The 144,179-nt window shown below is 41.2% G+C and overlaps 3 protein-coding genes across 4 annotated transcripts; all 3 read left to right on the forward strand.

Moving 5' to 3' along the window:
• The first annotated feature begins 249 nt into the window (after positions 1 to 249).
• On the forward strand, positions 250 to 6,863 carry aktip (akt interacting protein). Of its 2 annotated transcripts, none has more exons than XM_070902522.1 (10): positions 250 to 379; positions 1,116 to 1,252; positions 2,732 to 2,943; positions 3,208 to 3,272; positions 3,613 to 3,713; positions 4,132 to 4,220; positions 4,389 to 4,487; positions 4,823 to 4,930; positions 5,061 to 5,121; positions 5,319 to 6,863. In XM_070902522.1, exons 2-10 carry the CDS (start codon positions 1,205 to 1,207, stop codon positions 5,424 to 5,426), a joined length of 891 nt encoding a protein of 296 aa, XP_070758623.1. In that variant the 5' UTR covers positions 250 to 379; positions 1,116 to 1,204; the 3' UTR covers positions 5,427 to 6,863. The 2 variants fall into 2 exon arrangements, with proteins under 2 accessions (XP_070758623.1, XP_070758632.1); XM_070902531.1 differs by having other exon boundaries at positions 2,735 to 2,943.
• Positions 6,864 to 8,666: 1,803 nt separating this feature from the next.
• On the forward strand, positions 8,667 to 72,698 carry chd9 (chromodomain helicase DNA binding protein 9). The gene is made up of 39 exons (XM_070902739.1): positions 8,667 to 8,775; positions 11,812 to 13,503; positions 29,917 to 30,326; positions 41,730 to 41,838; positions 43,809 to 43,955; positions 44,810 to 44,878; positions 45,101 to 45,156; positions 45,889 to 46,006; positions 46,350 to 46,436; positions 46,711 to 46,848; positions 47,818 to 47,939; positions 49,458 to 49,701; positions 51,832 to 52,008; positions 52,243 to 52,386; positions 53,698 to 53,953; positions 54,458 to 54,668; positions 56,660 to 56,855; positions 57,149 to 57,331; positions 58,498 to 58,683; positions 58,901 to 59,011; positions 59,193 to 59,392; positions 59,689 to 59,888; positions 60,033 to 60,192; positions 62,759 to 62,848; positions 63,644 to 63,747; positions 64,103 to 64,220; positions 64,364 to 64,421; positions 64,569 to 64,617; positions 64,844 to 65,093; positions 65,251 to 65,456; positions 66,025 to 66,897; positions 67,026 to 67,195; positions 67,493 to 67,723; positions 68,690 to 68,867; positions 69,205 to 69,353; positions 69,563 to 69,793; positions 70,131 to 70,280; positions 70,640 to 70,744; positions 71,025 to 72,698. The coding sequence occupies exons 2-39, from the start codon at positions 11,920 to 11,922 to the stop codon at positions 72,018 to 72,020; spliced, it is 9,066 nt and encodes a 3,021-aa protein (XP_070758840.1). The 5' UTR covers positions 8,667 to 8,775; positions 11,812 to 11,919; the 3' UTR covers positions 72,021 to 72,698.
• Positions 72,699 to 75,856: 3,158 nt separating this feature from the next.
• LOC139285949 (retinoblastoma-like protein 2) lies at positions 75,857 to 85,424 on the forward strand. Its single transcript, XM_070906625.1, has 14 exons — positions 75,857 to 75,985; positions 78,878 to 79,000; positions 79,516 to 79,622; positions 80,032 to 80,135; positions 80,302 to 80,439; positions 80,878 to 81,042; positions 81,196 to 81,265; positions 81,363 to 81,466; positions 81,939 to 82,115; positions 82,598 to 82,669; positions 82,977 to 83,037; positions 83,734 to 83,894; positions 84,027 to 84,191; positions 84,367 to 85,424. The coding sequence occupies exons 2-14, from the start codon at positions 78,927 to 78,929 to the stop codon at positions 84,577 to 84,579; spliced, it is 1,611 nt and encodes a 536-aa protein (XP_070762726.1). The 5' UTR covers positions 75,857 to 75,985; positions 78,878 to 78,926; the 3' UTR covers positions 84,580 to 85,424.
• The last annotated feature ends 58,755 nt before the right edge of the window (positions 85,425 to 144,179 follow it).

Here is a 144,179-nt window from a genome sequence, read left to right on the forward strand (position 1 = left end):
TTTCTTTTTTTGTAAAACAGAAACAGAGCAACTTTACTTGCCGTTTGATTGACAGCAAGCCAAGGTTCCATCTGCTATTTTTTCTCAGCAAAATACGCTTTCCCTTTCACGTGACGGAAGCGTCAGCAAATCATCTGCGAGGACGTTTATCCCGTATACCAATGAGAATCCGTACTCATAAACCGAAACGCCCCTCATTAAGTTAGATTGAACTCCGGTTTCTGTGTCTGTCAAATTATTTAGCTAGCCAATGTTAGCTAGTTAGCCGGGATGACACCCAAAGGAATGGCGAGCAGCTGAGCAGTTTCTGCGAAAACTATACAGAGACGCGCGTTAACATCGCTGTAAAAGGGACCTTTACAGCTCTCTATCAAATACGGTGAGTTACAACATTAAGCTTTCTTACGTACCAGGGCTAAAATTAAAGGTATAGTCATGTTGTTAGCAGCGCTAAAGGTAGCATTGTAAGCTAATGCTATAGCTTAGATAACGTTAAGTGACTGAAGGAAAGCAGGTGAGACAACGTCAGTATGTGGACATTAACATGAACCAAGTTAGACTTAAGTTTAAGAGTGTTTCGTCAGATATCCAGCTGTCAGTTGAAATACGTCCGTTTTAACTACTTAATGTAGGTCCAAAACGTTTGCTAACGTAACGTTAGCACTGTAGCCCCAGTTTGTGGCGAATGACACGATAATTCGATATCCTGTCAGAAATGCCACGATAGTAATACCATATTTTGTTGAAATTAAAACAGTGGTCTCTACAGTTACCACCCTATGACTGCCTAACTAACGTTACATTAATCACGCAACATACTTTGAATGTCGACAACAATACTACAGCTAGCATATCAGCTACATACCTCATGAAAGAGCCAATCCTAAACTATCCCAAATAATCCCTCATTTTAGAGCTTTTAGAAGTAGTGGCGAGCTGTTAACGTTTCTCACTGTGTACTCTGCCAAGCTCAACGTTAATATTTTAATGTTAAATGTCGAGTTGAAACGATATATAGCCGTAGTGTTAGCTCGCTAGATGACATTAGATCAGCGTTGTGCTTGATTGTGTGTATGTTTACAAATGTGTCTGTGTGTTTTTGACCTTAACTGCAGCAACAATCACTTTAGCGGATGGCCCGGACTGCACTTGTCGTGGGGCCTACATAAAAAGAGGGACACCAATCTGAACCTCTGAATGAGTAATGAACCTAAACCCCTTCTGGAGCATGTCTGCCAACACGAGTCGTAAGGTAAGGTTAAACACATTGAACTATAATGTGTTCAACAGAACTGAAAACCACCCATTAACCACTGTGTGGGAAAGCAAATAATATCACACTCGATAGTAAAGTGATTCTCCACTGACTGAAAGCTTGCATTTGATGATAGCGTGCTACATGCATGTCTGTGGAAGCCTTTTCAAAATCTGTTGGACATGGCAGTCATACTGCTTTGCATAGCTGATCATGAGACCTTTTAAAGTCTTTACAGCCCAATAATGGTGCTTGGCATGCATATGACCTATACATTGAGTATTTTCTTTTAAAAAACATTAGTTTTACGCACCATACTTTCATTGACCATCAAAATCCAACCCAGGTTATTTTATATTGGTAAATATACAGTATATTGATCTTATATGCACTTACTTTATTGGTGGACTTTGAAGGATTCCTCAAAGGTGCTGAAAAAACAGGAGATTAAACTGATTCACTTATACCATAGAGTTGTGACTTTTCTCTCCAAATGATTCAGAGTACTAAATCACTGTCACCAAAACACTGTAAATATGAAGGCAATGTGTCTCAACTCATCGATCACAACTTTGTTTCAGGTTTTAGACAACAATCATATTAATACTTTGTTCTGTTAACAGTTTTTGTTTTGATTAGTTAGTGCCTGTATTTGTTAGATGTTTTCAAACCTGCACCTGTTGCCACTTGTATTCATTTTCCTAGGAATCTTGTTGAACTGGAACTGGAACTCAAGTTGAGGGTGTGGTCTCCTACTCATTTTTGGAAAAGAAATTCACTTTTGAAATTGGCTACTTTCTTCAAATCAATGGCTGACAATAATGGTTAGAATCCACTCTTTCAGTGTAGAATAACAGTAAGCATTGCTTGTGTCAGTGGTTTAGTACAGTTAGCTTGCGGTTTAGTACAGTTGGCTAGTGCTAGGCTGAATTTCCACCAACAAAGGGGAGGGGAAGTAAATTGTAGCATACTGGTGCAACCCTGATGAGGTAGGGAGGAGGCAAACGGTGTACCTTGAGCATGGGTGTTGGTTCATTTTTTTCCTGCCTAGTTAGAGGAACATTTCAAAAACATTCCGTAGTCAAGTCTGACCTCAATGAATGTGCAGGCAAGATCTGTTGCATTAGTGCACTATTCACTGCAAGCATTCCTGGCATACTTGTAGTAGTCATCAGCAGCGTTCGTTGTGGCTTCCTGCTGCTGTGTGCTCGACGTGTACAGTGACACTGTATTGTGCTTGCACTTGTCTAGACACTGCTTCCTGATAAGCTGAAAATCAGATGGGCAGTGTAACCTGAGAGATTGGTCACAGCACCCTGGGCCATTGGTGTACTTTTGAGTGTGCATAATGGCTCATAAAAGTTAGCCTTCTCTAATCTGGCTGTCAAGACTTTCCCTGTGTCCTTTGTGTTTTTTTTTGTTTTTTTTTTACACGTGATTTGTTGAGATTCCTGTTATATTTCTCTCATAAAACAGCAGAGATCTGACAACGAGGAACAGAGTGGGCATGGGGAGCAAAGAGCCAGCCCAGCCCGGCTGCCCTTTGGAAAAAAGCAGCTTCCACCCATTCCTAAGAATGCAGCCCCCATTACCAAGCCTGTGTCTACAGTCACCCCAGCCCAGTCGGCCAATGGCACACACGCCTCCTATGGCCCCTTTTACTTGGAGTACTCTCTGCTGGCTGAGTTGTAAGTATTGGTCCAGTATGAGAATTAAAAGTTAATTGGATTTGCTTTTATTCCCTTGGCACTTGTCAGATAATGTTTTCCTATGTTTATACTTAACGTTCCTTTCTTAAAATATGTTGGTAGCACTTGCTTTTAAAACGCACAGTGTCTATATTAAGTTATGTTCAAAGTATCCCTTTTAATTTGGTACCGAAGAAGAAAATAAGTTCATGCATGTTTTTCTCCCTTTTGTATTGATCTAACTTCTTGCCATGTGACCTGCAGCACACTAGTGATTAAGCAGAAGCTCCCTGGAATTTATGTCCAGCCATCTTACAAATCGGCACTAAGTAAGGACCCTCTCTTTTTCTTTTTTCAGTTCATGTATGTTTCATATATACACTTATAAAACGTGGCTCCTCATGGATTCCATCTTGAATGCTCAACATCTAATTTGCAAAAAAAAAGTTGCAGTGCTAAGTTAAATATGTATGTAGTATAACATTTATAATATCCTTTACCTTTTCTGTGAGATCCTGTTATCCTTATGTGTCCCTATATTCTGCAGAAAATATAATTTTGCTGTGCAGTCTCTGCACTGTCCTGGTAAACTTTCTGCATTTACAGTGCTTGATCCTGCATTATTCATGTCTGTGTTGATTCTGAAATACCATGTCTCCCACTGTTTAGTGTGGTTTGGGGTCATATTCATCAGACATGGCTTGTACCAGGATGGAGTCTTCAAATTCACTGTGTATATTCCAGATAACTATCCAGATGGAGAGTGTCCTGTAAGTATAGTGTACATATTTGACAAGTTATTTATTATTTTTTTTACAGTTTGTTTAAACAAAACCTCCAGAGTGTATTCTCTAGCAGGAAAAAGCATGTCTGCTCATGGTCAAATAAATAAGCTTGACATTTATAATTCTTTTTTCAGGTGTTTTCCATGTTTAGGGAGAAAAATGCATATCTTGAAACATCTTAAACTGTCATCTGTAAATGTGTTCATGGTTGTATTTAAACAAATTTTTTTCAGGATAAGTTGACTATTATGAATTAAATAAAAGTAGGACTCCTGTGCGCTATGACAAGTCACAGTTGACCAATGATCCTGGAAACAACACTGTTACAGAACAGTCCTAAAAGTCTATTGAACAAAAAGTTGGGGCAAACCCTCAACCATCTCTTGCTTGTGCTTTCTTTCAGAAATTAGTATTCGACATCCCAGTCTTCCATCCTCTTGTTGACCCTGTGTCAGGAGAGCTTGATGTCAGAAGAGCTTTCACCAAATGGAGGTATGCCGTCTGCCTTTTATGTAATTTACTCTCCCGTTTTCTCTTTCAAACAGTTGTATATTTGTATATGTGTATAATTATATATATATTTTTTTAAATTTATTTTTTTTTTTTTCCTGGCAAAAAGGTTTAACAATGTTGTCAACTCTTTATGTTGTGTTCTTGTAGAAGGAATCACAACCACATCTGGCAAGTCCTGATGTACGCACGTACAATTTTCTACAAGATCAATACCACAGAACCACTCAACCCAGAGGCTGCTGTGCTGTGAGTGTCTGAGCCTCCCTTCAATAGGTTTTTATCCTAAAGGAAGAGATGAACCATAAAAAAGTGACACGTACTCTCTAGTGCTATTTGATATTGCCAAAGAATAAGAACATTGCCTCCATTTTTTTTTTTCTGACCAAAAGCGCCACACTCTTCATGTGTTCCTATTCGTTTTTTCTTTCCATCCTGTAGCTCTATTTTCCTCTTGGCAATACATATTACAGAACCATATGTACGTCTTTTAGCCTTCTTCGCAACAAAAAGGTTTGGATTTGTTTTAGTTACAACCCATGTCTCACTTGTGTCATAAAGCATAACTTTTTTCCCCCTTTCAGATATGAAAAGGACGTGCAGTTGTTCAAAAGCAAAGTGGTGGATAGTGTAAAACTATGCAACAGTCATCTTTTTGACCAACCCAAGATCGATGATCCCTACGCAATAAGGTTGGTGACCTGTTTAATATTTAACATTCCAAGAACACCAAGAAAACATACCCCGTAATCCTGTGTGTGAGCTCAAACTCTGAAGGGGGAAAAGAAAACACTCACATTGCTGCTCTTGTCCATTTGATAGTTTTTCCCCATGGAACCCAGCTGTTCATGAGGAAGCAAAAGAGCGGATGTTCACATACAAAGTAAGTTTTTAAAAAAAACTACAGAAGTTTATAATCTCAAAGTTTTTGATTTGTATATGAGCAGGAGAGTGCAGTGTACTGCATTTCTGCTCCCAGAATTAAAACCCAAAGGGTTTTGTTGAACTAGTGTGAGCTATGAGAAATTTGATTGGTCAAGCTGTTCCTGTTATGTAACTGCTGTACCTGTGTTGCTCTAGAGACGGCCTGAGGATCACCACAAGGGAACGCAGGTGTCAGGGCTGTCTTGGGTGAAGCCTGGTTCGACGCAGCCCTTCAGCAAAGATGACAGTCTTCCTCAGAGCTGAACCTGCACCGTCACTGCAGCAGCCACTAGAGGGAGGCACATGCATCGGATGCCACGACACTGGCTTGCCTCAGCTGTTTATGTGAACTGGATCCTTGAAACAGTTGGGAGAACTTTATATTGAATCTCCACGTTATTGCTCAGCTTTAAAAGCTTTGTAGGCATCTCCTCAAACAGCTTTAGAATAAGGAAACAAAGTTTGTATCATATGTAAATCGACGATGACAAATGGATGTCTCAGCAACATCATTTAGGCTGTGATGCAATCAAAGTGCTTTCTCATTTAGACTTTCAGATCCATGCACATGTTGGGCTAGGTGATATAGCATACTGTCCCAAAAGGAGCTGAAAAATATGAGCAAAGCAATTTGTATTTATACAGTAAGTATAGTGGACTACATGATCTATACCACTTGTTGAAATTGGCTCAGGACTGTTTATTTGTCATTCATCAGTGTGAATGAAACATATAAACATATCGCTAATTACCACTCCTCCCATTACTCAATTCAATTGACATATGTTTTATATTTGTTTCTTATTGGACAATGATTTCTTTTTAATTCCACCGTGTAAACTACAATTGTCTTACATAGTTCCTAATATATATATATATATAAAGCAGAGGAGGCAAGTATGGTTTTAAATGAGATGCTAAATAAGTAAGCTCCTGTATTTTATTTTGTCTGATTTTTCAATCATTTTGAATGTTTTATGTACCTATTGGTTATTAAAGGTTTGATGTGTAAATAATGGATGCTGTGCTAACCTTTGACTTTAAGAGACATGTCTGCATTGATGCTTGGATTTTCTGAGTGAATGTTTTGGTTTTCTTAGCCTTCTTTGGAAATATTACTTAAGCCCCCTTACAGATATTTTCTTCACAAGTCAAAGAAGTTACTGCAGGATTCCTTCATTGGTGTGAAGGAAAATCAGAAATGTATTTTCATACATTTTAGTTATTAACTAGTTTATGAGCAGCAAAAAAATGGAGTTTCATCCAGCTACAGGAATAAACATTTTCTGTTGTGCCAGATGTCACTTTACATGTTATGTCTTCATCTGTAGAGGGCTCTGGCTTAATTGATAGTAATATTTCCCAGCCACTTTCAATTTGCAAATATCATTAAACTAAGGATGTGGGGAAAAGCTGGAATCTGTGGGAACCCTGCAAGGAAATGTTTTGACTATTTGACTATATCAAAATAGCAGATGTGGTGCTGAAACAGGTTAGATCTATCTATAGCTGCTGTGAAAGGCAAGGGCGTAAAAAAAAAATCTCTGTGGTTTACACACTGCCATTTGGGCTGTCAGCGTCTTCAAATGTGTGAGTTGTAATGTGCTCCATGTGGATCCATTCCTGCTCTAGATTGTGAAAGACATTGCTGCATAGATGACATGAGATTTAAATGCTTCTGAAATAAATAAAATGATCAGAAAATAAGACCGAACTGGAATTTTTTTGGAGGGGGGGGTTGCCACAAATTATTGTAAACACTTGATGCAGAGCACGTTACATACAGACCTTTCTGGAATGAAATTGATTGAAGTTTTTTGGACTTTTTTTTTTACATTTGCTCTGTTCACAAGTCAAATGCTGCTTATCAAGGGGAAAATGTAGCCATTACTTTCAAAGTACATTCGTATAGGGTCTACAATACAGCCATGGGTCTATATGGGAGGAAAGTTCCACTCTTAAAGTTTTGTACACTAGTAGTGGTCACCACTTTCACATAGGCTACACCCATATTCCACATTTACCTAAAGACCAACTGTACATATTCTGTAATGAATTGTAGAAGCATACTACACAGCCAATATTCCGTTAATCGTCTTTTTTATATGTATCTTATATCATAGGAATATTGAATTGATCTATTGGGGAGTCATTGCAGAATACATGGTGTCACCGTCAAAATCAGGACATTAAAGTATAGTTTTATTACACTCGTGGGCCCTAGGAGAAAATGTCGTGAATTGCATAGTTGCAAGTCAATGTGAGCACACTACTGAGGACGACAGACATGTATCGTCCAAACTGGGTAAGTACATTTAAGGAAGCATGTCGCTCAGTCAGCCAGCAGAGGTCGATATGTGCCCACAGTGGAGAGCACCTCTCCCACTCCTAATTTTTGCATTGACGAGAGACTCCGGTGCATGTGCGAAAGTAAGGCCTCTCCGGATTGGCTCTGGCTTGTACGCGGCCATCTTATGCACTCTGTCAACACAGGGACTTTACCCATGAATCCATGATTTAAACAGCCGCTCTCCGGGGCTGGTTGGGGTCGACACCGGACCAAAAGCACACATGCTGACGGGAACCGGTTTTTAATTTTATGTGGAAAAGCGAAATTATGGCAAATTGTCGCTGGCCCAATCAGAGAGGAGGTCACTAATATGCAAATGCAGTGTTATCACAGTCACGTCAGCAGCAGCGGTAGAGCCGCTGTGCCGTGGTCGCCAGCAGGAGTACAACTAACAACACAGTCACAACTTCGCCGATAACACCCTCTCTACGTTGACGTCTGGAGTTACACTTTGGGGCTCGATTCAGGTAAGAAATAACACTTCTTTTTGTGATTTTTGAGAGATGTTTCGGACTCGAGAGCTCCTGTTTCATTCAGGAAAGGAGCTGTCAAATGTCTGTCAGTCAGTGGGGCTCGCCTCAGCTGTCTGATGACACACCGCCTTGCTGAGTGTGTATCTTCCCGGTAGAATGAAGACTGTTGACGTGCCAAACTTGTTCGCACCAGTTTACCGTAAGTTCGCATTTAAAACAGCAATTGTCATCGTACTTTCTCGCAGTTTTTCGGGTAAATTAAATGCGCGTGGCTCCAAAGTAGTCCTTCGTGGTTCTTGGTCATGGTGGTCCTGAACTGACAGCGACTAGCCGGGCTCAGTCAGCACCACACTTGTACGTGGACGCGGTAACTGTTAGCGGCGCCAAAATGTTGGTAGCTTAATCAGAAATGAAAACGAAAGTCGGTCGAGCATGACCTACTAGTTGTTATTATCATGGACACCATCACTGTCGACCTCTCCATCCGTCTCCGGCCTCCTCCTCCTCCCCCCCCTCCTCTTTCTCACTGAGGAAGCGTCACGACACCTCTTGAATCCCGTGGCTGTTCCAAAGTGGAGGTTTGGCTAGGAGCACGTGTGCCCGGTCTCAACGACCCCGGGGCTAACATTTGAAATCTGAAATCAAATGTCCCACGCGCGTTCATTTTGTTTCCATTTGAGTTTAAAGTGGCGCAACACATTGCCGCCTCGCTGGATTATCAAACAACGCGCTCGCAGGAGCTGGAGCCATTGCTGGGTTGAAGATGAAGAGGATGCCTCTGACTTCAGAGGTGAGCCTAGTGTCCATTTAATGAAAGCACGACTCCTAGTTAAAGCTTTGAACACACGACGAACGTGTTGCCGTGTGTTAATGGTACCATTGTAACAATTAAAACATGTAAAGAGGCTGGAGCACTAACTTAAAGTCGCCTTCAGTTACAGCAATGCTTTCTTTTTATTTAAACGTGGCTAACTTTACCAATTTCTATCTCAGATAATATTTGATTTTTTAAAAAGTTTTTTGCTACAACTTGTTCTTGGTGTAACTTGTTGACCGAGGTGCGCAGAAGTAGCCATTTGTATGACACCAGCCCCAGGATTCAATGGCGACCTCGGGAGAGTTATGTACACAGCTCGTGTTGATATTAGGAATGGGTCGCACGTGCCTTAAAGGTGCTTACAACGTCATAATTATGAAGGAAACAGCTGGAAGTCGACGGAATCTGAGGGGACTGGTCTGTGCCTCAGGGCAACATTGGGGGTGTTTTAAAGGTTAGCAGTGGTTTGGCTAACAGGTTCAGGGATATGCTGCATTGACTCATGGCACATGGGAAATATGATATAAACGTGTATTATTTATCAAACACATTACACTCCAGTTTTCTTATGCTTTACATCCAGTTTACTGTTGTAATTTCAGTTTAAATAGACTGCGTACTTCATCTCAGCTTTCAACGTGGGTTTGGCCGTGTCTCAGACTTACTTTGAATGTCACCAACATGAGAATATCTGCCAAACAAGTGTCATTTCAAAGGATTCACATGAGACAAATTTTCATCACACACATTATTTAGTGTTGATTAAATGAAAGGACATAAGCCCTTCATGCTTTGTCATGTGTTCGGCACAAACTCAATAGTGTAATCCCAACTGATAGCACACATCTTAAATGAGTGAATGAAAACACTCTTTAAACATTAAAACTCCCTTTACTAGTGTTAGAGATGGTGTAGTTATCACTTGAATATGACTGGGAAAAGTTGTGATTTAGATTATGCTTAGATGTGGCAATTACGCACATTTCACATTATTTTCTGTCTTTGCTTGTTGACAGTGTGAAATAAATCATCCGCATGCTGCCTATGAATACAGGCATCCAAAGAAATGAAAGAAAAAAAAATTGACAAGTGGGACTGTCACATTTCAGGACAGTCCCATGATTTCCCAATCAACAGGATAGTAAGCAAAGCACTAGAGTGACCCTGAAGTTGAAAGCACGACCCAAACTGAAAACAGGAATGGCTTCATGCCTGTATGAACATATTTTTATTGGGACCTCTTGACAGTGGTTTGTGGGGAGAGTGATCACGCATATGATTCATGCCTGGTGGCATGACAATGAGCCACAGAAGGAACTGTATTGCAGTGATATTACCGTAAACTGGAGCATTTTTCAACCTCTGTTTAGTTTATGATTTAAGTTTGTTTTTAATAATTTGAATTACTTACTGACTTACATTCTGAATGGACTGCTGGAAATAAAACTTTGTACTGCAAATGAAATTAGTGTCCGATGTGAATTAAGTGTGAAGCACAGCACAGATTTATCCAGCAGCATTCCATAGCCTGGCCTCGGTCCTCAACAGAATTTCTGGTAAGAGCAAGATATAATCTATTCAGGTTTATATTCTGGCTGAACAACACTGAAAATGAGTTATCGTGTAAATGATTGGTTAAAATAAAGAAAATTTATTTTCAAATGTCTAATAACCATTCAACTTTTGTATGTACGTATGTGCTTATCAGCACAAGTGATATGACACTTGAACAACCACGTGATTTGTGAGTAGCAGAAGGTTCTTGGTTCTGACCTACTGGCCGGCTGGGGCCTGTCTGTGCAGTTTGAATGTTCTCTCTGGGACTGCGTGGGCTTTCTCCAGGTGCTTTGATTTCCTCTCGCAGTTCAAACACATTCAGCGTAGGTTTATTGGCGACTTTGCCCATAGGTGTGAATGGTTGTTGGTGACCTGTCCAGGCAGGGTGTACCCAGCCTCTCACCCAATGTCAGCTGGGAAAGGCTCCAGCCTTTGAATCACACTGGGCACAATGTCCAGCATTACAGTGTTATTTATGTCCTCATTACTTGCTTAAAACAGCCATATAATGCTTTATTGTGATTTGATTACAAATCACACATGCAGGAGTTGAGGCTGCTATGCCTCTTATCAGCCTGACTGTCATTTGAAATATATATTAGCCTGTGAAATCAAGTATCTTTACAAGTTAGACTAAGGTAATGGAGAAATGTCTGTGCTTATTTGGGCTTTTGTGTGCCTGCGTGCATTGCAAGTCAGCATAAAATGACTGACCTGGGTAAGCTTCTGTCATCCTCCGCTGGTCTGTGGTTGCAGAACCCACACACCCCACACACACGCACATGCACACACACACACACACACACACACACACTCAAAAGATCTCATCTGCCTGTGTCCCTAGCTGTTGAAATTCTATCAGCTGTCTGCACCTCCCACATGTTCTGCAGTAGCAGGGCAGGCAGCTTCATTGGTTGTGGGGGTGGGGGATTGAGGTGTGTGTGCGTGTGTGTGTGTGTGTGTGTGTGTGTGTGTGTGTGTGAGAAAGGGGAGGTGGCACAGGAAGAGGCACCTGCTGGTGGCTGGTGGTTGGTTTGCACCAGCTGCTTTGCTACACACATGAAAGGCAGTGCTGATAGATAATTGACAGTACCAAATTTCTCCCAGACCCTTCTGACCCAGCCATTACCTGCCTCTTGAAAGCTTTTTTTTTTCGACACCGCATGGGCATTCATGCAATTCTGCTAGCCTACAAGCATGTATCACTGATGAGGAAATGGATGATAAAAATAGATATGGTGGGAAGAAAATATATACGTGATAAAATCTCATCTCAGACTTAAAATGATTCATTTGTGTGTGGTGGGGTTTCTGCTGGAGTAACTTGTAGTTTGTTTGCAAACTGTGATCTGATCTTCCTCTCGACTATACATTACTTGTGAAAACACACAGTCTTTATCTTCTCATATTAATGTTGTATTTTAATGTTCTTTTCCCTCTGTATTTGGACAGGGACACGATATAATGGACATGCTGTAGCTCTGTAGACAGCGAGGCTCATTGGGACCACCTTGGATCCAGTGGAGTTCCAAAGGTTCCAGTTACCCTCCAGGCTTTGCCATGGACTTCTTTAATGACCCCAACCTCTTTGTTGGAGGTTTGGAAGGCCTGGATGAGGATGGCTTCCCCTCAGCACCATCACTTGTGGATGAGCTAAACCTCAGTGCTGACTTTGAGCCCCTCCAAGTGGAGCCTCTATGCCCAGTGAAGCACCAAGACATGATCCCACCGGTTTCAACCCAACAAGCCATGCCCACTTACAGTGAGCAGATGGGGCACTACATTGGCAATAAGGCTCAGAATCCTATGGGGCAGGCATTTTCTGGTCCTGGGGGTACAGGTGGTGGAGGCAGTGGTATGATTGCAGACCAACATGGCCAGTACCACAATGCAGCCATGAGCCAAGTACCTCAATCCAATGGGCTGTTCTGTAACAGTAGCAGTCCAATGTGGGGCAACCAAGACCAGAATGGGAATATGTATCACCCCTTATCTCAACAGCAGCAACATCAGCAACAACAGCTTTGTCATCAGCAGCAGCAACAACTGCACAACCAGCAACTTCATGTCAGACAACAACAAACACAACAGCAGCAACACCACCCGTGTCATCAACAACAGGAGCAGCAGCACAGAATGCGGCAGCAGCTGCAACAACAGCAAAGTCATCAGCAACAGCTGTTAAACCAGCGCCAGCACCAACAAATTAACACACAGACTATATCCCTGCAGCATCACAATTTCTCCTTTCACCAGGGGGGTCAATCTCAGAGCCAACAGCAAGCTCACCATACTCAGCAGCAGGTTCAGCACCAACTAACTGTAGGAGGACCAAGGTTCCATTCAAGGGCTCTGCCAAGTAAGTCGTATTTGGATAGTCAAAATGCTTCTCTGAGTGGGACTTGCATACAACCACAGCAGCAGCAGGGTAGCTACCAGTTGACCAGGAGAGAACAAGCCTTCTCTGGATCAGGACCGGAAAACCCTAACCTGCCTTTCCCCATTCATTCGTCATCTATGGTTCACTCCTTGGCCACATGCTCAGTCAGTTCTGGCACTGCTTACCAACCGGCTCAGTACCCTGCCTACCCTGGAGAGCCAGAAATACCCAATCTCAGTCAGCAGTCTTTGTCCTCAGCCTCAGTGTCTAGGCCTGCCACAACCTCTGCACCCCTCACTTCTACAGTGCCTGAGCTCTCAGGGGCAGTATGTCAGTTTCCATCCACAGCAGCCATGAGTCAGCAGCACACCAGGACCCCAGTTAGCCAGACAGAGGAATGTCCTTTCCGGGCCCTGCGTTGTTCTGGAGAAACCCAGGGACACTGCAGGTCATCTGAGATGTTTGGTGAATCTATGTGTTGCTACCCCAGCATGGCCAGCCAACTGCCCTCTGAGCAGCCTCAGAGCTGCAGGGCCATCAACACTAATGGATACCAAGCACTGGGAGACAATCTCCTGCCATCAGAGGCTCAGGATGGAGACTTGGAGGGCCTGGAGCCTCCTGACCTCCTGCCTGACCTACTGCCCCAGCTGGAGGCTGCTCTCAGCCAACATGATGAATCCAACTGTTCCTGGGCCGATTCTAGCCAAGAGAGAGGGCATGAGCACAGAAAACCACCACCTGTTGAGTACAAGGAAGATAAGGTAATACAATATTACAAACTTAAGTATTAGTATTAAAAGTATAAAGCATTCATTTGTTTTGAGGCACATGCAGGCAAGATAGTTTAGCCACACTGTAGCATACAGCCCTCTAAAGTAATTGTCTTTGCCCTAGTCCAGTTTATATCGGCAGAGCCTATGCACTCTGTCCTTCACCCCCATTTCTTCTCAATATAGATCAATGAGTGGAATTGGAGGGGGGTAAAGATTAATAAGGTGAAGCTAATTGAAGATGTTAGATGTTATATTTACATATATATCTGCTTTACAAATGGAGAACATTTCTTTGCTGACATTAAGAGAATTTGTGTTCTTCCCCGTGTAGCGTGGCACAGAAATCTAGCCACTCATGTAATGTTTAACTAACTATCCCAGATAGAACATGCTCTTGTCTAGTAGGAAACCTGCAATCAGTGGTGGAGTGGGGGAAGGTGGAGAAACAGTACCTAGGGCCATCTGAAAGCCTTCTGAAAATGATAATGGTCTGTCCAGCCTGGCTTGTCTATCTGCCGAGTGTGCCGACAGCAGGTCAGGCCTGATTAGGCTAAGAGTGGCAGGAGTGTCTTCAGGACTTAGCTGTAAGCATACTTAGGGCTATATCAAGATGTGGGTCAGGGCAAGCCAGAGGCACTTGCACACTGCCTCGCTGGAGTGTGGGGGAGGTTGCATGCTGTTGTGGTAGCTGCCACAGTTTCTGTGTGTGTGTGTGTGTGTGTGTGTGTGTGTGTGTGTGTGTGTGTGTGTGTGTGTGTGTGTGTGTGTGTGTGTGTGTGCGCGCGCGTGCACATGTGAGAGAGCAGGCGGGAAGAAAAGAGCGTGGTGGAGGAGAGTGGTTAGCACTTGAGGGAGGGGGAGGGGGGTTGGGAGATGGAGAGAGCAGTAGCTCATGGAAAAAGGAGAGCTTAGGAAAGACAGGCAAGGAAAGACACAGAGAGGAAGAGCATGAGAGGGACACAAGAAGCGGAGGGGGAGGTAGGGAGAATGCATTAGCTGGCTGTAACAGGCTTCAGGCGGTTCCTGGACCTCAGTTGGCTAGTAACTTAGCAGCATCCACACAGCCCCCTGGCCCACGTGTGACACATGACCAGCAGCAAAAGCAACAGACATTTCATCATGGTCTGCACACTTAAAAAAGAACATGTGAATTTCACCACATCCATGTGTTTCTTTTTGATTGTATTTATGTTAGATTTCAGCAGTGTTATTACAAAGACAACATACGTGGTACCAACAATCAAACATATTTTGTTGAGGGCAACAAAAACAGATTATCTCAAACTAGACACATGCACATGTTGAAATTCTTTTCATAAGGACACTTGTGTTTTCCATGGCCCACTACTGACAAGGCTGACTGTGTCTTTCTCATTGCCACTGACAACACAGAAGTGTTGTTTAACATTATCTTACCAACCGCACCTTTTCTGTATCTGCACTTACCGTAGTGTAGTAAACACATGAATGATAACAATTATACAGTAACGGTTTGAGTGACTCATTGAAATCTGTCTAAACAGTGCCCTCTTACTGGTAGTAGACCCATTATGCCCCCCCCATTTCTGCAACCAAACCTATGCCCATGAGCCAAAGCACAACCTGTGTGTTGAGTACTGCCTCTACTATCCCCCAACAGGCAGCAGGCGACAACAAAATTGGTGGTCTGCCTAACCAGAGCTCATCCACACAGGCACTTTGCCCATCTGCAAAGGTCCTTGATTGAAATGGGGCCATGAACTACCGCCGTACGAATGAGCCTCTCCCTGTCTATGTCAACATCCAGCCCTGTGTTGATGCTTACAGGCTGACTGTGCTATTCATGCGCAGTGATGTGTGAAGAGCCTGCTGATGGTGTGTTTGCTGAACAGGCAAGGCATCGGGGGATAGCTGCCCACTCTTCACTCCCCCGCAGTGAATGTGGCTAATTAGGATTTGCAATGGTTGTAATGGTCAGCTGCAGCTGTGATGAGCACCCGGGTTTCAAGAGTAGTTGTTCCAGGTTGACATATTCAAAGGTTAAATTGAGTAAAAATAATGTCTTAGGCTCTGGTGCAATGGAACTAAATTCAAATGAACAGATGTGTGTAGAACTCTGGCCTGTCCCATGAATCATTTTAGCAACATTTATAGACTGCCAGGGGTTTTCTCTGAGGAGGTAGTTTAAGCTCACAGACATCAAGCACCCTACTGTGACCCTTCTGAGCTGAATTCCAGTTTGTAATGCTTTCATGTACTCATGTGAGTCAGTAGTCATTCTTGATGCTGTGTGTAGTCAGGAACTCAAGACTTTGAGATCTCTGTGCATGTTAAAGTGGCAAACAAAATAATTGTGAAATGTAATATGTGTAGGTTGTAATAGACCATTGCAGGCAGTGTTACAAATCAATGAGCAGAACTGCTTTGTGGTCATATTGGTTTTACAGGGTTTTCACATTAACATGATCAAGTATTTTGATTTGCCTGGTCACTAGATGGTTGTTCAGTTAGTTACTTCAACATGTATTAGTCAGAAACAGATTTTTCCATCTGGCCATTTCATCTGTACAGTGTACAGTACAGAATGGTTTCTCAATTGGATTTCTAGAGAATATATCATACTCCAGTATTACATATTGCAACAGTGTCTTTTCCATATCGCCCACCCCTTCTGTTTAATACACAGGCAAAATGTTGCTCAATACAGTAGTGTGAAAAATGGAGAGCTTGATTATTGTCCTAATTTGTTATTTGATTTTGGACATGTTGAATGTCTAATTCGTGCATTTTTTCAGAGAATGTGTTTAAATAAACTGCAATTACGTAATTACTCTAAAATCTGTTATATGTAGCTCAGCTCCAGTTAAATTTCTTTTACTACCTCTCACCATATTCTTGAAAAAGATTGGCACATTTTAAGCATATTGGTGATTTGCTGCTGCAGATAAATAAATATTAAAACAGAGACTAGACCTGGAAAATGTACAGTTGTCAGTTTTTCTATTTTGCCATTTAGCCTCGATTTCTCATGTAGACTCAGGTGTTTCCTACATGATGTCATATGAGCCTCAGTGCATCTTAATCTCTTCTGGTAAATTTGTACCCCTATTCTCTTGTCATGACATACATATTCTTAATGATTGGCTTTGCAGTTTTCTGACCTGCTATTACACTGCAGTTTGCATGGAAGTGGAGACTGATAGATACTGATGGCCTGGGCTGCTGTAGCCACTACAGCCCTCCTGGCCGTGACGCTGAGCAGGTGCCTCCTCCCTGCCTGCTTGCGTTGCTGGTTTAGATTTATTATCTGACTAGGTATCTCTGCTCACTCCTCTCTACCCTCCCTTGGCCTCTAAGCTGTGTCGCGAGTAAGCAACTTAGGGTTTGTGTGTGTGCTTGCAAGTAGGAGTGGTGCGTGTATGTGTGATATGCTAGCTTTGTTGCTTCCTGACCTCTCTGAGGGTTTATATAACTCCTAGCCAACCAGCTGGCCAGACTGGGCAGGCAATGCCATAATCAGCCCTGAAACTTGACACCATGACACCATCACTCTAGCCCTCACCCCACCACCCAAATACACGCACACACACATACACATTTTGCACGCTGGCGCGCACACCCCTGGGCAGCCTGCAGCTTTAGTGGCCACATGGTAATAGGCTGTCTCATTCACACGCTTTCTCTGATCACCTCCCCCAACATCCGTACACAACCCACCCTCCCTCTCTCTCTCTCTCTCTCTCTCTCTCTCTCTCTCTCTCTCTCTCTCTACCTCTCTCTACCCCCCCCCCCCCCCCCCCCTCTGGCTTGCTCGCTCTGTCAAGTGTTCTGTGACTGTTTGCATCCGGCCTGTCTGTTTGGAGGCCTGCCAGATAAGGACGGGGGCGGGTGATAGCAAAGGGTCAGAGGTAAACAGGAAGTCAGGCGGTCTTTGCTGTGGGCGGAAGGGGAGGGCTCAGTGGAGGAGGTGGGGGAGGAGCTGAGAGAGGAGAGGGAGGAGGGAGTTGTACTTGGATCGAGTGTGTCAGGAGCATGTGGGAACGCTGCCAGCCCAAAGTGCACAGTAGGTCTGAATTTAAAGTATGCTCTTTTATTCTGCTTTTTTTTTTTCCTTCCCTCTCTCTCTTGCCTCTTTCTCCAGGGATTAAACGGCTTTGAATATTTTTCAGGGTTGAGGGGTGGGTGAGTGTTTGCTCAGCGGTCAAATGTGGAGGGGTTTTTTTTTGTGTGTGTATGTGACTGGAATTCAAGGCTTTTTGGTTGTGGTGACGTCAGGCAACCTCCTTGAACTCATGTTAACCTTTGACTGGCAGAGAGGGAAAAGCTGGGTGGTTAGGTATCACAGTGTCTCCAGGTATAGAAAGACTAGACTCTCTTGAGGAAGACGGCATGAAAACCACTTGTAAATAAGGCTCAGTGTAGGGTGCAACAGAGGAAATTAGAAAAGGCATGGAGGGGTAATGACCGCTTTGCCCTTGTGTTTACAACTGACACTATGATTGTCGCAGGTGGTGGAAGGAAGGAGGGATTGTATCTGAAAATCTTGGAATGAAACATCAAGTAAAGCCTGTATAAAACTAGCTAGTTAAAGTTTGTGGGGCTGCAATAAGTCTGTTCTTCTGTTCCACGTGATACATGGTTTTCTTTACCACAGTTTGACTTTGATAGACCAGTCACATTGTCCACAGAGATGGCAGTTGGCTTACTGGTTACTGATTTGTAAGTTCAGCAAACAGGTTTGTGTCAGTAGGAAGTCATTAGCTAGTTGCCATGGATGCCTGTGTCCTCAAGTTGAGACCTTGTTTATTGAGTGTTTATGCTTGTATTTTGCAACACTCAACAATTTTTGTTGACAGAGCAATTGACTCACTCAATTCACTGTTAACTTTTGTAGAAGAAAGGTCACTGTTGAAACTGTTATGTCATTAATGTATCATCACTCACCGTGTTGTGAGTCAAGCTACAGAACCGTCATACAGGCTCACAAAAAGATGCATTTAAATAAACAAAGGCAAACAAAGCACCTGGTCAAAAAACCTTGACATATTGACAGAATGTCTTGGATGGCCTTGTTTCAGTTTACCCATTTTTATCAAAAGTGGTTATTGATTTCTTTCTTGTAGTTTGCTTTATAGAAAAATTGGTTGTTTTTAATCTTGAGAAATCATGGCTGACTGTAATTCAGCAGTCGTTCGAGTGTAGAGCCCATCTTGGTATTCCTGTTAATGTGCGGGTGTCCTTGCCTTGGTGGAGTCAATGTGGCTAAACTCATATACGCTATCATAAGTGTTACCACACACCACCACCTCTACCAAGACCAGTGTAGTCCGTTACCTTTATGTTGCATGTCTGTAGTGCAAAGTGCCTCCACTTTACTGAGTGGGAAATTATTCATAAAAATGAAAGATTTGGATGATGGTTTGTAATAGCAATTTTATGTAGCTAGTTTTATGTTAGTATCCTCAGTGATGTGCCTTGTGTATAACTGCCCATTGGGTACTATTTTTGGTGTAGAGGGTATTATCTATTTAGTGTCTGAAATCAAATGTGAGGAACTGCCAGTCAAAGTTAGTAACTACCAGTGAAAATTACACCAACTGAAAATGACGTTTTACTGAATCAAATCAAAAGTTTAGTTGTAATTGAATCTTACTTGAATCAAATCAGCTCTGATGGTCGATATTAGAGTGGCAGGTGCAATCTGAAGAAAAGCCAGGGCCAGTAAAATTGGAAGTGTTTAAACTTGACATGAATATTGTTCACTTAAATACTGTAAATGTGTATATTTTTTATTTTCTATTTCTTATTTTTATATTTTGTACATACTTTTAGTTCTAAATTATGCTACTTTGTACTCTTGAATGGGAGCACCGGTACTGTACAATTTTCCCCCCGGGGTCAATAAAGTATTTCTGATTCTGATTCTGATAACTGGCATCATGATTAATAAGCCACAGTAGTTATTGTGTCACCAAATTATTTTTATTTTAGCCAACTTTTTCTTTTGAAAAACTGTATAATTGTACTTTGAGTAAGTGCAGTAGTTTTCTTTTTTAGGAAAAATATGCTAAATTCATCACTTAGAACAAATAGTGGCACTTTGTTGTAGTTTTACATAAAGAACATTTTACTCTCCTGAAGAACAACCCCACAGCTAGTTCTCTCTTCCTTGTGCTGCAATAAAGTGGTTATTCCTTAGAGAACTGAGATTAAGTAATGACAAAAAAAAGTTTGGAAAAGTAAGAAAAGTTTCTACAGTGCGATGTATATTTGTTGTTTAACACAGCCTCTTTCTGTCTTCGTCCATTGACTTCTTCCAATTATTGACTGAAATTCAGTGTTTTTTTCTGGTTATGTTTTTAAACACGGCATTAACTTTTCTTTATTTTTCATGAAGATGTTTCTTTGTCATCACTTGCTGCTCCTTGTCTGCTCTGTCTCACAGCCTAACAGTCACTCTTATTGTCACGATGATTGGCTGTACTGACTGCTGAGTTGTTTTATGAATATTCACGGTGACAACTGGATGAAAAGCAGCAACTGAAGGATACTGAGACAGTCCAGTCCACCACTGACTGCTTCCTCTCACAGATCAAACAGTTGTAGACTACAGCATCTGTATCTGCTTGTGTCCATCAAATAATCAAACTCATAATTCATAATGATCTTACGCATGGCACAGGAGGTGATCAAAGACCTGAATGGCATGTTTTTTCCCATTTTTGAACTGAGAATTAATTCAACAAGGCAAATGGTTTCATCAGCGCACATTTTTACATTTTTTGCTTGAGAGTTGCACAACATACATGTACTGTATGTGCAATCTCAGGTCTGCTCCATGGTGTTAAAATATATTTTTTAAATCTTGGTATGATGTATTTATGAATGGATTTATGTACTTATCGCATGGTTCTCTATTTCAAACCAAATTATTTTTACAGAAAACATCCGCCTTCTAACTCAGCTTGATATATTTTTCTTATTCTTTTATAAAATTCTCCTGATGGGGTAGAGGTGATCCTGTTCATTATATTCTCTTTTGTTTGGTGGGAGAAAGTCTGTGTGCCTGGCCTCTAACATTCCAGCAGAGATTCACTCCACAGACACCTGCCTCACACAGAGCAGGAGGTGGAAATCAGATCGGGGGCGGGGGGGTCCTTACTTCATCATATTCTGAAGGCTGCAGGTCGACTACGCACCCGCTCCGTGTTGCTGGTGTGCAGATGTACGTAGTTGCCTCTGTGTGTGTTCCTTTTTACGCAGGCATTGGCCCTGATCTCACTTTGCACTGCTTCAATAATGAAGGAGTTGTAAAGGTCTGGCAGTAAGCCCCTTGCTGAATCTCCCTCCCTCTTTCCTCCCCTCGCTCTCCATCTCTGTCTGGCTCTCTCTCTTTCGCATCCTAAGGGACCTCCTCTCAGCTCCACTCTTCAGTTTACACCGATGTTCCCATTAATGAATGGCATCATCCGGCTTGCTTGTTTTGCACAGTTCAGCTTCACTTCACTGCCTGGTGTCTGACCGACTGTGCCATCTCTGATTCAGAGAGCACCACGTCATCACTCAGAACAACCACCGTTAAAAAAAACAGCCTTAAAAAAAGATCTTAAAGCCTTAAAGAAGAAGGTGCGTGATTTTGTTTGTGACACAGCACGTAAAGTACACAAAAACCTTGAGCTGTTCAATATGCAAAACACATTTCATTTCTCTGGGGTAGATGATTCATACAGCACCTGCAAAACTGTCACTTCTTTGGAAGCCACCTGTGCTGCTTTCAAGTCCCTGTTATTGAGTCTCATTTCAAAGGAATAATCGAATACTGTTACTAAGTTTTGATTAGTTCAGATTCTAAGTTAGGAGACCCCTTATGCAGTTTAAAGCATAATTCTGGTTTATTACAACATGGGTCATACTTTAGCCATTTTTTCTATTGGTTATGATAACGTTCTACTCAACAAATAATATAACAAATAGCTTTGATCACTGTTTATAGGTCTGCGTTCCTAGTTCAATATTTTTCCTGTGCAATGAGGGACTAATGCTGACATTACTGGTGCGGCCACTACTGGTTTTACCATCAAATTAGGTGGTTTAGATAATCTGAGTATTTTTTATAGCCTGTTTGATCATCTGACAGCTTGTGTTTCCTGCCCTGTCAGACTTGGCTATATTTCCAGTTTTCGGCAATGCCAATGGCCAAATCTACAAAAATAAAATCCATAATTATAATGTAATGTATGTATGCAATAAACTAGAATTATCCTTTAAGGTTTGCAAGCCTGAACAGAAATTCCAGAAAGGCACTCACTATCTGTGAGAAAATGGCAACTACTGATGTCGTGTCGCAATTCAACAAATGTTGATGAGGTGAAAAGACAGAGCTGACAGTAGGTGATAGTTACCACTACCATGACTACCTCTGAATAGATTCAAGTGTACAAATATTTTATTGAACACAAAAGAGACCTGCATTTAGAGTGGTGAACTGTATTTGAATAGGAAAGGATCCACAATGGCACTGCTGGTATGTAAAATCTGGGAGTCAGCTACTAATTGTGAAGGGTGTCCATCTGGATGGATGGCCTCTTGCTTTCAGTTTGGCTCATGCTTACTAGTGCTTGCACACAGTGCTAGCCCTTAAAATATTTTAAATCTTGCTGAGCGACTGCCCTCTGAGCTGACACTTAAAGATGCAAGAAGGGCAGATGCCCTACTTAGAATCACTGCCTGCTCTTCTCAGTCATTTCGCCTGATTGACACAGAGCCAGGCTTAGGCTATACTCTGTATTCTGCACAAGCCTCAAACCCAAGTCACAGCTGTTTTTTTACAGACCAAACTAAACCAAGACACACGAGAGATTAGGCGAGATTAATATTAATATCACAATTTGTCACAAAGCATTGTGGGTTGTTTAACTTCCTTTTTGTATTTTTCTGATGGCAGTCACTAGACCGATTCAGATATGTGTTCCTGCTCGCTCTCCTCACAGTCACCCCCTAGTGTTCAGTTCAATCCTAGCCAGATGACTGTACCTGTGCCCACAAACCTTTTTATTAGCAATAGGAATGGCTGTCTGTGCTGCATAACTGCATAATAGTGAGCTAATAGGCTGTTTTTGTTAATGCCTGTTGGATTGGAGTTGTTGGGGAGTGCAGCAGGGCTGTAGTGATGAGACAAGTCCCTGCTATAGCTGGACCAGTTAAATGTATCCAATTAACCTGGTGTAAAGATTATTTTAGAGAGTGAATGTGTGTGTGAGAGGAAAGAGAGAAAGAAGTGGGGTGTTTGCATGTATACATGTTGTTTTCTGTTTGTCTGTCTTTGTGATCAGGGTCCTTTGATCTTTACATGTACGCGTGTTAACTATAAGTATCTCAGACGCGCGCACACACATATTGCTAGTAGTGTTGTATCTTCTGAGGTCAATGTTGTTGTCGGACTTGAACTTGGCTTACTCCTCTAGTTTGTTACTGTCCCATATTGTAGAGAGTTCCATGTCTTGTTTGGTTATAAAGTAGGTCTAGGTGCTGTATAAATACTGTGAAAGTATCAAAACGCTCAGTCCGTGGAGAAATGCACACAGCACGTATTCAGAAATGGTTCCTTTAAACGAGCCATCAGGACTTCTGTAAGGTTGTGATGTCACAACTATATAGTCACTGCACTCAGCCACGCCCCCAGCAGGTCATCTGCTCCAGACACAGCACACCAGCCAAGTACAGGGACACCCATCCACCCGCTCAGTCTGTCCAAGTTATTCTACCGCTCTGCTCAGGACTCAGGTGACCATGCTCAGCCCAGCTACACTCTTGGCCCTGAATAAAGGATCATTAATGCATGGTGCTGCATTTAATTGGTTGAGGAAGCATTGCTGTGCATGATGTCTCCTTTCATTTGTCAACCCCGCCGCCTCCTCACAGTCCAGTGTGGCTATAAACTGACCTGTAGCCGTAGGCCTAATTAGTCGGGCCTAATTTTTTTTGCACCTACACTTAACAGTTCATATTCATTAAATAAGCCATAGATATGAGATCTGGTTATGGGTGACGACGAGGCATCTGTGATGTTTTTATTTATGTGAGAAAGTCTAAAGGCCAAGCCTATTAGTAAACAGCACTGAGAAACATTTTCGAGAAAGTGTGAAAAGTGAGGCAAACGTACAACCAAGGTTGGAGGTAAAAGTGATGAGACTTTGTTTATCAGGCCCTGGTTTTTTTTGTTTTGTGGTAGTGTTATAGAAGAGGGCAGCGTCTCATGTCAAGTAACTCATACCAGATCACTTACTCCTTGATCACAAATATTTTGCTCTATTGTTTCCCATATAGAGATGATTTTCATCCAATATATACAGTGTTAGTTTAGAAGATTGTTCATTGTTAAAGTTAAATGACAGACAATCAATCAGTGACAATTTTGATAATCAATTACGAGGATTTAAAAACGTTTAGCAATTTTGACTAATGATCTTGGTTAGAAAATCTGAGCTAATATGTTATCAGCTGAAAAGCAAAATTACGAAACAGAAGATTAGTAACAAAATTAAAAAAGAAAAGTCAATGACGTCTTTAATAGTGAACAGCAGGAGCTGAGTGTCAGCTACAGAACAGTGTCAATGATCTTGGTTGTTCAGCAGTGCAAGCAGTCTTACGTAAACAAAGTATTGTTTCATCACTTAATTGCAAAAGTTTAAAACTGAAATAACCAATAACGAGATCAAACGTGTGCACATGTAGTAGACGGTGCATAATAGATGAAAAAGGCCTTTTTTTGTCATTCAGTGCACCATGGATAATGTTACCATTAACACGGGGTGACATTATATTTCAGTTGGTTATGGATTTCTTCTCTGTGTTTGAGAATAGCAGCTAGCTGTGGACTCAGAAGCACCAGTGTGTGCTAGCCATCTTCATTTTCAGTCAGTGCTATCTCTCAGCTCTCTTTTCCCTAATGGTGAGTTAGTGCATACTCTCACCATGGTACAGGCAAGAAATGAGAGCCGTGGCGCACTAATACAGTCCCTTTGATGAGGAAGTAATGGAGTGTTCAGAGACAGACACCTGTGCCTCGACAGCCACCCTACCGCTCTCTATGCGCACACACTCACACACATTTTTTGCACTCGCTTCCTTTCACCAGCTCTGCTACTCCCCTCCCCTTCCTCTACTCCCCTCCTCTTCCTCTTCCCTCCCTCATCTGTCCTTTAAAGGAAGCCACTCCCCCTCATACAGAGCTGCCAGGCTGGTTTGCATATTAACTGTTTAGTTGCCATGGAGCTGTGGCTTCAGCCATGTGACAGTTGAAGCATGTGTATGTTGTTAACTGTTATTCTCTTTTCCTCTTTCTGTCTTTGCTCTCGTTGTAACACACACAAACAAACCTTCCCAGTGAAGAAAATGTTTTTTATTATCACTAACAGCCACGTATGGTAACTTCTGTCTTTCTGTTTGAAATAAGGTATTATTCTGACTTTTTGAATGTCTGTCACCTGTTGCCTATTTTACCAAACAAATAGCCTGTTAACTGTTACAGTGATTTGTTTGGATTGTAGATGGCAATTGTTACTTGATGTTTCTTTAAGGATAGCTTTTTTCCCCACCTTTTTACAGCAGAAAGGCCATTCTGTGCTGTTGCACGTGCAAGAGGTTGCATAATTATGTATACCTACGGCTGATGCAGTTACAAATTATACAGTTTTGTTTCTATTTTGATTGTTTGTGACAGAGACTATGCCTATATGGGTGTAACACGCATTGCACTGTTGATGTGTGTAGTCAAGGCTCACCCCCAGGTGGTGTACCCTGGTAGGCATTATCTGACAGTGGATTTGTTTAGCTTGGAGTTGACACTGTTGCTCAGCTCCCAGTGAGCATGTGGTCTGCTTTAAAGTCCAAACTCCAAGGCCTGGCAGGTGGATCTGTTGCCTGCTGCTGCACACGGAAAGGACTGCCATTGTTATGCACACATGGCAGTCGTCTCTGTAGGAGATATAAAGCTGTAAAATGTAACACTGCACAAACCTCAGAGATATAGTTAGAGAACGTCCAACGCAACTATCATACCTATGTGTTGGCAGTGGTCATCCCACTCATCTTAAAACCTTCCCCTTCCCTACTCACACAAACATGCGCTCACACATTTTGAATAAGGCTGTCCACACCATTTCATTTGGTCAGTCACATACAGCTTTATTAAGGTTACAGGTTCAACTTGCAGTTTACTGCCATATTGTATTGTACACATGCTCACCCACATATTTCACACCATACTTGAATAAACTCACAACTAGTAGCTTTGCCTTTTGGCTGAGAGGGATCAGAATGTAACAATAACAATATAAGTTATACAAAAATAATACAAATTTTATTTTATTCATTTTATGGGTCATGCATGCCCCAAAAAGTCACATCTAAGTTCATGAACATTTCATGTTTACCAAAATAACACAGTTCCTCTGAGATATATGTTTGTTAAGATTTTTCATTGATTTTTAAGGTCTTGTTGAAGATCCTCTGTGATGTAGTGACTGTGTGTGTTGTGTTTTATTTACTAAACTCTTTCAGTCAACAGCCTGTAGTCAGCTTCATCTGTCCGTTTGAAAAGGTGTTAATGTTTTGAATCAGATGTGGTCATATATATATATATATATATATATATATATTCCTAGCCCCAGGTATGTGAAGTCCTGGTTGCACTGGGCAGCTCACATATGCCCGTGCGTGAAGCTGCATGAAAAGTGAACAGGGTGTTGGCTTGGAAAGAAGTGTGTTCAGCTGACTTTGCACAGTAAATAAAGATTTAAAGGCTGATGGACTATCTGTCAGTAACTCAGGCCTGACCCAGTAGTGCTGTGCACTGTACCTGGCTTCAGGCCAGCCGTGCATCTTTGCATAACTCCCAATACCATGTGCCAGCCGGTGCTCATGGCCCCTGAATCATGCTGTCAGGAGTCCCCTGAAAAGCCAGCTCTCCCCTCCAAGATCTCTTCTGGTGCACAGGAAGCTGAATTTGTTTATCTGTTTGTTCACCTAACTTTTCTGTATGATGCTGTTCCAGAAGTAAATCAGCATGTCATTGGCAGTAACCTACATGTGGACAAAAACAGCTCTGATGTTGACAGTCTGTGGTGTGAGCGAAATCCAGTACTTCTGGGGTTAAGTTGTGAAAGTTAATGTAATAACTGCTAGCACCATCTGCTGGCCTACTTCCTTACAAAGAGAGAGAGAGCGAGTGAGAGCGCGAGTGAGTGAGTGAGTGAGCGAGCGAGAGAGAGAGAGAGAGAGAGAGAAAAACGAGGGTTTTAACGACATCTCTAATATTCATGCTGATGCATTTTGCTGCTTTGTGCTTTCATTTTCCGCCGCTCTGCCTGCCAGAGTTTCGAGCTCGCCATACACACCCCAGCCAAGGAGAGGGCAGGGCAGCGAGGGAGAACGAGGAAAAAGACAAGTGGGGGAAAAAGAAGGAAAAAACAAAAGGCCAAACAAGCAAGCAAGCTAACACAAAAGCCTTTTTGTGTGTAATAAGAGGAGTAACCTACCTTATCCTGGCTGCTGAAGAAGACGAGGAGAGGCGCAAAAAGGGAAACGACAAAGCTGAAAAGAGCAAGAAACAAGGAGAAATAAGAGGGAGAAGGCTCAGAGAGGCACAGAGAGAGAACACGAAAGGCAGGCGGAAACAGGAATCAATGAGTGGGGAGGAGAGAGGAGGCAGGGGAAGGCAACTCTGACACACACGCACAGAGAGAGAGTGAGGGAGACTTGGGTGAAGCTGGACGACGGCAAAGCAGCACGCAGCAGCAGAATGAGAGCTTCCTGGACTGCCACGCACCTCCTCTACCGCCCACAGCGTTGCTCCCTCATCACCCTGTGAAGAGACAAACGAGGGTGAGAGAGAGAGAGAGAGAGAGAGAGAGAGCTCCCATGCGCTCCTCTTGAGCCCTGCCCGCTGGGGGAGGAGGAGACGAACAGCTCCAGCGCTCTCGCACTGCCTGAGGAGAAGAGCTGACCGGGGAGGAGGAGGGGAGGCAAACGAGGAGAGAGGGAGGGGAGGGGGGGACACCAGGCTCAAGGAAGAGTGAGAGAAAACGACTGTTGAAAGGCAAAGAGTGAGTGTGTTTGTAAGAAGAGAAAGCGTGAGCGAGCAACGGAGAGGGAAAAAACCCGGCGAAAGGGCAAGGCTTTTGTTAGCCGGTTGGAGAGGGGGAGGAAAGAGGAAGGAAAAAAAAACACCATGTCTACAGTGAAGAGGCCAAGAGGAAGGGTAAGTGAGCTGCTCTGAGAGCTGGGAGGGAGGAGGGTCGAGGGGGAGGAGGAGGGGCCGGCAGGAACTGAACAACCTCCTCTGCTACTGGCTCATGCTGCACTGCCGCCATCTTGAACTCATTGCTGATTTATTTTCCTCTCCTCCATACTCATTTGCTTTGCTGTGCTGTGCTAGACCTTATCAAGGCACACTCGCTTTACAGTGTTTCCTTTCCCCCACCCCCACTCTCTACTCATTCCATACATCTCTTTGCCATTCCTCTCGTCAAGCTGCCCTGCGCTCTAGTTTATGTACAGGGCAATGTGTGTGTGTGTCCTCCATGAGTTGAACCTGTCAGTCACCAGAGAGCTCACTCCATGGGGGGGGGGGGGGGGCTGGCCGCCCCAAATGGAGCTTACTCTACCTTTTCATGGGCTGTAATGGTCCCCACCGTTTTCATGGGACTACGTGCTGCTAGAGAGATTGAAATCACTGCAGTGCTGGCAGGCTGTAATTTCAGTTATTTATAGATGTATTACACAGCTGCAGTGCTCTCAGTTTTGGTGCATTTTATCTTTTCTCTTCCCCTCTCTCTCTCTCTCTCTCTCTCTCTCTCTCTCTCTCTCTGATAGAAGCCTGTTTTCAAATTTTTTTTCTTCCTCCTGCTGCTTCTTTCATGTGCCCTCATGTTCTTCCGCTCTTAAGCTTTACTTTCAACCCCTCCCCCTTTTTTTTTTTTTTTTACCATTAACTTGAATGAGAACATTCCAGCATGATCCAGTAAATTTCTTCCTAATAGCCTCAGCAGCGTTGCACACGTGAAAATCATAATGCAGCTCGTGTGTGTGTGTGTGTTTTCCCCCTTCCTTCCAAATGAATCGCTAGTTATTCAACTCCCTCCCCCCACTTTGTTGGCGAGGTTCAAGCTAATTCTCTTTATTTAGCTAGGAAAAAAAGCTACCGGCCGCGCCTGGGCCGTGTAGGCATACGCAACACATTTTTAGATTAGGTCATCCATTTATGGGTTCCCTCTCCGCTGGGCTCAAGGCCCACCACAAGGCGCTTGTGTTGGCATAAATGCAGTCACACCATCTATTATTCACATATTATCATATATCAGCCACTCTGGATTATTTATGTCTGCAACTGGCTCACTGTAACCTGCTACATTGAGCCGGTATTTATCCTACCTTTGAATGGCTTACTCCACCTAAAATAATTTCATTTGTATCAGGCTCAGAGAGTTTTCATGGTCACATGGTTTCAGAGTTTCAGAGTCCTCTCTACATGATCTAAATTAATTCTTGGGGGAAACACCGGCATTTATCATGCTAAAAGTCTGATGGTAGAGTTGCATAGGAAACTGAGAGTTGAAGCGAGCATCATCCAGAGTGAATCAGGTCCACCCCCCACCCCCAGCATCTGAGACGGGGACAGCAACAAGCTCTGCTGTCTGAGAGGTTCACATATCCTCCAGAAGGTTGTGTTTTTTCTGAATGAGTTGCAGTGGTCACAGCATCACAGTATATTGTAATTTCATTATGGGGTTGCAGTGGTTTACAGTATTTTTTTCTTCTCAGCCCCTGTCTCATATTTGATTACCTCGTACAGTGAAACGGCATCTCAATGTGCTGGCATGTATTACTCACCCATCAACTTAGTGGTATGACTGGCCTCATACATTCATAACAACCTTCTTATTTATGGTGTTTTATTCTAATGTGATTACTTGTTGTATGTTACAAAACATGAAGACAGGTGTTTTGAACAATACTTTATGCTAATCTTTTCATACATAAAATACCAGACTTGGAGGTTGGATGCATTTAATGCCAAACCTGGCTAGAAAATAGTTTATTAAGTGGAGAGATGCATAATGATTAGGTGGTTGGAGACTTCGACCTACCTTAGTTCATGCTGATCTTTTTGATACGTTTGGGGGGTTTTTTTGTGAAAGAATCTTCTAAAGCTTGTTTTTGTACAACTTGTACAGCTTCAGTCACTCAACTCTGCTTTAAAGGGCAAGTGTCTTTATAGGTCTGTGTATCACTAGGTCCTTCTATAGCACATAGAGAGTGTGGGTGAGTGTCATCTACAATAGATGACATGTCTGTAGTATTTATGATCATAATTTTAAATACAAATTATCATCCTCTTTATTTTTCTCTGTCTTTCCTTAGCCTCGAAAGAATGCTAATGGTCCCGGTAGCCAGATACGGGTCCTTAGTCCCCCAATGAAGAGCAGCTCATCCTCCTCCTCCTCTTCCTCATCGTCTTCATCCTCATCCAGCTCCTCATCGGAGAAGAGGACGCCGCGGAGGACACATCATCAGATGGAGTCAAATATTCTGGACAAGCAGGAGAAGGCCAATAGGATAATATCAGAGGCTATTGCTAAGGCACGGCAGCGTGGGGAGAAGAACATCCCCAGAGTTATGAGCCCTGAGAGCTTCCCCAGCTCTTCCTCGCAGTACAAGACACACCGTGACCGTAAGCACAAAGGAAACGGCAAGGCACGGCCCAAAGAGAAGGCCTGTAGGAAGGCCTGCATTGTACCCTCCTCCAAGCCCAAGCAGAAGGCAAAGATCGGGTATGTAGTCACAGCTGTTAATACTGTTCTGTAAACCACTGAAATGTACCGTCATTTGTTAAAATAATCCAGCAAGTAGAGCTTTGATTAGGTCCTACCCTACCCAAAGCAATGTAGAATTTATTTTAACACAACCCAAGCCTAAACCACTGCAGCATTTCATGAACGAGTGACATATGCCACTGCAGTAGGTAAACCCCCTGTCATTGTACTACCGTACTTAAGAGGATGTATGCATATCAGAGATGGGGCTGCAATTGACAATTGGTTTCATTGTTTTCTACTGATAATTTTCTTGATTAATGTTTTTTAGTAAAAAGTATTTATAAGTATTCGATTGTGATTGTGTGATATTGATATCATCGTGAATGATCTTCATATCAATGTGAATGTAGGAAAAGCAGTTGATTTATTTTCTAAACATCAAATAATCAACATAATTTCACTAGTGTTTTGTCACTGCAGACTTTCCCTTCTATGAGGACAAAGCAAATTCTTTTAGAGCCTCTTCATCTGCATCCATTTTTGTAGTTAATATGCATAACCCAGGGCAAACTGATGAATGTTACAAGGTACTGGCAGGACCAGATATGCAGATAGATGCAGTGTTCACACAATGGTTTGTTTCACTTGCTCTGATTTAGGAGGAAAAAACTAACAAATGAAACGAAACCTGATCCCATTAAGCCTGAGGTATTTAAAGGGATAGTGGAGATTCTTTTTGACGTAAGATGGTATGATGTTGGTGTTTTTAAATAGAGGCCACATTTGCTGCTGTTCATTTATGTCTGACCGACTCGCTAGGTCATCTCTCCACATGATCTATTGATAGCACATAAAAAATGAATCTGAACTATCCCCTGAAGAAAAATCTATCTTGTTAAGAGTCCAAATTGAAGTCCATTGGGTTTGAGCTGAGAATCAAAGCTCTATTACTGATAATAGTATTATTGTTTGGAGGATGCTCATATTAAACAAACATATTAACTTATTTTACTGATTTAACCTGCTTTGTACTGGTTGATTTTGCTGCTACATTGTTTTGCTAGCGCACATTTTTTGCCTGTGGTTGCCAAGATGGAAGCTCAAAGTTCAACAGAATTTACTGCACGCCATAACAATAAACCAGGCTCAGTCATCAGCAAAGACATGGGAGGAGCAAACAAAGGCTGCATTTACATGTGAGACAGTGCTGCCGAGTATATTCAGGCAAGTAGTGCTGATGTATAGTTACCGTGATCCGCCTCCCCCATCCCCCTGTTTAACCGCTATAAGCAGTGTGGAACTGTAAGCCACACCCAAAACAAGCTATGGAGATATCAGCTTGTGCAGATGTGAGGGCTGAGGCAGGGAGCTGAAGGGAAAGGGGGAATGTTCAGATACGGTAATGTCAGATTGTGCTGCTGAAAAACACAAGCATTATTAATTTTAACCATAAGAAGGAAGGCCTGTGTTTTTTTTAGGACTGACAATGGTCAGCAATAATATCTGGCTGGCAGCTGTGTTGATTAATAATTAGATGAGCTGTAGCAGATAATGGGTGTTGCTTGTTGTTTGTGTGTGTGATAATGAGAAAGTTGTGGCAGTGCTGATGTTTGAGAGAATAGTGAGATGATGGAGTCATCAGTCATTGTGACACGGTCCCACTAGCTTTACAGCTTTAGTTGGATGTACTCGCCTGACGAGGCTCAGGCCTCTTAGCTCTTCTGCTAACTAAAAGCATCAGTGAACATGCTCCGTTTTGATCATTAAATAAAAGCTCAGTTTGATCGCATAATTTAACTTTGAGACGAAACACTTTTGAGATCAGGAAGCTTAACTCTACCTTGGTTAGTCAGTGCACACCCAGATCCTTTTCCTTCCTTAACCACTTTGTAGTCGTGGAGACGCAAATGATTAAACCATCAGCATTTAATCAAATGCAATCTAAGACTTGTTAGTCTTGAAGGGCAGCTGAAAATTGGTCTGTATTTTGCCATTCAAATGTGTGAGTGATTACAATCCTTGTTGTTATAGGGTAATGAGCTGTGTAACCCATTTTTTATTCAGCGTAACCATATTTGGCCTACATGCGGAACATAGCCCGCTCATGGAGCCTAATATTGTCTCAGTCAACCTTTTATGACATTCACCACATCATGCATTCCAGCCATTTTGAAACGTCAAACCCATTCAGTCTGGTCAGATGACAAGAGTGTCACAATCTCACAGAAAATGTTATATAGGCCATGACCTTTTGTCAACTTGTTAGATAGCTTTGTTTCTGTATTTGTTTATTTTGTAAACCAATTCTAGTTTAAGTTTCTCAACAAAGCCAAATGCTTTCAGTCTGTAGAGTTAGAATTAATGCTACTATGGCGTGTTTTATTAATCTCTTAGCATAGTGAAATCTCATGGATCTGTTGAACTTGTAATACATTGTGTGATTTATGCTGTACTTTAAGTGTATTGATGTTTTACATACTTACAATTGTAGATACTCCTCTAAAGTTATGTAAATTTAGAATAGGCCTTGCATGTAGTGAAACTGGTACAGAGCACTTTACAAAGCTTTTAACCCCCAATCTTGCCATGGTGACTAATAGTCTGCAGAAAACGTGGCAGGTCGCCATTGACAGTCTGCACATTATCTTGACTGAGCATCAGACCAGTCAAATCAAATATGCTTGATTTAGAAATCAGGACAAATCAGAATGTGTAGTTTGTCCTGCCTAATTAAATCTGACTGCTGTGATGCTGTTAGTTAATCTTCAGTGGCTGCATATGTGTGGTGGAGAATCTTTTCTCAGTCCTTTTAGGATGTGGCCATAGTGATCACCAGTTTACAGTTGTAGCGCCTACTCTGTGTCCCTCTCCCTTTTTGTTTTAGTTGAGAAAAGAAGTTCAGATGTACGGGCCCTTAGAGCTATACGTCATTGCCACATTTGCACCATCAGTATATGAGAAGAGGCTTGTGGGAGTGTGTGAATATTTCATCTGAGGTGTGAAGATTCATAGCTGGCAAATGCTCATGCTAATAGAGCTTCTACTTTTCTACTAATTAGAAACTGCACAATAAAGAACTGACAGTTTGGAGCAAAGTTTTCGTAAGAGCTGTACATAATTATGAAGCTTGAGGTTTCAATAACAAAAATAAATTTGCCTCATGATGACCATGTTGATGTGGAAGAAATATGTCCATTTCCCTTTTATTATGAATTATCAATTGTAAAAGAATCTTGGTCATAAACCTACTTGTACTTGTTCTTTAAAGGACAGTGACAAATACAGCAAGTCCAGTTTCACTGAGGCAAGCAGGTCATGAATCATGAGAAGTCAGAGCATGATCAGTCACAGGCTCATGGCACTGTAATGTAAACAGGAGGACTAAAACATAAATACTACCGTATTGGCCTGAACACCTTTTTCAACACTTGCTTTTGGACTTATTTATGCAGCAAAAAAAACCTTTATCTTATGTTTTATTTTTCAAACTCTGCCTTGGACTGCACCTCCATGTTCTCTTTACCTGTCAAGGCCCACCCATCATTAACTTCAGCATTGACATCTGGGAGCGGAGACAAAGCCGGCAAAGTCAGTGATTGAGTGCTGGCAGCGCACGCACTCATTTGGGGTTGGCTTGTACCTGACTGTATTTGGCTTGAACCAAACACTGGTGTGTTTGCTCGTTCTGCATAGATGTTGTTGGAATGTGTGTCTGCACAGCTGCATGAGGGATAGTTGTTCTGTTGCTAATGTGGGGTGATGAAGACAGCTTGTGTACAAAATGACAAGTAGCTCCGGGGAGAGATTGGTACCGGAGGAGAGTCCTGTTCATATGCATGCACCACCCAGGATCTCCCCATAAAATATTAATGCATCTTGGCTGCAGAGGTACTAACCTTCCGCTAAAGTCATTACTCTAGCCTCCACTCTGTTGAGGGTGTGTGCAGGCCTGCGTTCAGAAAGCTTGAGGTATGCTTACTCTTCCATTGCGTCTAACTCCTCTTTAAGCAGGGAATGGGGCCTGAGATAAGACTATTATCCTAATTGTCTGTGTACTTAAGGGTCTGTTTCTCTGAGACCACTCTGCTTTCATCACTACCCGTGTTTCTACTAGAATCATCAGTTCTATTTAATTGCTAGTAAATACCTTCTGGATTACTTTGCTAGTTTACTCTGCCAGCCGCTTGGCAAGCAAGTTATGGGTCACATCATCATATGGAAAGTCTGTCTGTCTGATGAGAAACATAAATTAAAGCAGCTGATTAAAATATGGATGCACCAGCCGCTGTGACAGGTGGACAAGCAACATGACACATATCCAAGAAAATATGTTACGCAGTTGTCAGTGATCTTTTCTATTAAAGTGCTTTAATATCAAGTGGGGCTCCTGATCTGGGGGCCTTTTGAGGAAAATACAACCATGTAAGAAATTTCCATCACCATTAGCCAAAAATAAATATGGTAAATTAAAGTCAGCCATACTGCTTTAAATGTGAATTTTGTTTGACAACATTCTTTATCATTAAATTGCCTTTCAATCCGTGCTGAACCTATTTTTTCAAAGCTCAAACATAGACTGTAAGATCCAACAGCCTTCAGACAAATCAAAACGTATCAATATGGAAGCTCCTGCACATTGCTGCAGGAAGGGGAAATAACCCCAGGGGAAACAGTCAACATCATCTGTTAGAAAAATAATGCAGATGTCTCTTCTGTAATTTTATAATTCTCTCATTAGCTCAGAATTTAGTTTCAAAAGTGGCTTATGTAGCTTAATATGTCCTCTTGTGCATAAAAAATATAATTACATGTGAAATTCATTATATAGTAGATTATTGTATTGCAGTTTGAAAGCTGTGTGAGATCCGCGCCACACTATAGGCTTTTTTCACTGCAGACACGTTGACTTGACATAGCAGGAAAAGCACAGGTGTTACTAAAACATTAATGGTGGCTCCATTCTATTCCTGCTTAACCGTTTGGATTGTTTTTCATGTCACATTTGACGCTCCTATTTTAAATTTAAAGGCCCCTTTTCATTGAAATAGAGACTGAAATTCATCACGTTGAGCAGGTGTCTTTGCTATTTGCCATTAAAGAAGTAATACAAATGTCACCTCAGCTATTGGAGAGGGTGACCACAGGGCCTGTGTGTTCTGTTTTTATGTGGCGAAATGTAAAGCATATACGGAGAGGAGAGTTTTTAGTAGAGACATTCTCATAAGGATTTTCAACAAATGAAACAAAGGCACAGGTAGATTGTTTTTTGGTCTGAGACCTACTCTATAGATACATGTTGTGTATCAAAATATTTACCAACAAAATCTACCCTTGCGTGAGGCAAGGGTTATTTATCAGGCCAGGCTTGACTGCTCACAGCTCTCTTCAGGCTGGAATTTGCTTTTCTAGGCAGCCTACCTGCTGAAAAATAACCTCATATAATCATCAGATGAAAGCATTCTGCCACTCATTCCCCTTTTTGTTTCTCCCTCCCCCCTGCTCCTTTACATTTTTTTTTGCCTAATATAAATTTGGTTCTTCCAGCATGCGCAAAACCTTGCATCCAATGTTTCCTGTTCTAAATATGCTGATACTACAAAGCAGCAGGGTAGCAGGAAAATATCAAACAAAATGGTGCTTGTGAGATCAATTACATGATAGAAAATGGAGGTTTAAGTCTAGCGTATATACAGCAGGGTATAGCTGTTCATATGTCAGTGTTTGCCTGCAAGCCGTCTAATCTCTTTTCCCTCACTTTTTCATTAGGAAGAGCTAAAGCTGTTTTTTAATTGAGTGTTTTCCTAGTTAATCCCTTGCAGTGTACGTTATGTGTGCATGTTCACACGTGTGCTTGTGTGATATATAAACATGTTTGTGGGTCTTTGAGTTGAAAGTCATGTAAATGTACACGTTCTTGTGATGGTGTGTGTTGCCCATTTTTAAAATGTTTGCTGAATAGAGCAGAAATCCCCGGTGTGGCCATGTGCACTGTGCTGATACAGTGTTTGTCTTTGAGAGGGGGCTTGATGGTGCAGTTACTACTGTTTCCAGTTGTGTGCTGTGTGGCACTGAGATTATAGCCTTCCATTCATAAGAAGGGGGATTTCCTGACAAGAACCAGCACTACTGTCTCAATAAGCCCCTCAGGATGAGAAACACACACACAGACACACGCACAAACCACACTTAACAGTTTTGAAGATGACTCAGTCACACACAATCACAAAGAGGTAGACACACTTAAAGACAATGAAGGTCTCTCTGAGATGCTGAAGAACCACATTGCAGTCTCAGCCTGCGAAGCACTATCATATCTTGATTGTATTCAAATCAAACCTCACACACACACTCCCAGTGGCGGCATGCCAAGTAGAGCAGTACAACACTGGGGGGGACAAGGGATGGAGGTTATTTGGCACAATAGGAGGGTAGGAGCCAAGCAAGCCTCCAACAGCAACTATCCTATCACACTCAGGAAAAAAAGCCAGTGGTAGCCTATCATCAGGGATCACTCTGTAATGTCAGATCATGGGCAGCTGTAGTCTAATTAGAGATGCAAGATTATGTCTGGAGGATGGCCTCTTTAAATCCTGGTGGGGAGGCAAGTAAATCACTTTCCTCTCCATCTGTAACAAACATTAAGGGCAGCCAGCACCATCCAGGCTGAAATGCATCTTAATGTAGGAACACAAAACAAGGTGGTGTAGAAGAGTGTGCAGTTGTGAAGTTAAAGACAGGCATCAGGAGGAGTGAGAACTGAAAGATGATATTTATTGTGGTATCTATTATCTATAATGGAAATTTAATTAATGCAATAAGATATTCATTTTGTGGCTGCGTCAGGAAGTAATTCAAATAATGGCATGTAAAGAATTTAACAGAAAATGAAATGAAATGTATTCTGAACATACAAGCAGGTTTTGAAATGAAATGTTTGTTTTATTTCTGATATCAAAACAATTGAACATAAATCAAGCGCACCTTGCTGTCAAATCTCCAATCTCCTTGTGTCATTCACTGTTTTCATTATAGAAAAGCGATCATTTCATAGCCTCCAAAGGTCTGAAAAAACTAAAGTAACTATCACAAAAGATAACTGGATGTTCTCCGTAATAAAGATGTCAAGTTTTGGATCATTGAGTAATTTCACATCCCTCTCAACCTAAAGAAAGATCTAAATGACATCTAATACAGCAGTGATGTAAGGATTCAAAAGTAGGGCTAACCTTCCATTATTACTAGTGGAATAGTTTGCTAACTAGATCACCAGCACACAGCTGGATTATAGTTGCATAGGATTTGGATGATCAATCACTAAACCGTATATTTCATCCCTTTTTACATTTTTGCCATTTGCCATGTTTTTTCTAACACTGTCTCTGCGTTGCTGTTTCTGACGACAATGGATTGACTTATTGCACTACTATTCTTTTTGTATTCTTTTGATTGTACAGACATTACATTGCAAAGCTCCCTGCGAAAAGACTTGGCATTTACTAATGTGCTTTGATGCACCCAAAACCAGTTTTTACAGCAAGCTTGCATAAAATATCCAGCCTGTTGAGAAGACTAAATACAATACACCCCACACTGTTGTGCAGGGCAGATTGCACTGCGTACTGTGTGAAATGAAATGTTGAGTAACATTACACTTGTCCATTTCTTTGTCAAAGTATATTACAAAATGCTTGAGGCCCTGAATGTGTTGCAGTTAGTCCAGGATCAGCCCTACTTCAACCATACTTCAACTTTATATTGAATCCTTTTGTCAATTTGTCAGTTTTCTTTCTTGAGCTTGTGTTAGCCACCTTCAGCCGCTTGTATGACACCACTAAGCCACCCTTCTCTCATAATTCAAGGTCAGCATATATGGTTTCTATGGCATTTGATTGTTCTGTGCAAAAGCTCTATGTCCAGTTGTTTACATAAGGGAGGCTTGTCTGTGGCCCTGAAGAGCAGAATCCACTGCTTTCAGCCCTCTTTTTCCCAGTAAGAGGAAGGAAACGCAGACTTTCAAATCAACCTGTCATTTGAGTGAATATATTTCAGCTTGTGGGGAAGGAGCGTGTGCATTAACACTGGTGTTAGCAAACCCCTGGGTGGTCCTGTGTATCAGCCACAGCAGGGTGGAACAGGCTGTAACCATCAATAAGATGTGGCTTACGCTTGGTGTGTTTCTTTCTGTGTGTGTATGTAGCATATATCCATCATATTTAGCTCTAACTATGCCATGCTCCTCCTGTAAACGCCATGATTACAGTACATACAGTATATAGCAGTATCAAGGAGTCACCTCACCATCAATGTTCTCTGTCTGTGCTGGCTCAACCAATGTTTTCACAGCCCTCAAGTATCTTGTTTCACAGTTCACGTTTTCCCATATTGGGATCAGAGAGATGCTTTAGCCCTGTTATATGCCGTTAGCTGCTGAGCTGCTGTCTGGTAATGTGACACTGTTGTTCTGCAAGACCCACTTCCCAGCCAGCTTTTATCTGGTAGAGGAAGAATATTGTGTTTTCTCCCATTCAGCTGCTTTATGATGTTTTTTTTTCCATTTCTATTCTTCTGGGTGTCAGCTGGTTCTTTTTTTCCCTTCATTTTGTCACTCTAACCTGGCACATTTCTCAGCCATTCATAGTGTCAGTGGGCATGTACTGGTGTTGTTTTTCACAGGAAGTGATGTCACCATGAACATTACCGCCCACATTGCCAAGGGCACGTTGCATGGCAACCATAAAGTGTCATTGTCAAGAGGATTTGTGAAATGTAATATCATCCAGAGGGGGCAGGGACATCAGACAGAAGGGACAGCTCTTTAGCACAGTGCTGCTGGAGGAATCTGCTGTTTTTTACTTTACACAGTCAGATATTACAATTGGTGTATATTTGTGTGTCTTAAAATGCCCTTGATACAGAATACCACTTAGTCTATATCAGCTTGCTATATGTTGTCTCCCAGTAAGACCTTTTTGTCGATGGGAGCCACATTGTTGTGAGTGATATTTTGAAACCCCTGTCGACCAGGTGTTGCTGCTAATATGGTAACTGGTCAAGTTAGTTAGCCAGGTTTAACGTGTCTGTTGAATTCCCTTAAAATAGTTAGACATTCTTCAAACAGGTGTATTTGTGTTTCAACATGTACAGTATATATCTACATAAACCTGTAGAGAAGCAATTAAATGTACATGTCTGTCCAGCCTTTAGAATTCTGTGGGCGTCTGTTCTGCTCACAGTATATGCCTGTCATTTAGTGCATGGATTAGTGTTAGAGTACGAGCAAGCTAGCTAGATTTAAAAATATTTTCTTTTTGTTTACAACACTGTGCTGAATTACGTAAAACAGTTTAGTGGATGTCTGTTGTGTTGTTAGGGTTATTACTTTGTTTTATCTCCACACTGTGTGAAGAAAGAACCAGAGAAAATAAGAGCGCATCTCTGTCAAATGTCTCTCTTTGTCACCATCTGTTGACATCTGAGTATGTCAGACTATGATGGAAGTAAAGCAGGACACTGTGGCTCGGAGCACTAATAGAAATGAAATTAGGAAGCTTACGGGACGTGCATGTTGTTCTGTAGGCTGGCCTCCTGTCTAGCGGGCCCACTTGGTGTCTAAAGAACTGACTTGCTGTCTAACAGAGTGACTTGTTACAGGAAAAGATATTGACTAGCGTGGGAATCTTTGTTCACACTCCATGAGAGTCTCATATGAACAAGCCTCATAGGGACATCCTTGTCACTAGAGACATACCTGCTCGTGCAACAGTCTGTCTGAGTAGGCATGCTATTGTGTGTGCGTGCGTGTGTGTGTGTGTGTGTGTGTGGAGTACAGAGCATGTTTACCTTGGGGAAGGCTGTGTGAGTTTGTTAGTGTATGCAAGCGCGTTGGAGAGTGAGAGAGAGAGAAGATGCCGTCAGTATGATAGCCGTGTTTTTATTTTATTTTTCCCATTAACATCACACCAAGCCACAGATTTGGCGCCTGTGGCTTCCAAGAGATAATGCGTGTGGAGAGGCGCAAGATAGGAAGTGTGTGCATATGTGGTGAGAGAATATATGGAGAAAGGTCACAGAAATAATATGCGGCTGTGTGTGAAAGAGAGAACAGAGAGTTAGAAGATGAAGCGCTGGCGAAAAGTAGGAGCTATTCATTGGGCAATCTGCTGCTATCTGGGCTCCTGATATCAATACATCCCAACAGTCTGTCTTTGTACTACAATTTGGACATTAGGCCATGGTGACAATTTCAACACTCACAAACAAGCAATAGTAGCTTAAAGGGAAAAGTATCTGCCAAATTGTGATCAAATGATGTTGGTCTGAATCTGCAGCAAAGCACTGAATTCCTTTCTCCATAAACTCTGGCAGCTCCCATTGTGAGCATGTTAATACGTGTAAGAATTTCCTGCCATACTTCAGCTGGTCCCCAAGCTGCTGTTGTATGTATGTTGGGGTCAAAAATTTTAATGTGACAGCTGCACAGAGAGAGATTCTTATAGAATATAGGCTACTGCTGCATATGCCTATTGTTTATGGACTGCAGTGCAGCAGACGCAAAAGCTCTCTTGTTTCACTCCGACACTACTGCAGGGGGCTTTGCAATTGTAGTCTACAGTCAAATGAACAAATCGTTTTGACGTACGTATGTATGTATGTATGTATGTATGTATGTATGTATGTATGACATATGCTCATAATTTTAATCCATGAAAGACAGTACCTCACCCAAGCATTTATTTATCCATCAACTTAAAAGCTCTTAAAATGTTTGAATGTAGATTTAGTGCAAAACTAACTAAAGACTTTCGATGTTTTTTTCTGAAATGAATGCCAAAGTTTGCCTAAAGGTTTTTACTGTGAAGAGGTATGAAAGGGTTGAGTTTGCATCAAGTTTATCTTAAAGCAATACTCACATTCCCTTATGGAGCCTACATCAAAAGGGTTATTGGTCCCTGTATTTGTTCTTCCTGTCCTTTCTGGCCACTTAGGGATCTATTTAAGCGGTAAAAAAAATACAAAACAATCCTCGTTTTTTTATGAAAATGCATTCTGAAGCTAAGCTGAAATTAATATGAAGCTTCAGCAGTCTGAGTTACTGTCACCTGATGTGTACACGCAGAATTGCTGAAAGAAATGAATTTACAATGAATGCAGTATGTTGACATAAACACTGATGCAATTTGTGATTCTTAAACACCTTATACCTAGATTTGATTATATACATGAATTGATTTATGTAGCTGTCAAATGCTTAAACTGTCCGTGCAGGTGATCACCAGTTACCTCTGGGCTGCATCTTTAAGGCATTTGTCAACACAAAATACTACTATTTAAAAAGAAAAGTTTGAATGTACTTGGGGCAGGTTTTCATCACCTGTCTGGCCTCCGTCTCACCGTATTCATGGTATGTTTTTCCCGCAGGAAAATTGTCATCAAGATTGGGAAGAAGAAAAAGCGAAAGCCGGAGTCTTCAGAGGAGGAGTCGGATGATGACCCTCCCCCTCGACACACTTCTAAAGATGTCGACTCTGTAAGATCCAGCATATACACACACCCACAAATAATAACAAACAAACGTATAAACCTACAGTACAAATCAGCATTGTTGTACCTAGGGCTGTGGGAGTGTATTTCATCTCACTTCATCAAATTAAAATATGAATCCTCAACAACACCTGGATTTTAGGAGGGAATTTGCCTTAATTTGGCTGTCTTTTAATTCTGCACTTTATTCAGAGGTGGTGTTGATGTTATTATGTCTGCTAAAAGAAAACGCATGGAAATTCTGGCTCTTTTTCTGATGCCTTTCTGGTACAAGGCAGTGAGTGAAGTGGTGTCCTCGGTCTGACTGTTCCCACTGCTGCTGAGCCTCGAGGAAGGCTTCACAGCTTTAGTTTGAGCCTAGGAGGATTGACTCTCTGGTTCACGTGGAGGTCATGCAGTGGGTGGCTATCTCAAGTACACATTCTTATCTACATACTAACATTATCTAGGTCAAAGCATCAACAATAGCACCTTCACGTGCATACACCTAGCTAGTCATTTCAAAGAAAATGTTGCCACAGCAGCCAGTTTGTTTGATAACATAAAACTTAACACATAACAAAATGTAATTATCACATTGTTTTTTTCAAGTCCAGAGTAATGACAGCCACAAGGTACCTTTTGTGAAATATTAGCGATTGCTCGCCTGAAGTTACAAAAAAAGGTACATTACCAGGGGGAGGGTGTCCACCCTCCTTTGCTCGCTGACAGATATCTGCTATGTTAAGAGAGTGACATGTCTGAATGAGTCGGGGTGATAAGTGACTTTGTCTCCTCCTTCGCCCCACCACCTCTCTCTCTCTCTGTCTCTCTCTCTCCTTTTTGCGTCCTATCCGGACTATTGCCTATGATATAATTACGGTTGTTAAATGGCGCCCCTGGCCTTAATTAAAACAGTCTGTTTGATGACTCATTTAGGGTGATCCTGTGGAAGAAGTCAAGGTGGCATGGCTGACAGCTAGAATAGAAGCATGGCCACCTCGGGGGTTCAGCCCTATTGTCTTTGGCGTATGGCAGGTTTGACTTTCCAGCTTCTGGTCAGCTTGGGCGTGAGGAAGTGAATGGGGATATTAGATTCCACACCTAATTAACTTTGGCTCAGTGGCATTTATTCCTAATTAACTACATATTATCATTAGGAGGGGCTTGTGTATTGATGCAGGATACAGCAGCCCACGCGTATGATAATTATATAGGCTTGACAGGAAGGAATAGAAAGAAGTTGGATTTTAAAGCACTTACAGAACATAATGTTTTTTTCTGAATTTTGTCCTTAGTTTATCAAAATTTAGTCAAATATTGTATCAAAAATATATAGATGGTACCAAACATGTCAAGGAGACAGTCAGAGATGACACTGAACTAACATAAGTCAAAGTTTGATCAGTAGTAATAACAGTGTGTCAGCCTTGTTGATGTTGCTTTGATTTACATGAACTGCAAATGTGAAACAGCAAAATAATAGCTAAGCAGGAAGTAGCCCCACACTCAGAGTCTTGATAATAAATCAGGCGCTGATCATGATTTGGGGAACAGTGTGTACTGTGTGTGGTTTCTCAGTGTGGTTTGCTGCAGAGCTCTGGTAGCTTCACAATGATACACAAGTGTGAAGTAGTGACATTGAGTAAAAAGCATCACCCATATAATGTTGCATAAGGGAGCAGTAAGCACGGGTGTACGGTACACGTTCAAGATGATCATTGGTCAGATCGTTTGTCCCAGCAGTCACATCTGCTCAGTCCAGATCAAACCTGTCCCAACTCTAATCTTACTAATGGTAAATTGTCAGGTTAGGAAATAAAAAATAAAGAAATTTCTGTAATTCTTGGATAACGGCTGGTAAGCTTTTTTTCACAATCGCTTATGGAAGGTAACCAACCTTTTATTCTAAACTAAAGGTTTTATTTTTCAGCTGTAAAACTGAATGTGCTTTTCCACCTTGTCTTGCTTTTCTAGAAGAGGCGATCTAATCGCCAAGTGAAGAGAAAGAAATATGCTGAAGAGCTGGAGGCCAGGTTGTCAGATGAGGAAGTCAAGGTCATTGTCAAAGCCAAGAAAACCAATGCTGCAGCATCCAAGCAGTCTGCTCTTCAACTCTTTGTAGTAAGTAGTTCTGCCTACAACTCCATCGTAGCTAAGAAGTTGAGTTTAAAGTCATTGCTGATTAATCTTACAATTATTTACAGTATTTGTTGCCTTACAAACAACAATCCATGCAAAGGATTGTTTTTGTGGCAATGATACACATAAATATTGTTGAAAAGAACTTTATTTATATACTGAAAAACAAAAACACATTTTGCAGAAGAACACCAGCACTACATGCTCAGTGAAGCAGCACAGCCTGTTCTTTTCACCACACCGTGACGTAGAAACCAGGACCCCTGCAGTATGTACAAAGAGGGAAGATACATATTCAGTGCCCATTTTAAATCATTTAGATGCAACAGCAGAAGAATTAGGAGGGGAGAATTGTGACAACAGCTCTGTTAGAAAAAGATTATTCCAGAAATATATTGTCCAGCAGTTCTACCCTGGTTTCTGTTGTCTAAATCAATCATACTTTTTCCAGTTGCTCTGCACAGGGCGAGGCAGTGTTGTAGTAGCAAACTCTATACCCTCAAGTCAGTTTTATTTATGTAATAAAAAATCACAAATTTGCTAGAGGGCTTTACAATCTGTGCAACATAAGACAGCCTCTAAAGCCTCTAACCTTTATTCTGATGAGGAAAACTTCCACAAAAAAACATTATAACAAGGGGGAAAAAAGTTTAAACCCCAGGAAGAGCACAATTGTGCATAAGTGCGGACTGTGTAGTTTTTGTTTTTCTTATTATGTATTATGGGGGGGGGGGGGGGTATATTATGAAGTGTCCTGAGGCTTATGCAGATTTCTGCGGTGGGAGTCTATGAAGTAACACTTGACATTAATTGTTTCGTGTCCACTGCATTTGCAGGAGAATCCCAGTGAAGAGGATGCTGCTGTTGTCGATAAAATCATGTCCTCTCGTATCGTCAAGAAGGAGGTAATGATTTGCTGCTGTTTTGTTTCCTGTTTTTCCGTGATTGTTAAAGATAAATTGCTGCACAGTTAGGATGAAAGTTGCTATTGTGTGTGTATGTTTTGCTCGATAGTGAGATCTGAATTATTTTTCACCACAAATTATGTTTTAAAACATAAAAAAAATCGTTAACAGATAATTTAACATCTGTGTAATTGTATATCGTTATTTTAAACCTCTCTTCAGATCTCTCCAGGAGTGGCGGTCGAAGTGGAGGAGTTTTTTGTAAAATACAAAAACTAGTAAGTCCATTGTTTAATTGTAGCCTCTTTGTGGTTAAGTTAGCAAACGATTCTTAATGAATTAAACCATAACAGAGATTGTGTGATTATTTGCGTGTATTATGCCCGTAATCATCCCAGTCTGTTTATAGATATTGTTCCACACATCACTGTTGCACTTCCTAAATCGTAACAAAAATTCTCAAAACTAAAATTGAAAACAGATGTCCTGAAAGCTCGGCCAAAGGATGCTGAATAAGAATTATGTGATTGTGCAAGCATACAAGCATCTCAGGCGTCAATGGGGCAGCTTTCAGTATTGCCATGTATGTTATGATCACATTTTGCAGCACTGATTTAATTTCTCTTTCATGAACTCGAGGGCATTATTAAGAATTGTAGTGAATCATAGGTCTACTACTGCAGCCTCCCAGAGAAATCATTTCTTTCCACTTGACAGATAATCTGTCATCAGCCAGATTGCATTCAACATGTTCTCAGCCTAATGATGAAAAGGATGGAAAAAATGAATGTCGCACTTGAAACTAATGAAATGCAATGAAAAAGATATGACTGAGGAGATCAGCATGTCAGTAAAATGATGTGGCCGCATCTTCAATCTGTGATCACACCTACTGGCTTCAGTGGTCGCCCCAGATGCTGTTCAGAAGGTGTTTTTCAGGGTTTCTCACCTTAGTCTGAATGTGTCTGTGTGTGTGTGTGTGTGTGTGCGTGTTTGTGTGCGGGTGTCAGCTCCTACCTACACTGTGAGTGGGCCGCAGAGCAGCAGCTGGAGAAGGACAAGAGGATTCAGCAGAAGATCAAACGTTTCAAGATGAAACAGGCGCAGAGGGCGCTCTTCTTTGCCGATGTAAGGCTGTGTGTTTGTTTTTGTCTGTGGACATACTGTATACTGTCGTCACGTGTACACACATATTTGGTATGAGCAGGTGTGTGTTTTCACAATTTGGTGTCTCTTAGGACGTGTGTGTTTAGTGTACATGCATGTATGAATATTGTGCGTGTGGATGTTTGATTCACATTTTGTGTTTTGTTTGTGTGGGCAGGCACATCTGTGTGCATATATTTGAATCTATTTTACTCGCTCAGTAGATACACTAGTGATGCTTATCTCAGATTCCAGATGGTGAGTGGGCACTTAGGTTTATTCTCTCTCTTTCTGTCCCTCTTGTCTTTCTTCCTGCCTCTCTCAGATGGAAGAGGAGCCCTTTAACCCTGACTATGTAGAGGTAGACCGAGTTCTGGAGGTGTCGTATTGTGAGGACAAAGACACAGGAGAGGTAAAATGAATCCTTTTTTATTTGTTAATCATATCCGTGAGGAGCATGTGTGTGTTTATTTGTGTGTATGTGCCTGAACATGTTTTAGTCTTTCTCAGTTTTTTGTGGTTTTTGTTCCTTTCAATATATTCTCCACTCTAGTGATGTCTTTGTATCTCAGAAGTGCCCAAGGCCATCCTAATGGGCTTCCTCGCAGCCTTTGTTAATATTATAAAAGCGGAGCTTGGCCTCACTCAAGTCTTTTTCAGTGCTAATTCTCCTCTGCCTGCTGCAGGAGGTGGTGTACTACCTGGTGAAGTGGTGCTCTTTGCCTTATGAGGATAGCACCTGGGAGCTAAAGGACGACGTAGATCAGAGCAAGATTGAAGAGTTTGAGCTGCTGCAGGCAGTCAAGCCAGACTCGCGCAGGATGGTAAGCCATTCCTACCGACAGTCCTCACTTATCACTGTATTTCCATTTCCCTCTGTTGCTGTCATACTGCATATATATATATATATATATATATACAGTATATTTGTTTTCTTCGGCTGCTGGTTTTTGAAGTGCTAATAAGGGAGTCTCCCTTTTTTTAAAACCTGCTTGTTTTGTATAATGATATCGATTTGTTGTAGTGGAATCTTTGGTGGGTATGTGTTTGTGTCTGCACCCACCAAACATACTGTATGGTAAAATGAATGGGCATCATTAGCGAAACATTAAACTACAAAGACCACACTCACACAGCGAAGTGAACAAACTTAGGAGACTCAGAAACGGCTGCTAACAGTCACTTCAAGAGCAGAGAATGATGTTTCTGCTGTAAAAGTAAAAAAACATATTTATATATTTATTTGAAGATATTTCCTAGCTAAGGCTTAACTGGCAACAACATGTTAGAGGTAAAACATGAGGGGCAAGAGAAAACAAATATGTTTAAATAGAGCCATGTTTTCAGCTGTAACCTACAGGACTTCACACAGATCAGTCATAAAATTTGTACTGTCCTGGATAAGCACCATTTGAACAGTCCCAACAAGATTTTTTTGAGGTTATCTCTCCTCTTGTCATATTCACCTTCCTGTCCACCACGAAAGTTCACATGTTGCATAGCTATTGTTTTTGCTGTAAATCCACATTTCCCAGTATTGATACAAATGCATAAATGCTTACATCCATGCACCCACTATATGAGTGGTTCAGAATACAAACACCACCACACTACTGTTCTCTGTATTTCCCTACTTGCCTTGCCTTTAAAAACATCAGCAGTTGCTGGCTTGCATCATCTTTTCTTAAGATTGCCTCTTGTCTATCATTGCCATCGTTATGTCTACAATGTTTTTATTAAAAGTTCATTTCAAAACGCTCATTTTAACTCTCAATATAAAATTTGTCACTTAGGAGCGGCCTCCAGCCAATCTGTGGAAGAAGAGGGAGCAGTCGAGGGAATACAGGAATGGCAACAGCCTCAGGGACTACCAGCTAGAGGGGGTCAACTGGCTCCTCTTCAACTGGTACAACAGGTCAGTTTTAAATACTGCATATGCATCCATGCACATACTGAATGCCCCCACCCCAGAAAAATATGTTTGCACCTGGTGTGAATTGGTCATTATAGGTTATTTGAGCAATATCTGCAACCCTGCTCTGGGTGGCTGCAGGTTATTATAATGTGGAGTACATTATGATATCTGGAGTACATGTTCAAATTTGATACCAGTATTCTGTAAATGTAACCTTAACATAACAAGATTGAACTTACATTGAACCTATATAATACATTATCCAACTTAGGCGGAATCAATACAATACAATAAATGGAAATAATATACATATACAATATTTCAATCACAATGTCATAGATTATTATGCCTTTCAAGCTCATGTCTTGGAACAGTGTCACGCTCTGCCACTCTGAATAGGTGAGCTACCTTCATTACCTTTAGCACACTTCTCAAATGGAAAGACAAATAGTAGATTTAGCATATATCTTACACCTCAAGCAAAGTGGTATCTCTTCACATACTGTATTTGCTTGTAAAGCTTCAGTAATCCCATGTTGATAGAATACTACAGTATATTTATTGATATGTAGGCATTTTGTGTTTCAAGAGGAATCCTCAGGGTGCATTGGGACCGCAGATAATGATTGTGTGTGTGTGTGTGTGTGTGTGTGTGTGTGTGTGTGTGTGTGTGTGTGTGTGTGTGTGTGTGTGTGTGTGTGTGTGTGTGTGTGTGTGTGTGTGTGTGTGTGTGTGTGTGTGTGTGTGTGTGTGTGACTGCAGATAATGATTGTGTGTGTGGACCATGCCGTGCTATGGCTCTATTCACATTATTTGGTTGGGCCTGCCGAGGAGAGTTAAGTTTCCTGTCAAGGTGCACACTGCTGCAACAACAATTGCTTTTCTTCGCCCACGATCACAAAAGAAGCGCTGCACATTACATCTGGAGTACATGGTGTCAGCGTGCCTGCATTAACCCTGGGAATTGGCTTTATGTGTGAGCATGCAGGAGTTTGGGTATGCCTACGCAGAGAGATTCATCAAAAGTAGAGAGCTGCTTAAGAGGCCAGTGGGAATATCTGCACGTTGCAATTAGCATCAAGACATAATACCCCCACCCACTGGACAGCTGAATAAATGGTTTGCCGGAGTACACTACCCAGCAGAGGCAGTTGCATTTACCATTATGTTGTATCTCATCTCTTTGGTCTGTTATTACTGCTGATGATGTCGTTTTCTCCTCCATTGTTCACAGTTTATTCTTTTATTATCATGGGATTTTTACATTTTCCTTGTTTCCTTTTTTGTGTACTTTGAACCAGTAGAAGAATTGTTACATGCCAGCAGAAGTGCTCACAATGAATACACTTGTCATATATGAACATATAATACCTCATGCAGCAACATAGTTAGGCTTCCCCACATAGAAAATGTAAATGCTTCATCCCCTTTTGTTGAACTCTTGCCTCCGCTTTCCTCTGCTTTTTTTATTCTACCCCCACCTTTTCTCTTCTAACCCTTTGTTTCTCCACCTGTCAGACGAAACTGCATCCTGGCAGACGAGATGGGCCTAGGAAAAACCATCCAGTCCATTACATTCCTAGAAGAGATTCATCGTGTGGGCATTAAAGGGCCATTCCTCATAATCGCCCCGCTCTCCACCATTGCCAACTGGGAGCGCGAGTTCCGTACCTGGACCCATCTCAATGTCATCGTCTACCATGGAAGCATGGTCAGCAGGCAGATGCTCCAGCAGTATGAGATGTATTTCAGGGATGCACAGGTAAATGGACAAGAAGCGCATGGACAGATGTTTTTGCTTTTAATTTTTACTGTACATTTTTGGGATCAGAGTGTTAGCTCACTGAGCTAACACCAGCGAAGTACAAATAAGAGTATGAAAAACAAACACAACAAAATCAGCACAGGGTAGTGTAGCACATACAGTATATTCAGTACAGTACATATATTGTCTGTATGTTCCTCTCTTGGAAAAAATTACAATCGAACACCAATAGAAATCTTTCACGACACAACGTCTGTCATTCCATCATATATTCTCTACAATTAAGAGCTTATTATATCAATTTTAAGCGTACAAAGGTACCAAGATGGAGAAAGAAAGTCTAGAGAATGCATTTTTCCTTACATTTCAGTGGCAAAATTCTTCTATACATTTTAGGTTTACAGTTGTTGCATGATTTCAGCTTTCCCTCCTAGCGTTGTCTCTGTGTTGTCTCACCACAGTAGTTGTTATGGCCTGAGAAAAGCCTTGTGGAGCCAGGCAAGAATCAGCCGTGGATAAGCAGCCGGGCATTCAGCTTGCCTCACATACATTACACAAATGGAATTGCGAGGATTGAGAGGCTTTTTAGTTCATCCTGACATACCTAATCTTCCCCTTTCTAAAGACTGACAAGAAGAAAGCAACAAGAATGTGTTTACCTTTAGACTGGTAAGCAGTGATTCACTTTGATTAAAATAATCACAGTGCTTTTTGGGAAACAGCAGCACTGTGTCAGCAACATGTCGTCCTGTGGGTAATCTAATGATGTGTTTGAAAACAGGAGGCCTGCATACAACAATAGGAGTCGGATATTGAAAAGCCAGGCAGAACGTGATTACCATGTGTAACACAAAGCCGAGATACTCTGGGACTCTGGAACTAATGCAGCAAACTCATGTACCACAGTGTTTCAGAGGCAAAAGTCACCTGTAGGAAGAAGAAAGGCCTTTGTCGATGCTATGTGTGCAAGAAATAGCAGAAAATGTATTAGTTTTTGTGACTTTGTTGATTCTGTCATTCAGTCATGTCAAAATGTTGTAATACTGCTACAGATTTTAGGTCTTTAATTTCAAGAAAGCTGAAGAAACATTTTCATATTTTGAAATCAAGTTTAACTGTTTATGAAGCCCATGATTACTTACGGTGTTGGGCATGAGAGTATTTTAATGAGCAAGTAGTTAACAGTACTAACATAGCATATAATGAGATTCAAAGAAGGGCATGTGCCCAACAGTAAGTAGGCTGTTTGGTAGTTAGTGAGCCTTGGGCATAGGCTTTCTGTGGTTGGCAGGCCATGTGATGTGTCACAACAGGCAGTTTGAAGCTTTTAGTATTCAGACGAACCGTAGGAGGAATTAAGGCGGGCGAGAGCAGAACAGAGCGGAGCCGCCACCGGGCTGTCTCCCAGGCAGCCTGTGATGTCATAGCAGCCCCCAAGGGGAGCTCTCTGTCAGCGCTGCTCAGGCATATCAGAGAGAGAGAGAGGCTCCTCCTCAGCAGTCTGCTGGCTGGGTGGCTGTGGGAGGGGGTTACCGGATAACTGAGTATCCCTTGAGGACTGTTGTCAAGGCGATAGATACAAATGGAGAGGCGGGGTGAAGCAAAGCTTCCCCAGACAGACAAACAAACAAATAAACAAACAGTATAAAGCCTCACAAGCAGGTGTGCTCTCACATGCCAGTGCTGTAGGTAGCTTCCCAACCAAGAGGTGTGTTTTTTAGATTGCTGGTGAAATCTAAAAATAAAGTAAGCCATGTGTTTGCTGTCAAGGGCATAAGGCTGCAAATGAGGAGATTTCAAATGTTAGCAGGTAAGAAGAGCAACCCCATGGGTGCACTGGAGAACTATGTAGTGTGTTCACAGCCTTTTCTCTGTAGTCTTCCCCTTTTTAACAATTACACCCTCATTATATTCTCTCAGAAAGCAGCTCTTTTTTAATGACATTCTTTATTCTTCAACAACTAAGCAAATTAAATGTGCTTTTACACCCGTCCACTTGTAGAACTGACACAATATCTTGTGCATATGAACACAAATGTCACCTCCTTAAAATAACCAATGTTTATAAATGCTTTATAAACCAACTTGATGAAGTTTTTCCTACATATCTCCCCTTTTTGTATTAAGGGTCGTGTGATGCGAGGCGCCTACAGGTTCCAGGCTGTTATCACCACATTTGAGATGATCCTGGGAGGCTGTCCCGAACTCAACGCCATAGAGTGGCGCTGTGTTATCATTGATGAGGCCCACCGCCTCAAGAACAAGAACTGCAAGCTGCTAGAGGGCTTTAAGCTCATGAACCTGGTACATATACTGTCAACTTAGAGAGAGATACAAAAAATATAAGCTCATTTCAAATGTGTGCATTGTTAAATTGATTTTGACTTAAATGTAATGCTCAAAACATTGTATCTAGTTCCTGTCATTCTCTACGGTATACTGTAATCAAGCGTTGTAGGTATGCCATGAAATAAAATGAAGTGCTTCTGAGAAATAAGACTCATTGTAAAACGCTCTCTTCTCATGCTTCTCCTTCAGGAGCACAAGGTCCTGCTCACGGGTACTCCACTCCAGAACACAGTGGAGGAGCTCTTCAGCCTGCTCCACTTCCTGGAGCCGGCACGCTTCCCCTCAGAAAACACCTTCATGCAGGAGTTTGGAGACCTCAAGACTGAGGAGCAGGTGAGCCCGCGGATACATAGAGAAAATTCAGAATTGATGCTGCCTAACAGTGTCAGAGTGAACGCACTGTATAATTAAACGTCCGAAATCGTTTCAGCCTCTGTCATCTTAATGTTTACAGATGTTAAAAGTTGTTGGTGAATTATATGAAAGGTTTCTTACGGTATTTATATCTGAGCAACACTGTGTGTTGTGGTGCTCTATTGGTACAGATGGAACCGTTGAAGTGGGGCTTTTTCTAACTAGGCCACAGTGATATTTTGTACAACACACACACACACACAACATATGGTGGATAATGATAACAGATAATGGAGGTATTATGCTGCTCATTGTTGGACTATGTATTGACACAATTGCTCACAAGAAAAAGGCTTTTTACCTCTCCTTCTGCACATGGCATTTCATTTTCAGGCAGAGACACTAAAGAGATGCTGTGCTACCCATGCTGGAAGTTAGAATATTTGGAACAGCTAGTACTCAACATGCGGCACTAAATCTAGAAGCTCTTTGTGCCAGTGGGAATGAGAAATTCTTTTCATAGTAAAAGTTGCTGGTGCTCTTAAGAGATTCTTCTTACAACACATAACATAACTGATGTTAGACGAGGGCCTGCATGTGTAATAAAAGAACATTGGTTGAGGAAAGCTGGCCCACTCCTGGGGGGCTAGTAGTAACTAAGTTGAGATGCTGTACTGTTAGCACAAACTCATGATTTGGGAAATGTAGTTCTGCATCAAATCCAAAAAATAAAATAATAAAGCTGAACACTGGTTTAAGAATTTCAAATATACTTATAACATAAAGACATTCTACATAATAACTCCCCAGCCAGATATCAGCAATATACAGAATATGACTTTGATATAAGCCAGATTATATGTGGAAGCAGTTGGTGTTCCTTTGTAGCAAGTTGGCTTTAAATGAAAGTAATAAGCAGGCAACTACTGTTGAGTTAAACTAAGCTAGCTATGTTAGCACAGTCGTCATTTACATAATGTATGTTGTGTGCTTTGAATAGTTCTCTGCATCTGCGTCATCCCCTTCAGTCATGAAACACTCATTTCCACAAGTGGTGAAACATGTAAATGTGTGAATTGGAAAGGAAAATAAAATGCTTAGTCTGATGTTGAATACAATAAATTATTTTCACTGGAGCATATAAATAATGTTGTAATGATATGTATGACACTGCTGTTTCAGTTTTAATCAGAACCAATACAAGCACAGCATAGCTGTGTAGTATACAGTATCCCACAGCAGTTACTGAATGTGATAACTATAACTCTCCTCTCATCTTTTGGCCCACAGGTACAGAAGCTTCAGGGTATCCTAAAACCCATGATGCTGCGTCGGTTGAAGGAGGACGTGGAGAAGAAGTTGGCCCCTAAAGAGGAAACCATCATCGAGGTTGAGCTCACCAACATTCAAAAGAAATACTACCGCGCTATCCTAGAGAAGAACTTCTCTTTCCTGGCTAAAGGAGCTGGCCAGGCAAACATGCCCAACCTGGTCAACACCATGATGGAGCTGAGAAAGTGCTGCAACCACCCCTACCTCATCAAAGGTAGGATGCTACCCTTTTTAAGGTTAAATATAGGTTTGTTTAAGTTGAAATGTGTAGTTGTGATCTTGGCAGGCAAAGCAGCCGAAGGTCTACAATTCCACAACTTCCTGTTTAGTCTTAAGGACTCAAGGGCTCAATTTAGCAGATTTAGGTGCTTACTATAATTTGATACCTCAAGTGATTGTTACCTCAGACTCTGTAACTGGTATTGTTGTCTTAAGAAAGCCATGAAAAAACAATGTTCCCCCTTTTTTAATTAAACCACTGTGTCACAGTTGCAAATATTTAGGTCCCCTTTTTGCCATATTCTCCTGAAATTGTTCTATATACTTTATATTACATTGGCATCTAAAATGTGACATTCAGAGACAGGAAAAGCATTTTTTACAGATGTGCCTCTAAAGTTATTTGTCGTGCACTTGTACTGTCAAAATAAGTGGTAAAGCCCAGATCTTCTCGATGAAAGACAGTGTTGCTGATGTAGCCATGTATTTGCTATATCAGGGGCAGAAGAGAAGATCCTAGAGGACTTCAGGGAGGTGTATAGCCCCACTGCCATCGACTTTCACCTGCAGGCTATGGTGCAGTCTGCCGGGAAGCTGGTCCTTATTGACAAGCTGCTGCCTAAGATGAAGGCTGGAGGGCACAAGGTGCTCATCTTCTCCCAAATGGTGCGCTGCCTGGACATCTTGGAAGACTACCTCATTCAGAGAAGGTAATGGTGACAGATGATGAAGGATTTGTTATTTATAGCTCAGACTTAAGAATTCCCACACGTCTGTAAATGTTTATCTGTTGAAGGCGTCAGTAAAGAAAAAAAAAAACTGCTATAATAAGTTATTCAGTCAGCATCAGCAAAAAATAAATACCATATAAATTAAATGCAGGAATGAATAACAATGAGATTGAATTGAAAGTATGGAGAAAGTATGGAGTAACTGTTCTGTAAATGGGTGGAATATCTGCTACGTTTTCTGTCATAGTAGGAAGGAAAATCAACTCGTACATAAGATTCTTCTTATGAAACTTTTCATTCTTAACCTAGTGCTGCTGCTCAAACATGTAAAGTCACTCTTATCCTCTGGCTTTATTTAGTGGTGTGGTATACTGGGAACACTCAGTAGCTTCTACACATGTTGTAAAACAGGATCTGATTCATATGGCTGCAAATGGTTAGGGACGGTATGTTTCCATTTCTATAATGGTGTGTTTTAGCCTGCAACACATGACAGCCATTTGCCAGTGAGAGTGTTTTGCAGCAGCATTAGTGTTTAGAGGTTATGGAGCCTGGTGTTTCATCACAACAAATGAGCCAAAACAACACATCCATCCTTCCATTTTCTGCATCCATTTATCCTGTTGAGAATCACAAGGGGCCGTTACGTATCCCAGCATGCACTGGACAGTAGGTAGTGTAGCAGTAGTGAAGCAGTAGCTCCTATAGGGACATTGGAAGTAGTATTTTCTCCCCTCGTCTTTCACTACCATTGTATGGCCAAACACCATTTTGTTAAAATGAAAAAGAAAAATCCTGTCAAATCTCTTTACAAATGCTATTTTTATCTTTCCTTCAGCAAGTCAATAGTGTCTCAGCTCAACTATGTGGATTCAGTTTTAAAGTTCAAAGCGTAATAAATAGAGCTATTTCACAAGTCACAGGATTTATTTATTTAGGCAGAATCTGCCTTTTTCTGCCTGTTTTTTGCCTGTTTTTGCCTGTTTCTGTGCAAACTGTTTGACCCACAGAGCACAGGAGCAGCTGGTAAAGATGATGGACAATGATTTGGACTTACAGCATGGCCATAAAGCTATAATATAAAAACCTAAGGCTCTGCCAAAGTACAACATTGCTTTGAGAATCAAAATGTGTCTCACCTTGCTTCCCTCTGTGTGTGTCTGGTTCTGTCTGTGTCAGCAGTGTCTTGGGCAATGCCCAGCAGTCCCATAAAAAGCTGAAATGGAGTGCGTGGTCAGGAACATTTAGCAAGATGATCATTTAGTCTAAAATTTAATGGCATTGAGGGATTTGATAATTATAGATAAGAAGTTTGGGTTTCTGGTTCTCATTTTTTTTACTCACTCCTCAGTCCTTTCCATTTCACGTTCCTGACTTTTTTGTTTCCCTACATCATTTTGTTGCTCTCATGTCTCTGTTTCTTCCTCTGTCGCTCTCTTCTTGCTTCCCACCAGCAGCTGGAGCAAAACCCTGAACTATTGTAAACATGTGAGGTGCTGTGAGGCACGGACCTCAGACAGGGTTCAGCAGCAGGTTATAGAAGCCCTCAGGCCTCCACCACATTAGACAAGCGGGAGTTTCAGTGAGGCTTCTTCAGACTGGAAGTGGATTACCCTGGGGGGACACAAGGATGAAAGAGCATAACCACTCCTTGTAGAAACAGTTCCATCTTTGAGGATACTGTTTCCCAGGTGTAGAAGGGAAGCAAAGTAAAAGTACAGTTTTAGGTGAATTTAAAGGCCTGGTCCATAAGTACTATGGCTGAGTTATGACAGGTTATGACAAAATTAGTTATTAAATGCTTAATTCACTAAATCAAACTCTTCAGTAATACACAAACAAAAAGTAGATGTTTAATGTTTAACTAAACTTTTACCTAAAGCTCAAGGTAAGTATCTTGCATAATAAAACATGTATTCAACAAGTTATTGTGAAAGACATGCGTCATGGGTCATTATTTTGTGTTGCAGGTACTTGTATGAGCGGATAGATGGACGTGTTCGTGGGAACCTGCGTCAGGCAGCTATCGACCGCTTCAGTAAGCCCGAATCGGAGCGCTTCGTTTTCCTTCTGTGTACAAGAGCTGGTGGACTGGGAATCAACCTCACAGCAGCAGACACCTGCATCATCTTTGACTCCGACTGGAACCCACAGAACGACCTGCAGGTACGACTCACACACACACATTGAACAGTAGATGCAACGTACCGCTGTAGATTTTGTACCATTTCCAAACCATTTCTGTTTTGGCATCAGAGAATGTTGGCACTCTGATAGTTATCTCTTGTCTGACATGTGCTCATGTAAACACCTGCCAACAAGACTCGTCACCATGGAAAGTGCTATAAATTGTGTCCATTTAAGATCAGGTGACATTTGGGTTGCACTAAAGATATAATCACAAAAGCTCCAATTTGCCAATGTAACGCACTTTACTCATTTTTTTCTGCTCTTCACAGGCCCAGGCTCGCTGCCATCGTATCGGTCAGAACAAGGCAGTGAAGGTGTACCGTCTGATCACCAGGAACTCGTACGAGCGAGAAATGTTTGATCGCGCCAGCCTCAAGCTGGGCCTGGACAAGGCAGTGTTGCAGAGCATGAGTGGCCGAGATAACAGCCTAGGAGGAGGCGCCGGGGGAGGGGTAAGTTTGAGAATTGTCCAAATGGTCTGAAATAGAAATGGGGAATTAAATCATTTAGTCGTGTAAATTATGTTCATTTTCAAAGAGAGGGGTTTGTTGTGATGAATATCATCCATTTCACAAGCTGAGCTTGGCTGGACATGAAATCTTTTAGTTCAACTATCTCATCATCAAATTATTACACAAAAGAGCAGGAAACAGCAAAAGCCTGGTGTGGAACTGGGATAATCATAGAGTAGTGTTTACACATTTTTTTTATTGTGACTCATTGTCATCCTTTTTGTAATCCATGTTTCTTCTTGATATACCTCTGCCATACCCTGTGACCTCATGTTTTATTGTATTTGTTTACTCTCTCCAGCTACTCATTTTAGCATCACATTAAATAGACTACAATCTTAAAATCCAGGAGAAGACTGAAAAACTGGAGTGAAATTTGGAACTTGACTGGTTTAAGCAAAGTTATGACACAATTACTGTGAAAATCAGACAAGCAAATGAACTGCTACTTCTTACAATTCAGACTTTCCTGTTGTCATCTATGAGAATGAGTGAAGTTATAAAAATAGAAGACAAAAGATTTCTTCCAATTGTCTTTCCAACAATAATGAAAGTCAGCCGCTTCTGATGTATGACATCAGAGGAACAGTGGCAGACGACAAGAAGATGCCAAGCAAAGAAAAACTGTTCCCAAACCCTAAAACTTGGAGCTCACTCTTAGAATTTCCACTTGAAGTGTAACCGATCCTATTAGAGTCTAATCTCTGTGAGGGAGTGTGTCAACAGTGTGTGAAGTGTGTAGGTGGATGTTTAGCTGCAGTTGGTGTCCTCTTGAGAATTATCTGAAGTATAGGGAGGTTGGTATTAGCAGGTTTCCACATCTGGTCTGACTAAACATATTTGCATAACAAACAGCTGCTAGGGTTAGACACAGGGCTGCTGGTGTTATGATTTTGATAATAATCCAACATGTGTGTGTTTGATGTTTGTAAGGTTTTGCAGGTATTTGTATTTGTGTCATGCATTATGTAGATTTATGTTCCATACTGATCCATTTTGCACCCCAAGTCCTTTTTATATCTGTTTGGTCAATAGCATTTATTTTTATTTGTTGTTTATTGTTTCTTGACCCTAAATGTTTATCTCCCTTTCTCCTTTGCTCTCAGGCAGCGCAGCAGCAGCTGTCTAAGAAGGAGATTGAGGATCTGTTGCGACGTGGTGCATACGGGGCCATCATGGATGAGGAGGATGAAGGGGCCAAATTCTGTGAGGAGGACATCGACCAGATCCTCCAGCGCAGGACCAAGACCATCACCATTGAGTCTGAGGGACGAGGATCCACCTTTGCTAAGGTGAATGAAATAGATAAATACAACTGCTCGAATACAAGTAAATTAAAACGTTATCAAATGCTAATTCTGTTCATACCCAGTCCACACCATGTAATTAGAAACAGTGTACATTTTAAGATTTTGCAGGTCACTTGCTGTTTTTGATTTTTGACCAGGAGCAGCTCATGATACACCAAACAGGATTGTGGATTGATATGATTCTGATGTCTGCTTTCAGGCCAGTTTTGTGGCTTCCGGAAACCGCACAGACATCTCTCTGGATGACCCCAACTTCTGGGACAAATGGGCCAAAAAGGCTGACATTGATATGGAAATGGTCAACGGCAGAGTATGTACTGCACCACAAATAATGCAAGAGCAAAGCATAATTAGGACGTTGCTCACAAAGATTTGTTGCATCTCACAAAGATATAATGCCTGGACATGCAGCCTTCCTTTACCTGTGTTATAAACCTGGGAAGCCCTTTTATTTGCTGATATTTAGTTTGCCCTTCATTCCTTCTCTACAGAACAGCTTGGTGATCGACACTCCCCGTGTCAGAAAGCAGACGAGGCCGTTCAGCGCCACCAAGGACGAGTTGGCAGAGCTTTCGGAGGGCGGCAGTGACAGTGATGACACCAAACCCAAGCTCAGGCGAAACCACGACCGCCTCAACAGCTATGGACGCACAGAGTGCTTCAGAGTAGAGAAGAACCTGCTTGTTTATGGGTTAGATGATTCAAATAGTTCAAGCATAGCATGTGCATTGATCTTTTCCATACATAGGACTGAATTGAGGTTTTTAAACGGAAACTAAAAATGTGTAATAGGATACAGGAACCATAAACTTATTGCAGTCAATTGTTTTGTTTCGCCCCAATATCCTTTACTGCATGTAACTAATGCCAGTTATTTACAAATTAACAAGGCTGCCATCAATGTAATTGTAAAGCCATGTACATGTTAAGTTTCACAATAAAAGTGTCCACTTTTCTTAAGTTTGTTTTTTCCCTTTTGCTGTCCAGGTGGGGTCGTTGGAAGGATATTCTCAACCATGGGCGTTTTAAGAAGCAGCTGACTGAGTGGGATGTGGAGTCCATCTGCAGGGCCCTGCTGTCTTACTGCCTGGTCCATTACCGTGGAGATGACAAAATCAAAAGCTTCATGTGGGACCTGATCGCTCCCAGTGAGGACGGACGCACCAAGGAGCTGCAGAATCACCTGGGTGAGTCTCAGGACTTCCAGCCTACATTTAACTGGCCTTAGTCTAACCTCTCCATGTGTCACCATCTGTTGTAATAAGTGGGATATAGGAAGCTATTACATTTCCTACACTGCGCCTTTGACTTTCAACCTCTTGTTCCTTTAGGTTTGTCTGCCCCAGTTCCACGGGGCAGAAAGGGTAAGAAGGTGAAGACCCAGTCCAGCTCTTTTGACATCCACAAAGCTGAGTGGCTTAGGAAACACAACCCAGAACACATGCTTCAGGACGACGGCTACAAGAAACACCTCAAACACCACTGCAACAAGTAGGTGTTTCCTTATTCCACTCGACGTTGTATACGCAACATTTACAAAATTAACTGACACTTTAATCCAGCTCAGTTTACATCAAGTAAGATTATATTCCTACATCACCAAGAGTATAACAAACCAGCTATTTCTGTTGTTTTAAGCAGTTGTTTATAAAAATGCTGTAGTAATAACCACAATATAGGATAATACATTTGCAATGTGTTATATTTTTCAGCGTTTAACTTGCTTACAGCGCACACAGTGACTAATAGTCTATGGTCGGGTTGTTTTATCTCTTGTGGGTGAGAGTGTGTGTGTTCTTGTGTCTGTGTTTAAACCTTTATGCTATTATAGCAACTGGCAGCTGGTGGTTATTCTCTTCTAGCACAGATTGTATCAGTTTATTTTTAATAGAACGAAGCCTAAGTGTATGAAAATACAATTTTCACGTGGCTCAAATTTTAACTGTGGCTCCTCCAAACCACAGTAATTAGGAGGCACTAAATCGTCTATTGGAGACGACAGTCGACTGATTCATTAACGGACGTGCATCACTTTGAGACCAGCTGACTGATATGATCCTTAATGAGACCTCATCCCCAGCTAATGGCCGTCATAGATCTCTCTTATTTACAGAGGGAAAAATATGGCTGCTATAAAAACATGGGCCACTGAGATATAAAGCCGAATAGATGGCTGCTTCTTTTTAAAAGGGGGGCTTGTGTCCGTGGGGCTTTGCACTCAGAGCGCTGCAGCTTCCATAGAAAGTTCTGCATTGTTTTCTGGTCCAGTTGTGCTGAATCCAGGGATTGTCTGATATGTGACACGCCGGGCAAATGGGGACACACAGGGTTTGCTGACTCCTGCATTTTCACTCCGAGGACCTGGAATGTGACTGGTGGGAAGGGGTGGGGATGGGGGGGGGGGGGTCACGGGCTTCCTTAACAGGGCCGTAAATGTAGGACAGGAATGGAAACCATAGGAAGTAGTGGGAAATGATTATGACTGTTTGTCTGAAAGACCAACAGGTCAGAAAACCTGATCACCATGGGTCATCATGGTGAGAATTTCCTGTTCCTCAAGCAGTTTGCCTGTGCTTTTTATTGTATACATATCAAATATGCCTTCTTGCATACTGTAGTGAAGATGTGAAACTGTGACTATTAAATCTGCTTTGGCATGTAGGATACCGTTGTGTGAAAGCACATCAAAATTTCATGGTGTTGGTGTGTTTTGAATCAGAATTACATCTGTGACTCAGTGACTCCCTGTTACGCTGGTTTTTGATGGATTGTTTTCTGTGAACAGAAAACATGAGGGATTCTTTGCATGCCACTCATGTCATGCATACTTGGCTTATTTGCTTCTGAAAGACTGTGTATGACTGTGCCGAGATCCTCTGCCTCTGAGTGAACCACATCACACACAAACACACACACACACACACACACACACTGACTAGCAAAGGCTTGGAAGGAGAGTGATGAAGGGCTGTGCTGACAGGCAGAGGAAGCAGCAGCAGCTGCTCCTGGGCGGGTCCAGTCACAGAGGAGGATGGAGGGTGGAGGAGGGAGAGGGAGGAAGTTCAAGACTTTGATTTACCAGAGCTACAAGTCCAGACTGGTCACCACAGACATCCATCACTCTGACAGACAGACAGACCTCGGAGCCCTGGAGTTTTTCCTGGTCCTGTCAATGAATGAAGGAAGAATTTTGGGCTCATTTATAACAATATTTAGCTGAATTACAGCCGTAAGCAAGATGGAATGCCATGGCATGCTATATTTCAGAGATGCAGTCCACAATTCTTTCAGTGCAGCACTGTACAGGAGCCGTGGCAGGAGAAGAGGCCACAGTTTCACGTGATAGATGAATATAGAAGTCTTGGTGATCATTGTATTAAAACGTGGCAAAATGTCACGGCATACGAGACGTTGCAGCCTGGCACACCGCAGTTCCCACCACTTCACTGTGTCTTCACTCAAAGCCTGCTGGCTGTGATGTGTGACCATGCATCACAGAGCTAATGTCTCCCCTGTGAGTCAGCCTCTCTCTACCTTGTCAGCCTCGGCTTCCCGGCCTTCATCTACTGCCAGAGCACAACCACAGGACGAGTGGTGAGAGACTGTTGACTGTTCATTCAGTCCTCAGAGCCTAGGTGTGGGGCTGCTCATGACTCCCTGTGAGGTCCATATGATAATGTCGACCTCAGTGTAACAATAATCACAAAGGTAATTGATTGGGCTTAGTGTATACTGGTCCATCATGGTGAGTTATGTAGTGTCTGTCCTGCTCTGTGGAAGGCCTGTATAACTAATGGTTTTGTATCTGTAGAATAGAATACAGGCGTATGTATTCTACATAGATAGATTAGTGTATCCTGTTGCTGGAGTGTACAGCAGTGAAATGATAGGACCAGGACTATATGGTACAGTTTTAGGATTACAGCTGAATTGACACACATTTCACTCATTTGCATAGTGTTCAACAGGTTGCTGTGTGTGTGTGTGTTGGTTCTGCTCGCTCAGCGTTTGTGCGTGGTGAGGGCTTTGTTGTGACCAGTGGGTTTTCTCTGTGCAGGGTGCTGCTCAGGGTCAGAATGCTCTACTACCTGAAACAAGAGGTGATAGGAAGCGAGGCCCAGAAGGTGCTAGACGGCGTGGACTCCAGGTGAGATCAACTTTGACCTACTCAGACGTTAGCTTGCCTTACATACCCTTCCTACCCTGTGCGTTATCATTGTTAGCATTTTTATACAGCTTTGACTGCTTGAGACAACACAATCACTTTATTCAACAAATATAATGCATTTCCTTGAACACAGTAAATGGTACCTAACATGCTGCCTCGTATGGTTGTAGAATTCCTGACCTGCTGACCCTCTGTTAATGAATATCAGAAGGCAGATGAATTTGGCAGCTTTAACACAACACCATACACCAGTCATCTATTGCAGCAGTAGAGTTTCCATATCAAGGTGAAATAGCTGCCTCATACATTTTTCTCCTTGACTGGCGACTGTGGTCATTCGCTTGTGATAACCTGTTGAAGGTAGAAACCACTGATCAGCCAAATGAATTAGAAGGTTGTAGAGCTCCACCTGCTGGTGAAAGATGGACAGTTTTGTTCCCTGCGTTCTACTATATAGCGCTGTTGAAAATGTTTAATCAAAATCACTCTTCACAAAAAAATCACCATTGAAAGTTAAAGGCTTTTATTGTGTCACAATTCTCATTTTGTTCAGTCATACTGTCACATTCACATTAACAGCAAATGACACGGAGAATGGGAGCAGATAAAATAAACTGTGTGTGTGTGTGTATATATATATATATAGTATGTTAAAAAAAAAACATATTATAGATAAAAACTTGTGTTTAAACCCAGTTAGAGTGATGGATATCACTAAATTAATTAGTTCAACAAAGTTCCCCCACATAATATCAATCTCCTCCTCCTATTTAGTGAGATAAAGATCTGGGTGCCAGACCCTGACCATTCGGAGCTGCCAGCCCTGTGGTGGGATACCATCTCTGACAAGTGTCTGCTGCTGGGTGTCTATAAGCATGGTAAGAAACCTCAGCTTTCACCCCACCTTCTTTTGTTTAATAAGGGAATCCAAATGAGAAAAGTGTGCTCTAGAGTTGAGATTAAACTCAACTAGTCTCTACTGTGGTCACTTGTGGCCGTTAGCTAACAAGCTACTATTTAACAGTCCTAGGATTTAAAGTTCTTCTAATTGTTTTAAAAAGTAAAAAACAAAATTTAACAGACAAATTTGGCTTCACTGTTTTTAGTGTCTGTGTGTTTTCCATTGATACCAGGTGATAGTAGCTTGTGTACATTGCCTGGTCCCTATCTAGAGTTTCCATGCATTATCCTTCACTAACTTCAGTGTTTGCTTATCCTCCTGTGTACTCTCAGGTTATGAGAAGTACAACACTATTCGTGCAGACCCTCAGCTGTGCTTCATAGAGCGCGTGGGACGACCAGATGAGAAGGCCATCGCTGCAGAACAGAGAGGCAATGATTTCATGGATGGGTGGGTACATCACACTAGCCCTGGGCCTGAAAAACATTATGTGGCCTTTGTTTTAATGTGATTGGCTTAAGTTTAGACATTTTTAACATTGTGTCAGCTAGGTTGTCAACTGCAAAAATGACACAAACCTTCTGTGTGTGCAGGGATGTGGATGATCCAGAGTACAAGCCTGCTCCAGCCCTGCTGAAGGACGATATGGAGGTATGGCCACATGAACCAAATATTAAACATATTAATCTGGCTGAGGAAATTATCCCCATCATAAAATCCATCACAGTCTGGTAACCTTATATTGCTGGTATGAGTATGTTTTGTCCTGTTATAAACACACACTGTCTTCTCATGCAGGATGACGCCTCTTCCCCTGGAGACTTGGTTGTCACTGACAACGCCGGAGGTGAGTATTAGATGCTTGTAATCCACAGCCGATTATCATTCTCATGATTATAAATATAGGCTTCCCACTGGCGGGAGGAATCTGGAAAAGTTGTTTGAAGTTAGGATGAAAAAGACATGCACAACATGCCTCCTACAATTTCATGAAAAATACAAAACATGGAAATAATGGCACTCTGACATTTGGAATGGTAACGTTCATTGTACTGCGTATTACTCTGATCCAGATGCAGTTCCAGTGACAGAAGGTGAAACTGTCTACTGGCCCTCACCCTCAGTGCTGACAGCCAGGCTGAGGCGTCTGATCACAGCCTCTCAGCGCTTCACCAAGAGCCGGCAGATCCTCCACATCCACCAGACTCAGTCTTCTCAGTCCCAGTCGACCATGATACTGTCTGCTCCTCTCTGCCCGCTGCCCCCCACACTCAACGACACCCTCAACCCCAAGATGGCTGCTAAGATTGAACGCCAGCAAAGGTCAGAACACAGAGCAGATCAATGTTTGGTTACAAAATATAATGAACCTCGGGGGTTTTAATCAGCAAGCAAGAATATCAAGTAAGAACACATATATATATATATATATTACTGTCTATGAATTGTTACTACAGTGTAAACTTTTCACTTTCCTCAGATGGACCAGGCGAGAAGAGGCTGACTTCTACCGTGTGGTCTCCACCTTTGGTGTTGTTTTTGATCCAAACCTTGGCCGGTTCGACTGGACCAAGTTCAGGGCCATGGCTCGGCTACACAAGAAGACTGACGAGAGCCTGCAGAAATACCTGTGTGCTTTTACCGCCATGTGCCGAAGGGTGTGTCGCCTGCCACCCAAGGAGGGAGGTCAGAAGTCTTCTTGCTCGTTCGCACATGAACACACACCTGCAGTCAAACTGTCAGTCTTTATTTGTACACAGTTCGGAGGTCTGGGCACATCAACATCAACACAAGTTTGTGACCCACAGGAAGTCGGTTACCCTGCTATACCCTGAAATGATACTTGGCCAATTGCTTTTCTTTTTATTTTACTAACAGATGATTTAAATATTAGGATATTAGTTTTTATTGTATGTATTGTGTCAGCAATGTGTCCAGCAATAGTTGGTCTCTGTGAAATGGGAAACACTTTTCTCAAGCTGCTGTCTTTAACATTGCTTCAGGTACTGTAGAGTGTACTACACTCATTCCTAGCTATAAATGGTTTTATTCTGAGGTTGGTAGCACCTTTATAAACAAGCTAGCCCAGCAGTACTGAGCTAGAGGGGCTGATAAGGTTAATCATTTGTGGAAAGACAAACAGTGTGATGTTTAAACTCTAGCCATAAATAAGTCTTTGGGTTGTACCTGTGGAGCAGCCTTTATTTCCTCTCACGCACTTTGTCTCACACCTGCTACTTCGTGTTTGTTCCAGACTCTTCGGTGGACCCGTCTCTGACCATCCAGCCCATCACAGAGGAGCGAGCGTCTCGAACCCTGTACAGAGTAGAGTTGCTTCGCCAGGTGAGGGAACAGGTCCTTCGACATTCGTTACTCTTTGAGCGCCTGTCGCTGTGCCAGATGAGCTCTGACTTACCCGTCTGGTGGGAAGCTGGTACCCATGACCGTGACCTGCTAATTGGTGCTGCCAAGCATGGCGTCAGCCGCACAGATTACCACATTCTGAGAGACCCTGAGCTCAGCTTCATGGCTGCCCAACGCAACTACAGCCAAACAAAAACCGCACAGCAGCAATCACGCACATCCACCCCACTCCTACACCCTCAGTGCCAGGCCACCAGCTCAGTGTTGACAGGCTCTCCGCTGCCTCCACCCACCCAGAGAGACACAGAACCCAGTGGGGTTGTACCCAAAGTGGAACCAGCCTCGGAGGGGGAGGAGGGAAGGGAGAAGCAGGGGGAGAGTTGGAGCCCTCCTCGAGCACCAGCTACTCCCACAGGTCTGGAGGAGAAGCCTGTCTCTGAGGCGAGGGACACTGAGAAGCAGATGGTAGCGGCACGAACCAAACCTCTTACACCCAACTCCTCTGAGAGGAAACCCAAGAAGGCCAAGAGGGGCCGCAGGGAGGCGAGGCGTGGCTCAGAGTCCGACTCAGGTGGCTCCTCCTCAAGCTCTTCATCTCGCTCCTCTTCCTCTTCGTCGTCATCCTCTTCTTCCTCGTCACATTCCGGGTCCAGCTCCTCCTCCTCCTCGTCATCTTGCACCTCTGGCTCTTCGTCATCATCGTCTTCCTCCTCATCTTCTTCTGATGATAGTGAAAGTGAGGGACAGGAAGGGAAGAAGAAAGGTGAGTACCATTTAATATTTTGTTCCAGGCAAAGATACCTTTCACTGAATGACTAACCAGCTAGATTGTTTAAGTTAAGTATGCTATGTGTTTCTAATGTCTGTCTCTGTGTCCTGTCACTTTCTCAGTGCCTGCAGCAACAAGTGTAAAGGGCTTTGATGAGGACAGTGTGGCATCTCTGAGCACTACACAGGATGAAACACAAGACACACACGTGGCTGAGAACGGCATCATCAACAACTCCTCACATCCTTTCCAGGGAGGAGGGTACATGCTTGCTGCATCCTACTGGCCAAAGGTGAACTACTGTACATACGGCAATCCACTCATTGTTACTGATACATAACACTGCAGGGCTTACAAAGCATCTGTACTCTAAGCCATTGTAAACATCACTAAACCAAATAAGTCTGGTCAACAGAATTGTCCCTGCAGGTATTCAAATCAAGTATTCAGCTAAAAAGGATGTATTTGATAATTATATATAAACTTATTTGTCTCTGATGATTAATTTTGTTGATGGAAGTCATGAAAACAAGTCAATAGGAAAACTTGCAGCTGGGTGTGCTGATCGTCTGTGCTGTTGTTTATTTAGGATCGTGTGATCATCAACCGCCTGGACAGCATCTGCCAGGCAGTGCTAAAGGGCAAGTGGCCGGGAACACGTCGGGTCTACGAGCCTGGAGGTGCGGTGGCCTCCTTCTACACCACCAAGCTGCTGGACAATGCCAACAGCCTGTGCGAGGACCCCTCTGCCTCGCCACAGGGGTCAAAGGTGACCAAGCATGTTGCAGAAAACAAGGAGTTCTCAGTAAAACTGAACGATGTATGTTGATTTCTCCCGTCTTCCTCCTCCTCCCTCTGCTTCGCCCTAATCGTAGGACCCTACCACTTCTGCTGCCGTGACTGGTGTTAGCTGCCGTGTTCAGCATGTTTCTCTGGTTTTCTTCCTCCTTTCCTTTGGGCATGATTAGTGGTTTTGACTGCCTGGCAGGAGGAGAGATTAATTTAATAGCAGCCTTCCTCACTTTTCCCACACACTCTATGTGAATTGGGCTCTGAGGCTGTGATTACATGAGCACAAATCACTCAGTCATGAGAATATAATAAGGTTCAGTCTGAAGCCTCTCTCGACTGAAGGGGTCTTTCTTATAATCTGATTGATATGGAGACCTTGGCTGTGGGTGTTCTCTAATATGCTTCTAGGCAATGTTGCAATTAACGTGGCAGGCTTCAGACTTGCTTCCATTTATTCTTTGCTTTTGTGTTGCTTTTTGATAAGCATCTCTTCCCAAATTGTATGGTTTTATCATCCCAGACCCTCAAACACCCACTGCTTGTTACCTATAAAGTCTTTATATGCTGACAACAGCTATCTCTTTGGCATGGCTTCCCACCACAGTCCAAACTATGAATAGACTTTACCCACTGCCTTACTAGCCACTACCAGCTGTGTGTCCATGTGTCCATGTGTCCCAATACTACTAACAAGAACAATATTGTCTCTTATTGTAAGACGTACTTAGAAATGAGATGATACTTTATTATATACATTTAAATTCAGCATACCTACCAGGATATAGCATTAGAGATATGAAAATAACACGAGACAAATTTACTATGATCCTTAAATAACTGGATAGATATTGTGGAAAGACAGACGGCTCCATATCTAACAAACAGTCTGAGTTATAAACAAGGACAAACTTTATTCCCTTTGTGTGTTTGCCCTGTGACTATACATCTCCCTAGACGTATCCAACACCCTTTGTTTGTTTGTCTGTGTGTGTAGCAGGAAGGAGGTCTGAAGTTGACCTTCCAGAAACAAGGTCTACCTCTGAAGAGGCCCCTGGAGTCGGAGGAGGGCCCCCAGGCCCAGCAGCAGTACCTTGCCCGGCTTCATGAGCTGCAGAGTGCCTCGGACACGGGCCTGGCTGACATCACCAAGCCTCAGTGCAGCTTCCAGACTGGTGTGTTTATTTGAAATACAGCAAACACCTAAAGACGTGTTGAAATGAGGCCATCCTGTTTTCCTTTTCCACCACTAGATGGCTGCAAAATATAGTTTTGGTGACTTGAAGACTGCGTAGACATTAGTCTTCATCTTCTGTGGCCCTACTGGCTGTGTTTACACAGATATACGGAATAGAAAATGCGTGTGTTCAGCCTGAAATATATCATCTGAACTTTTCAGGTGAAAGTCCTAAAAAGCTAATTTAAGTCCACAATTGAATGGGCTTAGGAGAAGACAATTTCCAGATGTATCTCAGAAAATAGTTCACAGCTAACAGGCTGGTTCTTCTGCAGTGCCTCCAGATCTTACTGGTCAGATGAGGCTGAACGGAGTGCAGGATGGCCAGCCAGTGGTTAAGAGGCGGAGGGGAAGGAGGAAGAATGTGGAGGGGATGGACCTGCTCTTCATGAACAGGAGTAGAGTCCCTGCTGTTCCTGATCAGGTAACCAGTTGTCTTTTGTTCCTTGTTGTGCAAAAGCAGGAGCTCAATACTGGTTTATGGTACCACAACTATTTATATTTTGATGTTTACAATTATTTGTACGTATGACAGTGTATAAATAATACAGTTATTATTTTCGTAAGTGTGCTGTATATGATGAGCTGCAATGTAAATAATGTTTAACATGTTTTGTGCTCATGTATCTCCAGGTGCCTCCAGGGTGGGGTGGTATTGGCCAGGTGGGCATGGCTGCGGCCCCTGTGGCGGGCTTCAGCCAGAGCTCCAGTCAGGCCCCCGGGGACACTGAGAGTAGGGTCCCGGTCATCAACCTCAAAGATGGCACCCGACTTGCTGGGGACGACGCCCCCAGGAGGAAAGATCTAGAGCAGTGGCTGAAAGAGCACCCTGGCTTTGTAGCAGACACTGGAGCCTTTATTCCTGTGAGTCCATTTTTTTTTATATCCTCCCATTATTCTTCCGCAGATCTGCTTTGAGGTTTCCGTAGTTTTACAGGAAAGGGTTAGGGTTTTTTATGGTTATGTTAAAGGTAAATCCCCATGATCAATTAACATGCAGTTGTAGGCTATCAAGAAAATAAGATTTCATGGAATAAATATGTGTGCAGATGTTAAACGCAGGTAGAGAACATGGCTGTCAAATTCACCCACAGGTGCTCAGTTTGACGATGCAATGGATGCATGATTTCAATTCATGAAAGTTTACTGCATTAGTGAGACAATTTATTTCAACATGACTATTTTTCCATTTCGTGTCCAGGGGGTAAATAAGATGCAGATGCAGTTCCACTTCCAGGATGGTCGGCCCAAGCAGAAGAGGCACCGCTGCAGGAACCCCAACAAGATTGACGTGAACAGCCTGACAGGAGAGGAGAGGGTCCAGATCATCAACAGGAGAAATGCACGCAAGGTGTGTTTGTGTGTGATGTTGAACGTGGGTTGGAGTGTGTCCTCAAACACAAAAAGAAACGTTAACATAATCATCTCCACAAATTACGCCATTAGTGGCCAATAATTTCACTTTCAAAAACTGGGTTGTAGCTCTGTTAATAATCATTTTGGCAGACTGCATGCTGTAACTTTCCTAATTGTGGACATTTCTTACCATAATGAGAATCTCCTACTTCTGCCTTTTAAACAAGGTTGGAAAGGAAGTGATATTTTAATGATTTGTTATGGACCCGAGATGACAGCTTGTTTCCTAAATGTAAAATATGTATCTTGCCTGTTGTGCACTTTGGTTCATGTTGCCTGTAATTGTTCCTGTAGGTTGGTGGAGCTTTTGCTCCTCCTCTGAAGGATCTGTGCCGGTTCCTTCAGGAGAACCCGGAGTACGGAGTCCCACCTGAATGGGCTGATGTTGTCAAACAGTCGGTGAGTCACAGAGTATCACATCCACCAGATCAAAGCCATTTTCAACAGTGTCGATATACATTCAGTTGTCAGTTTATTGGGTTTTGTGTTGCAAATATTTTGTTTGTATCAGTGAGGGTAAACTAAACAGTTTCAACAAAAACATTATAACCTTCATGAATGTAGTATTAGTTGCAGTATTAGTTTGATGTGTATCAAATTATATTATTATTATATTATGTACTTTAGCTGTGCTGTGTAAAACTGCTAACTCTGCATATATCTTCCATGTTTTCTCCAGGGTTACCTCCCAGAGAGCATGTTTGACAGGATCCTGACTGGACCCATCGTTCCAGAGGAGGTGAGCAGGCGTGGACGTCGACCTAAGAATCCCTTGGCCAAGGCGGCAGCGGCGGCAGCGGCACCCAACCCAGCAGCCTCCGCCCTCGGTCTGAACCCCCTGCTGGCCAACGGCCTCCTCTCTGGCATGGACCTGACCAGCCTGCAGGCCTTCCAGCAAAACCTCCAGAGCTTACAGTCCCTGCAGCTCACCGCAGGCCTGATGGGGCTGCCGTCCGACGCGAGCAACCTGGCTGCAAGTAACTTAGCCGCCATGTTTCCCATGATGCTGTCTGGTATGGCTGGATTGCCAAACCTGCTTGGCATGAGCAGCTTGCTTGGGAAGCCTGCTCAGGAGGGCACCGGAGGCTCTGAGGAGAAGACAAAGGGAACCGCCAGTGGCGTAACAGGAGAGCCGTCTGCCTCCAAAGGCCCCTCTCACACCTCAGACACCAAAGGAGAAAGGACAGAGGGCTCGAACACGACTCCTTCCTCCTCTTCCAGCTCCGCTTCCTCTGCCACCGCCCCACAAAGTGCTTCAGCTGCCTCTGCAGCCTCCAGTCACCCACTGTCTCTTAATCCCATGTTACTCTCCAGTATGCTTTACCCAGGGATGCTTCTCACTCCAGGCCTTAACCTTCCTGTGTCTGCCACACAACTGCAGAGCTCAAACAGTGACCCCACCCTTCCTCCTGCTCCTCCTCCTCCTGCAGTCTCCCAGGCGTCGCCACAAGAGATGGAGCGGCCAGCCGCAGGGAAGGACGAAGAGGAGGAGGACGACGAGATGTTAGAAGAAGCGTTGGATGAAGAAGAAGACGAAGACGAAGAAGAGGAGGAGTCAGCAGAACAAAAAGAGAACAGTGGTCCTGAAGGTTCGGGGAAAGCCGAGTCATCTTCATCGGAGTCTGGGAGCTCTTCTTCCTCATCAGATGATTCAGACTCCAGTGATGAGGACTGATCCTCTGAATATATAATTATAAATTTATTTATGTATCGCCTAGAAATGTATACATATATTCACATATATATGGATTTTCCAGCACTTATGTTGCGATTTCTTTACATGTAAATATAAGAACTAACTAAAATGTTGTGTAATAAAGACGACAAAAACCTAAAAAAAACAGGAAAAACTGACTTAAAAGGAACTGAAATAAAATTTCAGTTTTTGTTCTCATGGTACAGTCTTGTTTTGAGACATTTTGCATGTCAGACTTTAGTAGATTTCTGAACTCTGTGAACTTGTACCACACAATTATGTACAATTGCAACAAAAAAAGGCATTATTGTAATTATGTCAGGATTTAATTTTATTAAAAAAGTGAAACTACATCAACATGCTCGTTGAGCTGTACTATTAATATATTTTGATTGTTGGGGGTTGGGGGAATGACACTTGACAAACACTTTCTCTTGTAAATAGTCAGTACTTTTACAGGTTCGTTGACACTTATGCTTTGCAGATCATACGTTGGATATGTCAGCAATAACTTGGGCAGCTAATGAATGTCACTGAAGCTGTAGATTCTGTCTGCCATGTTCCACCCCAGTGCACCAACTCACGCAGTCTCACTTACCTTCATATCGCATCAAAGAGTTCATTTCTGCATTCGTTCACATCCTGTTTGGAAACAGAAGCTCCTTCTCTTAATATCGCTTCGTTTTTTTGGGCGGGAAATCTGTAGAAGTATTTCTTTCTTTTTTTTCAATCAAACAACATAAGCTCAAATCCCTCAAAATGGATCATAATTTAATTATCTGCTGTGATGTCTAATTTTAGAGACTCCTCATTTTCACCATCACCTTACAAACATGTCACAACATGTCCAAGGCGCACTTTAGCTACTTACAGTGGGCATACATGTTCACTTGCACATCTGTTGATTTTTACTACAGTGTCAGAGTCTAATAAACTCCTTGAGCTGTGGGGACAGAAAACAACCTTTTACTGTGTGCCAAAAAACTGCCCTGTGACTCTCCTGAGGTCCTGACAGAGTTTTGTGGTCTCTGTGTAGAGGAAGAATTCAGGATTCTTGACGACATGGATATTAATACTACAACCCCGGCGTATTTGACTACATCTTACCTCAACTGTGCTAAATGGATTGGCTTCACTGTGCAGATGTACATGTGCATGGGTGTGTTTTCTTGCTGTCCATGTACACAATGTCCTTGTCTCTGCTGGAATGTGTGTATCAGAGGCCATTTTCTTTTCTTTTTTTCCTGAGAGCTTCCACTGTGTTTTGCTTGGCTGGACTGCTCCTCTCACCCGGTGTCCACCGCTTCCATAACTTTCCAGTCTCAATGTTGTGTCTTAAGGAGGGGGCCTTGTGAGCTATGACTAGAAGAAAAACACATTACAAGGGTTTTAGACCTTCAAACATGTCACATTAGAAATGTGGAGGAAATTAGTCATTTGGATTCTGTGTTGCATGACCACCTGTCTACCAAAGTCTTACATACATGGCACAAGCACAAAATAGTTCAAATCCTGGCTAAGATTGTAGTTATTGTCATCGTCTGTGAGTGTTAAATTGTACACAGTGCCGGACGGGCTAGCTTCAGGAAGGGCTAAATAATAGCAGCTTGTGTTGCTGGGGGGTTTGCAGCTTGGCTGTGTGTATTTCACTTTGTCCTCGAGTCTGTTCTGCTGATGAATGGAGCTTCAGCTAGATGTAGAAGTGCCCTTATCCTGTACCTCACTCTCTCGGTCCACTTCTGTCTGACAAAACTAACAGCTCAGATTTGTGCTCAGTGTCCATTGCTTGTGCATTTTTGTCCATCTTCTCCGCACACGTCCACGTTCAGCTGTAACCGGGACACACGTAAACACTGGAGTTCACTCAAGCCGAAGTACCTTTTTGTAACTTTCTCCAGCACAACAGTGCTCACTCTAGGACTGCTGTTACACAGTGGACTGTTAGACACAAAAATTATTTCTGAGGTGAGGTTTCTGTTTGGGCTGGGGGACAACAGAGTGCCCCCCCTGTGTTTGAACACGCCCCCCCCCCCACTGGATAAACTCAGTCTGTTTTTAGTTCTTAAGTATTGCTGTAGCATCGTTCTCTAGTGGGTGACACCATGAACAACCCAGTGTCTAATAAACGTCTGATTTATAATGTTGCTTTAAAGTGGTTTTCTTGTATGCCTGTTATATATATATATATATGTATATATATATATATATATATATATATATATATGTGTATATATATAGACCTCATTATGGGTTTTTGCTTGCAAAGCTATTGCATTTTTTTTATATTATTACTAACAGTACAGTATTTTTCTATGTCTGAGCAATGAACTTAAAACATGCCACTGTCATTTTGAATATCTGCACCTCTGCTCTCTTTAAACTTGTAGTGCCCTTATGCAAACACCCAGCCATTGCTACTTCTGCTATATGTGTTTGATGTGACAACTCTGTGTTTCCCCACAGCAATGCGTTGACAACTGTGCTGAGCCTCGTGAAGACACACGTGGGGGTGGGGGGGGGATGGTAGACATAAGATTGGAGTTTTTGCTTTCATTTTGCTTTTCTTTTCATTTTATTTTTCTCTAGGTTGTACTGTACAAGAACTCCCGAAGCACTGCTCGTGCTAGAGCAGTGTTGAATCTGCATTTAAAACACAGACACAAGTAAACCATGACCAATATGCAAGAGGAAATGACAAAACACACTACTGCTGTACAGGGAGGTTTTTTTTTCTTTCAGTTTTCATATGTGTAAATCACTGAGATGACAAAACTAGCATCATTGGTTTTGTATTTTTATTTCAAGCTTGATAATATCCTAAATGTCACCCTGGTCAATTCTTGTCTCTTTTTTGTTTTTTTCATTGGACAGTTGTAATATTTGCAAGTTGTGGTCTGTGTAGTCAAAATAATTCTTTATGTAGTGCAGGAAAACGCGTCTTAAAAGTAATTTGTAATTTATTGGATTACTTTCTATGAAGTTCTATAGAGGAAATTGAGGTTTAATTATTTTTATTAAACATATTCTTCTGACTATCACTTCAGTGTGCCTTTGCCTGTTGCTTTGTCTGGGGGCCTCATTCAAGAAATCATCAATATCAGGACCATAGAACATATATGGATTTTCCAGCGATTTATTTACATGTAAATATAACACTAAAATGTTGTGTAATCATGGAAATCATCAATATCCAGAACTTCTGGCACTTTCTTACTGTTTCCACACTGGCACTCTCTCTAGAAAGCAGATTCAGTCGCACTGGTCAGGTCAGTGGTGGAAGGCACAGGAAAGTATTTTCTTCTGAGCTTAGATGAAGGCACTTCTAATTTTTCTTTTCTTAGTGTAAAACTAGAAAATAGACTTTACTTGCTTACATTTTTGAAACACCTTTAAGCTAATTCTAGCTATTGTAATGCAGCATTCAGTACATAAATACTGCAGAACCGTTTGTTGGCAATCCACTAAATCTTAAATGCAACGAGAAAGGCATCATTGGTTGGTACATCATTATATTGTCATCTTTTATAATTCATAATATAGTGCTGTTGGAAGAAAAGTCCATCTAACTTTTTCCAAATATTCCTACACAACATGCTTAAAGATGCAGTGTTTTGGCCAGTAGTCAGTGCATAAACAGCTGACTGCTGAACATCTGTGTTAAAGCAAAGGGTTAACTGGTTTTCCCTTCTACTGTAAGTCCTCCCTTCCTCCTCTTGGTGGCGCTCACTGGCCTGTGTTAGTCACTTCTACAACACAACTGTTCAGTGCTTATCATAGCAACCAGACACAGATGACAAGTTGGGACTTGTCTGCTGCTGAGAGAGGCCAGTGATCTGAACTTCCTCAGTCTGCAGCAGCAGCAGGCTGACAGCGCTGCATCGTGCTACACCTCTCCACTGCTACCAGCCGGACATACAGATCAAAGTCCCTCAATCTGGCTCCTGGTAAGTGATTTTGAACCTGTTTTATGAGTTAAGTTTGTGCTAAGTCAAAAGAGCAACTTGGGTGACATGAAAATTGCATGAAACGTCAGCTGACAGCTTTAAGCAAATTGAGCAAACACTGTGATCATCCACCTCTGGATGAGTTATTACTGACCCTCTACAGTCAACAGTTAAATCTTTTGCAGCCAGGCCATAATGCACTGAACAATGAAGTTTTATTGATAATGAAAAACAACATTCATACATATTTACCTCAAGTGCCATTTAAATGTTTAACACGTGTCTGAAAGTGAAAGTTAGGCCTGTTTTGATGGAACTTCTGTCAGTGAAGGCAGTCTGGAGGAAACAGGAAATGGGTGTAACCCGTATGAATTGGCAACAGACTGTTATTATTAAGAGTATAAATGTATTGTTTACACTCATCACAAACCACCAAACAAACATGCAGTGTTGGACGGAAAGTGGTTTCTTTCCATGCAATGCACAGACTAGTTGATTTATATGTAACAGTAAAGACGAGAGCGAGGCAGATAATGAAGCATGGCAACATCAGCTTTGAGTCTGACTTAAAAACTAAACGTCAGCTACTTTTTGAGTTTGTTCTCAGTCCAGTTGATATCTTCTCTGTAGATAAAACGTGCCCTTCACTGTCTCTCCTGTACTCTTTTGGTATTTTCTGGGATTCATGGCACTGGTGGTCCTTTTTAATGGCACATTAACCCATCTGTTGTTAAGCGAGGATAAACAAAGGTTTCTTGACAAATCAGGGCATGTTTAATCAGATAATGAATGGTCAGCATGAACACAGCAGGCTGTGATTCATAGGTATGAGTAGCTGTGTACACACCGATGCTTCCAAGTTCCTGTTCATCTTGTAGGTGTTTTCTTGCTTCAGCGACATGTCAGGTCTCAAGCCTGCAGAGGTGGAAATGAGTCAGAAATCTTTGACTGATTAAGAGATAACTTGGCAAATGAATATACTGTCTGCTCTCCTGAATTCAGTGAGCGAAGTATTGTGTCTGAGAATAAAGTCCATTAACCTGCAGTCCTTTCAGAGGAAAGAAAGTCTTTGTGGTCCCTGCTCCCTCCACATGGAGCAGACTGATTCCCTCTCTCCTCTCGTCCTATTCTATTCCCTTTGACCTCTTTCAAAAAGATTTTTATCCACAGCAACACTGTACATACTTCTACCAGTTATTTGAAATAAAGATACTTGATCTCAATATAAGTAACATGGTCACATTTTTGCTAATCCAGACATCTCCATACAACAAATAAGACAGCACCTGTGAATCATGCACACAAGGAGCCCTTTATTGTTAACAATTGTTAAAATATTGAACTTTACCTCAGGCAGACTGAAACAGAGGTGGTTACTAATGAAAGCTATCGGCTGTGAAGCCACTTGAACAAAAAAGGGGGTTTCAGAAAGTGTTGTTGTTATTTAGAACACCAGCCTGTGTGTAAAAGGCCTGAGCCATGTTTTAAGTTAGAAAGTCTCTGGAGTTATTTACAATAAGACCGCTAGACTGGCTGTAACTATTCTGTGTGTCTCCTAAAGAAAGAAAATAATTGGCAGGTAGGTGATTTCATTTGGAAACATCTATTTTAACCAAATCTGATCAAGTGAGTGGCTCGAAATGGCTATATGAAGAGGAATTATTAGGGGAAATATCACAATAAAAGTATGGTTATCTTTGGACTTACTCCTGATGAAGAAACAAAATCACAGTTCAGTCCTCATCCACATTCTGTATCATGCAACCCTCCCTCAGATTCCTTACAATCTCTGGGTTTTTGTGTTTCCTTCTCTGTATCACACACACACACACACACACACACACACACACACACACACACACACGTATCACTGTACACTGAGGTCTGTCTGACTCAGTGAGGACAGTAAACCAGAATAATAAACAGCACATGTGGGAATGATTAGAGCAACAGAGTCTCCATTCAGGCTGGACAGAGGAAGGGAACAAACACACACAGATAAACTATAATGGTGGAGATATAGGAGGGGGGGTTGGAGAGCTTTACCAGTGGAGGGAAGAGTATTCAAATTAAAAGCACCAATAGGCCTACAACGCTGTAAAAATACCATGTTGTAAGTTGAAGACGGCGATGTTGGAGATGACGCATGGCCTCTGAGGCCACTTCACCTGAGAACATGTTTTCACATCAGACAGCCCAGGACAAAAACTCCTCAAACAGAAGCTGACAAAGATCATGACTGTTCCTCCTGTTACATACTCAACACGACAGTCAGCAGTCACCATTCTGTCAGGATGGAGATGCACACATGTGAAATGATTCAGGTGAACGAACACATAGAGGGGTGTGAGGAGTTGTCGACGACAAGGCTACCAACACAGCTAACACCATCATGAAACTGTTACATTTCCAAGATTTTTAGTTTTTTAGTATATTCAACCCAAACTGCAGGCTTTAAGGAATAGTTTGGGGTATTACACGTAGGCCCGCGCATTTTCTTGCTGTGAGTTAGATGAGAAGATTGAGAGTCGTATCAATGTTCTCATGTAACTCTCCGAAAGAAAGCCAATAACTGTATTTCCTGTCACTGTCAAATTATTCTTTGAAGGCCCTTCAGAAACCAGTGGGTGACGTCACAGACAGCTCTTCCGTGTTTTTCTACAGTCTGTGGTTTGGGTGCAGAGACACAGTTTCTGATATGACTGATATCAAGCTAACATATATGAAAATGGTAAAAAATAAATAAATAAGTAAATAAATAAAAATAGAAGTTTTTTGCAAATTGTATTCATGGTTCATTGACTTGCGATGGTCTCTGATTGTACTGTATGACAAGGTTTTCTGTGCCCAATATAGTCTCTCAGTGTTTCTAATGTTTTTCTCCTTGTTTAGGTGCATGTTCCTGCTCTGACTCTCATCCTGTCTGAGTGTGGACTTCACCATGGCAACCGCGCCTCAAGGTAACCCGGGAAAGCCATGGTTTGGCCCCAGTGACCGCCTGATCGCTATGTTCAGGTTAGCACTGCAGTCTCACAGTCCTACTCTTACAGTGGCCATTTTGTTTTTATGGACTCTCACAATTACAACATTATCTGTGTGGGTTATGTTAACAGCGAGTAGTTTTTACTGATACTGACAGTTATGATAAACCACAACAGACCTTAAATGTTTCATCTCGGTAGTATTACTGCAATATCACTCCACATAACTCTTACATGCATGTTAGGTTTTGGCACTTACCATAAATATAACAAAGGCTACTTCCTGTATTTACCATCTGGTGTATTGGTAAAAGGCTCACAGGGTACGGTTTGCAGTGAGACCAATGACTGTTTCACTATGTCTAAACATTAAGTGTCGCTGAGGAGGTTTCTGTATACTTTTTAAATTCTTAAAGAGAGCTTTTACAATTGCAGTGAGGGCTTTTTAAAAACCCTGTGCGTCCCTTTATTTACTTTTCAGATGCTTTCCAACCAACAGCTCCCGCTTATTTAACTACTACACTAACTGCTGTGATTCCTCTGATCCAGGGCCTGCTCCAGAGATCCAACCGAGGCTATTAAAACCAGACTGAGATGTATGCTGCACACATTTCTGCAACACCTCAGGGACAATGCAGGAAATGAGAAGACCAACGGTACACTAACATATTCAGTGATGCTCAAACAATGGGACGAGGGGATGTGACAGTAACTTGGACCTTGGGCATGAATGCATGGTGAAGGCTGTCGTTTGTATATAAAGAAACACTTTTGTTATTACCTTGTGTTTCATATTTCTTGAGGACAGATGACTCACGGCTTTATAGCCCAGAATTGCATTAGCCGTAGTGTTAGCATTAGTCCCACAGTGTTAATATTCACTGGTTCAATCAGAAGCAATAGAAGTGCTCTTTGAGCACCGCAGGGAGCCACCGTCTGCTCACCTACAGTATTTTAAATCCCTAAATGATTAGAGAGCTGGCTGTTTTTTAATGACAGGTATCGACTTCTGGAATAAAGCCCATGTTGTTGATACATGTCACGTATAATCCATGTTGTTCACAGTGTTGGCAGCAAAGTGCTGTTGCGAAGCCGGGATCTGGTATTACAGGATCCTGGAGAACCTCGCCAGTCAAGAGGGGAAAGGGCCTGGCATCAGTGACATCTCAGTGAGTGCGCTGCCCTCCTGTGGCCACAGCTGGGAACTGCTGTCTGACAAACACCTTTTCTGCACACTAGGGGCACTGTATGAACAGTCACTAAATGTGTTATACTACTGTACATGTTTATGTCCTTCTTGAGCCTTTGCTTGTGATGTGCATGTGTTTGTCGCAGGTCATCTTTGAGAATGATATTTTCCAGCGCTGTCTTGTGGCCTGTTGTCTGGAGATTACCGTATCCTCAAACTGTCTACCATGCGACTTCCCTCTGCCCCTTCAGATCTTCAAACTGGCACCGTACCACTTCTATAAGGTATGTTTCCAAGCTCGTTAGCTTGGCATATACCTATGTATGTGTGCATGATTGCACATTCATGGACATTCAATGAAAACGCATGTAATTTCATGAATGTCCATGATACAAGCAAATGTACAGGATTTTGCAAATATTTGATTGCATTAGCCGATATAGATGTCAGTTCAGTCTTTAGTGTGCACAACTAAACTGTTTCACCATGTAAGAATCAAATCTGTGTCACTTTTTCAAAACCTCTCAACTCCAAAAAAGACACTTGTAAATATAAAGAATAATTTGATGGGACAAGTTCCACAGCACAAAACATGGTTACACTCCTGCCTCACGGGAACCTTAACAGTGGTTTCTGAGGGAGTGGAGAGTGGCACTCTCCCTGCACACCTCTAACTCTGAGGATACGTCCGTCCTCCGTTTTGTGTTCCTATGGTCTGACAGGTGGTTGAGCTGGTGGTGCGGGCTGAAGCCGGCCTGCCTCGTGCTGTGGTCAGACACCTTGCCCAAGTGGAAGAGAAAGTTCTGGAGAGCTTGGCCTGGACCAGTGACTCACCGCTGTGGGAAGACATCAAAGCCAACGAGGGCCACCTGCCCACCTGCCAACAGGTTGGCAATAACACACAACATAACACTAAGACTATCTAAGATTTTATACTCGAGTTTCTTCCAAGGTGACGCTGGTGACAATTTCTGAGTAAGATTACATTAGAAACATGATTAAAATGTTACGTGGCTTTAATGAGGTGATGTCATATGCAGGTGACGCCTCCTACTCGGCTTGAAGATCCAAAGAGAACAGACTTGCAACCAGACGGGAACCTACCTAGAGGTATAAATGCATTAAATACATTTTAATACACTCCTCGACTGCGAACTGACCACAGTATTCTTATTATGGATTGACTGGTCAGTTGTGTTTTTGCCAGCTGATCTCAGAGCTGAACAGTCTGCTAGCTCTGACCATCAGCGTTCTCCGTCAGCTGTGAGCAGGCCTCGGAGAAACAACTCCCTCCATCTGTTTGCTCGCAAGGTCAGATTAATCTATAATGTACAACTATTTTCTATTTTGTGGCTCCAAATCTATTCTGTTCAGGATGCACGAGTTGGTGACACACCACAATGCATTTTGTGCTTTGTTTAGTTCATGTCCAGCTGATCAAAAATGGCCAAACTGTGCAACTAACTAACAATGTCAGAGCACCCATAGTGCAGTTCTTGTAGTGGTGTACTTTTTGTCACTGGCTACTTGGCATGTTTGCATGGACGGAGCCTCCAGAACAGTCATGCCACCAAACACAATTGTATTGTGTGTTTATGTTGTTGATATGAAGTGGCTGAAATGACAGTTCTGTTGTTTAAATACCTGTGAATGTCTTTCCCCCCACTTTTATAATTGATGGAATATGATATAATTTCAGGTGTGTATATTCCACATGGGGGAAGCTGTTGGGAATATTTGGAGATGATGTGTTTCATGTGGTCATGTTTTCTCTTCGCCTCAGGTTTACAGCTTGATGGGCAGGCGTCTGAGGGAGCTGTGCTCCACACTGGGCATTTCTGATGAGCTGCGGTTGCAGATCTGGACCTGTTTTGAGCACTCTCTGGTCCACTGCGCTGACCTCATGGTAGACCGTCACCTGGACCAGCTGCTCATGTGTGCCATGTACATCATGGCTAAGGTGGGCTTTGACACTTCTGAGAGAAGCCTCAGCACTTTTAATTATCCATTGATGATTTGATGATCAACACACTGGTAGAGGGGCTAGGGGCTAATATTGTAGGCCAAGGAGGGGTAAAGATTTGTCTGATTATGGTGCTGTGCTGTCCTGATTCAGTTAGTGTCACCTGCATGAATATTTACTACTCCATGAGGGTGATTTTTTCCAGGGAAGTTTGACACAGTAGTTCACCAAGAACATTCATTCCACTATTACACTGTCACCTATTGTGAAGTGTTGGTCAGCGACATCATGTGATTGAGGGACAACCAACTTTTTAAATATTTTATTAGTAGGTATTAAAGGGCATCTTAGAGAGTCTATCAATGTGGTTTTGGTTCACCCTTCTAAAATAATTGATCTAGATGTGACACTTTTGCTTAGAAATGATTACAAAGTGAATAATCAATGATTAACTCATAGAGTTTGCATTGCTTTTACAGATTACCAAGATGGAGATACCCTTCAAGCGCATAATGACGTGCTACAAGTCTCAGCCACTTGCCCTCAAAAGTGTACGTTTTTTCCCCACATTATTCCTGCCGTCTCTTCAGTATGCAACTGGATCAACTCTGGATGAACATAATATAGGAAAAGACTGAGTCTCAAGACATTTCATGTCACCTCTGACCCATAAACAGTGTGGCTGATCCACAGACCTGAAGTCAGTACACTTTCATCTCAGGAAGCTGATTTGTATTCAAATATATGAAGTGTGACTGAAGACGTTGATGAACATTAACACTGTTTCATCAAATTGACAGATTATTTGAGTTTGTTTTTTCTTGTGTGTTATGGCTATGTAACGTTTTCTGTTCTCAGGTCTGCAAAAATGTGCTGATTTCTGGAACAGACATAGAAAATGCTCTCACTGGAAACAACAGTAAGAAACCCTTTAGTAAAAAAAAATCATCTGCATGCAGGAGGAGTTGCATTTCTTTCACATGTTGACATTATGATACAGTATGGTGTAATGCAAGCTGATTTACACAAATTAACAAATACATCTCAGTGTACTGTACATATAGTACATACATATATTCATTCACTTTTCTTTGTCCATACTCATACATAAATATAATTGGGCCTGTCTGTTTAGCCTTTTAGTCACTGGAGGATTCTACCTTCATATTATTAACATATTATTTTGCGCAAACTCGCTAAAACAGATCTGACCGTAACCATACTTAAACCATAGACAAGACATGCCTTATCTTTGCTGTTGTAATGACATAGGCACATCCTATTAGCCCAAATGAAACACTTTCTATTTCACAGCCGCAGGAAGAAGACAAGGTGATTAAATATACCCGTGTTTAACAGCTGGACTCACCAACATGTTCCCTTTAACTGAACTCCTTTAGGCAGCATATCTAGGGTCAGCCATAAGTCAAGTATTAACTGTATGTAGCCGGACAGAGTTACATTATAGCAATGCCTCATTGTATGACAAATTAAACACATCAAGCGATCACAGTAACTCACAATATATTACTGCATTGTATCAGTAATGTGAGAGGGGACCATGTACTGTAACTCCACAATGAGAAGCGAGCGTTTATCACTGTGTTGATTACAGATAATGGAGACTACCGCGACAGTATCCTGACCCCCAACACACCATCAACACATTATCCTGGACCTTGTCAGGAGGAGAGGGGCAATCTTATTTACTTTTACAACCAGGTCTACACGACAAAGATGCAGGACTTTGCCAAGCAGTTTGCCCCAAGCCCTGGAGTAAGTGAACCCTGTTAAGGCTCTGAATTTTGCCAGAGTTTGAACAAACTGAGCAAAAAGAGGCCACAAAAACTCACGGATATGTAAAATGTTGTAATATACTGGAACATATGCGGTGTCCCTCTTGTGTAGGGAGACACTCCTCCTTTGTCTCCATACCCCCGACAGTGGAAAGCATCTCCTCGCAGACGCCAGCTGTCCAGCAGCCACTCCATCTACATTTCACCATACAATGCAGAAACCCCTCCTCGCCGTACACCCGGACTCTGCTACTACTTCAACTCAAGCCCCTCAGAGGTCTGTGCACATAATCTTTTTAGCGATCAAATTGTCATCTTGAAATGATATTATTTAGTTTGTGTAGATTGAAGATATTGGATATACTGTTTCACTATGTACTTAATAAACACTTTCAGTAGAGCTAAATGATTGATTTTAAATATTGCCACAAATATCCCTCCCGTTTCCACAGTGTCTGCGTGAGATCAATAACATGATCAAGACGGGCAGGTCACCCAACAGGCGATCCTATGTGCCGTTGTTGGATCGAGAAGAGGAGGAGGGAGAAGAAGATGGTCCATCAGCGAAGAGGCTTCGTTTGGAAGGTCAGTCAGCCTGGCAGAGGCGACTAAGGAATGTGGTGAATGATCGCGTGTCTCCAGTCACAAAGGCTAACCTGCACTAGAGCAGAGAGGAGTCCTGTTTCTGAGACCGCAGCAACAACATCAGGTGTTGGAGGGAAAGCTTTGTCTTCCTCTACATGGATCTTCAGAATTCCTTTGGGCCAAATTCTCCGTCAGCTCAAACTGTTTGTCAGCAGTCTGAGCTAAAATTACGCCTTCTTGCACTTTTTGCTCTGCACTATTTCTGACACCTACTGTCCAGGTGTCCTTGAATGAGGCACTTAACCCTCAGCTCAGTGGCCAATGGTAGAAGATTGTAGTCGTCCCGTGCAGCTCCCTGGTGGAAGTGTAGGATGCTGTATGAATATGAAGTAGGGCATGACTGGGAAGTGTTAGGTTGACTTTCCTCAGATAAATAAAGGTTAGACTGAGAAAGGATGTTACCAAGTGAACTGCAGCTAAAACTGTAGGATGAGCGTATGTCAGGCTTCAGCATGGCCTTCAAGAATACTTGATTCTAGCTGACTAGACTGATTAAGTGAGGGATGATACTAAGTCTTCAGTGTAAAGCTGTTTTCAATGTTTTTTTTTATCCTGTAATGATGCTTTCTTGTCTTGTATCCAGGATTGAAACTGTTGTTGTTGTTTTTTTGTTTTTTTTGCATATTCATAGATTCTGTTTTTTTAACTCGATCATTTCAGTTTTTTGTTAAAAATAAAAACATGGCAGACACAAATTGTGAGTATTTTTGATATGTGTTAAAACCTGTCTGGAGGGTCTGTAAATGTTTTTAAAAGACGTTAAATCAAAATACTTTTCATTTCACATGTAAGTACATGTATGTCCATAAACTCCAGTGTCAAACAGAGATGAATATAACAATAAACAAACGTATATTTGATGATACCTTATGTCTCTATAACATTCTTATTCATTAAAACGTTGTCTTTCTAACAGACATTACCAGCAAAGATGTTTGGATTCTGCTGAATTTCCACTTAAAGCTAATGAGAAGCAACAACCAACCTGTCTTCACTTGCAAACAGCAGGGGACTCACTAACATCATTTATAGTATAGACTGTAATTGTCTGATTAAATATAATTTGTTTTCATTTTTCTGTCTCACACTCCACCTTCATACAAAACTGTGTATCTACCAGACTAATGATCTACAGTTTGTGTTTCCCCTCCCCTGTATCATAACACCCAGTAGACCTGTAAATAAGAATCTGCTCTGACATTAGCCGACATGATAAATAATTCCTCCGACTGAATGAAAGCAGAAGCTCCCAGCACATCCATTGTGGGAGAGTTGGTAACCATGGCTGCCCTGTGATTGACACACAATCCTCTTCAGTGTTTATCAGTAACCATGTTTTGGCACGCTACTGAGTTAATTCTCAACCAATGTTGCCTAGGAGGTAATTACGGCCTGCAGACAAAGGCTCGTAAAATAAAACCGACACACAGTCACGAGCCCAAACTCAACAGGAAGTCTCCAGGTTGCCATAGAGAACAAAGGCACCTGAGCCCACAACACTTACACAGGTTTTAAGGTTATGACTGACGTTTTAACGCTCTATATGCCTCTGGACTCCCGTCAGCTGAACAGTGCACTGTAGACTTTGTTAGATTTCACCAATTCAATTATGGGCTGCAACACGAGCCGGGGTGCCACAGTGGTGGACCCCTCTGAGAAGCCGGAGGAGAGGCCGAAGACAGCCAACTCCACCAAGGAGGCGTCTGCAGAGGAAACCAATGGATCAGCAGACAAAGACAAGGATGAAAAAACAGAAGGTTCCAGCTGAGGGCAATCTTTACACCTCAACCTAAACTCTTCTCAAAGTAAGAAATATGATAAATTACCTGAAGACTGTGTGTTTTGTTTCATAAAATCTGCATGAAAAAATGTTCTCCCATCTTACTTATCAGCTGACTCTGTCCTTCCATTGTTTTCAGTCCTATCAGTGGAACAAGGATGTAGTACCTTGCCATAAAGCAAGCAATTTATGACCATCGCATTGGGGTCACTTTGATACAATCACCTCTGTAACTTGACCGCCGCGTCTCTCTGAGGCTATTTGACATGACAAATGGGCTGTGTGGTGACTGAGATGGGCTCTGTGTGTCTGTGTCGCTGTGTGTACAGATTGGCCTGTCCGGGGTGAAGGAGGGCCTGTCAGCGGGAGGAGGAGATGCTGCACTACTGTCCATCAACCTCTGAGTCATCTGGGCCAGCCACAAACACACACACACACACACAAATACACACACTTCTGAAGAAATCAAGCAGTTATGTTCATATTGCAGAAACTTTTTTGTGATAAATCCACTGGTTCAAATGCTGCGTTGTGTTGTTTTGTACCTGTGTTGCCTTTATGTTCTTTCCTAGCCTTGTTTTAGATCTTTGCACAGCCTGCTGCAGTGTACTTTGCATCTCCTTTGTTTGTTTTCACTGCCGTTATGTGTTTATTCTCCTCTCCTCCTCATCTGAAGCGCTCACACACCTCTGGTCAGGGCTGATAGTTACAACACACTCTTTCAAACACTTCCAATTCTGCTGCAGGCTAAAGCAAGCAGCCCTTTAAGATAGTCAGCTTATGTTTCAGCCCTGGATACCTTGCAGCTCTCCAAACTAGATAGCATGCTCTGCATATCAGAGGGCTGTTGCTGTTCATTTGAACAGCCAGAAACAGCGAGCGTTTCATACAGTAAATAATGAAATGCTGCCAAGAGTCGGGTTACAAAAGTGTCCAAGCACTTCCCAGTCTGTCCACCAGGGGGCATGGACAAACACTGACGTAGTTCTCTCTGCAGCCACCAGGGAGCACAAGTGATCTGTCCACGCTGCCATGAGACATCTGAGGCTGGCTCCATTTGCTGAAGACATTTAATCTGAAATATAGGTTGTAAGTTTATTACCAGCCAGTGAATGGAGCTGGAATGGAATAGCCATTTCACAAAGCCATATCAAAAACACCCATCTCAGAGGCAGCGGGAAATTACATGAAAATATTACCATTATACAAATGGAAAGTGTGATTGAATAATGTGCTGGAGAAGATAAATGAAAAGCACTTTGTTGGAAAACGTGGGACTAAATAGGTTTTTAATTTCAGTAGTGGGATAAAAGAAGCGCATTTTTACCCCATTTCACTGCCAATTGATTAGTGGTTCCACATCTGCAGATAGAGAGGGGGGCCTTATCGTCTCATTATCAGTTAATTAATATGCATGCACACATGCCAATTATCTTTCCTCTGCCATTTAGCAGAAATGAGACATTGATGTTTTAATGGCGCCGGAATGGATAACTCCTCTGTTGCTTTAAAGACAAGGCAGGCACATTGATTGACATAGCCGGGAAATGTTAAGAGAGACAATTGAATTAAGAGCAACCTGAGACACTTGATTATTATATTAATATTTCTCAGCAGGTTAGCCATTTGCTGTCCCTTTCTAGAAGCTGTAATCCTGTAATCTAGCAAAGTTTTTTTTGATGAGCTCTCTCGTGAAAGATACAAAAAGGACAAGGCTTATGATGCAGTATATATATATATATATATATATATATATATATATACTGTATATATATCTACCAATGAGAATCCATTATGGAAACATTTTATTTGAAGGACATGCAGAATAGCAAGCTATTAAATTTTTCCACAGTGCCATGACTATTAAAGGACCCAAGGCCACACCAAGTGAAGCAAACGCAAGATGAAAGTTATATTAATCATTATTCGGTTTACTGTACTGTGCGCGCTGAATTTATGGTCATGAGTCACCAGCCGGTGTTATGTGCCAGCGAAATAGGCAATATTATGGAAGGAAGCACTATTGACATTTTTCATTTCTGCATAAATGCTCCTGGTTGCACATTATGCCCAAGGCTGTTAGTTTTTTTAAAGTTTTTTTTTATCAGTGCTCTTTGAACTCAATGCCACAATGCTATAATATTGGAGTCATTCTGTATGATCAAACAAAAAAAAAGATAGAGCCCCTCCCAGCTAAATCCAAACCTAGGATCCGTGACGTTTCCACACATAAAACATCACAGAGGACAAAGTTGTGCCACTGGAGGCAGCTGCTCACAGGATTGAGCCAAAAAAAAAAGAGGGCAAACAGAAAATGAGAAGGGTAACTAAAAAAAACTCTCTGGGGTGTAATCTCCTTACTCAGTAATGGACCATTTATATGATATGTATAATGGGCTGCCACAAATATTCACAAGTAGTGGTCTTATTTTCAGTCAGCCTCTCTTTAAAGATGTGTTCGTCACAGGGTATCTTTTGTGAATATATGATCAGAGGCAAGACAGCCCTCGGTCTTTAATCTTACACTGGCCTTGAAGAATGTCACTGATTCCAACCCTGCACCCCCCCACCCCCACCCCTCCTCTACCCCCCACCACCACCACCACCACTGCAGGCTACAGAGACCATCCTATTCACACTGCGGTGTGAATCTCTGCTTGTTTAGAGGGGTATGTGTTTCTTTATTTTGAGTTTTCTAGAAATCACCAAATATTCATAAAAGCTACTCACAACCAAGTGTTACTAAGGCCTTTGGAGTGCTGCTTCATATACAGTTGATTGAACACAAATAACAAAGGCTCTCTCAAGGAACTACCCCCCTTTTTAAATTTGTTTTGTTGACCTTTCTGGGTACGTGTTTCAATGTCAGGGCAATGTGTACACAGACATCTTCTCTCTCTTGTGAGATGATCTGCAGTCTGGTCTCTTCAGTCATATAATATGTTTTTGGTTTTCTTTATGTCTGGAACAGAATCATTTTACAGGACAGACCTGTTGTAGTAGTTTGATTTTTAGTTTCTCAGCAGGATTAATGATCCTCTTCAGCCGTGAAACAGAAAGTAATGTTCAGCATAGTCTAATAGCATAGTAACAGTGGTATACTGGACCAATGCAATACCATATGATCATTATCACGAAGTACAATAATGATACAGGACATTGATTTGAAGAAATACTGTAGGTTTCAAGATATATACCACTGGTTACCCTACTGACCTTCTGCGTTTCAGCAACAAGGAAATGCTGTGAACACCTCGCGCCTGCATTTTAGCAAATATATATAGTTTTACAAGGTCATGTACAGCGTCAAGGACTAAGCTTGAAGAAAACCAGAGACTTTCCTCCTTGACAGTTTTACAAACATTGACCACTATTAATGTAAAGGCACTTTTCTCCGCCCGCAGCTCATCATCTTACTGTTATAACAGCCATGATGACTGGTCAGAATGTTTTGGTATTTGTAGTTTTCTAATGTGTATATACACTCACTTTATTAGGTACACACAGACCTGCCATAGCATCTATCTTTACGAAGCTCATAATACTCAAGTTTTTGGTGAGATTGTTGGAAATTCAGTTATATGCTTATTACTGAGGTCATAGTTAACGGTGGTGTTGTACTGGACTACAATATATTGAGAGGGGTTTCTAATTTTTTGTTCTCTCTTAAAACACCTCTCAATATAATGTAGTCTAGTACAACACCACCACTAACTATAACTATGACAAAAGTAGAACAGTTGTATAGGATTGCATTAGACTGTACAGGTGTACCTAATAAATATTTCGTCATCAAAAACACAGCGTGCACAGTGGAGATTCATTTTGTTTTGGTTACACTATTACACTATGCAGGATTTTCATATGGATCTGAAATGGATGCATAACACAGAGTTGCTTGTTTCCATACAGCCTCATAGTTGGGTGCAAAGTTATGTTTATAAATTAGCTTCCAGACTAGCAAAGCAAAAATCAGCTAGTTTAGTGACCGTTTGTGAAGAATACAAATAATACTAATAACTTAATAACCTGGATCATCATACAAATAAGTTCATGTTCACATTTTCACCATGGAAACATCCAACTACAACACACAGTAAAGTAGCTGAGCTAGTTATAAACTAAACATAAGCACAGCTCTCTGCTGAGGAAGAAAAAGTCATCAAGTCATTTTCAGAGAAATACAGTGATTCATCAGTTTGTTATGTAGTCCATTAGACTCTCCTTTTTCTGGACAGTAAACAATAGCAACTCCACAAAGTTTTTTTTGGAACTATAGTATTTTTATGATTTGAGGAGCTGCTTAATGTAGTGCACATCCAAAAAGGTAATCTCCTTGAACTATGGGGAAAATGTCCCTGGAGCAAAGCTGCCCATAATCCATCTACCCACTGCCTCCAAAAGGATTCACTCAAAGTCGACCGCAAATGAATACAAGGACTGAAATATCTTACCATTAAGTTTTTTTGTCAAATGTCACAGCAATGAAAAGTCTGTAGGACACTGCAAATAGATTATGAACGAGTGGAAAACCCTATAAAGTCCTGAAGGCAAATAAGATTTAGCTGAAGATAAAGGTCAGGGCGCTGGAGGAGAGATACAGGGAGGCATGTGGACAAGGATGACTTGATTATCCTGGATGGGAGCACAAAGAGACATGTCCTTTTGCAACAGGGTTAGGAGAAATACCATCTTCTAATAACAGGAGCAAAAGTGCCAGCTATAAATGTAGGAAAATTCATATAAGTGAGTGAATTCCTGACAAAAAGTACTGAATGATGGGAGAATTCTGATGCTGTAAACCACACGCATATGTTTCTTTCATCTATAATTACTTTAGACATTAATATTAGTACTTTAGTACTCTAAAATTGAAACAACTTCAGCTGAAAATATTCATTATCCTAGGGTCTAAGTGTGATTGAGTGGATAACCAAAAACGTATAATAACTCTTTTGAATTGTAACAATTTGTTTTAATTTTGAGCAATCAGTATCATCTTTAAATTATATATAAATATTTGAGAATTCAATCCGGTTCGCAGTGTTTCTGTATCTAAAGTGAGAAGAGAGTGACTCTGGGACCCGCCAAGTCATTACTGTTTGTATAACTCATTGCAGTAAAATGCGGGAGCTTAGTGGCAGCTGAAAGCCTTCTGTATGCTTGTGTGCACAAATGTGGATGTGTGTATGCGCGCATAGTGCGTACATGTAGAGTTAACGCCTTTAAAAGAAAATGGTGAAAAATAGGAAATTGTACTCTAAATGTCATTCATTCAGCTCGGATGTCGGGGTGACCTTCAGTGGAATCAGCTCTTCCCATTGTGAACGTGAACGAGTTGGCTCTGTAAAATATCAAATTTGATAAGAAAAAAAAAGTCGGCGTGAAAGCAAATGTGTGATGGCAGCCACAGTATGGTCAGTGTGGGTTCAGATGTGACTCTGTGTTATCTGCATGCAGGGAAGGATACTATTGTGAGGTGTTCATTCGATAACCTTTGTGAGTACAGTGATCAATACACTACATACAGTACATTTTGAAAAAGTTGATTGGGTGGCATGTTTAAACTACAATATAGAGCTCACTTAGCTCTAAACCAAAGAACCAACAAAGCAAAGTGCAACAAAGGTAATGTGCTATAAATTGCTTGAATTGACCATTTGCTCCTTATCAACCGTAACTAAGCACGGGTGAGCCTGTCAAGCATTGGATTTCTCCACATGCTGAAGTGGTGTGTATGTGTAGTGAGAGTGATACTTTGTCTCAGGTGTTTGGTGTCTTTTTCTAATCACCTTTACAAAATTAGAATAATTATAATGAATGACTTTTTATTTACATTTTCATTCATAATACCAGGGCTAACCAGTTCCTGCAATACAAGAACAATGCTGCACCTTTTTACATGTCTTCTACATATAATGAACTAGTGAGGATGCTGGCTTTTTGCTTGGAACATGTAGCTTCAGCCTTAGTCTTGTAGCATTTATCATATGTAGCCATCAAGTGCATATTTAAGACCCATTTACAGGGTTCTCGTTTTAAAACAAGTTAGCTGGAAACATGGAATTTTCAGCTACAGCTCATAAAATCCACTAGTGGCATTCATTTCAGCTGACAAAATCTGCAGTTGTCAGCTAGAAATTGGAAGATTGCTTTTGTCTACCTCTGTCTGAAATCAAGGACCCGAATTTCAAGCAGTAAATCTGCCACTGTTATCACTGTAAACTCTACTGGAAAGCCTGGCAGGAGTAGCAACAAAAGCTAAGGGGACCAGAGTTTAGCGAAGGGTCAGTGGCTTCCTGTTGATTGTTTTGGAGGCATGGAGGTCATCCTTTAACCATAGACCCCTGTGCTCTAGCGCTCACTTTTGTCACCACCTACTGACATGTCTTTGACCAAGACATGAAATCCTACAAAATGTAGGACGGTCCTACAGCTGAACCTGACCTCTAACCTCCCTGGAAAGAGGAGCAAGAGAAAAGATACTTGTCCTTTGAGGATACATAAAGAATCATGTCTATTGCATGTGTGCCAGAGATCAAAGGAAACGTGAAGCTGAAGTGTGCATTTGAATGTATGCACTTGCCTGTTTGGTTTGTCACACACACACACGTTTTTTTGGATTTGTGTGTTCAGCATTTAACATCACTAAATCCATTAGGATAAGAGAGGCTAATTATCACAATCATTTTCCCCGACGGTTTGCTGGAGCCTTCGTGTTCACCATGACAACAGGCCTAATACCCCTGAACATTACTAAACCATCTGTAGAAGGGTTGTTTAACGCACATCAAATAACAGTAATAGTCTCTTAATGGCGTTATTGCCCGCTGTGTCATCATGCCATGGTCCTGCGTGCCTCGAGGGAAAAGAGAAAATCTGCTCTATTGTTCCAAGTTAAAACTCTCATGGCTAAAATATTAAGATTATTTTTTATTTGTTTACTTTACTGTGATTCTACATTTGTTTGTTTGAATTTGGTCATTACGACTCGAGCAAAAAACTCAACAGGCTTATGCTGAATAGATGCCTTTCAGCCAGCGTGTTTGTTTGTCTGCAGATTGTTAATAACAAGCTCTCCTCTCTCCATGATTGGGCCATGAGGAATGTGACCTCATCTCTGGGAGAAATAATTAGGACGGCTGTCCAGAGCATACTGAGAAACCCCCTCTTGTCTCTCCCAGAAGCAACACTGCACAAAGCCGGTCCTCTGTTCTCGATGCTAGCCCCGCCTTGATATTTCTGTCGAGGCTCCGGCCAAATAATCTTACTGCGGGTGCTAAATAGAACCAAGTTTGCGGCCTGTTAAGAGTGCAGCTCCAATTAGAGTGAGATTAGCCAGAAGAAGGGCAGGTTTCAGACTGCAATGCAAAGGCTGATTATAGGTTTCACAGAAATAAAGGCTAGATGCCAGGTTTGATCTCTTTTCAGCTCATAAAAAAACGTGTCTCATTGCTGCAGCATGCTATTAGTGCCCAGTCATAAATAAATACTACAAGCTGCTGAACGACTGTCATAAAGCATAAAACTGGGGTCAAAGAGAGGCAGAACATTTGTATTTGATCACGTACAAAGCAAAAGATGGCTTTGAATTCACAATATATGAGCTTTTAGATAGCTCCATGAGGGAAGACTTCCATTATTACACTGCAGATATCATTACCAGATAATAATGAGATATGTGCTGCTGTTATTTTTCATATAGTGCCGTTACATCACGTAATTACAGCTTGCATTGTGTCTCCTTTAGGCTCTATTTAAGTTATTACACATCCATATGAAAAAAAACTGCATGCCCCTTGAGAACAGACCATTACCAGAACATCTTTTGATGTTGCTTGTGCAGTCGAACAATTTGCTTAGCATGTAAACATGGGCAAAGGTTTCTGCTACGACAAATGATTGGCACGCAGAAATGGCATATTTGATGTCGCTTGCTTTCATCTCGTTCCCGTCTCATGACGAAATATACATCTCTCTGCCTCCTTTGCATACGAGCCAAATGAATCCTAATGGTCATTTGGAGGCTGCGTTAGTCTTTTAATTAGCTGGAAAGCTTTTAGCCAAAACTCCTCTCATCCTTTACCATCCTTCAATCTCTACATGCGAGCTGTTAGGGGAGCCTGTTGTAAATGGTGTAATTGCCAAGGTCCTCAAAGCGATCCTCTGTGAGGCTGCTACACTGATACACTGTGCTTGGAACAGTGTGAGAGCATATGAGCGTGTCTGTGCACATGAGTGTGTATAAGCTGATGTATGTGCATCGATGTTAGTATGTATAGATGTCTATGTTGTTGTTACCATGGTCACATGTCTCTAACATCGTCTCCACCTTAGTCCCATCTTTCTCCACCATGCGAACAAAGAAAACCATCAGGTTTGAGCTCCAGTAGACAGCGGTGGCTGATGATACAATCACTTTAATGTTTAATGGTTTTAATGACCGGCTTAATGTTTTAATCAGACTTGGTTGTGTGTGTGAATTTGTGTATTTGTGTCACTATGTTCTCTCTGTTTCTGGATGTCCACCAATTGTCCACTCCAGTGACTACTAAATCTTTGTGTGTATGCAACCATAGATGAGCCCATGGGTGTATGTGTGTGTGTGTGTAGGAAGTCGTCCTCTGCATGCGTGTGTATATGTAGCATCTGTTCATTGTGGGCTGAGTAGTGCAGTGTGTGTCGGCGCTCAGGTGCAGCTGCTCTTGTCTCCTGTTGCTGTGATCTCTGAGCTGAGAGGCATTATTAGCAGCCTGCAGCTCTCGTAGCCTTTTCCACCCTAATTACATACCCATCATTAAAATGCTAATTCATACTGTTAAAGGGGCAATTAAAAGGGTAATTAAAAAGGCTTTGTTCCACCAGTCTACCTGCGTGAACAGTCTGACCGTTGTTGGTCCTCTTTTGATCTTTACTATTTCCATAGTGCCCCGAGGTCTAATCCCCTTATCCAGGTTCAACTAGGTGTGACTGGCTACTGGTGGAGGCAGCTTTGGAGGCCAACGAGATACAAAAAAATACAAAAAAAGAGATCTGAATACAGTTGATGAATGAAACTCAGTACTCAGCACAATCTAATTCATGCAATAGTCAAAGTAAGCCCTCCCTTCCCCATGCTCGGAGAGGTCAGTGGATGGATGACAAGCATCCTATTTCATGCATCTCTTCTTCTTTGAATGTTTCCTGTAATTAAGAGCAAGCAGTGTCCTTTATTCATATAATATGTTGAATGACATTACAACCTATTCCAGACTGAAATGAAGCACATTTGTAAAACTAAACAAAACCTGCAAAACAAAGATCAAACAACAAAACACGAAGAGCAACAAATCATTTCTGGGGCCCGGGCGTTTTATAACACTCGAATGAGTCATCTAGCAAATCATTGTAACCGCCTGCCATTCAGAGCCAGAAATATCTGATTCAAACTGGAAGGCACACAACTAACTGTGGCACACGCTAATGTAAATAATTATTGCTATTTTGTACATAATGACATCAGACTGTTTTTACCCACATGGGGTTCTCCTAGTCTTATACACTGTATGTTTTCCTGTGATATCAAACACAATGGGCCCTGGTGAATAAGTAGTGTGGTGTTTATCTATTATAAAGCAGTTCACTGCAGATACAGCCAGTGCTAATGAAAGTTAGCACAGATGGAATCCTCTAAAAATGAGAAATGATGGATTCGCTCCAGCTTGCTGATGCTGCGGGCCCTATTTGGTTTCAGGGCCGGTGAAGTGTCAGTGGTTTAATTTTATAGTGCGTAGTTTTCCCTGATTTCCCCCCGGAACGGAGCGTTGCTGGAGAATGCGGAACATCTGCCGCCACTCAGAGAGCGATACATATAAAAACCATCATTCCTATCAGTGCTAGTTGCAGCCGAGTCAAGGAAGAGAGCCAAGCTCACATTAGAATAGCTGCCTTTTTCTCCCTGTCTCATGTTGACTCCTGGGGATTGGCAGTCAGAAACCTATTAAATTATCCTGTGTTGCTACAGCATTTGTAGCATTTCAAATATGAGCCCCGAGGCGATGCTGGCTGAAGGTACAGTATCAAACACCGTGAAGAAAGCCTGCAAACTCTATAGCATGATGTTATTATTGAATCTAAAATAATACTATTATCTCACATTAATGTTTTATAGAGCCATCTTTGTAGGAGCTTAAAAATGTTTAAATATGATATCACAGGGTAAACGCTTCATTGCTAAATTCACCCTCCTTCATGAGATCAAAATAACTTTATTTGCCAAGAAAAAAAGCGTTTATCTTGAGAGCCCTGATTCAGTTATATAAGAAGGTTGTTTCTTAAATGCAAAAACATTCATTCTGGAAAAGATTTGAATTGTTTAATATCTCCAAAGCAGATGATCTCTTTGAAAAAAGGCAAACTTTATAACCAATTGTTTAAGAAGAAACGCAGTTTTAGTCAAGATCTATCTCGAAAGTTAATAAAATGGTTTTAATTGGTAAAAAAGTAAGTTGCCTCCTGCAGATATTAAAGGTCAATCTAACTGGTAACATTAGCAGTAAACACTTCACTTCACTTACAATGATGTAAGTTCTGTCTGATACAGTGAAGAAAAGCATAACTAAAATGATATGTGTGGCATTATGTTTCCTCCCAAATGTAATTTGCCACTTTGAACATCATTTGTAGGAGATACCGTTACACAGAGACAGTTTTTATAATCATGTACGGTCCTTGACAAAGTGCACTTGAAGATGCAAGTTTATAAAAGCACAATTCAAAAATAAAATAATAACTGCCTCCATTTTGATTCCATAAACAACTTTAATCAGGTCTTTCCTGTTGTGCGACTTTATTGCATCATGATTGTATTTCTTGATAGTTTTGCCTGCCTCTCTATTTGTTATTTATCTGCTGTGTGTTTTTCACTGCGGGTACGTAGTTCTACTCGGGAGTAGAATTGAAGTCATTTAGTCTGTCATGTCTGCTTTCATTCCTGGCAAATCAGACAGAGGAGCCTGCGAGTCATTAGACGAGAATGAAGCAATAGACTGTGAAATGTAATGTATACAGAGACAGGGGAAAGCAAACGATGACCTTCACAAGGAAAAGAGAATGACAATGAAGGTTAGCATGGCTGTGTGGAGCATCTTAGTAGTAGTAAACACTTATCTATGCCCAGAGAGTGAGTACCAACATATCCAGTGGTGGTACTGTCACTTGCTGCTGTTTTCATTCCAGTAAAAATCAAAGTATTTAAGGGAGAATATTCTTATCAATTTATTTTTAGATGCACTCAACAGAATTATAATTACAGAAAAAGCAATCATCTTGAAGAGTGACATTTCGGCTTAAGTTCTGTGGCCTTTTCGTTGTTGTCATTCTCTAATTTTCTGAGCTAGGGGGTGTTTCTAATGGTGTGCTTTACATTTTTTTCCAGCCCCTTTTATATACTGTTGCATGAGGGGGCCAGAATAGTATAGGAGCATGTCTTATAAAGCAATCCAAAATCACGCCACTACTAACTACTCCATCATAGATTAACTTGGTTGAATCAACACCTCTCTGACAGCTATAAATGTGCACATTATAAGGTTTACAAAGGTAGGTTTCATTGCAAGGCTGTTGTATTGTATTGTTGTACAGGTGTAACTAATAACCTGCTAACTCCAGTGTGCAGTACAATGTGCCACGAACCTGTGGTGTATTTGTATGCTTTATTATTACTGTCTTCCACTTCTTATTTCCATCTAGAACCTGTGTTAGCCCAGTGACATGTTTTCATATTATACATATACTATAATAATTCAAATTAAATGTAATAAACAAATCACTGCCATTTAAACTGTTCACATGTATGTTTTGATCGTTTCGTGCTATTTACCAGTTATCAGTCTTTTACTAAGTGTGTTCTAAATATATCACCATTTTGGTGACTGACCCAAACCCACGGCCTCAGAGGCTGATCAATGTCAGGTTCATCTGTGTGCTTCCAGTGCAGGGCAAGGAAATGGGAAATGTTTGCATAAATAAAACACAGATCCCTCTCTGCAGGACATCTCTTGTACTTTCTTGTATTCTTCATTTGTGTTTTAGTAACCTTTATATCTCCCTTTAATCATGTCCATGAGTTTGTCTGCTTGTCTGATCATCAATTTAATCTTTTTTTCAGTCTGTTGTTTTGCTCATTGTACAGCTGAACCTCATGTCTGACTCTTAGCCAAACACTGTGCACTGTGGAATCATGGGATATTTGAGACAAGGTTGCCATACTTGACTGTGCCCACCCCCCCTTCCTTTCTCTGGCTCGTGGTTCTGGACAAATGTAATCTGGACCAAATTGTCCCCACTTGTTCAAAAAACAGGCTGTATTGGAGGTCCAGAGATGCGTTTGCAAATGTCAGATTGGTCATGGTGCAGATTGGGAAAGGAAAAAACAAAACAAATAGACAGCTGGTTCCAATTATGGTTTTACTAGGCGCTGATGGGCCAGTAATTACAGGATTAGAGACATGTAACTGCACACAGCTTTGGGTGCTGCTCTCCAAGTTTGGAGAGGCAGAGAGACTGGTGCGGGCTGAAGCCAGAACAGTTCCAACAGTGATGTTTGCACATTACAGCAGCAAAAGCTCTGCACGTCACTCATTGTGTCCATTGGCCAGAGATCTGCTGAGGCTGCGGCTTTGACATTTGAGGGTTAATGACGTGAGTGTTCATTCCACGCTGAAAAAAGATCATCTTAGGCCTCAAAGTCTTTCCCCTTCATGGCCAGTGAATTAAAACCTTGAAACTGCTTTTAGTGCGACTGGTATGCTTTCAAGAGTTTTGTTCAGTTAAATGATAGAAAGTAGAAAGAAAGTAACATGGGCATCCCAGTAAAGATTTAATCAATGGCCAGTTGTCAGTTTGTTTTCATGTTTATTAAAACGTATTATTTTTATTATTTTTATACCATATAAATGATAACGACACATTTGAGAACAGACTCCTAGACACTATGTTGATGTATCTATTGATTTGTTTCTGGAATTTAAATTCTGAACACTGGGTCAAGTGTAAATGGTAGATAATAGATAATTCAATATTGCTTTACACACATTTAATTACTATGTTTATGCCTCCTCAAGTAACAGTGCATCATACTGAGATGTAAAAAGGAATGCATCACTTCATTACTTTACCATTAGTTACTAGTTTTGTGTCCTTGACTGCAGGAAGCAGTTTTGTTTTGTCTTGTTATTTTACTATGACATCTATTTTTCCCTAACATTAACACATTAAGTGTTTTAGTTGCCTAACTTTACTCCAAACATGTCCAAAAACATTGTCATTGAATGTAATCTCTGGAAACAGTGATATGTTTGACAAGTGTTTTGGATACGCTTTTAATATGGTGCCATATTGTAAAAAAAATTATAACCAAAACAGACCTATGTCTGAGTCTGTGCTGGTTGCCTGGCAACGTCACAATAATGACAAAACTCATTGCGCTCGGTCACTGGCTGCCAAGAAATGTTTACAGCACGTCACTCCCCATGAAACCAACGTGTTGTTTCTACATTTCTGTTTAGATGATCTTGTTTGTATAATTAGTATGCTTTAGAGGCGTTGTTGGTTGGCTTAACTTTGGCAGGCTAGCTGTTTCCCCCTGTTTCCAGTTTTTCTGCTAAGCTAACTACCTAACATTTATGTTTAGTTGTCAAACTCTCAGTTCTTCGACCCAACTCCCTGTACAACATAGACTGAAAATACAGAAAGCAAAATCAGAGCGGTGCCGACAGTGAGGGCATCATAATGCAATCACATACAGGGAGCTTTAAACCTGACACCAACGTTTTGCTGTGGACGCGCCAGCCCGAGGTGTCTTAATAAATTGTAGACAGAGGAGACTGAGATGCCTGCAGGGCTCTTCTGTTCTAATGGGGGCTGGAGAGGCGCTGGTCTGTGTCAGCAGTGGTAGCTCTGGACCTGTTTGACTGCTCAGTGTCATGCAAAGTTAAAAATGGCAGATGCGAGATATGTGTAGGGAGCCGTATCACCAATAAGTTGAATTGTCACTGATAATGGTGTTACTGTTAAATGTCTCTACCCAGTTATGTATCTACTGCTATGTGTGGTTTTTAAAAATGGATTGAGTTAGGAAAGATGATGATCCACATGTAACATGTGACTCAATTAATCATTTAGTCAACCAAAAAGCAACTATTTTGTTGTCATTGTCTAACTGTCATTTTTCATGCAGAAATGGCATTTTCAGGTTTCAACTTCTCACGTGTGAGGATTTGATGCTTTCCTTTGTCATCTATGATTGGATAAAAAAACAAATTTGAATGTTACTTTGGGGTGAATCAAAACAATGCATTGATGAGTGAGAATGAGAATAAAATAAAATAATCAATGAAAATTGTCATTGGTTGAATATCTAAATACTAATTATTAACGGATTAATGCATCAATGAATTAGGGTGAATATATGTGTATATCTATGTATGTGCAGAATGCACGTGCAGGTTTGCATTTTTAGTGGTTGTGCATGTGTGTAGTGTGTATGTAGCTACCGAGAATTCACAATTTGTCTGACGACATACATTTCCAAGCTGTTGAGCACCAAACATTTTTTTTTTAATTATTAAACCCAAAAACCTCCAAAAGTATAAAAAGTATAAAAGTAACACTATACCAACAGTGTAGCATCATTAATATGTGGATGAGCTCATTTTGGCAAATGTACTGGTCAGATGTACTGTACATCGTGTGTATACATTTCAATATGTAGGTATATATGTATGATTGCATATGGTGCAGTCTGTCTCCCTGCTCACACGGGCACACAAACACAAACAGATCTCCAGCCTTCTCTGGGGCCCCAGGCTGAGCCCTGTGGCCCCCGGGACCATGCTCCATGTTGTCCCCCTGGATCATGTCACGCAGAGTCTTGTTGTGTGCCGCAGCTCAGCCTCCTTTCCAAAGGGAGAGCTGCTGGGGAGCATATGTTGGATGTGACACATGGCTGCACTGACACACATGTGCGTGGCCATGCATTTATACAAACAGCAACCCACCCCCTTCCTCCCTAACCACACACACAAACACACATACACTCTCTCTAAACCACATGGAAATAACCATTAACACACATACTTGCATGCATGCACACCAACATGAAATATGCTATTATCAACCTTTACATACGCACACATTCACACTCACATAGACCAGAGAATCGCTCACTCCCATCTAGACCTCCAGTTAAACAAATCACTGTTTCACCAGCAGCACATATTCTCCCAACCCCCCCCCCCCTCCACTGCAGAGGCAACACTACCATAGCAACCAGCTGGATTACATCCAGCATAACATGTATTAGATTTGATGGAGCCAAAGCGCTGGCCACAATCTAATTAAAGTTAATGTGTTTATATTTGTGTTGTGTGTTGCTGATTGCAGTCTCTGTGGACTGCAGTAGGGCTAACGCTGACATGGTGGGGCCCGTGTTTTGGCTGCTCAGACGCTCCCTGTAATTGTGGCCGGTGAGTTAGCTTCCTCTGATTGGTTGGCTTTCAGTACTTCTTGTAAAACAGATGCTGTGTAAACATAAAGGCGTGTGTCCACCAGGCACATTTTTTTGATCCAGCACTTGACGTGCATATGTTTGAGCCGACATGGAGTCATTTTATTAAGCAGCGCTGTGTCCACCAGGCGTGGATGTGGCATGACAGCCAGACTGGAGCCTCACGGCAATCTCTGCTGTCCTTTATTCACTTCTGCTTTAGTTATTCGCTGGGTACACTTGTACCTAGTGTGGAAAGAAAGTGTTTGGATCTGTCTTTCAGTATGTACAGGATAAAATTGAAAATTGGAATATTAAGTGATCACTTCATTACACCAAAATTTCAGTTTGATTGGATCAACTGATCAGGCAGAAATTCGTCCTGGTTCTCAAAATTAGTCAGGGTCGACCAATTTAGGGCAAGAATCTGGCTGAATCTGTTTCTGCCCTGATTTAGTCTTCTAGCATAACAAACCAAATATCTGTGGGTTAGGGACTGATGGTCTGATAAAACAAGTAATTGAAAGATATCAACTTGAGGTCTAGGAAACATTTTTCACTATTTTCTGATATTTTATAGACAAAAGATGAATCCATTGATTCTGTCTGTCTCTTCTAAATAAATTCATTTATTTATCTTTTCATTGTATTAGTAGTTTTGTGTCCCGATTGAAGCCAATAATTAAAAATCCATTCTATATCTTATAACCAATTAATAATAATAATTATGACATATATTGCTCTGCAGCCTTCATACAAAATGTAAGTGTGTGTGTTTGTGTATGTAGATTATGGAGGAGCAGCTGATTTATTAAGATTGCTGAATGTGTTCTTTTAAACTCCAATTCATGTTTTAGAAAAATGAACATCACCTGAAGAGGCGTATATCATCTCTGCAGTGTAAACATGCCTTGACACTCTGAGATTTTCATATCATGATGAAGAGAGTCAATCTGCAGCAGAGTGCAGCATTGGATAGAGTCACACACTTCCCTCAGCCTTGTAAAGTACAGAGTGCCCGTCTCTCACAAGGTAACCATCTTTCTTGGCCGTCCGTCTCATTCACTTGTAAAACATAGCTATACTTTATAGGCTTGTTACTGCCACAGGGTTACTCTTTTATTTATTAGCCTGTCCACAGTGAATGGATGTGTTTCTGTCTGTGATGTGAACCCCTTGAAGTGAGCCTGATTCCTGTGTTGCTTCTATCAGGGTTGGACAGGAATGCTAATGCTATCAGACAATCAGTCCCCTGCCTGTGGGTGGATAAGACTCGTGTGTGTGTGTTTTGTGTGTTTGCATCCACGTAAGATAGATGTGATTAAGACACCAACTCTGGCATGCAAATTGTTCCCTTATGCGTCCTTGCCTGTTAAATAGTCACTGATACAAACAAAGCAGCACAGGTTTGATTTTTGACCCGGAGAACTGATGTTCCGCTCATGTATGTTCAAACTGTTTCACTGATTGAGCTGTCTGAATATTACATTTTAGCTACATCCTTCCAGAGGGCTTTTGGGGGGGGGGGGGGGGGTTGGGTTGGGGTTGGGGCGCTGCCTGCCATGTAAGGTGACTCAATGCATCTTGGACTGCTGAGCCTCAGTGCATTGAACTCTGAGATAAATGATAAAAGGGAGCTAATCTTCAATGGCATGCCATCATGGCTCATTTCCATTGCAGCCTCTCTCATTGTAGCAGGATCAAATCTGAGCTGGCACCGAACAGTTGTTTCCATTTGATATGCCCCTCTGCCCACTGCACCGTAATGGCTGCCCAGCAATAAGGATATACTTTTTGATTGCTAGCGAATATCCTGCAGCAATTCAACGCCTTTCCCTTCTGACGGTGAGCGCGGAGAGCCCCATTCTGCTCCCGCAGCTGAGTTCATCTCGATTTGGACGGGGAGGCAGAGGATGGAGGGGAGAAGAAAAGAGAAGAGATTTTAGTGCACTCTCTGTTCTGCGCGATAATGAATGCTTTGTCAGGGAGAATCCATCAACGGTCACTGTGGGGGGAGGAAATGTCAGGGAAAGTTATGGTTTGTTGGCTTTTAACCCACGTGGCCCAGCCCCGCAAAGTAATTGAAGTACAGAAAATGTCATGTTGTTGCACTTCATCTATTTGTGTAGCTGTCTCACAGGATAAATAGAAATATTGCTGTGGCAACATGACGAACAACAAGCGTAGTGTCTGTTTAGATCTGCAAAGTGTGGGTGGAAGGTTGATGTACCGTACATAACACCACATCGCACATCCCCAACGTTGCATACAGAGAATCTCTATCGATTCTTGTTCTTCTACTATTTGTGTGCTTTTTCATGCTCTTGTTCCTCTTTCAGAAATAGCTCCTTCTTCTTTTGTCAATTTGATATTGTGGAGACCTGAGTCAAAAAATCCAGGCTTGATGATTGCAGCCTTGCTGAAAGCAGTCGGGTATCTGTGTGATATGGACAGAAAAGGGATGAGTAGTTCACAAGGCATGAAAGAGGGAAATCTGTGCATGCCGTGTGCACACACACACACCCTCTCCAAGGTGTTCCTCATGCGACAAAAGGAACACATGATGCTAAAACAGATAATCTTTCTCACCGGGAGTGTGACAATTATTGGCTCCTCACTCGATTGCAGAAAACAGGCATTTTATCTCTCTCTGTAAAGTTTTACACAGTCTGGCTGAACGTTATTATAAAGGAGCATTTAATATACCTAAAATAAGAATAACCCATTCTGTAAAAGTCTTACCAAGCTTTCATCTCAAAGTAAGTCAGCTAGTGTGCCTTAAGAAGTACCATTGTACCACGAGCAGGTGGACATCTCATTTTTAGAACAAAATAAACTAACTTTAAACACTTCTGTGTCCTTACAACTCTGCCAGTTTAATTATATTCACCTTGATCTTAACTCCTAACAGTATACCCGTCCATGTCTAACTAAAAGCCAGTGGAAGACGGGGCGGACGCATTGCAGCTGCTTCTAATTGGAGAGAGCCTGTCTGTCTGTGTTGTTTAGTGATCCATGGACAGACCCTTTCCTCCAGTTAGAGGTAGCCGGGCCTGAATGACACCTCCACGTTAGTGAAAGCTGCACAACCTCAAACTGATCAGCCTCTTTAACTGTTGAAGCATGGCTCCTCTTGTAGCCTTCCCGCTTCCAGCCTGCCTCATTCCAATTCTAAAGGCCAGAAATAACTGTCAGTGTCGGCCCAAACTAGGCTCCTGGAATCCAGGCTCCCTGTCCATCGCCGAGGGGCCGACATTCTTCATGTGAGTAATGGGAGAACGTGCGAGGCTTTATCTCCCATCCATCCCCACATATTGTTTGACTACCCTGCCCCAACAATGTAAACGCTCTGAGTCAGAGTTCACAAAGGTCATGTGTAGTATTTATTGACCCAGAGAAAAGAGGAGAAAAAACTCAGAGGAATATTTTGCTGTGGTTTTTAAATCGAGGGAAATCGAAACTAACGTGGCGGTTTGCAAAAGAACTGTTTTTCTCCTGGAAACGGCCTGTCACAGACATCACATGATCACCGCACTGAGCAGCTGATGTGTTTTGATTCTGGCACTGTATGTTGAGCAGCGCACAATGATTTGATTCAAATGTTATGATTGGAAGGATGGAAAAAAAATCTGCAATCTTCAGTAATTGTTCCCCGGAATGAAATTGATTCACACCCAACCGAGCATGAAATAACATTGGCAGATGACACTGCTGTTACTGTGCCTGAAACACAACACGATTCTAATAAGAATAATCAGCACCTTCTTGCAGAGCAGAGACACTCACACACACACTCACATCCATATCTTTAGGCGATTAGTTGATGCAAACTGTTTTACCACGCAGGGTTGTTATAGTGGGAATGAATCCCTAAATGGAGTTTAAAGAAAAATGTAGAATTTTAAATCTTTATCCAGAAAATGAGTCACAGCTCTTCTCACCTTTAAGTAATTAGGACTGTGAGGGCTCTCATGGCCACATATTCTTGGTATGACACAGCAGGTCTGTCCTGCATTTATACAATTATTGTTGTCAAAACAATTCCATAGTAAACCCATTTAAGTAAGTAAATGCACTGCGATGTTATTGTAGTACCTTTGAGTTACAAAATGGAGAAGACACAAAAGATAGGTCCACAATTTTCCAAGTATGTCATAAAACAATATTAACATACCCATGTGTGCACTGAAACAGGTATAGGTTGCTGTAATGATTCTGTCCATAGTTGCTTTGATAAGATCTCATCCTAATACAATTTCAATGTAAGAGATGGTGGACTAAATCCACAGTGTCACGTTCTGTGCAAAAAGGCATTCTTTAGTTCAGCTGAAGCTACTGTGAGGCTTCAGCAGTCTGATAAATGAAGTGGGTATCTTCCAAAGTTACAGTCTTTTTATTACCAAATTCCCTCTTTGTGTTTTCCCGGGCAGCTGCATGATAGTAACACAAAGAGGGAATTTTGTAATAAAAACTGTAATTTTGGAAACTACCCACTGGCTCATATTACTTTTGGCTCAAGTCTAGAATGCATTTCTGCACTGAGGCCTGTGGATATTGCCCCCCCCCACCTCATCAGAATCAAGTCAGGGATGGACCTCTTCATGGCCAGTGTGGAAAGTAGGAACAATTACAGATATGATTGTTTTAAAATAGACTTGGAAAAATGTGAACCTATCCCTTAAAACTTTCAAACAATGAATTTGAACATAAACTTAAATATTGACCAAGTCTGTGGTCTAAATACATACAAATACCAGTATAATATTTGAACTGAAAACCTTTAAAGCTGTCGTAAGTGCTTATGATGCACTTATGGCTGATGTATTTGAAAACAGAGCAACATGAGCATCCCATTCAAATCCTCTTCCTCGACCTCGAATTTTCACTCAATATTAGACTCGTGTTCGGTTTCTGCAGCTTTTCGGATGTTAAACTTTCTTAACCCGAAACTTGTTTATTTTGTGTCTCCACTGTTTTGGGTGCTGTACAGTTGGCTGGAGCTCATACACTGCGAGTGGCATCCCCACAGTTTTATATCATGTGTCACAGTACAGGAAGTGATGATTTAATGTCAATATAAAAAAGCTCTAATGTGTGCAGTGTGTCACAAGATGATGCTTAACAGAGCATAACTTTTTCCCCAATTTGGGCTGAATAATGTACTAGTGATTTATTTGCAAGTGGACAAGTGGTTTAAAAAATGGATGGATGGATAGATAGATGGATGGATAGTAGCCTACAGCACTGACACACTAAAGCTATGAGCACTACTCATACTAATGCACATCGTGAATACTTACAGCACTGCCAGTTTTATCCATGAATTTCAACTTTTCTGACTTATGGTTATTGCATTTAGAAATTATGCTGCTGAGTTTGGCTCAGGGCGGTGGGTACCTACATGGCCTCTGAAAACACTGCCTACACTGCTGCACAGTGCTGTTAGCCCAGTAGCTCTCTGGAGGCTCAGGGCTGATCAGTAAACAGACTGACCTGATTCTGATGCCCTGCCTCCAGCTATTCAGTCCAGAATCGTTGAGCACAGAGCTCCTCTCATGAACCGACAGCCACTACATGGTCTTGGTATTTAGCTGGCCACTCCCCCCCTCCTGTTTTCTTCCATTCAACCAACTGCCGCATCAAAGATAGATGTTTTTTGGAACGATAGACTGTAAGTTGATGTATATTAAGCAAGCAGAGATTACTGTACCACTTGCCTCGATTGGCTTTGCCTACATAAAAAGAGAATGGCGAGCCAGGCTTTAAACAGACCCATATCGAGATATTCATTAGGCTCCATGGTTTTGTTCTGACTAACCTAAATTCACTGCTACCCTGAGGTGAACATTGGAATATTATCTTGATTGCATTTATGCTTCATTCAGTTGTATACAGTGGAGAGTTGCAGCGAAAAGACAGAAGATGACCTCCAACAAAGATGTGAGCTGGATTCCAACTGCTGGTTGGAAGTTTATTTCTTCAATTCAATGAACTACTGAAAGTGTAACTCTGGCAGTGAATATTTGTATTTACACAAAATACTTAGACAGTAACAAAAGTAAGCCAAGGCTCATGTCAACACCAAAATCTTATTGTGCTCGAGACAGTAAACACATATGTAGCACCAGGTTTAAATGGACAGTTGAAACACATATCTTGGAGGTTTCTCTTTATAGAATTATAGAAATATCAAAATCACTTTATTGTTTATTACCTAAACAACGAAACAGGTCATTTGTCAGTGTCTTCCAAACCAAATCATATGAGCTTTCCAAAAACCATTCATATGAGTGTCTTAGTTTGCCACCTCTAATCAGAATCAGAAATACTTTATCAGAGATTCAGAAATACTCTATCATTAAGAGATGGTTAAATTTATACAACTAAACACCCTTTTGTGAGGGTAGAGAAAGGTTATGATTAGGGAAAGATTTTGCCATGTTTAGAATGTTGTATCATTCAGACCGTATTCACGAGCCTTCAGAGATATTGAAACTTTCTGATAGCAACGAAGAAGCCGTCATCGCTGGCGGTTACATCTAAATAAAATACAATATTAACACAAGTACAATCGAATCAACTGGTCTGTTTGTATCTGGTTTCACTTATTAATCACAATCCCACAATCACAGCCTAAGGTCACACACTCTGACACCCAACCAGCAGTTTAACAATGTCATGTTACTTCCACCATTGCCTCTTAGAGAAGACATGACTTTTTGTGAGAAGTTAGCTCTTGCAGTCATGCAACATTTTTGTGATACTGTGATTTTTCTGGTAAGTACAGCCTCCATATAAACAAAAATTGCAGTAGTAGTAAACATAGCTAGTGACAGTACCCGGGTCGATCTAAAGCAAAATTATGCAACTATTTTTTCTTAAAATAAAACGTATCTGTTTAAAAACTATTAGATTAAAATTTTTGATAGTTCATTCCCACTCCACGCCCCGAAGGCCTGTTCTTGTAACTTGGGTTGAGCAGGTACAATCTCCCGCGAGTTGTGCATAATGCTTCACGGCACTATGCCACACACGTGTCTAGCTAGATATTCTCAGTGGGGACATAATCAGAGACCGAAGAGGACATTGACGTCGGAAGCTAAGAAGAGAAAACATTTATATTTACAACGGTGGTGTAAAAGTGTTGCACTCCAAATTGTAGGGGTGCCAAGTCGCAAAAAATACCAATTCTTGCATGATAGGGCTTTATCTCATATTGATTTGGTTAATGTGCACACAGAGCGAGATACACCACTTCTCTATCACCTTCAGAATAGGCTCGGCCCCATGAGCAGTCAGTGCAGAGTCTCTGTTGTCTCTCCTGGAAATTAGTGAGGGAGGGAATTAAAGAACAAGGTTAATTAAGAAAGAGCGTAAATCGCAGCTGCTAATCACTGCAACTTACACACTGAGAGCAGTATCTACAGTCATTTTCGTCGAGAGCGGGGATCAGAGATGCCGTTCCACAGAAAAGTGCTGGAAACAATAGGTGAGAGGCTCATTAAACTGCTGACAGCACCTTAATTCTCTCGCTGTAACCGGCAACAACGCGCAAATGAAGTGCGGGAGACGGCTCCTCCTCAAAGTTACTCTTCATAGTTTAATTAGAGGTCACGGCGTGTGATGAGTGCATTGGAGATTGACGACGGTACATGAGCTCCTATCAGGATGTGTGTAATGGATTTAGCCATTATAGAAGTTCACATACTTGCATAAATTTCACCACTGACGATGAATACCAGTTTGTGTGCTCCCTGACCTCTTTGTTTGAGGCAAAACATAACTTGGATTTAATGTGACATGTTTACAGTAAGGCAAAATGACCTTTGTGGGTACAATGAAAGCAAGTCACAGGAGATTACAACAAAGCGGTCCATGTGGTGTAATGCCATTCATAAAATTGGCCCTTAAAATATATAACATTTACGTATTTATCATTATTATTGTGCTGCTATTCCGCGTATGTGTGTGTTTGTGCAAAGACACCTAACTTTCTCTAGGCGGAGCAAATTGCTCCTCACCTCATCTGGACCTCGTTTGTTGCCAGTTTTCAAGAAAAGCCATATGCAGGTGGGAAAACGAGGAGAGCTCAGGAACAAAACCTGCAGCTTCATTCCCCCTCTGCTCTCGACGCTGGTAGGGCTGGGCTGTGCCAGCTGCTCGAGAAACCCCCAGTGTGGGAAAGTCTCTCCTCGGCTAATGGAAGACAAACACCTCGGAGAGCGGTAGAGATAGCATGAAAACGATTAAAGCGTGACCCAGATTCTGTTGTGTCTCTGGCCTTTCACTGCAGTTGACAAATACAGGAGGGGACCTTGCTAATGAAAACACTGAAGAAACACTGGATACTAATGAAGACAAACAACCTCGTCCCAAGGTGCAGCTGCCACAGGCTTTGACATGATGGGAGAAGGAAGGTGCTCGTCAATAGACCTATTATATTAAAGCTACGTTGTTTTGACCAAGAACGAAAATCCAGTACTAATAGTTGCAAATGCTCCAAACTTATTTGAAATCCTGTCATACGCTCAGAAATAAGAGTTTAATAAGAAAGAAAAGACGCCTTTTTGTATTATGAATGTGATGGGAGGGCGGCACTTGAAAACATTATTCAGTTCTCAGGCTATCATGAACTTTTTGTGACATTTCAGTGGTTGACATTTGCCTCCCACAGAAAAAGCTTTAAATTATCCTGTACTTCTACTGATAACGATGCAATTTCTTTAAAAGACTTTTATGGCATTTTTTATGTATTCATTAGTGTCAAGTCTGAAATGTCTAAAATGACATTGCTTGACAATGTGCCCAAGCATGCTAATACACCGTCAATACGAGAACCATATTTTGTTTTGTGGCATACCCTGTTTGTCACACTGTTGTGTTGGCTGCATCTGATCCTATTTGTGTCTTCTTTGTGGCGATCACAGCTTGCAGAGCTTTCTCTCCTTCATGATTTTTGTCTCTGTCAGTATCTATTTGTCTTTGGAGGAGATACATGGCAAAAAGAGATCTCTTTGCTTTAATCTCCAAGCCTTTGCTCCAGCTGAGCTCTCAGCAGCTGAACACTCCTAATTGACCTCTAGTTGAGTGCTAATAGACCAATAAGGCAGTGTTTGTTGCATTTTGTGCACCCTTGTGCAGCTCACTTTTTTACTGTTGTGAGAAGAGAATGAAATATAAAAAAAGAGCAAAAAGCCCCTTGATGTTTGCTAGTGTTGTAGCAGTGTGTGATGGGACTCTGGGGAGAGATGCTCTCATCCCAGCGGGGAAGTCAGACCGCGCCTTTAGTCGCAAACCTGCCCCTGTACTCCGGTGGGTTAACACCAGTGAAGGGTATGAATGGTACGAGGCAGATCAGGCTTTCTTCTGTATGGACAGTTGAGCCCTAAGCCCTGCTGTACTGAAGTACAATGTAGCATGTAGCATTTAGCATCAAAACACAGATAAGGAATCCTCACTCCTTTCTCTTCATCCCCATTCAGCCCTCCTCCCCTGGAAGATATTCCTCTGGGGACCTTCTCTCTGTTGAATACTCATCTCTTTAAAGATGCCAGTCCCTCCCCTTTGATTCATATCTCACCGATATCTTCTACTTCTTTTTGGTCTGATTTTTTAGCCCTTTATGATCTTTGCATGGTCACAGGAATACTATAAAAGCCCCTTGGCTTTGCAAAACAAAAAGGCACGTCATGCTTGCAAATGCATGTAGTGTTAGTGATCTTGGAGATGCAGCCTGCTGGACTCAGTAAGTTCTCCTAGAAAGCTGTGTAAGCTTAATGCCGATAATGTGGAGGTAAATTGGATTAATTCCTGGTATGTGCACATACCAGTACACTGGCAGAGGAATCTCAGTCATGAGGGATTCATTTAGTAAATATTCCAGCAGCCCAGCAAAGAATCTAGGAGCCCATTCCACTGTGTTTCTAACAGCCCCCGATGCCATACGTGCCTGGAATGAACAATAGTGTAGTTCCGCTGGTGGCCAGTAGGGGGCACTGACATAATACAGGACCCTGCCAATCTGTTATGCCTGGCTGGCCCACAGAGATGTTTGCAGTAATTTAGTTCCACTGCCAATATATAAATAGGAATTCTGCTGTTAGCACAAAAGAGCAGGGGGTGGGGGGGGGGAGAAACATACCGCCGAATGAATGTGAATTGCTCCCCTGCTCCCATTTCAACATCAAAGTAATCAAGGAAAACAAGCTTTTTTAATCGAAAGTATGCAATTAGAATAAAGCAGAACTGTCCTGGCTGTGCTCACTGCCAGAATGAAGGGATTAAATGGGTAAGGAGAGAGGAAGCACAATCAGTGTAGCAGCAGTTATCGGACTGCAGTCAGAACAGATAATGTAACACCTTTCATTTCTGTCCTACACTGTTACGCCAGAAGACTGACTCAATTCTGGAAGATTCAAGGGCAAAGGAAACTCCAGTCATCAGAGACAGATTACTTTGTACACACAGCAACTAATAAAACATGTGTTTTTGTTAGAACACTAAAGAAACCTGCGATTTTAAAAAGACCTCACCGAGTTACCCCTGCGCTTCTACTCCACCCCCAAGAGAAATTACAGAAAAAAAGGATGTACGTTACAAGGAAGTGTCAAAAAGAGTATGGTAAATAGTCTGTTACAACATAGCACTAATTTGTTTCTGGAACATTAATGCATTGTACAACCTCCCTCTTTCCACACACACAGGCACACAAACTCGACACCGCTATCTATAGGCTTACCCCATGCTGTCCTATCCTATGCAGTGTCAAAACAATGATAAACATTTGGCCGCTATAGGAGTGCTCTGGAAACCAGCCAAGCTGAATGGGCTGTTTTGTTTCACTGAACAATAGCTCTGCTAAAAGTACTTAACAGCTGTGCTATGCCCCGGATTCCCCACAGACCCACAACAGTACAACATACTAGGAAGTGTTGCTTTGTGCAGTTGTTCGTTTCTTTATCCAACTGGGAGCTACAGTACATTTAAAGACTTTCAAAACATGGTATTCAGTGTTCTGAATGAGGAGGAGGAGCAGCAATTGCCATTTAAAGCACGTGCTGTATCTTTTGTGTCAAGACCATCAATTAGCTACTGAAATCATTACCCCTTTTTAAGATATTTGCTTATAGAATAAAAAGAAATCCTGTCAGTAACCAATGCTTATTTGATAGCTTCATCAGCTGAGAGAATCATTCCCTCTCGCTCTCTCTCTCTCTCTCTCTCTCTCTCTCTCTCTCTATATATATATATATATATATATATATATATACACTATATTTGTTTTCTCTCTATCTGTCAGGTATGCATACAGTAGAAGTGAGAAATACCACCATTATATATGTACTATATGCACACCTTTTTTTCTTCGATCTCTTCCTCTCTGTAACTCTGTGAATGTTCACATGTTTTAAACCTTCCTCTCTCCTCATCCTTCCTCTCCTTTCTTGCAAAAAAACTCCATCAGCCGAAGCCGTAACGTAACCAGATGACATAGCCTGTGATAGGATCACACTCTGGATAGACTTCAGGTAGACCAGTCACTAAGGTGTCAGTGTGTATGGGTCAACTTCACTCTCCACAGAAATGAACCTAACAGCTGTCATTTTAGATCGATTTCTCCCCGAAGCCCAGTGTAATAAACACTTGAGAGTGTCTCCGGTTTGGTGATGTGTGAGTGTAATGAGGCTCCGTCACATGACTGACAAGCAATGTTCCTGCCGCTTCTTCTTTTCTGATTCAGATGATCCCTGTGGAAACCATGTCCATCTTCCGGCCCGCAATGCCAGTCATCACTGTTGAAGTCCTCTCTCCACAGTCAGACAGTGATTCACTCTGAGAAGTGGAAAAATATTACATTCAAAAGGTAATGTCAGTGCTTCTGTAAGTTAATGCAGATTGTCTGGACTGCTCAAATTATTTCAAGCTTTATCTCTGCAAAGCATTTCTTTATTTATTGACTGCCATTCATTCTTTGTACAGTAGAAAAAGACACTTCCACTGAATGAAACTGCCAAGGCTGGATAATTTATCATGGTAAATATGATGCTTTAATTTGGTTAAGTGTCTGTTTTTTTTTTTTTGGTTAAGCGTCTGTTTTGTTGTCTCTTCTTTGTGGCTGAGTTTCGTGTTTTCATCTCAGTGGGCACATTATTTTTATGCTGTGTTTACTGTCAATCACCTGACACCCACGGGAGGAAATGGAAGTCTCTGCCACAAAAATAATACCTCAAACAATAACAATAATAATACTTCGACATGTCACCTTGCAAACTTGTCACGTCCATGTCTTCTTATTCAGGCTGTTTTTTTTGTAAAGCGAGGCGGCACTTAATTTCCAGCTCTGGTTTCACACGGTGAAGTTTGTCTTTCAAAGTGACAAGAAATGAACAAAATGTGGCTCGCCTCGCAAAGTGATTATGGGAAATAGAAACTAGATAAAGACATTAGCAAATAGGTTATGATGACACCACAATTCTCTTTTATATGCTCTATATGTGGGTGTGTAGCGCAAATAGCACTGCAAACACTATGTTCAGTCACACACCTGCTCACACATACCTTGTGTGTCCACTCATACACAGATATACACGAATGCTCATACACACAAATCCACATAATTCAACTATCTGCACACTCTATCACACTCTACCTTCCATGGTAAAAGTCTTTCCGACACACCCCTCCCCTCATTTAAAGAGAGCTTTAACAAGCAGCTACACTATTTATAATTAATTTGACTTGCTTAATTAGCTTTATGGCTCTGTATATTTAAAACGTTACGTCATTTAGCCAGCATGAATCCCATGCACCCTGTTTCAAAGCAATGGGAAACTCAAATGTTAAAATTTTGCAAGTATCTTGGTGTTAGTGTTGGTGGCCTTGGCATCAACTGTCATGAAATATCATCAATCAATCGTCAAGACCTCGCTGATGTTCCTTGTTGTTTCCTTTGTTCCACAGCTTCTAATTTCTGGGTCATATGTGGAAATTTTGACTACCACTGTATTCAGGCTGGGCATTGCCTTTAATGTGTGATTGACATGTGTATTAATTATTTTGTTAGACTTGAGAGAATGGCGACGTGCTGACAGAGCTGTAGTGTCGACTGGTGCAGTAAGAAGAATATTTTGTTCCACTATGCCAGACAAGAATTGAGCTGTGCTCATGTGTCCTCCTCGTGCAGCTGGAAATACAACGTCTGGCTGCTTGTGGGACATAAAATCCAAGTGTAAGTCATTTTAAACAGATGTGCTCCTTTTAAAAAGCTGGTATTGGTACACAGAGTTAATAGGTGAGCAGTGCACTGCATTTGACCTGATGTAGTGGTGGATAAGTCTTCTGACTGGGGTTCAATACGACACTGAATAAAAAGAGTAAATATTGATTGATAACAGTAAGTGGGGAACAGTTCTGACTTAGTAAGCAGTCTAAAGATTCATCACACAACGTTAAGTAGTCACCTCTGTTGCTGGAATAAAGAAACTTGGCAACCACTATAGTATTTGCTCTTCTTTATTTCTTGAGAATATATTCTTTGCACTGTACATACAATGTGCATATGTATATACAGATATTCATTTTATGTAATTAGATCAATATCTCTTACTCTTGATTGATTTGCAGATGTGTTCATCCACTCACGGTTCATCTACATCGACCATATGCGTCTACTTGCAGAAAAACAACTGCTTTTGATGTATCCAACTGTGCACATAGCTAGTGGAAAGCAGGTTGCAACAGGCAGGACATTTCAGCATGTCTGGCAGCGGCGGAAACGTAGACAAAGCCATTAGACATTTCAGCAGTGGGGCCCATGATGTGTCCATCAGGAACGTGTCAAATCTCACAGCAGATCTTATGTCTCTTACAAATACCCTTATTGTAACATCTATTTTACCTTAGGAGATGCGTGCACCTACGCAGTGCATCTATCTATTTGTTGCTTATGCATTTTATATATTATATGAGTATTTGGGTTATATAATGTACATACGTAATTTTCCTGTTCCTATTTTTCAACATTCCAGCTGGAAATGGATTTATATTAGCACCACCGCTATCAAAATGAAACAACCATGTTTGACGTAATTTAGATTTAAAGGGAGAAATTATAGTAAATAGTGCAAAGTAAATGTTTGGTGCACTTCTTGATATGCCCTTTATCGCAGGTTGCTCCGGTGAAATGCTCTGCAGAAAATGCATAGAACTGTCCAGAGGTGAGGCATGAAGACAATCATTTTAGAGCAGAAGATGGAAATGCTATGGACCAAAATTCTTTATATGAATAAACACATACATAAATAAATAAAAGGGTAGCAAGGTCATAAAAATGAAGCATTGACGTATTAATAGACAGACACACCCGGAAGCGTCTGCAACATAGCGACCACACACACCGCTGTGTATGTTCTCCAGCCTCAACTCCTGTTCCCCCTTTATCGTATGCACCAATCGTCCTATTCACTCCCAGAGCAGGGAGACCTCATTAAGGCAGGTTAAGGCAACCCGCTAATGGTTCCTCTCAGTGCTAATAACACGGGGTCACCTAATATTACACACTGCTTTGTTCCATTCATCCAGCTATTTATCATGTATTATTAACAGCCAGGTATCATGAAATCACTGCTATAATCATAATGACGTTCCCGTGGCCTAGGTTAAGACAGGCAACGCTCAGTGTGTTAGCGAGTGACTTATTATGGGCAGGAGAGTAGGCGCTCCCTCCACCCGCTGAATATTTCACTGCAAACTGAGTTACATGCAGTAACAAATCAGTGTCAAGCTGCGTTGGACTTTTTTGGGATGTGTTGTGTGCAGTACTGTGAACTACACTGCAGTGTGAATAACACGCTGCTGTTTTTTAATTAAACATGTTCCCATGTATGTAATAAGAAAAGGGAGGTACATGCTTCCCTTGCATATATTTATTTTCAGATATTCAGCCAATGTTATTCAGTCAGTTGTAATGAATGTAGCAGTGAAATCATTTTAAATTATGAACAACTGTATGGAGCACAAAATACCTATGATGATAGATGTAATAAGTACGTCCACAGAATATTTATGCAGAAAATAACAGAGGCCTAACTGCCCCCCAAGCCAATTCAGTTTACACTTTTCATCTTTATTTCAAAACCATGTGTGCTCTGCTTGTTTGAATAAAGCAAGTTTGTCTCAAATGTGCTGGTTTCAATACTCTTACTCCTCACTCTTCCAAATATTCAGAGGCCAAGGGCCAATACTCAGTAGCTTCTCAGCATCTGTTTAGAATATGAAGCATGCTGTTGAATCACATGCAGACCCTTTCTAGACTTTGGGAATCTTGCCTCGGTCATTGTAATGGGCAACGTTGCATTGCCAAGCAGGCAAGCTGATGTGATTTAGCATAATTTGAATAATACCGTTCATGGAAAATGTGCAAGGGTGATGAAATTTTAATGGAGCCTGGGATAACACAACTGCTCCTCAATTACAATAGCTTTCACCAAGACTCCGAGGCCTCCGTCGTAACATGGCTTATTTCATTACTGTACTATCAATGTTTTTATTGGACTTCCTTAATTACTATGGATATCTCTATTGTTGCTGCGTACGAAAAATCTGCAAAGCCTCTTTTTCTCTCCTCACTGAGAGCCAGTTCTGCAAGCTCATCCTGTTTGCTCACATTGGGTACTACTGAGGGACACTGTTGTCTTCTACTGCTGTTTGTAAAACTGGAAAAAAAAATGGATGAGCAGCATATTTAGTATGAAAAGTCTGCATAGTGAGACATTTAAATCATAAAGGTGGAGTTGTGCTAAAAGAACTGGTTCCATGATGTAGAAATAATACCTAACAGGACTTAGACTGGGGCACATAAAAAGAAAAGTTGCTCTCATTTTAACATCAGCCTCAGTTTCTTATGGAAGCAGCAAAAAATTACATAACTTGTTAAAAATGCCCTTAACTTAAGACAGCCTCACCCATTGTCAAGACATTTTCAATGACCATCAGCCATGTTTTAAGGATGTATGTCTCCGTACAGAAGTGAAAAGCTTGCAGTCCACGCCTTCACCATCTATTGCAGATGTGGGATTATGGTTGAATTATGTAACAGGCTACTTTCAGCCACACAGTTTTATTGGTCTAAAACATTTTCCAGCCGTGCAGATGATACCCATAAAGCAGACCAAGCTGTGCTTTATTGCTGTACTGTCTCTTGTCATAACCAGGGAACTAGCAGTTCATGATGTTTCCTATTTTTGCTTTCAAGATGTTATGGGTATATTACACTCGCTGCCTTACTAATTCACTGGACAGGTTTGGAGGACGTGCCTCAAAAAAAGTTGACTGACACCAAAATGTTTATGGAGTTGAGCAATGAACACAGTTTAGTGGGTAAAACTCTCAGTATCGGTCAATATTAGTATCCTGATGCTATCAACAATTCCAGTGGTTGATTCACCACTCCAGGCATCCACTCACATCGTCTGTAGCTCTCCAACCTTGCCTGTTGGTGTGTGGCAGTGAAAAACACGATGCTAAATGTTTGGTGTCTAGCTCATATCTACTTTAACCCCATCATCTGTCCAATCGGGGGGACGCAGGGCCACGAAGCCTCATTCTTTCCCCTTCGCCCTCACTTCCTCAGAGATTACAACACCAATTAGACTGCTGTTTCCTGACATTCTCCCATCAAAGCTGCGAAGCAGTCGGTTTTATTTTTCACATCAAAGGGTATTATTCTTTTGTTTCTCCTTTCAAATCAACACCTACCCCGAGGATGTGTGAGCTTTCTCTCTCATTTTCTTATACTTTATACTGAAGATCAAAACTCAGCCGAACACGATCTCCTCATATCGCATATTAATAAGAGTTTCTACAAGACCCGGGAACTGTAAAGCTCAGCCAGCTACCCCTTCATTTCCTTTGGTCCTGCATTTTATTCGAAAAGAAACAGGTCTTCTTAAAGGAATGTACACAGTATTTGATTGATGTCTTTGTGAATGAGTGTAGGCGTGTGTGAACATGGACATACAGTATGTGTCTATATTGTATTTCTTATATGTCCTTATGAGGAATGGATGTCGTCACAACAAAAGGAAAAGGAAAGAAATCCCTCTGTTGGGTCTCACATCTTCAAAAGTATTAGATTAGATTTTTTCTTGATCATCTTTAACACACCTCACCTTTGCCACTAATTTCTGTAAAGCTTTCACCTCTTTGAAATGTGAGCCTTTTCCAGACATTGAAGCTACAATTAACCCCCACCGCCACCACTTTTCGAAATCCCGTTTTTGTCCAACGCAAACGCAGCTCTAGTGGTCGATATACTGGAAATCTTCTACATATACTACCTCAATATTACCTATTCTTAAATGCATACATATATATATATACATATACATTGCTGCTGTATATATTTTTAACTTTTATTTTTCACTTAAATATTGTAAATGTGTATATTTTTATTTTCTATTTCTTATTTTTATATTTTGTACATACTTTTATTTCTAAATTTATACTACTTTCTAATCTTAAATGGCAGCACCAGTACTGTAAACCCCCTGGGGATCAATCCACTTGATTAGTCAACTATCCTGGTGTCTACCGTTAATTTGATGGCCAACTCTGCTTTTAAGTAGCTGGGAATATGATAAAAGTGTGAAGCAAGACCCAGGTTGTAACAAAAGAAAAAAAGAATTTTCCAGTAACAAAGTGCCAATAGCCTTTGAAGCCTAGTATCCATCTAATTAAAGTATTGAAAAACTTTAATCAAAAGGTAGGCTACTTTGCAAACAGTATTGAAGCAATTACCCACAATCCCAGAGTTCTTTTCAAAGTGCTCGATTATGCCACAGATGCAGCTGCTGTTTTTTTCCCATTGATTCTTCCCAAGAGAAATGTAACAAAACGAAGCAGGTCTCACTCCTCTCACTGATATTTCATGTTTTAAGGCAATGACTGCTTCTTTGAAAGTGTTCAATCTACACATCAGAGCTGTAAGAAAATCTGTGTAATTTAAATAAAACTCCACCTGTACTCTTGAAATTCGTTGCCCCGGTGTATTCATTAAAGCCTCAAACAGTAATTGCTGTAGCACCCCTCACCCCTCCATCACATTAAGTTTACACGATTCTCATTCCAATAATAATGACACTACTGAGTCCACGTGGTTCTCATTATAATGCACACATGCTTTGTGCTTTCCATCCATCAACGCCATCTTTTATAAGAACGTCACACCTGTGATGGCAATCAACGTAAACACAGGTCATTCTGGGCTGTTTAACAACAACCAATGCTGTTGATTTTCAGGATAGAACGGTCACTACTTTCCCTTAAACCCAGAGCTAATCCCATTTTCAGCCCATCTCAGGCAGCATGTGTTAAGACAGATCAAACATGCCTCCACCATCCAGCAGCCAGCCTCATTTCATTTAGCTAGCATGGCTGTGGAGTAAAACTCTGGGTTAAATGAAGAGGCTGTGCAGGCTGTACCATCCATCCTTGACACCCAACTAGTCGAGGGTGTCACTGTTGACAGCTCCCATACTACATGACAGAATGATGAGCCAGTGGTGCAGAGGTGAAAAACTGAGCAGATAATGGGCTGTGTTGCTATATGACCTCTGGGATGAAAATACTTCATCACAAAGAACACAATTTTTTTTCCTTATGTGTCAGCTACATGCCGAAAATGTAAATGTAAGTACATGAGCAAAATGTGTATTCAGCTCCCTCAGTTTTATTTCAATCAATCTGAAATGTGATTGGAATGCTGTTGGTTTAATGGTTTGATGGTAATAAATGAGCTTCATATCAAGTATGTAATGTTTGCATGTCTAGCTGTGGAAAAAGCATGTGATGTTTAGGAGGTAGTTTCAAGTGGCAATAGAGGTTTTCTAGTATATCCAGTCCAAGAATGCTAATTAATTAGGCAACCACCCAAAGGTCATTACAATCCAACCAGTGCACAGAATCTTCACAGGACCAACATGCACACACAAATGTTCCTGCTCTGAGTTTCAGAGCCTCCTGGCTTTATGACCAGTGCTATTGGCATGAAACAAAATCCGAACTACAACTACTAACATTTACTCACTCGATTCAATCAGAAAGAGAGCATGTTTTTCTTCTTTCCATCACAAACGTCTAGCTTCCTCTTAATTTTCATAAAAGACCTGACCTTTACGGAAAAGGCTTCAAAACTGAACTTCAATTTCAAAATATACATATTAATAGCAATCTTGAGGTCAAAAATGGATTTCTGCAGAAAACCTGCAGCGAAGTTAAAGTATTTTTGATCTCTTGGGGGACGTGATTTTAGCTAATGGAAGTCAAAGGTTTGAGAGACTTGTCCTTCCCTCAGTCTGAATGTGGAATATTAAACTGGGCTGTGATATGAGGAGGGAGCCTGCAAACAAACAACATGTTTTAATAAAGTAACAAGCATAATTGGCAGCAATATGCTAACAAATGAAGTGGGAGCAAATGTGTCTCTTGCACATTGAGCTCTTAATGCTTCATTATGTGACTTACATCACTGTCATGAATTATTCTTAAAACAATGAACAATAACGTAGAGGCCTCTGACAATACAGAATGAGTTACTTACTGCTAAATGGATTTCTCATATGTAATTAGTATGTTCTTGTGCAGTCCAATCCTAATTTGTGAACATGACCAGGAAATTGCTTTCAAAGCAAAGGAGCCAAGGCTGTCAATTTATATCAGTGACAAACAAACACTGGAGCTGACGATGCACTAATGAATCATTGAAGAGACAGCGATGGGAAACAAGTCGATTTGTTATGGACATTATTTATCATATATCATATTTATTATATTATTTACCATTTTAACATGTTCTTTTCCAACCTACCTGTATATTGATAATCTTTATATCTTTCTCTGAACTAAACATTGAATGACAACACTGAATAAGACACCATTTTAGAGAGATCGCTGTCTAACATGTTGCTCCAAAATCTCCCAGAAGTGTTTAAGATCTGGCAACTGTGAAGGCCATACCATATGATGCAATCAGGTCAGTGACTTCTTGGGCCCTGTATGGAGGCATATACATTCGTTTTGTTTCTCCACTCATTTATGCTGGTTTTTCCTTTAATTTGTCAACCGTCTGTATGTGTTTTAGGGTTAGTGGGTAATTTTAATGGCAGGGGTTTTGCATTAGTTTGGTAGAGCATTACAAAAGTATTAACGGACCTCCCAGCTGCAGAGACCAGAGTTATGTTGTTGTTGACCAGAGTTGTGTTATTGTGCTGCTCTGTACTGCTTCAGCAACGAACGCACAATGTATCTCTAAATCTATTAGATTTGAAAGTATTTTATGTACCACCATTTTAGAGAGACTTGTGAGCCAGTTTTGATTCCTTCTTTTTGAAAGGCAGCAACATCTAACTCAAATTGAACTGATGAGATAAAGCAAATAATATCAATAATTAACTGAAATCTGATGATTTGTCGACTTTTCTATAAAAGTTTAATCATGGATCAAACGCATTCAAAGGGCTGCTATATATCTATGGTACCCAAAGTTGCCAATTATAGATAAAAACAGATTAAATCATTTACAAGGATGAAAACCTTTGCTGCAGTGTTACAAAATGATGTCAATTGTAATTTATTGCTGCAGCTAAAGCAATTATATCTGTTAGTAGCATTCAGCTGGAAACTCTTCCGCAGCTATGAGTTCTGAAGAAGGTGTGCTCCAGGGATGTTTGACACGTGGTGGAGGGGTTGAGTCCTGCTCAGCGCTGGGAGAAAGTCTCCCTTGTTAAGTGAATGGAAGGGTCCTGGGTCCCTCTCCCTATTGGTGTGGCGTCACTGCTGGGAGCACAAAGCAGTACCCTGAATACCAATGGGAGGCTGCTGGGTCCTTGAAGGAACACAACCACCAGCAGACAAACACTGCCAATTAGCAGAGGGCCCCTACTCATCAGCCATGTGTTCACATCTGATTAACAGAGCACATTCACTGCATCAGGTCCAGGCAAACACAAAACCTTTCCCTTGGGCACTTGGTTTTCTCCTCATATCCTTATCTATGTCAATTAAAAAGGCTTTATTATGATGCTAACTGTGAGACCACTCGGAGGAGTGTTGTGGAAAGGGGGGGAGAAAAGGAGCAAACCGGTTACTGTATTGCGCCTTTTGTTTCGTTCCATGAGAGATCTCTACCAAAGGCCTGAACAAAAATCATGCGCTTGGTTTGGCCTTCTTGAACACATTCTGAAGAGGGCAGGAACTGAGAATCGACCAGCTTTTAATGGCTGCATACTTCTTTTTTTTGCTTGTCTTGAGTGGCTTGTGTAAAGTGTGTGGATGAATAAAAGTGTCTTGTGCTGCCCAAAGGTGTGGCATTGTACTGCTGGTGGCACAGCTGCCTCTCTCGGGAGACATCACCTGGCAAGCAGGTCAACACAGGAGCCGTCTTTCACCTCCTCTTTCAGAAAACATTTCATGTCATTTAAATGTATTGCTAGTTCCATTTACAGGACCGTTTCAGCTTTGTTTGAGCACAACATTCAGGCTCCTGCTACTTTTAGTTTGGTTGATGAACGTTTAATGCCATGCAAATGACGTTTTAAGAAACAGCACATTATTTTCAACAATAAAGTAAGCCTTATGCATACCCCTGCTAATGCTAATAAGAGTTTCTACAAGACCCGGGAACTGTAAAGCTCAGCCAGCTACCCCTTCATTTCCTTTGGTCCTGCATTTTATTCGAAAGGAAACAGGTCTTCTTAAAGGAATGTATTTGATTGATGTCTTTGTGTATGAGTGTAGGCGTGTGTGAACATGTGTCTATATTGTATTTCTTATATGTCCTTATGAGGAATGGATGTCGTCACAACAAAAGTCTTGCCATTTCCATGAAACTTCCCCTAAAGTTAGTGTTTCTTCGGTAGTCTGTTGAGGGTGCACTTCTAAAGGTTTTCTGTCTCGATTGCCTGTTAGCAGCATATTGAAAAAAAATGTATGGATTGTCGTGAAGCAAAGAAGAACTACAATAATTTGGTGGTCCAACACAGGGTGTTGTGGTGGGTGTGGCATCATTTACACTTTAGACATAACCACCCTGCCACAAACTTGGCACAGTAGTTGAATTTGCCTGGTACCATTTACACCCGGTAAAAACATGTCATCTGTATCTGGATAGCAGGTCATCTGCTCCAGGCACAGCACACCCACCAAGTACAGGTACTCTGCTCAGGACTCCTCTTCAAGTTTTTGGAGGTTGTTCAGTTTGTCTAAAACGGCTTGTTTCAGACTGAGGGGCTGCATTAAGGGCCAGTAGAAGATAAATAAGGACTTTTATGAACTGTGAAGTATGCAAAGCTACTCTAGTGGAATCCCAGAATACAGATATAGAGCTGAAATGTATAATAATATGGGACCTTTAAAAAAACTTAAATGATGGTATAGTTGTTCTGATCACAAAGTTGTTGTTTATTAAGGTAAAAATATGTCTCAGTTTCACAGTTGATGAATAATAATTTCTGTTCTTTTTACAATCACAGAACTGTTTTTCCAATCTGTGCCCAAGGTCTCAGCTGAAATAGGTTGAAAGGATACACAGTACAGCCTCTTGAAGTTAATTAGTAAATGAGAAAACATGAGCCGGATTCAATATGAAGCTGTCAATTCTCTGTTTAGCTAAGACCTTGACCCTACTGGACTGCTACTGGAGCAGCCTTTTCACCATTTGTTTAGTCACTTTGCAAGTTGCTCTTACCTGCTTGTTTCATATTTTTTGACCAAAACATTCATGCTTTTCAAGATACAGTTTGTTACTGCTGTCACTTTAGATAAAAATAAAGATTAAATAATTCTAATAAACATATTCCAGCAAAACACGGACACATTTCATGGTAATGCTACTTCACATCTTCTTAGCCATGGTAAATCAATTCTTAAGCCATTTAGCTGTGGTCATAATTACCCATTTGTGTGGAAGTGAGAGATGATGTTGTGGGGGGGGGGGGGGGGGGGCACTCAAAGACAGTCTTGTAGTTCATAAAGAGCAATTAGCCCAATCTGACTTAGCTAATTAAAGAAGAAGAACGATGACAAGGGGGGGAAACATGAGATTATTCTGTGTGGTGGTATGAAGAGAGGATGCTTGCTGAAACCCAGACCGCAGTACAAAAGTATTTAATTTATATATTGTGATGAAAGATTTAAAGAAATGCATGTTGGGATATGATGTGGTTCTTGTTAATTCTTTTAATAACCATTACTAATACCTTAATATGGCATGAAGTTTTTACAGAACGCAAATGTGAGCAAAACACATGTATATTTGTTTTCGTTGAGATCCAATAGGATGTAGTCATTACAGAATTCAGACGAGAAGTGTCACGTTGTGGTTACATAATAAGCGATGTCATCACCTTATTTACTAATGATTATGTTTACTTCTTAAGCACTCTGAGATCCTCTGAAGGTACAGGCAGCAAAATGGCATTCTGTCAGTCACATATCTTACCTTTTAATCCTCATGTCCGCAGCACAATGATGCAAATCTATCCTCACACAATGAGCTCCGTGGCTTGCTTGACCACGTTGTTTTGTATTAAAGGTGTTCCTACTGCATTGCACTAATCTGATGAAACGTGTTAAATATTGTTTGTTTCTTTTCAAAGGTAGTGGCTTTATTGCAGGCGAAAGCCAACAGAAGGCATGGCATAAGAGTGCTGACAGGAATATTAAGTGAGGCAGCCTGAGCAATATAGAATATAAATGAGGTTATTTTACACTGCAGAGCTCTGCAAACCAACGCACAGACTACTCTCTTTGTAATAAATCATTCCCATTCAGACAGCCTCTACTCTTAGGGCATTGTTTAATACTATCTGCAATAGCGGGGAGAAATAAATTGGTTTACATTGCAAAAAAAAAAGGTGCTGCAGTTGAAATGCATGATATGATGATGAAAGATAGAATATACTTGACTTATTGATGATAATGAACTTGCAGATAGGAGAATGTTGCATGGACGGTGTCATGTGGGAGTAATATTAAGAGGCGGAACTGGAGAGAAATCCCAAGTAAGCAGTAAATGTAGCAGAGTAAGATTTTCTGAAATAGCATTTTAGTCCCTACCCACCCCTTTCAATAGAACAACATAAAAACGCAATTTATATCTATACCCCAGCCCACAATACTGCTTGTGCCACGGTGAGATAAATATTTTGTCAGAGATGCAGAGGGCTCAAAGATGAAGTGACAATTACTCCCCTCAACAAACACCCCTTGCTTCTTTTCTTGTTGTGGCAGAAACAACCTTCAGTGGATCACTTTTTGTCTGATTTGCAGATAAAAAAAAACAACTGCTGTTGTGTGATATACGTTGGGTTTTACACCAAGCATACTGGTTATTTTAATCATTTTGAGAGCTGCAATTGAGAGGAGTAAACCTTTTATTGTGGCTTGTCTGCAGCAAAGGGCCAAGATCAACAACGAAGGGAGTGCAACAGGGGAAAGAAAACAGTATTTTTTTGCTCCGCTGCCTGTGCTCGTCAGAAAACTGAGAACTCAGTGACATTGAGAATTATACCTCCACGTCAAATGTGTTGCAGCAATCCCAGAATGAGAGCAACGTGCCAAAGCTATTCCCAGTAGAACAGTTACATAAGCGAGACAGCTACAAAGCACAAAGATGTGAACACTTCAAAGACGAATTTAAGAACTGTTCACTTTCATTGCATTACCCATATGTGACAGTGGTTTAATAACTAGAGCTGTGTAGAATCTCCCCTTACTTTCTCAACTGACATGCTACTGAGCATGCAAATTTGAGACTACTTATCAAGTGAATGTGGCAAATTAGATTTTATCTACATGATAGGTTATTAACAGACTTTTATATCTACAGCCCTGCACCTGTAGGACACACTACCTCCTCTGTGGGGAAAATGTAGGTTTCTCCTGCTGCTTTTTGATTGACAGAGAAGGTGTGCAAGGCGGTCAGTGGAGAGTGTGATACCTGTAATTCTTTTAGGAGATGAGATTCACACTATTCTATACTGGGAAATGAAAGTTGGCTTCAAGTGGGCCTTTCTCCTTTGAACTGGAGCCAGAATCATTAGGATTTACAAAACTCAGGCGTCAGGGTTTGGTGGCTCATTACTCTCCTGTTGTTGCCTCTTCCCATATCTCCTCATGCACAGCGCTGCCCTCCAACACCTCCATGTTCAGAGATAGGAAGGTGCTGCGGTCCCCTCTGATCAGATACACAATCAGGATACTTGGTTAAAGATTGGACTACATGTGGCACTGTACCTGCTCAGTGGATGAAATATGGTTTTGGAGGCTGGGGTGATTCTGGCTTGTTTTATTACTTCATTATCTCTCTGGTGATGCTAAAACATTTGTCATATATACAGTGAACAGTATGAAAACATACTCCCTTGAGAGCATCCCATACTATTGATGGTAAGGCTTAGTGAGTTGTACACTATATTGGGATGAATATGAATTGGTAAAGAAAATGAGAAAATGTGGCATGAAGGAACAGTAACAATAGTAATTGCCACTCCTCTTTAGAAATTGTATATATATACAGTGCTTAACAAATTTATTAGACCACCTGTCATAAAAAATGAGAAAACACAAATATTTTAGAAATCTGACAAAAACTTGTTTCAAACTAAAAATTGCATTGTTATTTATTAGGCAAATGACAAACTGGAACAACTAAATAGTCCTTATTCATATATATTGATCAAAAATCTTAATATGTTGTATGACCTCCTTTGGCCCTGATAACAGCTTGCATTCTTACTGGCATTGTTTTTATGTACTTTTCGACAGTCTCTTTTGTTATTGAGTTCCAAATAGTTTCTAGCTGTTCTCAGAGACTTGCTTTGGATGAAACTTTTGTGCGATCTATTTTTGAATTCAATAAATCCCAGATCTGTTCAATAGGATTCAAGTCTGGACTTTGACTTGGCCAGTCCATCAGTTCCAGTACTCCAGATTCCTTTTTCTTGGTCAAGTAGTCTCTGCACAGCTTTGCAGTATGTTTGGGGTCATTGTCTTCTTGGTATATGAACCCACGACCAATCAGGTTCAGTCCAGAAGGGATTCCATGATGCACCAAGATGTTGTGGTAGACCTTCTTGTTCATGATACCGTCGATTTTAACTAATTTGCCCATGCCGTTTCAACAAATTGAACCTCATACCATAATGGAATCTCCACCGTGTTTCACTGTGGGTGCAATGCATCTAGCAAACTTGGACTCGTCCGTCCAGAGTACCTTCTTCCAGTCATCTACAGTCCAGTGTTTGTGCTCCCTTTTTGAGGCGTTTTTGGATGTTTGCAGGCCTCAATAATGGCGTCTTAGCAGCTATTCTTCCCTTTAAGCTTTGTTCCTTCAGTCGTCTGCTTATGGTCATTCTGGAGACTTTCTCAGATTCTGATCTTGAAGCATTAATCTCTGCCTGAAGATCAGCAGTGGTCTTCCTTCTGTCTCTAGTACTTAAAATCTTGAGGTGCCTGACATCTGCTTCAGTTAGCTTTCGTTTTCGGCCTCTTCCTTGACGCATTTTGTAAGTACCAGTCTCTGCAATCAAGTCCAAGGCATACTTGACCACACTGTGAGAACACTTTGTCTTGCCCTATTTGTCTCAAAGACCATCCAGCATCATGAAGTGCTTTAATTCGGACTCTTTCTTTCTCAGTGAGTTCCCTACGCTTCACCATTTTGAACAGGAGTGAGGAATTTCAAACTGAATTCACGGTTTTATACCCAAATTTGAGCCAGCACACTGGAATTCTCTGAGAAGTCAGAAATTAATCAAGAATAACATACAACCACTAAAACAAATTTTTCTGTTCAGGAATGCAAGTAAATAACTGTAATTTGGCATCTCAATCAAAAAATAATAATGTGCTTTACTATTTTTTTCTGCTTTTTTGTAAAACAGTAAATTTGAAAATTCATGGATAACAACAATAATTATATTTTAGCATTAAAGATATCATTTTGATTAAAGAGCTTGCACATACTGGTGGATTAACCATTACAGAAACATAAAAAAATATTTTGGTAATCAGCAATACTGTTAATTTAGGGCAGCGGTTGCAAACACCTTACACACCTTGGTGGTCTAATAAATTTGTTAAGCACTGTATATGCTACATGTTACTCTGTCTTGTGATTGTGTGTGTGTGTATGTGGAGGGGGGAGGAGGTTGTACATAACCAAACACTATGTAGGTTTGTTTAAAAAGGGGGGAAAAACATTCTTGTGTCATATTTGTAGGCTACATGGCTTTGACGTGCTCCAGTCAGTACCATGGTAGTTAACAGTGTGTCTCCTAGCAATGCCAGGTCTCAGTCAGTCAACCATTGCCAAGGGAGACACCCACCCAGAGACTTGAAGCTTAGACAATAGCAACAGTATTATTATTATTATACAAATCTCTGTTACACTTTAAGACTTGATGTATTTTGAAACGGTTGTAACAGGGACACAATTGTAAATACAGGAAAAAAAAGCCAACTTGCTCTGTATGATGCACAGATAACTGCACAGACTGATGGATTCAAATGCCTCGCGAACATGTATGAGCTCAGCACACAGAGTGTGTGATACTCAAACTAAAACTAAACATCAATACATTAAAAAATAAAAGAGCCGTTGCACAAAACACTAAGGAAGAGAACAATGAAATACTGTGTTGTGAAATCTAACTCTATCATCTGAGACATACAACATCTGTAAAATCTTCCATTTGAGGGCCGTTTTTCTCAATTTAAAATTCCCTTATAATCAATATGAAATTGCTCCATTTCTCATGACAGGCAAAGCTTTGGTGCAATATATGGCTATATCTTTTGCTAAGGGAGTAAAACCCCTAATTTAGTCTGCAATAAAGCGGCTTAGAGAAACTGATTCTTTCCAGAACATTAATCATAAAAATTTAATGGATATCAAATATTTAATACAGTAGAATGTACAACTTGTATTACTATGGCTTTCTCCAAATCGATCATGTAGAGGAAAATCCATAATTAAAATTATGCTAGCAAGGGCAAATCATTAAGATTTCTATTCGCCTTCATGCTTCAGGAAAATGAAATATACACCCTGCCAGTGATGTATAGGCTATTAGAGGCAGAAATAAATTATTACTGTCTCTTATAAAAATGAGAGCTTGATTATATTAGAAAAATAAAAGTATGTGATAATTCTTGTGTAACTGAATCTCAGATAGAGCCTCTGTTCCAGTGAAGATAGAGAAATAAACCACATTAAAAAAAGGAATAATGTCAAATGTCTAGACCAGTGGAATATGATGTTAAATAGAACATTTATCTCTGTAACCTTATTAACATTAACACGCTTATTGTTCATGTCAAAAAGACTGCAGGGCACGTTTCTGGTGCACGTATGCATATAATCAGTTCAGATGCAGAGTAGTATCCACCAGCACTCTTAAATGAGACATTATGTGAAAGAAGCATTCACACAACATACAGTAGGAGATAAAAGACAGAAAACCATTTCATGCTTTTTTGTTTTTATATCTCAGAACTAGACTAGTATGCTTTGACAGGGTAGTAACTGAAGACATTTTAATGTGGACCAACAGAGGAAGTAGACTTATCCTCTATACATTTCAACCATGCTATACGGTACATATAATCTAATATACCTATTCCTTGTTGTGTTCAAATAACACAATAATAATAATAAGGCCCTTGAGCAGTGATTTCCATCCAGGGATACTACAGTTACCAGTGGGTCCATGGAAAGATTGCTGTGAAGTAGCTCAGATAAGTTAAAAAGATAGAAATCATGATTTATTAATATATATATCCACGTCTGCGTTTAGGGGGAAAATAAACGATCAATAAAGTTACAAATTGGTGTGATGCTGAAATTTAGTATATTTCTTGTCTCACTACCACATTGGCTATGTTAGTCTGACTGCACAGAACATACACCTCAGATTTCCACCAACAATATATAATATACTTGAGCCTATCAGTTCAGGCTTGGGACCTAATAAGGTTGGGAACCACATATGGACATCTTGCTTGGGTTTAAGAGGAACGTAGTTTTTGTAATAGTAGATCTTTTATGGTTTTGTTTACAACTGCAAAATATTGGCCAAAGTTCTTACATTTGGTTGATATTCTGCTGCAACTCAGCTAGTTATCCTGCGACCAAAATCTTGCCATGAGTGCGTATGTAGAAATTCTGGGCCCCCTAAAAGAATATAGCTTGGGCCGCTTATTTTTAATTGTCCCCCAAATCCTACTGTTTGTTTTGTGGATCCCCACCTTTCAGCAAACAAGCACCAGAATCCCTGTGTATACAGGTATAGCAATGGGTTTGTAACTACAACTGTGACTTGCCTGCTCAAGTTCAAAATGTGGGTGACAACGAGAAAGCCCATCAAAGTGCCAGTAAGCAAAGATATATCAGAAGAGGACCGTTAGATGAGAGGTAATTACAGTGAGCTTCTACACATCTCCCCCTCTGGCACTGTGATATGGACTGAGGCCATTCCCTTTTGGAGGAATTCCTCCATTCACCCACACATACCTCCCCCTCTATCTTAGCAGCTCTGGTTACTCTTTGATCTGCTTATGTTCTCTTGAAAGGCTGAAACACTTCAAACAGAAAGGGCCGTGAGCCGAGCGTGACTTTCATACAAGCAGCTTCTTTTTTTCCTGCCATCTCATCGATTTGATAAAAGTGATCGATACTCTTAAATAATGCATCATATCTTGTTCCTCTGTTTTGGGATCTGAGCATCAGTTGCCTCTCCATGATTTGAGAGGAGAGGTGCTTTTCACTCTAATGAGTGTGGACAGTCCTCTCAGATCATATAGTACAGTATTGAAGGTATGAATTATGGATTAGGAGTACAAAGGGTTCGTATAGGAAGCACCTGATCAGATTATCAAACAATTTGCCATCAGATGTTTGGCCATGAACTCAGAGGAGGCCATAATAACATTTGAAGTCTTTCTACACCTAATAAAGTACAGCTCACTTTTAAGATGCCCTACTGCTTTACTTTTCTCCAGTGCTCATAATGAGTTCGTTTTGTAAGAAAGAAAGTAGGGATGTCCTGATCAAGTTTATTTTGGCCCTGATCCCAATCTGAGTCCTTTAATAACAGGTATCTACTGATATTTTTCTAATTGGCACACCTGCCCAGTGCAAACTCATACTACAATCTGAAAATGAGATAAGAAAATATTTTTTATTCATTCATTCATTATACGTAGTAAAAATAATGATATACTGTATTTACAGTAAAAGCAGAGGGTATGCAATGTTGAAATAACACCTGTAACCTGCTAAATTTGGCACACCTTATTTTTCATGAGCTTCTTGGCCCAAATACTTGAGGTCCTGGTTCAAAATTATTAAACTGATCATCTTAAATTATTGGTATGATGTGGATGAAAGTACAGTAAAGAAAAGGATTCGATCAGGTTTATTTCAATATTTAATACCTGTCCATTAAGATATGTCCAGATCTGCCCCGATACTGATCCTTCAGATAAGCTTGGGACCAGCGAGTTCCATGCAGTGAGGAAAACAGATTGCAAATTGGAGAACATGGGATCACTGGTATGGGATCAGTACTTGGTATCTGCAGATTCCCAGATGTTAAGGTATCGAAAGCAGTATCGGTGCATCCCTACTTTCACAGAGAAGTGGGTTAAGCCCACATCTGCGACTGATGTAGATAAGTAAACGCTTGTCATTTGATCTGGATTAATGATCCCCCACCCCTTTAATCTAGTTTGATGTTACTGAGGTTTAAACGACATTTAAGAACATCACGTACTGCTTAGTCTAATAAATAAGCAAGAACAAAGACATAGAAAGTGAGTGCGAGAGACATAAGAAGAGTGTGCACAAGTGGGCGAGAAAGACAGAGCAAACATGGAAGAGAGAGAAACTCAAGTCATCTAAAGTTTTCAGTGTCCGCTGATCTCCTGCTTGGACCAGGTCAACAACCCAACTGAAAGCTGCGATATTTTCCTCACTCAAACTGGTGGGCGTGCACCTACATAGATCTCTCCAAAGTCAAACCTCCTTTCATTCATGTGTTCATTCATTTACTTTTTTGACCACAAGACACAGAAAAATAAAATGTATTCCAATAGCAATAATAAAAACAAGGTAGTCAACGAAAAAAGATTTTCCCTCATCCACAGCTGATTAACTCCATTTCCAGCTATCTGAAGGCAATTCCATTTGCAGTCTCAAACCACAATAACACACAGTAGAACATCTGCAGTTAACCCAACCTAAACATGCACAATTAGCACCAGACTATTGAAGAATAACCAAATGTCCACAACAAATCCAGTCTCAAACTAATTCATCTCAGAACTCTGCAGAAGAACAAGAACTGTGTGAATCACATTGTAAAAGAAGTAAATAAAAATAGCCTAGCTCAAAGAGAAGACACCTAATTTGTGACACCAACTGCATATGGTGCTGTACAGTGTAGAAACCAAAGCTATATGAAAATCTGAACTACAGTAACTTTGCCAGCATGTCTGTGCACACTTTGTCTTAACGTAATGTAATAAAGATGTTGTCAAAATAAAGTGAGAACAAAAACAGTCCTAGGCTATTCTTTTAGTTATCGGTATTACCAATGTGAAGAGAAAAATCCTGGTAATTAAGAGATCATTGTTCATTACACTTTTACTCTGCCCTCTCGCTTCGGAGAAGTACTGTAAAATACCCCTCTGCCGTGAAAATATTATCTCTGCTACATTAACACAGATGGACGCAGGCAGTCTGACACAGAGTAATGCTTACTGAGGTTTCTTTAAAGACCCCCTGAAGCGCAAATCAGAGCTGAGGTCATAAGCTGTAGTTGTGATAAAAAGGAAATATGAGAGCGAGCTGTGAGCCAAACTGTGGAAAGGTCCATCTCATAAGTGGCAAAGCAACAGCAGTATTTCTGGAGGTAGCAATAAAAACAAACACAGTGATGAAATATAGTTGTATTGAAACACTCAAAGTATTACACTCATATACAACGATTACTGCCCATTACTAATATCAGGCTTGTGACATAGCTTGTATGTAAACTTTTAGGGCAGATGGGGGAACATATAGTCACATATAGTTCATTTTATTTTCTCTGTTGAGGTTGTGCGTTGGTATTCTGTTATTAGCATTTGGTCTCAAACTGTTTGAAATCCCTTTTAATTCAAGCGTTTTGAAGGCACGTCATGTTTTGAAAGTGCTTTCTGTTCAGATCAGAGGTCCACTTCTACAATGTCTTGCCCAATTTCACTGAAACACACCTTTTCCGACTCCTTTTCTCTTGTATTGCATACTTTCCTTTTTTTTGCTTAAATCTTGCTCATTGAGAGAGGGACAATGGTGATTGATGCGGAGCAACAGCTGCATGCACTGCAAAGTACTGTGCATGGCTTGTAAGGGCTCACCATGGTTTATTTTCTTTGCTCACGACACCCAGATGTCTTGGAAAGCACAGTGTAGATGGTTGTATCACCACAGGAGCAAATAGTATATTCAATAAGAAACCTGCATGTGCACCAATGTCATTTTACTGTGGGACAGATTCTACAAAGCTGTTGGAGCTGCAATGGCTAACTGGTTCCCATTTACTTTGCTTAGAGAAGTGGCATATAGCAGATATATAACTTGAGTGACATGTTGTTTCCAGTGTGTAAAGAATGAATGGACTCTATACCACGTGTAAACTCTCATCATTCCAGTCCAAACCACCTGTTTTAGACCACACGTCGTCAAACAACACCACGAAAACGTTGCCCTACACCTCCCTGACTTCCAGGAGATGTACAGGATTATTCTTCAGGATCCCACCTGAAAGAAAAACCAGCACCATTTGTAGGAACTCTAATTATTTCAGTAAGACTGAAGGGACTATTAGGCTTTGGATTCAACAAAAGTAGTGTGCCCTCACACATGTACTTGATTTCATAATGTATTGACTTCACATCGGTGGCATCGTCGGTAAGTGTAAAGAGAGCTGTGTGAGGTGCACCAACCACCTGTCAGTCAGATTAACACGGTGACAGTAGATCACAAGTATACAGTATGTGTAAATATGTATGTGCCATTCTTGGCATTGCACCCAGTGAACCAGATAAATAGGAATTTTTGATTAAGCTGCACATTTTTGAACAGATAATTCGTCGTTCAATGATCAGGCAATTTCATCCTACACCAGCATTTTTTACTCTTTGTGTTCTACGTCTCTATTTGAACTTGTGAATTCTCATTCGGGAAAACTAACATCTTATCTGTTAACTTCAATAACACTGGGGAACAATTTGAAAAAAAGTTTCTGTTGAGTTCGATTTTTATGCTGATTAAAACTAAAATTGGCATGCTGATTCCAAAATTGCAGTCAGTTTTTTTCTAGCACGTCAAGTTTTTTCTCCACAGTTTACCCTCCAGATAAGCAAAATTCCACTGATTAGCTGTAGTAAGACTTGCCAGCTGATTACGATTGGACTCATCTACAGCTACGTGGCAACTTGTTTGTGCAGTCACAATTGAGCGGTGAGAGGTGTGTGCAGCTCCCAATAGGTCAGTACTATCACACGCATATCTGTTAAGTACAGTATTTTTCATATTTTCTAAGAAAACGGGGATCCTATAGTTCAAAAACTTGACGTGATAGAGAAAAACTGAGATCAGTTTTGGATTCCGCACCCAAAAATTAGTTAAAAACAGCTGTCAGACCTAACTCAACAAAAATTGTGTTCCCCAGTGTAATATCTTTATTTTGTACTGGAAACCGAATGCAAACTTGAAATTTTAATGAATCAGAAGTGAGTGGAAATAGCCTGGAATGCCTGTTTTTCTGTAGTGTGCGATTAACACAAAAGTTGCAGTTTCTTCAACCTAATCTTATAACAACACTCACCAAAATAAAATTGCTATTAAATATACATTTTACAAACAGCATATGACAATTCAGCAGCTTAAAATGTGTGTATATTGTAAACTAAACTAGCTCTTCAGTAAAGCTACAGCACTTGAGCCAATTGAGCACTAATTTATTGATGTGTTCGCTCTAAATAGCTCTCTACCAACTCATAATGTAGAAAACTTCTTGAGACTAACAGTAATTATTAGAGATTAAATAAATGAAACATTTTAGATATGCTGCCAACACTGCTTTTTAAAGCTCAAGGTTGATGGCTACTTAAATGTGTTTCTTACTGGCTAATGTACTTTCAAGGAGGAAAAATTATGAGCATGGAGTCCAACTGTGTTTTCCTCAAGGCAACCCTTTCCTGAATGTTGTACAGTCAGATCAAATTAGTAGAGTGTGAAACCAAAGTGTATTGTCTCTCAATCCGCCAGTTACCAGACCTCTTTCCGTTTGCCTCCCAGCAGTTGAGACAAGAGCAGAACCTCTCTTGGAACATTTCCTTGTGGGCATGCAGCTAAAGTGCATCAGCCACTCAGCTAAATGTAGAAAAAGTGAGATCTCTGTAGTGACTGCATCACCGTCATTATCATCTTGCTCTCACCCATCATCACCTAGCACAGCTTCACAGTTATAGTGAAACATTTTCACAGTATCACAATGTAATTATAGCGAATGGTATAATACTGAGTTGCAAAAATAACAGGTATATACAGGGATAACAAGACACTTCTTTCAGCTCCAACAGAAGCAAGAGAAGGCTCTGCGAATGTACTGAAGTGGTATGTTTATAGAGTTTATTGTGAAGAAAAAGCGTCCGGAGAACAGCTGGGAGCTCCACGATCCAGCTGCAGTGCTTTACCAATTCATCCTGCACTCTTGAATCATTCATAAATGTTGACCCAATATTGTAGACAGCAAATGTGCTCCGTTCAAAATCGGCCGTGCCAGATCAGAGCTTGTTACGCGAGTCCATACTTCAGTGCTACATTAATAATGGAACGCTATAAACAGGAGGTTAAGGACCTCCTGATGCATGGGCAGTGAACTGGGTCCATCACTGAGTGTTTCATAAAGATCGCTCCATGTCACCCCACCCCTCCTCTGTTGGGCCTCTTGCACAACCTTTAGACATGGCGGCAAACATGTAGGGCGCCGGAATCATGAGCAGAGATTCTGCAATGATCACTCACAGGTGACATGCCTAATAGTCCCTTCAGTCTACCATTTTAACCTGACATGTTCAATAAATTCCCATATAGGTGCTGATGATGGATCTGATATCAGAATTACAGACTTGTACTGATGCGCACTGCATACGTGTGTCGAATTCAGTAACTTTAAAGTGCACTCCACCTATATGCCTGGGTATTACGGAAAAAGGGCTTTAGACAAATGGAATAAGCTACCTGCAGTCTTTCAGGATGGCTTTCCCTAGTGACCAGATTTCATCTCCTTAAAAGGAGCCATTAACTCCTAGTGACAGAGAAATGAATTCGCTCTGTGGTGAGAACAGCTTCTCATTGGCAATCATTAGTTTAGCACTCCATAATCACCCCTTCGTGCTGTGTGTTCATCAGTAGGCCTGCTCTGCTGGTGCTAACACAGACTGAGGCCACTATCATCAAGGGCAGGATGTGAAAATTGCTCCATAAAACAAAAGTAATACCCAATAAAATAGGAAAGCAACTGGCACTTGCGACATAAAACTGAAAGATTACCATGGAAGTACATGGTAAACACGTTGTTATTCCTCAGATGTAATCCAAATTGCAACCTTGTGGTGCTGCTTTAGCTTAAGACTTAGAGGTCTCATCTGTATATTAAAATGAGGAATGGGGCTCATAGATGAAATGCTATTCAATAAAGCACATTTTCTTGTTAAGGGTCCATGATAGCAGTGGGGGGAATAATTCAAAAAGGATGTTAAGATTAGAGAAAGAGCCATGTGGTGTTTGTGGCTTTAAAGGTTCTGCGGGAACTGGAACAATCTGTCTTCATTGAAGCTCTGACTTGATGAGGCAACTTGAAAGGTAATTAAGTTTGATATGTTGCCTGTGCTCCTCAGCCCACGCTTTGAGAGAGTAACAAGCTCCAACAGCAAAAAGCTATGTTAAAGTTATGGCCTGTCATCCTATATTTTCTGCCCCTTATGGTTTTTCACTGTCACAGGCACCAACTTATAAATTCTGTTTGAACCAGCAATAATCTAATATTAAGCCTTATTTCCACTCCTCAGTTGACTACTGATGAATGCTGAGATGTTTTTTTAATCTGGGAAAAATGAACTCGTCTGTGCTCTCTGGTGGAAGATGTTGTTACATGTCACAGTAGGAAAAGCACAGGTGTAAATAATAGAATTAATGATGGCTGAATTCCATTTAGCTGCTTCACTGTCATGGTACAGGTATTGTGTTAATTCACTATCACACTGGGACACTTGAAAACAACAGAGCCATTGTTAATGTTATTAGTAACACTTGTGCTTCTCCTACTTTCCCAAGTCAAAATGAAACATTTGTAAGGAAACCACATGTCAGACAAGTTCATCAGTAAAACAAGATATAATGTGGGACACTGCTGGTGTCATTTTACAAAATGAATATATTCAGATTCATAAAACATTGCATGGTGGTACAGTCCAAAAAGCACATATCATTCTTACCACAGGACAACTTTTAGACATTAACATATTTACGTTCACATTAAAAACAAACTGACTTACACAGTTACTCTCTTATCTATCTTAGAATGACATACACAGAGAAAACACAAAGAATACAAAAAAAGAAATACAACTGGAACACGCAGTATTCACAGATAACACCAGCATCAATGCACATCTCAAACACATGACTAACACACCCTCTTAGTGGTATACTTGTAATATAAAAGATACCAATGTTATATGAGCACACAGTATTCTGTATCTATAGGTAATTTATCATTATAGAAGACAGCTTAATAATAAAGCACCACCAACCAGCAGACCTTGTGCTCAGGCTATAATCATAAATCTCACACAGAGAAAAATAGGTAACTTGAATACAACAAATGCAAAGTGGGAAATTCCAAATTGATTCAATGTCCTAACGCGCCCTGTCTCTTGTATCTGTGTGGACAGCAGCTTCAGTGTCCTGACAAACAAGGAACAATAATGTACATTTAAGCATTTAAAACCTCCATAACATCAGCAACTGCGCAGAAAGTAAATACAGCAACGGCGGGTTGTTTAGCCATAAGTAAAGCCACATGTGGCAAAGAGGGAGACCTTTGACATAAAGAATAGACTCACAGTATCTGATGCCACCATCTGCAAAGTGATCAATGTCCATGTCAAGGAATTTCCCGAATTCCAATTAGTCTTAGCTAAACTGTCATGCAAACAGGACAGGAGCATGTTAGCTAACTGTCTCTGGAAAACTAGTTAACTTTCTGCAATGAATTGTTTGTGATGCTAAAGTTCAGCAGCTTTACACAGTCTCATAGTAGCATGGCAGTGACCACATCTGATTGGCTGGTACTTACTATTTTCTAATCACAGCGTGTCAACTTAACCTGACTTCCCTACAGTTGCCACACTGTAGGGGCGCTATACCCTGTCTCACCACAAACATTGACTATCATTTATCAACAGTTGCAAGCCAGAGCCAATTCACTAATTTGAAGAAACTCAATTAAAACTGGTCAAGAGATAGCCATGATAACAACGGATGTATAGAGAGACATTGCATTACAAATACATTGACTGTTGTCAAACACACTTAAGGCTAGAAGTCAGCACTTTCACTTCATAGTCATTGTTTCATTTCACATCCAATGTGCTGGAGTACAGTAAAAACAATACACTTAGTTTGTGTTAAGACAGCTCAGTGTATTACTGCATGTTTATGGCTGGTTTTAACAGAAAGGCACATTCTTCCAAGTTCTGTGATTGGTGCTTTTAATGTGTTTCACTGTGTACTGTAAGTGTACTCTACCCTGGCTGTGGCTATAGTTTTATGTGTAAAAAATGTAATGTGTAAGAAATTATATATTATTAATCTAAATTAATTATTTGCAGGAGACTGTAGTAGACTGTTTCTTGAAGGGGAATGATACATTTAATAGAAATCCATTGTAAGCAAACAGGCTCAAACACTGTCTTTACACATGTCGAAATATTCATTATAAATTCATTACAAATGTCATCATGTTGGTGGAGAACATAATGAAATGCATAATTATACAGTTGGATTTAGCCATTTCATTCTGCTCGGCTTTGTTCTCTGCACAATAATCGGTTAATTTAAAAATCTCCAATAATAATAAAGAGTGTAGGCTTGATAGAAAACTCTATCAAACGAATGTGCAGTTTTTTGTACACAGTAGGGTTAGGGTTAGGTCATCAGTATCAAGTTAGCCAGTTAAATGTATTTGTGCCATTTATTTGTTTGGCTATAATGATTATGCTTTGCTTCTGAAATAAAACATCCTGTTTTTAAGTGCTTTGGATAAAATGGAATGGCACTGTGTGTGTGACATGAGTGATGCTGTATTAAAGTCGAGGCCTCAATCTATTCAAGAGCCTTGGCTGCACTATCTTCACAATTGAGTTAGCTCGGTGCAATTGCTGTCTATTCAATGGCTGAGGAATTGAGTTTCAAGCCCGAAGCGCTGCCAACATCATGGAGTGAGGAGAGAGAGAGAGAGAGAGAGAGAGAGAAATACTGAAAAGTAAATGAGTATATCTTCATCCTCCCGTGCCCACGTTGCGATGAATGCACATATATTTTATTTAAATGTGACACTTGAGAAAGTTTTTGACACTCATGTCAAAACCCAGAGGTTCTTCATGTGTCCAGGGCTGGTTTACAGTCATTAAGCATCTCAGCATCATAACCAAAGGTTTCTGCAGCCCACCCCTCCTCTATATGCAAAGCAGTGATTACTGGACAGGTTATAAATTGTGTTATTTTCTCCATCTCACCAAGAACAGCTCATTCGTGGAAAGTTGATTTGAACGGCCCACAATTACATAGCTTGAGAGAAAATTGCGCACTTGACTCTGCCAGGGTCCAATTGGTTCCAACTTCTAGATGATGGGCAATCAGGCTGTATTTATTTGGTCATGTTTGGGTCCAGGAGTTGATTGAATTTTGGTACCAATCCCTATCACTATTTTGTACTTGATTGTGTATGCAAAGTATTTTGATGAGTGTATGTGTTGTTTATTTGCCTTACTCAAAGCAGTGTGCTTTCCAAGCATCCCTACTGTATGGCACTGCTCCCCTCTGTGGCTCACACTTGTCATTGTTCTGTCGCTTTGATCAGCCAGAGTCAATCTTCTTTGCTTTCGCTGCCAGCCATCACAGATTGGCTAGACTATGTGACAAGGAGCCAAATTCAGAGCCTGTCTCTCCTTCAGAAGCAAATACACTCAGAAATGACCCTAAATTTGGTTGTGTTGTCATTATGTCTGGAATGATGACCATATGGGTCCATATGGCAGTGCTTGTCTGAAGCACCATATGTTATCAGTGCAAGCAGGCTGTAGTACTCATTTGAATAATATTGGTGTCCCAAACCAGGCCTTATGTTGCTGAATTCCATCACGCCGCTTAAAAAAAGGACTTCTTCATTCCGCTGGTATTAAAGGAAGTAACCAAGCTTAAGGATTTCATGATTGGGCCTGATTTGAATAAGAATCAATCTTGCGAAAACATTAACTGTTTTCCATTTAGTTCATGTTGTATTTCAAACAGCCATATGTGGCATACTTCAACTGATTGGTTTATGGCTTGGTTTTGGATCCGAATATGCTGCATTCATTCAGACAAAGAATGTAATGAAAATCCACCATATGCTACTATAGAATACATCAAAAGAAAGCAGCTCCCCTCTATTGCTTTCACATTGTTTATTTGACTGAGTGGACACACACGTTCTTTTTTAAACAGTACAGGTTGATGAAAATTGCTTGCAGATCTGGCTTCTCCTCAGCTGAACCCCGCCCTTCCTATCCCGTGTCTGTCAGTTGGGGTTAAGGATAGCTACCAGCAGCTCCACAGCCCCCCATCAGAAAACAAGACTCCTTCTTAAAGCAAAAGACCAGGATGCTTTCAACTCCCTCCAGGCAATAAAGGGACACAGAGTGCATTTTATATAGAGGTTGCAAGGTTGCACTTCATTACAGTGTGGACAGGTAGACATGCCAATGGTGTGACTGCAGTTTATTTGGCTGTGCAGAGCCTCTGAGATGGTAATAATAAAAAAGGAATGTATGCAGGATGTCTGATTCAAAGCTTGTAAGATTCTGTTTACACAGTGGGGCGATGTACTTTGATAAAACATTTCCCCCATAGGTGCTGTAACATACTCCATGCTCTCTCTAAGTCATGGTAAATGAAGCAGGGAATCCACATGTATGGTTTCACAAGGCATCAGATGGAAGTGACCACATACAGTACATGCAATGGTCATTTTATTACCCATGCAAGCGGCATGGCTCAAAGGATGACAATGGTCTGGCGGTCTGTCCACTGTCTGTTGGATAAATTACGATGATACTTTGTACAGACAGTCATGGTCTCCAGAGGATGAAGCCTACTGGCTATGCTTGTATTTTCCTCCAGCGCCACCATGAGGTTCACATTTGTACATTTGTATTTTTTTGTGAAATTTCTAGGCAACTTTTGGACATTCATTGTCCCCTCAGGATGAATAATAGATCACCCGTTCCTCGCTAGCTTATAGCTAACGTCTATAGTTGGTATATATTGGATGTTTGGGACGAATCAACACTGACTGCAAAGGCAAAAAAAATAACCTGGCTTTCAGTCTGAACACACCTTTAGTCTTGTTGTTGTAAAATACTTCTTGCAGGCACAGGTCACTTCCATAGACAATTTGTTGTCCTGTTGTTTGTCTCCTTTTTTACTGTAAATATGTGAAAAAGGAATCCCTGTGTTCAAATTTCTGCAGAAAAAACAGACGTTTTTATAATTGTACAATCCTTAGAACAAACAAAACACACGTAGAATTGTCTTCCCACCAGCACAGTGATGCTGAGGCATATAGCCACCTAAATCAGAGCCAGACAACATAAACATTTCAGCTTGAATAAATCCACCCCACAAACTTTGCCTTTGAAAAAATTGTCATTGGTTCCTCTGACAAAGTTGTCACTGGTCAAGTTGTATTTCTTATGGGTACTGAGGCAGACTCACACTAGAGGTGAAATTAAAGGGCAAACCAGCAGAGCATTAAGGAAGAGCTGTGAAAACCAAACTTGGAGTATTGCTTCACAGCTGTCATGTGAAGGGACATACAGTACACTCTCAGCCTCCTTCAAAGGGACTGCTGAAGGTAAATAATTCAGAAAGCATGGCCAAGTATACATTGCTAGGAGTTTTGCTCTATCTGACTCTCTAGGTATGTTTTGTTCCCATGTCTCAAATAATATATTAAATAAGAAAAAAAGTGTACCATTCCTCTGTAGAATTGCATTTTCTTTCTGTCTCCCAACAGAATTTGTAAACAAGGCTGCAGAGTTTGATGAGGTCTTGTTAAGGTAAGTCCAGAGGCCTTGAGGTAAAATGGAAGAAGAGATGAGAACATGGAAGGAGCACAGATGTGACTTTTTTTCTTCTTGTTGGGTGGAAGTGGCAAGTGGTTTGTTGAGACCTTGGCTCAATATTGTCAGGGATCCCTCAGTTATGATACAAACTACAAAGAGTTTCAATCCTGTCTTCACTTTTCACACTTGATTCTTCTTTTGCTTTTCAGAATCAGCAGATGTGGTTTACTCCATTCACAACATACTTTGCTGTTTTTTCAAAATAGAATCCTTTAATCAAATCTTGAGGAAGTGGCGCTTAGTGCTGGAAAAAGTAAATATCATGGGCAGTCAAAATAAATAAGTTGCTTTATGATGTTTTGTAAGTATGGTAGATCATGGTGTTAGCCCAAGACCAGGTTCCCCATGTGGACATTAACGTACCATATATCAGTAAATCTTTCAACCATAATGATATATGTAACAATAACTATTTAGCTATGTTAGTGTGTTTTTTTTTAATTTGTGTTTTTTTTCCCTTTAAATTTACCACTTTAATCTTGAAAGTTTTTTCTCTGAATATTACCCCCCTCCCTGGCTCTGGAATTATTATTTTGCACTGTCTTGAGCTGTCTTGAGTCCTTAACATCTTTAACATCTGGATTACCACCATTTTGCAACCAGTCCAGGGATGTCAGAACTTTATGCATATTCTTAACACACCTAATGTGTTAAATAAAGACCACAGCAGAGGAAACGCTGGCTCTGTATGTGCCGGTACTTTGAGAACACAGAACAAATCCCATCCAGGAGATCATGATTGCAGCCAACAGAAGAAA

The sequence above is a fragment of the Enoplosus armatus genome, chromosome 1 (assembly GCF_043641665.1).
Source record: "Enoplosus armatus isolate fEnoArm2 chromosome 1, fEnoArm2.hap1, whole genome shotgun sequence".
Taxonomy (NCBI): domain Eukaryota; kingdom Metazoa; phylum Chordata; class Actinopteri; order Centrarchiformes; family Enoplosidae; genus Enoplosus; species Enoplosus armatus.

Bases quoted from the DNA above. Each gene is read 5' to 3' on its own strand.
- aktip (XM_070902522.1), top strand. From the start codon at position 1,205: ATGAACCTAAACCCCTTCTGGAGCATGTCTGCCAACACGAGTCGTAAG. The intron at 4,221-4,388 runs GTATGCCGTCTG...GTGTTCTTGTAG, and splicing joins AGAGCTTTCACCAAATGGAG to AAGGAATCACAACCACATCT. The intron at 4,488-4,822 runs GTGAGTGTCTGA...TCCCCCTTTCAG, and splicing joins AACCCAGAGGCTGCTGTGCT to ATATGAAAAGGACGTGCAGT.
- LOC139285949 (XM_070906625.1), top strand. From the start codon at position 78,927: ATGGCAACCGCGCCTCAAGGTAACCCGGGAAAGCCATGGTTTGGCCCC. The intron at 80,136-80,301 runs GTGAGTGCGCTG...TGTTTGTCGCAG, and splicing joins CTGGCATCAGTGACATCTCA to GTCATCTTTGAGAATGATAT. The intron at 81,266-81,362 runs GTATAAATGCAT...TGTTTTTGCCAG, and splicing joins AGACGGGAACCTACCTAGAG to CTGATCTCAGAGCTGAACAG.
- chd9 (XM_070902739.1), top strand. From the start codon at position 11,920: ATGGACTTCTTTAATGACCCCAACCTCTTTGTTGGAGGTTTGGAAGGC. The intron at 60,193-62,758 runs GTAGGTGTTTCC...TTCTCTGTGCAG, and splicing joins CTCAAACACCACTGCAACAA to GGTGCTGCTCAGGGTCAGAA. The intron at 64,422-64,568 runs GTATGGCCACAT...CTTCTCATGCAG, and splicing joins TGCTGAAGGACGATATGGAG to GATGACGCCTCTTCCCCTGG.